Raw genomic sequence first — 133,113 nt, 5'->3', positions numbered from 1 at the left:
TTCGGGCTAGTTTCACTCCAGTCTCCTGACCCCCAAACGGGAGGTATGTACTTCCAGGCTTGGGACAGAAAGGGACGTGCTGATTTTCTCTCTTTGGCAGGGCACTTTAACTTTTTGGGTTCCGGACCCATTCATAGACCCAGGTTAAGAATCCAGCTTTATCGCTCCCTCTGTGTCTGTGGATTCAACTGTACAATATCGCACTTACGGAAACTAGAAAACTTTCTTGAGCTCTAATCTCCAATTGCGTGGTATCTTTAGGTTAAAAGTATTGATAAGCGTCCTATTGCCAAAAAATAAAGTTCAAGTTATTTATCCAGAAATGTAAAGTTGGCTGAAACTTTATGTCCACTGGGATTCCCCTAACACGTTTTCACTTCGCGACCCTGGTATCTTGGTTCATTCTCTTCCTTTTATTTGGAATGTCAGCCTTCAGGGTGTAGCTTGAATGCTTTTTCTCAGAATTCTTCACTCCAACAGGAGAGAGGTTGCTGAGGACTGAATAGTTTGTGTCCCGCCTAAATTCGTGTGTGGAAACCTAATGTCCCATGTGATGGTATTAGGAAATGGGACGTTTAGGAGGTGCTTAGATCATAAGGGTGGAGCCTTCATGAATGGGATTAGTATACTTCTAAAGAGACCCCACAGAAGTCCCTTGCCCCTGCCACCAAGTGAGGACACAGCAAAAGACAGCTATCAATGAACCAGACAGCAGGTGTCACCAGACACCCAGCCTGCCAGCACCCTGATCTTGGCCGTCCCAGATTCCAGAACTGTGAGAAATAAATGTTTATTGTTGATAAGCCAGGCAGTTTATGGTATTTTTGTTACAGCAGCCCAAATGGACTAAGACTTTAAGAAGTTTGAAGAGACCTGCCTTTCACTACAAGTCATTTGCCTGAAACCAAAATATCCCCAGACTTCCCTGGCCTGATACAGGGAGCAAATTTTGATCAAGGCAAATCGATCAGTAGGAACAAGACCAGAAGGAGCCAGACAAATAAATTCTCTTTTCTTCTCCCCCAGGTGGACTATTGTAAGGCATGTTTTCTCTGCACCACCTGTCAGGAGATGTGTGTGGCTGAGTGGGCCATCTGCCAAGCAGACTCCTGCCTGGTGTTCAGGCAGCGTGTGTGAAGCAGCACTAGCACAGTACTTCTCATCCTTCCTGCTTCCTTTCCCCTTTCCTTCATTCTCTGCAGCTTGGACATCAGCACTCATTCATCTTGCCACCAGCTCTGTCTTTTAAGGTACGCAGGCAGCACAATCCATAAGGAGTTTCTTATGCTGCTAGTTACCCAGTCTGTAAAGCAGAGTCACTGAAAGGATTCACTCAGCTCTCCTCTGTCCTGGGTGTTCCTCGCAAATTCTCTCAAGATGCTTCTCTGTAGCCTCAGCCAACGATGTCCTCTGTGAGGGCACCAAGGGTGATGTTGACATTGCCCATCCAGTACTCCCAAAGACCATCCATCCTCAGGTGCCAGAGCAGGGCTGTGTTCCTGCAGAATAGCCGAACACGTCATTCTGTCCCATGACAGCACTCCAATGTCAATAACAGTACTGCTTGCACTCATGGTCTGACAAAGTCTCTTAAGAAGACAAATCTTCTAGCTTCTGCCACTAACTTCTGCTCATGGGGGTCCAGACCACAAATCCAGGAGTTTCAGACAATAGTCATCTCCTGCTATCTCCATCATCCTTCCATTCTCTTCTGCTAGCATTTGAGGCATCCCCTTGGCTTGGAACACGGAAGCCCTGGTGTAGACTCCTACAGGCAACCAACTCACTGCACTTCTGCCATGTCCTCCAAACAAGCATGGATTATTTTTAGGCCTCCTGAGGTTGCGTTTTGGATACAGATACAGGTATATCCAGTATTATGAAGTAGACCTCTTTTGTTGGAGTACTTACCGAGTAATTAACAAAATCCTCCATATATAATTGGTGTGCCAAAAATATTGAATAAAATCCCTATTTGTCACTTTTAATCTATTTGTGACAAAATATACAAATCTGTGCATAAATAGCTATTGCTGCATAATAATATTACCACAAAATGTGTGGGTTAGAGTAACATATTTATTATGTCACAATTTCTGTGGGTCAGGAGGATAGGCCTCAATGGGTCTTCTGCTTAGGGTCTCACAAGGCTGCAGTAAAGGTGTTACTTGGTGTATGGTGTCATCCAAGGCTCTGCTGGGGAAAGTTCTGCTCCCAGGCTCACTCAGAATTCAGTTTCTTGTCGTTATAGGACTAAGGGCTTCAGCACTTTGCTGGCTGTCAGCAAGAGGCTGTCCTCAGCAACTAGAGGCCACCCAAAGTTCCTTTCTACATGGGGTTCCCCAATATCATCAAAGCATGCAAGCCAAGAAGGCAATAGCGTTTACCAGCAAGAAGTCAGTCACAATTGGGCACCTGGGTGGCTCAGTCGGTTAAGCGTCTGCCTTCTGCTCAGGTCATGATCTAGGAGTCCTGGGATCAAGCCCCACATAGGGCTCCCTGCTCAGTGGGGAGTCTCCTTCTCCCTCTCGCTCTGCCCCTCCCCCTGCTTCTTCTCTCTCTCTCCCCGCCCCCCAAAAAATGAATAAAATCTTAAAAAAAAAATCAGTCACAATCTTACACAATCTTATATAGTCTAACCACAAAAGTGGCATCTCATCACCTTTGAGGGTTAGAAGGTTAGAAGGAAGTCACACTCAGGGGTGAGAGAGGATTATATCAGGAGGCTGGGAGCATTGGGGTCATTCTCAGTAGCAGCCCGCTGCTGTTTCCAATATCTGTCTGGTAAGAAGGCCTTAGACCTCCCGTTTTAGCTGAGAGTGAAATGTATGCCAGGTTCTTCCTCTCCTCTGAGCCCTTGCTGCTGCCTCCCCTCTCCCCTTCCTCTCTGGGCCTGCCCAGGGCCCTATATCTGACTCTCTACCAGGCCTGCACTGGGCCCACAGCTGACCCCATCCCACCCTCCAGTTCTTGACAACTTCATAGTCTCAGAAACTACAAAAGGACTTCAGTTAAGGCCAAGTTTTCTGTGTTTGAACTACTGCAGAGGAGAGACAGGGAAAACAAGCTCCTTCTCAAATGCCTGAAATCATACTTGATTTTTACAGGATTGAAGAAGAAGGACCCAAAGAGTCAGGGGACAGTTACCAGTTCATTTACATGGTAAGTGAATAACAAGAGGTACAATTAATGAGCGATCACATAATGTTTTCTGAATGTATTCAGTTTTCCAATACATGGTTCACAAACGTGAAGTCAATTCAAGCATAGGGGTTAGAATTTACATTTAAAGTAAAGTGACCAGTCATCCATCCCAATTTTCCCAGCACTGGGGTTTCCCAGGACACCGGACTTTCAGATTTAAAACCAGATATCCCACGTCAAATGCAACTACTGGTCACCCTAATCTAAAATGACAAAGGCAGGCTTTATACACAGCTGAGCAAACCCTTACCTTCTGGGACGTTAGGTATTGGGGCAGTTCAGGGAAGTGAACCTCACAGCATATAAAACACAATGTCTTCTCCATTTCAAATATATGGCTAGCCTGGCTGGTCCAACTTTATGTCTCACAATGTAATTGCAAAAAACAGTTGCAAAATCAGCAACAATTTTCAGCATTGCATTGAGCAAACAGGAAGCCTAAAGACCTAGGAAATTAGGGGTTTATTCATTTAATCAAAGCTTCTCCCATCTTAGAGAGTTCATATTTCTGATCTAAAATTTTTCTTTATCAAACAGAAGGTTTATGGTATTTTGATTGCACAATTTAAATGCTACCTTTTCAAATAATAACCCATTTTCCCCCAAGAAAAACACAACAATCTTAGAGAACTATAATTAGAGATATAATTGAGAGTAGGTGGCTTGTGGAAACTAAATAATAAAAGATTGCGTTCAACCATCTTTTTTTTTCAAAGGTAACTCAGGTTAGTTTGATTAGTACATTTTATATCAAGTTCTTGGTTCCCAATTCTGATTTTAACCAGCAATCCTTTACTATTTTAGGCCTCTGGGTCTCTTTGCTATTACTATAACTGCTAAATTAGAAGGCCACAAGACTTGAAATGGTGATGGTAATGGACTTCTTCATAGTAGGGAATATGTTATTGTACAGTACAGAATGGGGACCTTAGGTACAAATGGCAGCAAGCAGTCGCTCTGTGGAAGGGACGACAGTTCCCGTAACATAACAAGCAACAATTAAGGTAGTGCTTTCTAAAATCCCTCAATGATAAAGGTATTCTCAGCCATCATTCTTGCCTAACTATTCCCAGGTATGGAGACTTTATCAAGTGAGGATGAGTAGTTGAGGTTGGTAGAGAAGGAGTAACACCACATGCTGAGAAAGAAGAACTACACAGCTTGCATTCTCACTTGCCTCGTTGATAGGTTCAGAGGTAATTTTGTATAGTCTTTACATTTCTGCCTCTGCAAAAAAAAAAAAAAAATGCTTTCCAATTTCCACAGGTGAATATGTGCTGTACCTCATTCTCTATAGCTTTTCAAGAATTCTGAGGGTCTGAAATTTTACCCTATCTGCCTGCCACAGTTCCATGAATGCCAGTAGAAGCCAGAAAACCACTGGGTCAGAGACGAAGGATGATTTATTACTTCGAGCAGTAACAGCAGAGTAGCAACATTATTGTGCCAGTGCCCAGAGTCCCAATTCCCACAGAGTGATGTGAGGAAGGCCACATGACACCTGCATACATTGGGTTACATTACAGGAAAGGAACAGTGAGGTTAGAAAACCCTTTAGTAATGGGCAGTAAGAACGTCTGCCCTTTGCTCAAAAGGAGACACGATCTCTGTCTTCAAAGGCTATAAACTGGTAGGAGAAGAAAGGGATAAAGAAAGGGGGGGTAGGGGCGCCTGGGTGCCGCAGTCCTTAAGCGTCTGCCTTTGGCTCAGGGTGTGATCCCAGCGTTCTGGGATCGAGCCCCACATCAGGCTCCTCTGCTAGGAGCCTGCTTCTTCCTCTCCCACTCCCCCTGCTTGTGTTCCCTCTCTCGCTGGCTCTCTCTCTCTGTCAAATAAATAAATAAAATCTAAAAAAAAAAAGAAAGAAAGGCGGGGTAATCAGAAGGGGGAATGAAGCATGAGAGATTATGGACTCTGGGAAACAAACTGAGGGCTTCAGAGGGGAGGGGGTGTGGGGGAATGGGATAGGCTGGTGATGGGTAGTAAGGAGGGCACGTATTGCATGATGCGCTGGGTGTTATACACAACTAATGAATCATGGAACATTACATCAAAAACCAGGGATATACTGTATGGTGACTAACATAATATAATAAAAAAAATATTAAAAAAAAACAAAGGCTATAAACAAACCTTCCCTTTGCTCCAAAGACAGACACTGTTTCTGTCTTCCAAGGTTTCCTACCAAAGAAACAAGGGCAGACTGCCCCCCTTGAAAGGCAAGCAGAACTGTCTCCCAACATGGCAAAGTGTAACTCTCTCATTTATCAAAGTTTCTTCCATACAAGTAAATTAAAAGACACAGAATCTAATTTCACAATGGTTCTGTCTTATCATTTCTTGCTGTGTAACATTACCACAAACCTAGTGGCAATCCACATTTATTAGTATCTTACAGTTTCTATAGACTATTAAAGTAACATGTTTGTTGTTCTACACCACTAAATTTGGGGTCATTTGTTACACAGCAATAGACATCTGGAACAGACAGACAATGGAGAATTAACACACATCTTAGGAAACTTCTGTACTTGGTTGACTAGTAGCTCCTACACCCGCCCTCCCCCACAAATTCAAATCCACCTGGAACCTCCGAATGCCATCTTATTGGAAATAAGCAATATATAATTGCTAATGTAGTCAAGTTAAAGTGAATGTATGCCAGACTACGGTTAAACCTAATCCAATGACGAGGATCCTTATAAGAAAAAGAACTTTGGACACAAAGACATAGACATGCACAGAAGGAACATGACCATGTGAAGAAGGAGGAAGAGATTGGAGTCATGCCGCCAAAAGCCAAGAAACACCAGGGATTACTGGCAACCACCAGAAGCTAGGAGAAAAACATGGGATAGTTTCTCCTTCAGAATCTCCAGAAGGAACCAAGCATGTCAACGTTTTGATTTTGGACTTCTGGCTGCCTGAACTGTGAGAAAATAAATTTCTGCTGTTTTAAGCCACTCAGTTTATGGTAATTTGTTACAGCAGCCCTAAAAAATGAATACAGCCTCTAACATTAAAAACAAAAACAATAAAAAGCAACTTGGAGTAAAGGGAGACTATAGAGAGAGAAGACAACTTCTCAAAAAAAAAAAAAGTAAGGTTTTCAAACACATAAGAGAAGTTAAAATGATATTGTAATGTGAACAAGGAAAAGTATACTGTAAAAAGGAATAATCAGAGCAAAAATGAATTCTAAGAAATTTAAAATATGGTTATAGAAAGAAAAATATTCACTAGGACAGTTATAAAATGAAGATCTCCCAGAAAATAGGACAAAAAGACAGGGAAATGGAAAATAGGTAAGAAAATATAAGAAAATTAGAAGAATGGTCCAAGAGATCAAAATTCAAACAGGTGTTCCAAAAAGAGAAAATAGGAAAAAGAGAGGGCACAGAATCAATAAAACCAGCAAAATTGTCCAGAACTATAAGATGTGATTTACTTATTGAAAGGACCCACCAAGTGCCCAATGGTGAATGAGAAGAGATGTACACCAACTCTTATCTCTGAATTTCAGATACGTTTTGAAGCGATAAAACAGATCTTCTACACAAAGTGTTAGGAGTCACAATGGCTTCAGACCCATGGTAGACTGACTGCATTAAAGACCCTAATTAATGGCCTCCCTATATCCGTAAGCTTTGCCATGTAACTTTGTAGTCTCTCTCTACTCTGACAATGACCTTGGCCATATGACTTACACTGGTCAAAAGGACAGTAGTGGCCATATGACTTACAGTGGTCAAAAGTGGACACTTTAAAAAAAAAAAGGAAATCAGTGAGGTGCTAGATGTGTTAATTAACTTGATAGAGAGAATCCTCTCACAATGTATATAGATATCAAATCATCATGTCATACCCCTTAAGTATATTACAATTGTAGTTGTCAACTATGCCTATGTCAACTATGTCAACAATGAAGCTGAAAAAAAGAGAGTGGGTTATAGGGGAAAATTTAGATGCACAGATCCATGGGATAGGTAGAATTGAGAAACAGATACAAATAGAGGCAATTGATATTTTTAAATCAACTTTATTTTTTCAAAAAGTGTACCAGAAAATTTGAAAAGATAGTTCAGAGAGTTCCCATTGATCCCACACTTAGTGTCCTCCATGATTAATATTTTATTTATTAAGTATAAAGGGTACATTTATGAAAGTTAATGAACCAATATCAATACATTATTAATTTAAAACCATGCTTTGTTCAGATTTCATTAGTTTTTACCTAAAGTCCTTTTTCTGTTCCAGAATCCCATTCAGGATACATTACATTTAAGTTGCTTTGTTTCCGTTAGCTCCTCTTGTTTATAACAACCTTGACATTTCTGAGGAATGCTGTTCAGATATCTTGTATAATATTCTTCACCTGGAATTTGTCTGATGTTTTTCTTCTGATTAGAGTGGGGATATGAATTTGGGGGAGGAAGATTATGGAGATAAAGTACCATTTCATCCCATCATATGTATACCAACCACATGACTTTGTTGATTTTAACTGCGGTCCCCTGGCCAAAGTAGTATTTGTAACTTATTACTTTATATACTTCAGAATTACTGTTGCCCCTTTCCACATTGTACTTCTTTGGAAGGAAGACAATATGTGCAGCCCTCATTTAAGGAGTGGAGCCAATTGATTTTTTTTTTTTTACAAAGTTGCAAAACAATTCAATGGAGGAAAGATAGTCTTTTTGACAATTAGTGCTGGAAGAATTGGATATCCATATGCAAAAAAGAGAGAGAGAGAGAGAGAGACTTGATCTGTACTTCATGCTAGTTATTCAAAATGGATCAAAGACTTAAATGTAAAAGTAAAATTATAAGACCCTCAGAAGAACACAACATAGGTGTATATGTTTGTGACTTTGGATTAGACAATAATTTCTTAGATATGGCACCAAAAGCTCAAGAAATAAAAAAAAATAATACATTTGACTTCATAAAAATTTTTTATTTTATGTTTCAAAGGATACTATCAAGAAAGTGCAAAGACAAGACACGGAATGGGAGGAAATGTTTGCAAATCCTACATCTGCATTTATTACCTAGAATATGTAAAGAACTCTTATAACTCAACATAAAAAGACAACCTAATTTAAAAATGGGCAAAGTATTTGAATAGACATTTGTCCAAAGAAGATAAACAAATGGACCAAAAAAACGGACATGAAAAGATGATCAATATCATTAGTCATCAGGGAAATGCAAATCAAAACCACAGTGAGATACCACTTCACAACCACTAGGATGGCTGTAATCCAAAAGTTGTACAATAACAAATGTTGATGAGAATGTGGAAATAGTGGAACCCTCCTACGTTACTGGTGGGAATACAAAATAGTGCAGCCACTTGGTAAGACAGTTTGACAGATCCTCAAAAAATTTAAACCTAGAGTTACCATATGACCCAGCAATTTCTACTCCCAGGTATATACCCAAGAGAACTGAAAACATATGCTCACACAAACACTTTTTTTTTTTATCGGAATTCTGGTTACCATTCTTTGATATAAATGCTTCCAGCTTCTATCCAAATGCTTTCACCAACAGAGCACAGTTGTAAGAAATAGTCACGATTTCCCATCTCTTTTTACAAATCCATCTTCTTTCTCCACCTGGAAGACTCCTACCCACCCCCTTCAAGTCCTGGCCCCCACATAACCATTCTGTGAGACACCTTACCTCCGCAGCCTACAGTTAGCAGCTCTCTTCTCCTTTATAAGCTTACAATGTCTTATGGATGCCTCTCCTTGGTCCCTATTACATTGCTATGATGACAGGTTTACATCTCAGTCCCCAGTAGAAATCATACCTTATTTAACTTTGAATTCCCTGGAAGACACTTAGAATGCCAGCCAGTGGGCTTGCCAAACACTTCACACAAACACTTCTACATGAATGTCTGTAACAGCATTATTCATAATAGCCAGGAAGTGGAAGTAACCCAGATGGCCATCAACTGATGACTGGACAAACACAACGTGGCACATGCATCCAATGGAATATTATTCATCTATAAAAGGGAATGAAGTATGGATACATGCTACAACGTGAATGAATCTTGAAAATATGATGCCTAATGAAAGAATCCAGTCACTAATGACCACATAATTATATAATTCCATTTATATGAAAGGCCTGGAATAGGCAAGCTATAGAGACAGAAGTAAATTAGTAGTTGCCAGGGGCTGGAGGTGGGAATAGGGAATGGGGATGGGGGAGCAGAAAATGACGGCTAGTAGTTATGGGGTTTCTTTTTGGGGTGATGAAATGCTCTAAAATAATGATAGTCACACAAGTCTGTGAATATACTAAAAACTGCTGAATTATATAGTTTAAAAGGGAGAATGTTATGCTATGTGAAATATATCTGAATAAAGCTGTGGGTTTTTTTTAAAGTTCTTAGATAAGACACCAAAAGCACTGTCCAAAAATATAGTGAATTGAACCTCATCAAAATTAACACTTTTTGCCCTACTAAAGATATTATTAAGAAAAATAAAAGTCAAGTCATAGATTGGAAAAAAATTTTTAAGTCACATTATTGACAGATAGCTTTTATCCAGAATATATAAAGAATTCTCAAAACTCAAAAAAAGGAAACATACCACCTTGTTCCTTGATGAAATTCTTATCATAGTTAAATGAGATCTTCATTGTGATCATGGTTACAAATTGATTTATCCAATTATAACCTGGTTAAAAAAAAAGACAGATTCTTATTGAAGCCATGCAAAAAAAAATTATGGTTATGAAAGAAGAGAACTGGGTAAAGACACTTTGTGTAATATTATAACCAATGTTACCATTATTCTGAGCAGTTTCATAGATAAGACTAACCAACATATATCATTAATCATAACATAATCTTTATTATATGTTTTCATTGTCAGTTTATAATCTATTTTATACTCTTTAAGGGATTGCTTATTCTGAATTCCAAAGGGTCAGTTAGTACAAGATACTATTTAAAGGATGTCTCATTCCAGTTTGAACAAGTATGGCAGTAAAACTGATGGTTAGAGATGAAGGAAAAAGCTTTTTGATATGCTCACTGACAGTAGAATATTACCCATAATTAAATCAAAAAGTAGGTTTTGTGGCTCCTGGGTTAAGCAGCATATTTTTATGCATTTGTCTGCTTCTAAAGAGTCTGCAAATCCTACCACAGTCCTTTAGTAGTTAGTACCTTTAGCTGACATCAGTCTGTGTTGACAATGTCAGTCTCTTCTGTATCTATGGTACAGTCCTCAATGGTGGTTCCTTTGATGTTTCTTCCAGAAGACCAATTCCTCTCAGGCAAGAGGGGACCCTAAAGAGGAATTAATAGCTGGATTATCTCTAACTATTTTGTTACATGCCCTTAGCTGTAGCGCTTGCCTCGGCAGATTGTGGCTTGTTAGGGGCATAGCTTTTAAGATTTAGTAACACTTTAATGCTGCACATGGAGCTTTCCCCTCAAATTGAGAGACAGGAGAGATTCAGAAAGGGTTATTGACAAACAAGCCTTTGTAAAAGATTATCATCTTTTGTGAGGAAAAGTCTTTTTTCTCTCTTGTACTCACTTTTAAAGATTTATTTACTTATTTCAGGGGCAGAGGGAAAGGGAGAAAGAACCCCAAGCAGACTCCACACTGAGCATGGAGCCCAACACAGAGCTTGATTCCATGACCATGAGATCACGACCTGAGCCAAAACCAAGAGTTGTGGGACACTTAACTGACTGAGCCACCCAGGTGCCCCTTTTGTACTCCCTTTTAAAAATTTCACCCCTACAAAAAGAACTACAAGCTTAGGTTTTACAACTTCAGCCAAGGATCAAAAGGAAATGTGAAACTCAAAAACACCAATCCAGCAGCTCTGCACACACACACATGCACACACACAATCTTTGCACTCTTAGCGGCAAGCAAAGACATCAAAGAGCACAAAGAATGCAAAGAGGTGACAAAAGTGCAAGTGTCCAAACAGACAATCAAAAACTATTATCAATCAGATTTTCTATTGTCTGCTACCGGCAGATCACCAGACAGTCAGCTATTCCTGAGAAACCACCAAAACAAGACCCCTGTAATTTCAGTATGTGGTTCAGCAAATGGAATCTCATATCCTTACCATCCCCATTCTGCCAACAAACTATAAGAACTAGAAACTTCTTATTTTCAGAATGGTTTTGGCAAGCAAAATGGAGTCTTTTACATGAACTATCTCAATTCCCCTACAATTACAAAAGCAAAGCACTTCGACTACTAGTATTTTGTTCAAGAAGCTAAATGGAGTTGCTTACAAGCATCAGCTGTTTCCCATTAAACTACAAAATCTAGATTTCTATGCTTCTGCTATGTTCTGTAGACTACTGAATAACCCCCTGCATCCACCATCTCAATGTCCCCCGGTCTTCAAGTGTTGGACACTTGTACATCCAGAATGGTATTACACTGATCTGAGACTCTGCTAAGCACCATCTCAGTGCCTCAGTGAATTCTAACATCTAGATATTTGCACATCCCAGATGTTGTTCAGCATGGTGAGGGAGTACCTTATCAACACCATCTCAGGTTTCCAAAGGCTGTAAGGGTTGGACACTGGTCCTTCCAGTTTGTCATTTACCCCTCCAGGTGCAGTCACTTATATGCTCCAATACTTGTACTGCCTGTATGTTGTTGACTATGATTTGAGCCTTTTAAACACACAATCCATTTTGCCCTCCCGACCCCCCTCACACACATGCAAATACATGTGCATACATAAGCTGGACAATTTCAATCTGTTGTTTAGCACATGGAATGAGGTATCTTAAATGCCCCATTATTATACCCCAACAAATTCAAGAACTGGGCACTTGGCTTTCTACTATGTAACTCAGCTTGCTGGCTGAATGAAGTGTCATTCCAGAATTCTCTCAGCCCCATAACAAATTACAAATGCCAGACAATAGTACTTCCACTTTTTTTCACCATGGTGAAAATATACGCCATCTCATTTTTATAATATATTAGAATACTTGCACTTCTACTCTTTCCAGGACACACATTGGATCCTCTTACATGCACAACCTCACTTCCCCAACAAACTACAAAAGCCCAACAATTGTTTTATACAATTGCTCAATACACTGAGGGGCATCTTTAAACAGCCCTTTTCTGAGCTAGACAATTTTACTTTCGGTAGGTTTTTCAGTGTAGTGAATGGATTTTCTTGCAAATGAGTCCCTAAAACCATGAAAGGAAATGCCTTTATTTCACTATGATAATCACTGTGCTGAATGTAAACTTTTACTTGTACTATTTCGTTTTGCAATGATTACAAAAGCTGTTGTACCGTGAGGGCCTGGAATTAGCTTGAGCAATATTGCTGAAGTTCCTGCATGGCACTGATTCCTGGTCAGGGCATGAAGCATACTGATTAATAATGTTGCTTTGTAATCATGGGTTTGTAGAGGTTCAAGGAGATTTGTAACAGCTTGTCAGCCTTGTCTATTGAAAACAATGAGACAGATGATTTGCACCTGGTCTCAGCAAGACCCCAGCCCCCCCCCCCAGAGGGCTCTGCTGTTGAGGCTGGTTATACCTTGGAAATATGTCTAGATGACCAGCAAGAATTTAAAATTTCCCAACTGAGCCTCTATTTTGAGCTCCCTGTTTCCAAGGTGTTCCAGGTGGTTCCTGATCCAAAAGAGAAAGTGCATCTGGCCACATGCCTTACAGAAGGGAGGACAAAGGATCCTGTACCTGGCCTCTCTGGACCCCTTACCATGAAATAACCTTTAACCGTGATGCACATTCCTACTTTATTGTTGCTGTAGCATATTCTCTTTTTGTAACAAACTGTAGGATTTGGATCTGGTGAGTCTTCTTTAACAATGGATTTCTGTGTAACTGCACTTAGCAGTTCTACAAATGCAGTGGCACACTTGTGTTAGATCCAGTAGTCCTAGTAGATTACCTTCCCCACAACATAGTCCCACAAGAGCTATACGCTTGCACTCCCAGTATGTTGTTCAGCTCACTGATTGCAGACCCTTCCATGCACCATCTTTGTTGCCCAAGAAACTACAAGATCCTGTGCTTGCTTTTTTTTTTTTTTTTTTTAAGATTTTATTTATTTATCTGACAGAGAGCACAAGCAGGGGAAGCAGCAGGGAGAGAGAGAAGCTGGCTCTCCACTGAGCAGGGAGACTAATGCAATACTCGATCCCAGGACCCCGGGATCATGACCTGAGCTGAAGGCAGACGCTTAACCAACTGAGCCACCCAGGCACCCCAATGCTATGCTTTCCTTAAAATTTGGAGCATTGGGGCACCTGGGTGGCTCAGTCAATTAAACATCTGACTCTTACTTTCAACTCAGGTCATGATCTCATGGTCATGAGATCAAGCCCCATGTCTGGTGCCATGCTTAGCACAGAGACAAATTGAGATTTTCTCTCTCCCTCTGCCCCTCCCCCCACTACTCCTGTGCATGAGTGCTTTCTCTCAAAAAAAAAAAAAAAATTTGAGGCATTATGAGTTGACTCTCTTATTGGCACCATCCAATTCCCCAGCAAATTTCGAGAGCTTGGCGCTTACATATACAACATGTTGCTCAGCACATTGAATGGAGGACAAGAAGTCAAGGAGCTTAGAATATGTAGTGTTGGAATGTCATTATATGGTACTGAAACTACCAAGAATTACTGTAAGGATACTGTGAAGGGGTGACTGTGGTACAAGTACTAAAATCTTCAAAGAATGAGGGAGAGCCCCAGAGGTCTGTGAATAACTGTAGCAAGAAGGGCTGGTAACATAACGATCAAAGCCACAGACTTTAGAGAGGAGGGACAGGGAATGGCCATTCTTAAGGCAGGAAGGAGAACCCCAGCTCAGGGCTCAGGGACAGGAAGGAATATGAGTGTAGGAGCCATGGTTCTGCTAAGGAAATCCAGGGTGCCATGACTGGAAGACCATGAATGGCTGCTGAGTGAGTGAGTCCAGGCTATGACTAGCATGAGGGTCCATGGGACAGGCTCCCTAAGGGAGGTGCTGTGCATATGTCCCAGGTGTTGACATTATACTTGGAATTGAGCACATGCTCAGTCGATGTCTGTGGAATGGTGAATGAATTAATGGCTCTCTGGCACTAAAAGAGGGATAAAGCCATTTCTCAGCACACCCTCATTCAGAGTATCCTGAGGCCATACCAGATGTGTAAATACTATATCAGGTGGTCTACACTATGTGAAAGTGGACAGGAGGAGGGCAGCTCTGAATTGGGAGTCCATGTGATAGACTGGAAGTAGGAGGGGGAGGTAAATTACAAACCATATCTGGGGACAAGACTGAAACGGAAAGAGTGGGATGGCAGGAGGACAAAGTGAAATAGGATGTGGGTTTCCAATGGGGTGGTTGAGAATTGAGTCCTTACATGTTTCATGTATGGTCATGGGGAGTTTGCTTGAAAGTCTTAAATCTTGTCATTGTTATGTTGAACACAGTCAATTCAGATTGTCATCACACTGCCCCTTGATTTGGGTCACAGCCCTTCTACACTTGAATCATTGGGGGTAGTCTTCCCTAGCTCCTGAATGAATGTTACTACAGGCCCTTGACATTCCTTCTTTTTCTTAGATAATTAGCAGTAGGGGCTCCTCCTTGTTAGTAAATGCAAGATACATAGTGGGCATTCAAGTATGGGTTCCACGGTGGTGTTGCTCTGCTGAAGTTGTACACATGTAGCATTTTGGGCCAGAGGTCCTATAAGCATGGGATTATTGGTTTAATGTGGGAGTCTGGTGTGGTTTTTTTTTTTTTTTTTTTTTTTGCTCACATTTCCTTTCACATGTTTTGATCAGTTGAATAATTAAGACATTAAATTACAATGTCATGGACTTTCCAAGATGGCAGAGGAGCAGGAGACCTTAGTTTTGTCTGGTCCAGGGAATTCAGCTAGATACCAATCAAATCATTCTGAACACCTGAGAACTCAAATGGAGATCTAAGAAACGAATTGCTGCAATTCTACAAACAGAAAAGCGACCGCGTTCTGCAAGAATGACAAGATAGAAAAACTCACCTCAAAAAAGAGAATAAGAGGCAGTACTGACTCCAGGGACCTCATCAGTATGGATATAAGTAAGATGTCAGAACTAGACTTCAAAATAACAATTATAAAGATACTAGCTGGGCTTGAAAAAAGCAAAGAAAACACTAGAGATCCCTTTCTGGAGAAATAAAAGAACTAAAATCTAACCAAGTCAAAATCAAAAAGGCTATTAATGAGATGCAATAAAAAATGGAGGCTCTAACTCCTAGGATAAATGAAGCAGAGGAGAGAATTAGTGATATATAAAACAAAATGATGGAGAATAAAGAAGCTGAGAAAAAGAGATAAACAACTACTGGATCAAGAAGGGAGAATTCGAGAAATAAGTGATCCCATAAAATGAAACAATATTAGAATAATTGGGATCCCAGAAGAAGAGGAAAGAGAGAGGGGGGCAGAAGGTATAGTGGAGCAAATTATAACTGAGAACTTCCCTAATTTGGGGAAGGAGACAGACATTCAATTCCAGAAGGCACAGAGAACCCCCCTCAAAATCAACAAAAATAGGTTTACACCTTGACATATAATAGTGAAGCTTGCAAATCTCAGAGACAAAGAGAAAATCCTGAAAGCAGCTCAGGATAAGAGGTCTGTAACCCACAAGGGTAGGAACATTAGACTGGCAGCAGAGCTATCCACAGAAACCTGGCAGGCCAGAAAGGACTGGCATGATATATTTAGGGTACTAAATGAGAAAAATATGCAAACAAGAATATGTTCTCCATTAAGGCTGTCATTCAAAATAGAAGGAGAGATAACAAGCTTCCAGGACAAACAGAAACTAAAAGAATTTGTGATCACTAAACCAGCCCTGCAAGAAATATTAAAGGGGATCCTTTAAGTGAAGAAAGAGCCCAAAAGTAACATCGACCAGAAAGGAACAAAGACAATATACAGAAACAGTGACTTTACAGGTAATACAATGGCACTAAATTCATATCTTTCAACAGTTACTGTGAATGTAAATGGGCTAAAAGCCCCAATTAAAGGACACAGGGTATCAGATTGGGTAAAACCAAAACCAAAAACCATCAATATGCTCTCTGCAAGAGACTAATTTTAGACCCAAAGACACCTCCAGACTGAATGTGAGGGTATGGAAAACCATTTATCACGCTAATGGACATCAAAAGAAAGCTGGCATAGCAATCCTTATATCAGACAAATTAGATTTTAAACCCAAAGACTGTAATAAAAGATGAGGAAGGACATTATATCAAATAAAAGGGTCTATCCGACAAGAAAATCTAACAATTGTAGATATTTGTACCTCTAACATGGGAGCAGCCAATTATACAAACCAATTAATAACAGCATTAAATTGAAACACATAATAATAATACAATAACAGTAAGGGACTTTAACACCCCACTCACTGCAACAGATAGATCATCTAAGCAGAAGATCAACAAGGAAACAAGGGCTTTGAATGACACACTGGACCAGATGGACTTCACAGATATATGCAGAGCATTCCATCCTAAAGCAACAGAACACACATTCTTTTCAAGCTCACATGGAACATTCTCCAGAACAGATCACACACTGGGTCACAAATCAGGTCTCAACTAGTACCAAAAGACTGTGATCATTCCCTACATATTTTCAGACCACAATGCTTTGAAACTTGAACTTAATCACAAGAGGAAATTTGGAAAGAACTCAAATACATGGAGGTTAAAGTGCATCCTACTAAAGAATGAATGGATCAACCAGGAAATTAAAGAAGAATTAGAAAAATTCATGAAAACAAATGAAAATGAAAACACAACTGTTCAAAACTTTTGGGGTGCAGCAAAAGCAGTCCTAAGAGGGAAGGATATAGCAATACAAGCCTTTCTGAAATAGAAAACCTGAACAGACCCATAACCAGCAAGGAAATTGAAGCAGTTATCAAAAATCTCCCAACAAGCAAGAGTCCAAGGCCAGATGGCTTCCCAGGGGAATTCTACCAAACATTTAAAGAAGAATTAATACCATTCTTCTGAAGCTGTTTCAAAAAAAATAGAAATGGATGCAAAGTTTCCAAACTCTTTCTATGAGGCCGGTATTACCTTGATCCCAAAACCAAAGACCCCACCAAAAAGGAGAATTACAGACCAATATCCCTGATGAACATGGATGCAAAAATTCTCACCAAGATACTAGCCAATGGGATCCAACAGTACATTAAAAGGATTATTCACCACCACCAAGTGGGATTTATTCCTGAACTGCAAGGGTGGTTCAATATCTGCAAGTCAACCAATTTGATACACCTCATTAATAAAAGAAAGGACAAGAATTATATGATCCTGTCAGTAGATGTAGAAAAAGCATTTGACAGCGTACAGCATCCTTTTTTGATTAAAACTGTTCACAGGGTAGAGATAGAGGGAACATACCTCAATATCATAGAGACCATATATGAAAAGACCACAGCCTCTCGATGGGGAAAAACTGAGAGTTTTCCCCCTAAGTTCAAGAACACTGCTGGGATGTCCACTATCACCACTGTTGTTCAATGTAGTATTAAACATCCTAGCCTCAGCAATCAGACAACAAAAAGAAACAAAAGGCATCTGAATTAGCAAAGAGGTCAAACTCTCACTCTTTGCAGATGACATGATACTTTATGTGGAAAACCCAAAAGACTCCAACCCAAAATTGCTAGAACTCATACAGGAATTCAGCAATGTCACAGGATATATAATCAATGCACAGAATTCAGATGCATTTCAATGCACTAAAAATGAAACCGAAGAAAGAGAAATTAAGGAGTCAATCCCATTAACAATTGCACCAAAAATCATAAGATACCTAGGAATAAACTTAACCAAAGAGGCAAAGGATCTGTATTCAGAAGACTATAGAATACTCATGAAAGAAATTGAGGCAGACACAAAGAAATGGAAAAATGTTCCATGCCCACGGATTAGAAGAACAAATATTGTTAAAACGTCTATTTTACCCAGAGCAATCTACACATTCAATGCAATCCCTATCAAAATACCATCAACTTTTTTCACAGAAATGGAACAAATAGTCCTAAAATTTGTGTGGAACCAGAAAAGACCCCAAATAGCCAAAGGAATGTTGAAAAAGAAAACCGAAGATGGTGGCATCACAATCCTGGACTTCAAGCTCTATTACAATGCGGTAATCATCAAGACAGTATGGCACTGGCACAAAAACAGACACATAGATCAATGGAACAGAATAGAGAACCCAGAAATGGAACATCAACTCTACGTTCAACTAATCTTCAACAAAGCAAGAAAGAATATCTAATGGAAAAAAGACAGTGTCTTCAACAAATGGTGTTGGGAAAATTGGACAGCCACATGCAGAAGAATGAAACTGGACCATTTCTTATACCATACACAAAAATAGAGTCAAAATGGATGAAAGACCTAAATATGAGTCAGGAATCCATCAAAATCCCAGAGGAGAACACAGGCAGCAACCTTTGTGATCTTAGCCGCAGCAACTTCTTGCTAGACATGTCTCCAAAGGCAAGGGAAACAAAGGCAAAAATGAACTATTGAGACTTCGTCAGGATAAAAAACTTTTGCACAGTAAAGGAAACAGTCGACAAAACCACCAGACAATTGACAGAATGGGAGAAGATATTTGCAAATGTCTTATCAGATAAAGGGCTAGTATCCAAAATCTATAAAGAACTTACCAAACTCAGCACCCAAAGAACAATTAATCCAATCAAGAAATGGGTAGAAAACATGAACAGACATTTCTCCAAAGAAGACATCCAAATGGCCAATAGACACATGAAAAAATGTTCAACATCACTTGGGCTCACAAAATACAAATCAAAACCACAATGAGATACCACCTCACACCAGTCAGAATGGCTAAAAAGTCAGGAAATGTCAGATGTTTGTGAGGATGCGGAGAAAGGGGAACCCTCTTACACTGTTGGTGGGAGTTCAAGCTCTGCAGCCACTCTGGAAAACAGTACGGAGTTTCCTCAGAACATTGAAAATAGAGCTACCCTATGATCCAGCAATTGCACTTCTAGGTATTTATTCAAAAGATACAAACATATTGATTTAAAGGGGTACCTACACCCCCAATGTTTGTAGCAGCAATGTCCACAATAGCCAAACTATGGAAAGAGCCCAGATGTTCATCGACAGATGAATGGATAAATAAGATGTGTGTATATATATACACACTCAATGGAATACTTCACAGTCATCAAAAGAAATGAAATCTTGGCATTTGCAGTGACGTGGACGGAACTAGAGGGTATTATGCTAAGTGAAATAAGTCAATCAAGGAAAGACAATTATAGGATCTCACTCATATGTGGAATTTAAGAAACAGAGGATCATAGGGGAAGAGAGGGAAAAATATAACAAGATGAAATCAGGGAAGGAGACAAACCAAAAGAGAACCTCTATTTTTTTAAAGATTTTATTTATATATTTGACACAGAGAGAGAGAGAGCACAAGCAGGGGGAGCAACAGGCAGAGGGAGAGGGAGAAACAGGCTCCCTGCTGAGCAGAGAGCCCGCCTCAGAGCTTGATCCCAGCACCCTGGGATCATGTCCTGAGCCAAAGGAAGATGCTTAACTGACTGAACCACCCAGGCACCCCCATAAAAGACTCAGAAGGCAGTTTCCTATCCGTATCTTGTGGGAGATTGCAGCAATCCTGTTTTTTTCCTTCTCCATAGTTCGAGTTGAGCACAGAACTTTCCATCTCCTTCCCTCCATGCCTCCCCCTCTCCTGAAGGATAAAACTGCAGGCTCCACTGTAAGTCCATAAAACTGTGTGGCAATAGTTTAGAGCTGGCTGCTCAGCAGGAGAGCAACCCACTGCTCAAGTGTGTACATCTGGCCTCTCTGGTTTGCTGTCCTCCTGTGGGGCTGGGGACACAAGGAGCTGACACCATGCTGATTTTGCTTTTGCTGTCAGTATAATTAATAACCTGCCTAAATCCATTTGGGTTGGTTGTCTCTTTACAACCAAATCTACCCAAAGAGGCCAGCCAGCCAAAGGTTCAGGGACTGTTTGACAGGAAACCAGCATAAATGGAAGTGGAGCAAGATGAGGTTAGAGAGGATAGGGGACCAGGTCCCATAGGACTTTGCAGGCCTTTGGCCTTTATGCAGCAAGAAAGCAGGAAACACTGTAGAGTTTTGAGAGTTTTGAGCAGAGAAATGACAATGATCTGGCTCAGGTTGTCAAAAAGGATCACGTTAAAATAATCTTGGGGCACCCTGGTGGCACAGTTAAGCCTCGCACTCTTGGTTTCAGCTCAGGTCATGATCTCAGGGCCAGGGGATTGAGCCATGAGGCTCTGAGCTGAGCATCCAGCCTGCTTAAGATTCTCTCTTCACTCTCCTGCTGCCCTTCCCCCTCTCTCAAATAAATAAATAAATAAATAAATAAATAAATAAATAAATCTTTATAAATAAAATAATCCTAAAAATGTTTCCTTTAAGGAAATATTTAAGTGTAAGCTCCTGTTGCAATTATTAGTAAAAGTGGCCTAGATTTCTTTTATAATGGGGGCACCTGGTTGGCTCAGTCGTTAAGCGTCTGCCTTCTGCTCAGGGTGTGATCCCAGGTTCTGGGATCGAGCCCCGCATTGGGCTCCCTGCTCTGCTGGGAGCCTGCTTCTTCCTCTCCCACTCCCCCTGCTTGTGTTCCCTCTCTCGCTGGCGGTCTCTCTCTCAAATAAGTAAATAAAAAATCTTTTAAAAAGTTTCTTTTATAATGAACTTTCTCTGCTGCTGCCCTCTTGGCCGCTCCACACTTCATAGCTTCCAGCTGCTTTTCCACTCTTGTGCACTTTTTCCTTGATGTTCATCTCCCTCCCTGAGTCTCATCTCTCTTTGACTCCTCACGGGGGCGCAGTGAAAGGTTCCTCCCGGAGCAGTGCGCTCCTCCACGCCAAGGCCAGGTCTTACACCTTTGGCCAGATACCCAAGGGGCGCTCAGTGGGAAGCGGTGCCACGGTGTCCTTCGCCTCTGGGAACGTTGCTGCCAGGGTTTTATCTGTCTTGCACGTCTGGATTGCGGGATCGCCGCGGCCCCAAGGTGCTGGACCCTTCTCTTGGGTCTGGCTAAGGCCTCGGGAGCCCTCCACTTCCCTCCAACATTTTCCCCTCTCGCTCTCTCTCCCACCCACATGTGTTTTGGACTCCAGGCCCGCCCAGAGGCCAAACCTCTTTCTCCTCCTCACCTCCGGCCGCCCCTCCCCTCTTTTTTTTTTGTCCCCTCCCTTTCTCTCCACCCCCGCCCCCTATCCCGGGCCGCCCAGGCTCGGCCCATGGCCCGCCCCTCCCCGCCCCTGCTGTCCTGCCCGGTCCCCTTCCTTCCCCTTGGCTGCCCGCCTCTCCGCCCTCCTTCCCGCCCCCTCCCCACCCCAACTGGCTCGGGTCCGCTCGGACTCGGCCCCCGGCCCGCCCCTTTCGGCCCTAGGCGCCTCCTGCCCGCGGCTCGGCCCCAAACTTCGGCGCTAGCTGCTCGGCCGCCGGCGTTGGGCTGCTTTGCTGGCGCGCTTGACCCGGGACTGGCCAGGTTTCGGACGTCCGTCGGTCCGTCGGTCCGTCGATCGGGAGAGAATTTACACACGCGCGGCCCGGGATGGGGCGGGCCCTGCTGCCGCTACTGGTGTGGTTCTTCCTCCCGGCGTTCTGGAGCGCAGGTGAGTGCGCGGGGCCCAGGGTCAGGCGCTGGGGGCCGGGGGCTGACGCCTAGGAGCTCGGGGGAGGGTGGGCGCCAACGGGGGAGCGCACGGCTGCAGGGCAAGTTTGCAAACACCTCCGCACGCCCCAGGCGTGCCACAGAGTGGAGCGCAGGGGCCCCGACCAACCCACTGACAAACTACCCAATATGGGTCGTGGGTGCGCGTCCCGGTGGAGTCGGGTAAGGGTGGGCACCGAGGGCTCCCCTTTACTGCAGAGGAGGAAATCGAGCCCGGCCCGGGCCGCTGCAGGTCCCGAAGTTTTCGCTCCAGAGGAATGTGGGTCGCAGGTCTGGTCGGGAAAACTTTCCTCTGGACATCGTTATGTGGTTGCACCCCGGCTCAGGCTGTGGTTCTGGGAGCCGCAGGCCGCATCTCCCGAGGGACCGGTGCCTGGAGAGGAGCAGGCTGGGAAGTTGGGGGTCACATTCCTGGTGCTGCGATCGACCAAGGACGGGAGTCCGCTAGGGAGGGACAGTCCAGTCTGCTCCCACTGGGCCCTTATGGGTAATGTTAGTGCCTCTTTTCAGGGACACCCTCTGAGTGTGGGGACCCTGGAAACAGTGGAAGCATTCTTTTAGCTCCTATTATTGCTGAACAGCATCTAATGTGCTTGGACAGCTTCTAGGTTTGTCCCGATTCGGTCACATTCCAATATAAGGTTCTCGACTGGTAAGTGGCGGCAAGGTAAGGCGGGTTCTATTCTGCATCAACAGCCTGTTTGGAGGCTAAGTAATTAACAAGTTAAAAGTTTGATCGCTGAGGCATTTCTTGAGGAAGCTGAGAAAAACTTTAACCCGGCTTCGCCAAAAAGAAAAATCAATTGGGGGGGGGGGAGCGTATTTTGAATAAACACATCCCTGGCATTTTTTCTTAGTTAAAAGTTTTCTATTTCCATTCAGCACGTGGTTTTTATCTCTTTTGACCGTGAACAAGGCTGAATAGCTTTTACCTAATTACAGTCAAAGGTATTTTTTAAGAATACCTGAAAAGTTCAATTTATAGTTAAGCAGTTTACTTAAAATGTTTTCCTTTGAGGTTTTCCTTTGAAAGCTCAGTTGCTCAAATAAAAAATTCTTAAAGAGTGAACCCTCTTGTTACACATTAAATTGCATATGCAATTTATAATTTCGGGCCACATAGCAATTTGAAGCAAACATCAAAAGTCAAAGCCAGTCAAGGAACTGAAACAATTCCATTCTCCACCCCCACCAAACCCTAAAAAATTCTTCAGCATTTCTGCCAGATTCCGTTTTTCATAATCTGATGCAAATCTGTTCTGTTTTGCTGCTACTGAGAACTGACCATAGATAGTCTTGGAGGTAGTGAATGTGGTGAAAATTATGGGAAACGCAACAGAAATGATAGTTTTGGTGCTTATAAAATATTTTAAAATGGTGTGTTTCTCTTAATTTTTAAAAAACCATTATAATAATCTTTCATAGCAGACAATTAACTCTAGTAGATAATCATAAAAGGTCTGCTAAAACCCACCCAGCAAGAAGAATGAAAAATTTCTCCAGTTTTTCTTCTACCTTTTGCTTTTTTTTTTTTTTAAGAGAAAGAGAGAGAGCTGGGGGGTGGGTCAGAGGGAGGAAAGAGAGAATTTTTTTTTTAAGATTTTGTTTAAGAGAGAGAGAGAGAAAGAGAGCACAAGAAGGAAGAGAGGCAGAGGGAGAAGCAGACTCCCCGCTGAACAAGGAGCCTGATGAGGAGCTCGATTCTGGGACTCCGGGATCATGACCTGAGCCAAAGGTAGATGCTTAGCTGATTGAGCCACCCAGGTGCCCCAAGAGAGAGAATCTTAAGTAGGCTCCATACCCACCCTGATGTGGGGATCCCTCTCACGACTCTGAGATCATGACCTGAGCCAAAATCGAGTCCGGCCCTTAACTGAATGAGCTACCCAGGTGCCCTACATTTTGCTTTTTACCTTGAATTTACCAGTGAGATGTCTGACAGTGTTATATCGTACATTGTGAAAGCTTAAAGGATGGGATTCTCACTGGCAGAATTAGAACAGAAGTAAGAATGCTATGGGTAATTAGACCCTTTGTCCAGTTTTAAGATTTTAGGGAGAGAGGGAGAGAGAAAGAGGGACAAGGTGAGGGATGTGTGTGTATACAATGGAGAGGAATGGATAAATAATTAAAATTTACATATCACTTTAACCTAGAAACCCCCCCCCCCCCCCCACACACACAGATGCATACACACAAACACCATCCCACCAAGAAACACAGAACTGAAACTGCTGAGCCAGGGTCATCAGATTTTCCAGTCTGTCCTTTCTGCTCCATCTCTGGATGGGGGAGCCAGTGAGCAGCGAAACCAGGCAAAGGGTGACTCTCTAGAGGGCCAGGGAGAGGGTAGAGGAGGAGGAATATAAAAGTGGATAAAAGTGAGGAGCTCAGCTCATCATGAAGCAATACATGCAGCTGAACTCAATCCTCAGAACAAATTGGGCTTTTAAGACCCTTCAACATTAGCGTTTCCCTCCCAAGCTTATGGGATGCCAGAACCCATGTTACAGTATATCGTAAATATTTTCCCCGAGAGAGCTTTAAGTTGTCCTCTTGTTTACAAGCTTTATGACAATGGCCTCAAAATGCTTTTTGGAAGTAAGCAGGGCACATTTTAAAAATAAATAATTTTTAAAAAGTCATTCTGATCCCCTTTTTGAAAGTGATGACTAGAACACAGATATGTTTAAAACTAACAATGATTATGTTTTTCAATTTATTTTTAGAAAATAATTTCCAGATAATCTGAGGAGTAGGGCCAATGAGTTACCAGTCAGAGCTGGTTGAATCTTTAGATGCCCGTGAATTGAGAACATGTTTCCGGGTAGAAAACATGAGCCAGGACATCGGTACCCCCCCGACCTGTAAATGAACACATATGTGTAACCGCTGCTTCCTACATAATAGCCAGAATGAAATTGTAAAGATTAATCGGACTGTGTTGTCCCCTTGTTTAAAATTCTCCAGCGGCTTCCCACTCCTCCCAGGGTTTGCAAGAGAGTGAAGAGCCTCCCACTCCCTTTGCCCCATTTCCACTTGTTCTACTGTTCACACTGCTCCAGCCACAGGGGTCTGTCTAGTGCTTCTGCAGTAAATGTTCCCTCTGGCTGGAATCTTTTCCCCAAGGTCTCTGCACACTGGCTCCTTCTTGGGTTTCAGCTCAGATGTCCTGGAAGGGGCCTTCCCTCATTCCCACCCCAACCAGAGTCTCACACTCACACACACACACACACACACACACACACTCACGCTCTCTCTCTCTCCATTGAATGTAATTTCCTGAGAACACTTCGTTACCTGATGGTGAGATGGCACAGTGTTTCACCCATGTCAGATCCTCAGTGAATATCTGGATGGTGTCAGGGGGCCAGGCCTCTGTGGGTCTCAGCATGTGCTCCTCCCCCTTCTCTGCTCCTGCTGGCTCACCCAGACAGAGATTTGCTGCAGCTCCCATGCCCTTGTGCTTGGGGCTTGGTTGATAGAAAACAGTCTTATATTTTGCGGTGATGCCAAAGTGATTTCATTAGTAGGAAACTTAGGGCATTGAAAGAAGATAGATTTTTGGACTATATTAACCCAATAGAGCAATATTGACATTTTATATTTTCTTAACTATTCCAGCTAGAGGGGGGAAAAAGGTCAAAAGCTGAAAAACAGAGTTAGCAGCTCCTTGGCAGAGGCGGGTTGCCTGATGTCCTGTTAGTTGTGACCCTGAGTGCCTTGACTTTGGCCCCTTGTCACTAGTTTAATCTTACCCAAAGCACAGGCTCTGGGTTGGTATGCATCCCAGCAGGAGATTAATGATTATAAAAAAAACAGAAAAAAGGAGGTTCACCACAGGAGCTTCTTGGGACTGGGATGAAAATGTTAACAGGGGGGCTGAGTAGGCAGCAAGCTGGGCTTCATGTCCTACCTGACTGGCCTCTGGGGAGCCCTGGGGGCCATGGGTAACTCAGGACCTCAGTTTCCTCTCTGGTACCTTGGGTCTCTTCACTAGTCATAGGACTGACAGGAGGATGAAATGAGCTAAGGGCACGTGGTAAATGCTCCAAAAATATTAGCCATCACTGCCAATGATTCTCCTCCATTCTTCTGAGCTCAAACTTTGGGGTAATGTTTTTCCTAGACAAAAAGTGTTGGGGGGAAGGGTTCTTTTCTCGCTGACACGTATCCTTAGTTGCAGCCTGAAATACGAGAACAGAGCTGTGGGCCACCCTCCACCATTCAGAGCCCTTCAGTGAAGGGGTCCTAGAGCGCTAGGGCAACCAGGTCCTTGTCGCTGCTCTTTAGAGCTTTGTTCCTAGTAGTTCTGCTTGCAAAACCCGCGCTTGTCACTTGTGGCTGGTCTGATGAGGCAGGGCCTGCCTTGCTGCCACTCCCCCTCACCCCCCTTCTCCCCGTTACCTTCACTTGCTGAGTTCAGACTTAGCATAGTACAGGAATAGCTTCCTGTCATGTGCCTCTCAGGAAGGTATAAAAATGAAGTCCAATTCCTGCTCAACGGTTCCCACATAACGCTACTCCAAAGTGGGTGTGGTTTGTTTTTGTTGTTGCATTTGGTTTGGTTTTGTTGGGTTTGAATGTAAGCGTCCAGATACTCCCTTTCCTTTTTATCAGCTAAAACTAGGTTTCCCAAGTGAAGCCTTCTGGCTGCAGTGGATACAAAATGAGGCTTTGTTTCTTGGATTAACTGTGTACGTGTCTGAGTGTGTGTGTGTGCGGGTGGTCCGTGAGCACGGGGACCGGGCAGGGAGCTCCAGACGCACTCCTGGCTCCCAGACACTTCCTACTTGGTGGCAGGTATGAGCCAGTCCCCAGGTACCCTGAGGGAAGTCCAGACTCCTCTGCCTCTTACACTCCGGGGCATGTGCTACCCCCTGACTGGGAAGTAACTTGCTCTGTCTCTTCACCTGGTTCTAGTCCTTCTGCCTCTAGCTGAAGGTTGAACATGCAGCCTGGCAGGGGTTGAGAATTCCATGAAGATCTGTGGACAGGACCAGCTGGGGAAGCCCTAGGCTGCCACGCCCAGGTGACTTCCTCAGTTCCTGGTGTTTTAAAGAAATAAATGGGACTCCTGGGTCGCTCAGTCAGTTAAGTGTCAGCCTTCGGCTCAGGTCATGATCCCAGGGTCCTGGAATGGAGCCCCTCTCCCCTACCCCAGGGCTCCCTGCTCAGCAGAGAGCCTGCTTCTCCCTCAGCCTCTGCCCTTCCCCCTGCTTGTGCACACACGCATTCTCTCTTTCTGTCAAATAAATAAATGAAATCTTAAAAAATAAAGTGATAAATGAAGAAAGGGTGATTATGTCTTATACATGTCATAGAGAAACCTACATGGTTCTTTCACGTAATGTAAAATGGATTTTCCATGAATCTTGGGGGCGGTTGGGGAGGAGCAGAGGGGGAGAGAGAAAGAGAGGGGATAGATGTTGACTTCATGTTTGGACCAAGATCTTATAGAAGTTTTACACCAAAAACTAAGAATGTTTGAGAAACTTAATGCCTGGGGAAAGCCCATTTCATTTCATCTCAATGTATAGACTTTTATGACAGCAAACTCTATGCTCCTGTGTCTCCTTGTACCCAGTCATTAATGGTGTCTTCTGGATATTTCTCGGTCGGTTCCTTCAAAGGTGCTGTCTGGCGCCTGTCAAGTGAGCCAAGGCCCCAGCCAGATCTGATCATCACGGTGTTCACGCCCTGCCCTAGCTCACTCAAGAAAGGGGCTCACCCTCAGGACGTGGGTCTCAGGTTGGCATTTGACAATCAGGCAGATGCTCTTGGACAGATCTCTTCTTGTACAATCTGCTTTTTTGGAGGGGTGGGGAAGCTCGTTACCTCAGCATTCAGGGACAGTAAGCATCTTAGAATCTGCCTTTGCCGTGGTCTTGCCTCTCATTAGACACACAAAGGAAAGCCTTGTTTATCTTGGAGAAGCGATTGTTTTGCTATTTTAAGCTTTAGGGCTTCTTCCAGCGCCTAATAGTAGACTGGCCTCATTATGGTTTTTGAAAATGATCTTTTTTTTTTTTTTTACAAGTCAGAGCAAGCTGTCTTGGTGGAGAATATTAGAACATGGACTCAAACTTGCTGAAAGTTGTTTTCTGTCCCCGCACCACTTAGTGAATGCACAGTGAGATGATAAATTATTCATGGGCTCCCAAGTGCTGCCGGTCTGGGGGGCTGGTTTTCCACTTGCTGCAGTACCTGGCAGGCTGCCTCCACACAGGAAGTGAAACCAGCCCTTAAGCCTTTTTACAATTCTGCCTCATGATTTGAAGATTTGTTGATGAAAGCAATGTTCTTTGAAAGTTTTGGAGCAAAGAAAAAAGGAAGCTCATTAGATTTAGCATTCCATCTAAAGCATTAGTTGAAAAATAAAACTGCTTTGGGAATCCAGAGATAGAAGTTCTCTTCCCAGTTTTGATATTAACTTGCAGGGACACTTGGGGTAAGGTGCTCCACCTTTCTGAAACTTCGAATCCCCACCGATCAAATGGGAGGGCAGATAGGTGATTCTGGGGTCCCCTCTAGGGCAAAAAACAGATTCTGTCTGAAGGGGAGTCATGGGGTGGGACACTTTCTCAGTGTGGTTCCAGACACAGTGCCTTGGCGTGAGTGTGAACCTCCCAGGCCTGTGCCTGACTCCGGCTGTGAGTGTCCTCAGGCCTCAGCCTAGAAACGGGGCCAGAGGCAACACAGAGTTTTCTTAAAAATGAGTCATACCAGTGGGTTCTTTACTGTGGGCAGCTTCCATTCCCTGACGCCTGAGCTGTCTGTGCCCCCAAGAAGTAGCCCCTCCAGCTATACAGATGTGTATTTCTGAGGATACTGGACCTGCCCAAACAAATTATGGCTTCTTACTGTCAAGTCTGCAGGGAGCATGGACTCTTGGGTTCTGGAAGACACATGGATGATTATATAGTCTTTCTGGGCCGGGCAGAGTAGAACGTGTCTCCCCAGGGTGCACAGCAGAATCTCCAGGCTCCAGGGGGGAATTATATCATTTTACAAAGTCTGTCCTGTAATATCACGATGTAATTTTATATTTGGAAATTAAGTAAGTATTTTATAATGTGAATTGTAGGATATAAATCTCCTAAGCATTTTGGCTAGGAGGATAGGAGAAAGTCAGCTAGGAAGCTTTTTCAAAATATGGAAGCCCAGACCCCACCTACGACCTATGGACTCCGTCTTTAGGGTGCAGCCCTAACCAGCAGGAGTCCGAGCCATTCTGAGCACATCTCTTGTTACACCCCACCAATGCAATGCGTCTGGTTCTTTTTTTTTTCTTTTTTTTTTTTTTTAAGATTTTATTTGTTTATTTGACAGAGAGAGACACAGCCAGTGAGAGAGGGAACACAAGCAGGGGGAGTAGGAGAGGAAGAAGCAAGCTCCTAACGAGCAGGGAGCCCGATGTGGGCTCGATCCCAGGACTCTGGGATCACACCCTGAGCTGAAGGCAGATGCTTAACGACTGAGCCACCCAGGTGCCCCGCAATGCGTCTGATTCTTGAGGAGAACTGGGGAGCCTCCCACCTTCCCCCATTGAAGCCCCCATTGCTCCCCACTCCAGTCTCCTCCCCTTTCCTCACCTCCCCCAGAGAAAACCACTCCCCCACACTAGGTGATTTAATTTACATGCGTCTCTTTACCCCTTGACAACACAGAATTGTATCGGTGACACTTTGCAGTGTTGTTTGACGCCATGTCAGGTAAGGTTTACTTTTGGTTGCATGTAACAGAAAACCTCACTTCAGTGGCTCAACCAAGAGGAAGGTATTTCTCTCCTACAACAAGCAGTCTGAGGGTAGCCAGGCTGGGGTTGGGACAGAGGATCCACGATGTGGTCAGGGACCTGGCTCTTCCTGGCTCTTTATTCCATCATCTTTAGTATATGGTTTTAGAGCTCATCGTCTCCAAATGGATGCTGCATCTCTGAGCATTTCGTTCGCATTCCAAGAAGGCGGAGTCAGGAAGGACAAAACACAACCAGTTTCATACTAGCTGAGTCTGCCCCTTTTTAGGCCATAAGAAGATGATAGCTTTATGCAAAGCCCCAAGCTTTTGACTTCTGCTTGAGTTTCGTTGGCTGTACCAAGCTGCAAGAAACAGTGACAAATCAGTTATTATATTAGCAAGGAAAGTTGCTCCCTGAATGAGATCAGGTCCCATTTGTAGGAAAAGGGGGACTGAGCATTGAGCAGGACACTAGCAGCTGCTGCTCTACACATGTGATAAAATTTTATATAAATAGTGTGCTTTCTTTCAGCTTGTTTTCTCACTCTGTGTTAAGTTTGCTAGACTCGTCTGGGTTGAACAGTGTTGCCCTGGTTTATTTATCTTCAAAGGCAAATATGGGAATATGCCGTAGTTTATTATCTGGTCTCCTTTTATTGGGCATTTAGAGTTTTCTACATTTTTCTGTTACCAACAGTGTTGCTGATGTGGAAATGTTGGGGTTCGGAGCAGACAGTCAAGAAAGCATTCTTGAGACATCTTGTTTGCAAAAAGGTGGCTTTACCCAGTGCAAAAAGTTGGCTTTACCCCATGGTAAAGCACCGGGACAGGACTGGTGGGCGGGAAGAGCTGCAGTGAAGTCCCGAGGAGTGATTGATTATATACTTTCAAGTTGGCAGGGGGTTAGGGACAGCACAAGCTTCCCAGGTATTTGGAAACAAGGTTTCCAGGACCCTGAGGCGGCTAGCTATTGTTAGGAAAAGGTCTTTTATTGCTGTATAGTAAAAACCTCAGTCATAAGACCCTTCAGATGTATATCAGTGGGTCCTAGGCTTGCGGGGTGGCTGCCAACATATATCTTGCGAGAGACAAAGGAAGTTTCCAAAGGAATTTCCATTTGTTTAAAGTAGACTCACAGGATCTTGAGGGGGTCGGGAGGAAGTTAAACCAAGATTGCCTTTTGCCCTTAGCCAAGTGTCAACATCAGGCAGCTGAGCTCCCAGAGGACAGTCACTCTGCCTGTTTAAGGACTTGTCAATGGACTGTAAGTAGTCAGGAAATTCAATTTTTTCTTTTGCCTTTGTTTCCCACATCATTGCTAAGAGCATTCTTGTTTTTAATCTTTTCCTTATAGAGGATTAATTTGCTATAATAAAATGCACAGATTTTAAGTGTCAAGTTTGAAGAGTTTTGACAAATACATGTTAAAACCACTACCCGAGTTAAGATAGCCATGAACTTGCGTGCGTGTCTCACTGTGGACATGTGTGAGTCCTTAGGAGTGGAAATGCTGAGTTGTAGTTTGTATGCAATTTCAGCCTCATCATATATTGCCAAATTGTTATTAGAATAGAAAAAAACCTTTCTTCCGCACATCTTACAGGTAGGTTATTGCTGTGGAAGATCTCGACTGAGGCATTTCTTCAGTACCTCAAGAATACTCTAGATAGGTCTGGTAATGCTGTCCAGGCTGGTTGTAGCCAGGTTGCGGAGCAGGCTGAGACCATTTTAGCAGCAGCCACTGGCCCTCCAGGCTCACCACCCAGCGCCCCATCCCTGCCCTTGCCTGGCATAAGGCACTCTAGAGCCCTGTTCTGTCCAGCCCTGAGAACCAACCACAAGTAGGGGCTTAGGAGCTGGAGCCTGAATGTGGCTGGTGAGGTGAGGGTGGGTGGGACTGGGAGAAGTCCCTTCACTCCTTCCTACCCATGATGATCTGCCAAGTTGCTTAGCACCTGTGAGCCTCAGGCTCCTCACTGCAAACTGGGGGCAACGCTACTCCCTGCCCAGGATCAGAGGATCGTGTAGGTGGAAAGACTGGCAGAGTGTGAACATCCAGAGATAATACAGATGCTGTGGCTTTTGCCTCTTAGCCAATAGAAGATATTAAACATAGTTAGATTTTTAAAATTAAATTTTTAGGATAATTTTAGATTCTTATGCTGTTTCTAATGAATAATATGAAGAAGCCCCCATGTCCCCTTTACCTAGTTACCCCCGAAGGGTAGCATCTTAGGAAAATGTAGTACAATATCACAAGCCAGATATGGACATGGGTACTGACATCCACCACCGCAGGATCCCTCATTACCCTCTCACCTCCTTAACATCTGGCAGCCGCTAATCGGTTTTCCATTTCTTTAACTTTGTCATTTCAAAAATGCCATATAGGGGCGCCTGGGTGGCACAGCGGTTAAGCGTCTGCCTTCGGCTCAGGGCGTGATCCCAGCGTCATGGGATCGAGCCCCACATCGGGCTCCTCTGCTATGAGCCTGCTTCTTCCTCTCCCACTCCCCATGCTTGTGTTCCCTCTCTCTCTGGCTGTCTCTATCTCTGTCGAATGAATAAATAAAATCTTTAAAAAAAAATGCCATATAAACTGTATTAGTTTCCCATTTGCTGCCATGACAGATTACCACCAACTTAGTTGCTCGAAACAACAAAATATCATATCTTACAGTTCAGTAAGTCAGAAGTCTGACATGGGTCTCATTGGGGCTAACATCAGGGTGACAACAGGGTGTCCCTCCTCTCTGGAGTCTGTAGGAAGAGTCTATGTTCTTGACTTTTCTAACTTCTAGGGTCCCACCTTCATTCCTGGCCCCTTCCTCCATCCTCAAAGCCAGCAAGCATGGGTTGTGTCTTTTGGCACTGCAACACTGACACCAACTCTTCTGTCTCCCTTTGTACTTTTATGGGCCCTTGAAATGACACATTCTCGACAGCATTTGGTGATGTCGCTTTTTAATTTTAGCCATCCTGACAGGTATGAAGTGATACCACATTGTGGTCTTTTTTTTTTTTCCTAAGATTTTATTTATTTATTTGACACAGAGAGAGAGATAGTGAGAGAGAGAGAGCGCAATCAGGGGGAGAGGGAGAAGCAGGCTCTCCGCTGAGCAAGGAGCCTGACATGGGACTCGATCCCAATCAGGACCTGAGCTGAAGGCAGCCACTTAACCGACTGAGCCACCCAGGTGCCCCTACACACTGGAATCTTAATTTGAATTTCCCTAATGGTTTACGATGTTGAACACATTTTCATGAGCGTAGTTGTCATCCACATATATTCTTTGGTGAAACGTTTCTTCATGTCTTTGCACTTTTCTAATTGGATTGTTTGTTTCTGAGTTTTGAGGGTTCTTTAATAATCTAGATACTAGTGCTTTCTCAGATAGGTGGTTTGCAAATAAATTTATCCAAGTCTGTTGTTTTTGTTTTTTTCTCTTAGTGGGGTCTTTTGCAGAGCAAACATTTTTAGTTTTGATGAAATTCAGTCTATTACATTTTCTTTTTATGTAGCATACTTTTGGTGGCCAGTGTAAGACTGTTTGCCTAACTCTGGGTCCTGAAGATTTTCTCCTGTTTTTTTTTTTTTTCTAAAAGTTTTAAGTTTCACATTTATATTAGTTAATTTTTTAATAAAGTGTAAGATTTAGGTCAAGTTTAATTTTTTTGCCTATGGATATCCACTTGCTCCAGCATCATTTCTTTAAAAAGCTATCTTTCCTCCATTGAATTGCTTCTGACCTTTGCCAAAAAGAGGTTGGGTATATTTGTGTGAGAACGTTTCTGGTTCTCTTGTGTTCCATTGATCTATGTGTCTGTACCTCTGCTAATACTATCCAGTTTGATTATTGCAGCTATATAATAAGTTTTGAAATTGGGGAGACTGATTCCTCCCATTTTATTCTTCTTTTTCAAATCTGTTTTAGCTATTCTAGATCCTTTGCTTTTCCACACAAATTTTAGAAATATATTGTTTTTATCTACAAAAACAATCTTCCTGGTATTTTAGGAATTGTGTTAAATCTGTATGTGCTTTTTTTCTGACATCAAGTATGTAGTTTCGACAACAAATTCTCCAGTTCTCTGACCTCGACTGGGTGTCCTACGATTCAATTCAGTTCTCACACTACCTAGAGTTAGCCTAGACCTCACAGGTTAGGGGCTCAATCTCATAGGACCGCCCCCCATTTCAGACACCAGCTCCAATGAACTCTCCAGGCTACCTACCTTCTGCCCAGCTGACTAGAAATTCAGGGGTGCCCAGGCCATCCTTTCCCCTTCAGGTTTGGTAGTTCACTAGACCAACCTACAGAACTTAGGAAAGCGCTGTTCTTATGATTACAGCTTTATTAGAAATGATACAACTCAGGAATAGCCAAATGGAAGAGATACATAGGGCAAGGTGTAGGGGAAGAGGTTCAGAGCCTCCATGCCTTCTCTGAGTGTACCACCTTCCCCGCACATTGATGTGTTCACTAACTCAGAAGCTCCCCACACCTTTTTGTTTAGGGTTTTACATGGAATTTCCTTACATGAGCATGATTGTTTAAATCATTGGCCATTAGGGACTAAACTCAATTTCCAGCCCCTTTCTCATACCTCGAGGTTGGGCGTGGGGCAGAATATTCTAACCCTCTAATCCTGTGTTTTTCTGATGATCCGCTCCCATCCTGAAGCAATCTAGGGGCCCCACCCTAAGTCACTTTATTAGTGTGAACTCAGATGTGTTCCAAAGATACTCTTTATGAATAACAAAAGACATTTCTATCACTTGGGAAATTCTAGGGATTTTAGGAGCTCTGTGCCAGGAACTGGGGACAAGGACCAGATAAATGTATTTTTATTATTATTATTTTTTTATTTTTTAAAGATTTTATTTATTTATTTGACAGAGAGAGACAGCCAGTGAGAGAGGGGGAACACAAGCAGGGGGAGTGGGAGAGGAAGAAGCAGGCTCTTAGTGGAGGAGCCTGATGTGGGGCTCGAACCCAGAACGCTGGGATCACGCCCTGAGCCGAAGGCAGATGCTTAACCACTGCGCTACCCAGGCGCCCCCAGATAAATGTATTTTTAATATTCTGTGATCTATATATCACTTTAAGGAGAATTGATGTCTTTACTGTGTTAAGACTTCCAACTTATGAACCCAGTATGTCTCTCTGTTTATTTAGATCTTTTTTCATCTCTCCTATCAGTGCTTTGTAGTTTTCAGGATATGAGTTCTGTATGTGCTTTGTTAGATTTATACCTAAGTATTTCATCATTTGGGAGTGATTGTAAATGGTACTGTATTTTTAATTTTGATGTCTACATGCTCATTACTTAGTATATAGAAGTAAAATAACTTTTGTATATTTATCTTGTATCCTGTGACCTTGATGAAATCAGTTATTAGTTCTGAGGACATTTTTTTAATGGATTCTGTGGGATTTGCTATGTAGACAATCATATCTGCAAATAGTGCCTATTTTATTTCTTCCTTTCTGATCTTTCCTTTCTGATGCTTTTTATTTCTTTTTCTTGCTTTACTGCATTGGCTAGAACTTTCAGCACTATGTTGACTAAGAATGAGGACTGCAGGGGCACCTGGGTGGCTCAGTCGGTTAAGCATCCAACTCTTGATCTCAGCTCCAGTCTTGATCTCAGGGTCATGAGTTCAAGCCCTGCATTGGGCTCCATGTTTGGTGTGGAGTCTACTTAAAAACAAACAAGCAAAGAATGGGGTAAGCAGACATTTTGCTTTATTTCTAATCTAAGAGGAAAAGAATGAAGTTTTTTACCATAAAGTAAAATGATAGCTTTCAGTTTTTTGTAGATGCTCTTTATCAAGTTGAGCACGTTCTCCTCTCTTTCTATTTTCTTAAAAATTGTGGATGGGTATTGAATGGTTGTTGGACTTTGTTAAATGATTGATATGATTATGTGATTTTTCTTCTTTAACCTGTTAATATGGTGGATGACATTGATTTTCATTAATTTCATATATTGAACCAACTTTCTATCCATGGAATAAATTCCACTTGATCTTGGTATATAGTTATCTTTATACATTGTTGAATTCTATTTGCTGATATTTTGTTAAGGAGTTTTTGCATCTATATTCATGAAGGATGTTGATCTGTACTTTTTTTCTTTACTGTGTTTGTCTAGTTTTGGTGTCAGGACACCAGCTTCGTCAAGTATATTGGCTTTTGTCCTCTCCTAGTTTCTGGAAAATATTATGTAGAATGTGTGCTAATTCTTCTTTAAGCATTTGGTATAATTATCCAGTGAAACTGTTTTGGCCTGGAAATTAATTTTGGGGGGATTTTTTTAGACGATGAATTTAATGTCCTTTATAGTCACAGGGATATTCAAATTATCTGTTTCATAGTGGGTGAGTTGTAGTAGTAGTTTGTGTCTTTTGTGGAATTAGTCCATTTCCTCTATATTGTCAGATTTGTGTGTAGAGTTCTTTGTAGTATTTAATTATTATCCTTTTGATGTCTGTACAATCAATAGTAATATTCCTTGTTTCATTCCTGATATTAGTAATTTGTGTCTTCTTTTTTTTCTTTGTAGTCTTGCTAGAGATTTGTCAATTTCATTGGTTATTTTCAAACACCCAGTTCTTTGTTTCATTGATTTTCTCTAATGCTTTTCTCTTTTGTTTCCTTTCCTATAAATATATTATTTTTTCTTTTGCTCTTCTTTGTCTGTGTTCCAAGCTTAGATTACTAAGTAAATTTTCCCTTAGCACTGTGTTGTGTCCCACAAATTTTTATGTTTTATCTTTATCTTCATTCAGTTCAGTATATATTTTTTTTATTTCCCTTGAGACATCCTCTTTGATCCATAGCTTATATAGAAGTTTAGTTTGCAAGTATTTGAAGAATTTCCTATTACCTTTCTGTTATTTCTGATTATTTCCATTGTGGTCAGAGAACACAAACTATGATTTTTAATTCTTTTAAATTTCTTGAGATTTGCTTTATGGCCCACGATATGGTTTATCTTGGTTTATATCCCATCGTCATTTGGAAAGAATGTGGATTCTGCTGTTGTTGGTTGGAATGTTCTATAAATGTAGACTAGATTCTTTCCATTGGCCATGTCATCTAGTTCTTCTATATCCTTGCTTATTTTCTGCCTTGTTCTATGATCAGCTCTTGAGAGAGAGATGGTGAAGTCTCCAACTACAATTGTTAATTTGTTTTTTCTCCTTTCAGTTATATCAGTTTTTGCTTCACATATTTTGTAGCTCTTTGCTTTGTTTGGTACACACTCATTTAAGACTGCTATATCTTCTTGGTAGATTGAGTCTTTATCATTATATAATTTGCCTTTCTGTCTCTGGTAGATTTCTTTGCTTTGAAATCTACTTTATCTGATATCAAGGTGGCTATCTTGCTTTCTTTTGATTAATGGTTGCATGATATATCTTTTTCTGTCTTCTGTGTTCAACTTGCCTGTATCATTATATTTGCCATGAATTTCTTATAAACAGCAGATAGCTGGGTAGTTTTTTAATCTACTGTGCCAATCTTGATCTTTTAATATACTTAGATCATTTAATGTAATTATCGATATATTAGGTGTTGCCGTTTCATCAGTTCAAGGTAATTATAAAATCCCTACCTCCTTTAAAGTTCCTTTATTTCCCCATTTAAGACATAATTATCTTACATATTTCTTCATATATAGAACTATATCAGATGGTGTTGCAGTTTTTCTTTAATCATCAGGCATAATTTAGAAAACTCAAGAAGAGGAAAGTCTATTGTATTAACCAATATTTTTGCTTTCTGTGTTTTTTCCTCCCTTCCGATGATTCAAGTTTCCTTCTTTTATTGTTTTCTTTCTGTTTAGAGAGTTTCCTCTGGCTATTTTTTAAGAGTAGTCTGCTGATGACAAATTCTTAGTTTTCCTTCATCTGGAATATTTTGGTTTCCCCTTCATTTCTGAAAAATTCTGAGTTGACTGTTCTCTCCTTTCAGCACTTATGAAACATGCCACTTCCTTCTGTCCTCCATGGTTCCCTATGTGAAGTATACTGCCGTTTGAATTGTTTTTCTCCTATAGGTCACGCATTATCTCTCTCTCTCTCAGTGCTTTCAAAAGTTTTCCGTGTCTTTACTATTCAGAAGTTTGACTGTGATATATCTTGGTGTGGATATTTTTGGGGTTTATCCTATGTTAGTTTCACTCAGATGTTTGATTTTGTAGGTTTATATTTTTTGTCAGGCTTAGGAAGCTTTCAGCATTATTTCTTCAGGTGCTTTTTCATTCTCGCTCTCTTCTTTCTCCTCTCCTTCCAGGACTCTGAGAATACAAACATTAGATCTTTAGCAATAGTCCTAGAGGTTCTGGAGTCTCTGTTCATTTTTTTCTCAGTCTCTTTTCTCTCTGTTGTTCAGATTAGATCATTTTCTGTGGTTCTGTCTTCCAGTTCACTGATTCTTTCGTCTGCCCCTGCCTTCTGTTATTGAGCCCACCCATTGAGTTTTTATTTTGGCTATTGTATTTTTCAGTTCAAAAAGTTGCATTTTTAAATATATATCTTTAATTTCTTTACTGTGACTTTATATTTCTTTGTTGAGGCTTTCTATGTTTCATGTGTTTCATGTTCTTACTTGTTCATTGAAGTATTTTTAAGATTCCTTTTTTAAAACTTTTTTCAGATAATTCTCTGTCACCTTGCTGTTGGTATTTCATTCAGTTTGAGATTGAATTTTTTATTGAAACCTAGGTATTTGGGGTATTATATTATGAGACTCTGGCTCTTATTTTTATCTTTTGTTATACTGGGTTTCCTCTCAGCTGCTCTAGCTGGCAAAGAGGTATGCTGCCTCTTCACTGCCCGCTGGGGGTAGAATTCTAGGTTTTCCCTTCAACCTCCATTGGCATCTGACTGTGAGTTACTGCTGATTAGAGGTGGAGTGGGAGTTCTGGCTGCCCATTAGGTTTCCACTGACACCTCCTGTCTGGGAGGGGTTGGAGTGCCTTAGTACTTCCTGACTGTTGACCACCTTACCTCCACTGACACTAGGGGAAGAGGAGGGATGGCCTCACTGGCAGCAGTGAAACCCCTGATTCTCTACTAGACCTTCTCTGATGCCACCCCAGTGGGTACAGGAAGGGGTGCCCCATTAATGCCAGGTGGGAGTGGAAGTCCACGCTTCCCACATGGTCTTTACTAACACAAGCCAGTGAGGATGAAAGTCTCAGCTTTCTACTTGGCCCTCTCTGATACCACCTGATGGAACAGTTGTGGCACCTCTTTTCAACCCAGTAAGGGTAGAGGTCTAGGCTCCCCACTTGACCTTTGCTGGCATGGGTGGGGATGGGACCATAGGGTTTTCTGGGTGGGTTGCCTGGAGAAGAACAGTTTTTATTTTAAGATTTTATTTATTTATTCAAGAGAGAGAGCGAGAGCATGAGCAGGGGGAGGGGCAGAGGGAAAGGGAGAAACAGACTCCCCACTGAGCAGGGACCCCCGATGTGGGACTCAATCCCAGGATCCTTGGATTATGACCTGAGCCGAAGGCAGATGCTTAACCAACTGAGCCACCCAGGCATCCAGGAGAACAGTTTATTGTCTAAAAATCTTCTGTATTGATGGGCTGTCCCTTTCCTGGTCTTTTGACTCAGGAAAATAGGCTTTGGTTGTGGTTTTGTTTTTGTTTTCGTGTTTTTGTTTTGTTGGTGGTGGTGTTCTTTGCCTGGTAACATTTCCAAATTGAGACGTATGGAGGCAAAGGAAAACCGAGGGAATTCATCACCATGGTGGTCTAGCATCCTGAAGTTCCTGATACATCTGCCTTCTCTCCACTTTCCGGAGTAGTAGTTGTTGTTATTGTTTGTTTGTTTGTTTAATGTTTGTTTCTGTTGTTTTTACGTGTACTTAGTGGGAGGAGTAGGGAAAAGTATATCTGTTTTTGGACAGAATTCTCTGCCCTCTTTCACTTAGAAAAGACTTTGACAAACTATTCTTGTTAGATGTTTGGTGTTCCAGAAATAGTCACATTTTAAAAGGAAATAATTTTTTTCTTTAAAAGAATGCCTTTTTTTTTTTTAAAGATTTTGTTTATTCGGGAGAGTGTGCACACGTGCGTGCGAGCAGGAGGAGGGGCAGAGGGAGAGAGAGAATCCCAAGTGGATTCCACGCTTTCGCAGAGCCCAAAGAGGGGCCAATCCCATGGCCCCAAGATCATGACCCTAGCCGAAATCAAGAATCTGATACTCAACTGACTGAGCCACCCAGGTGCCCCGAAAATGGCTTTTTATTAATGGGCATTCAGGTATTGGTGGGCTGGAGCGTATGTGTTGGGAGTGGCGTGATGGAGGAATTAAACTTGGAGACTGAGAGTCTCTCCTAGATCTCGAGAAAGCCACATCTGGCCCTTAGGGAGAACCAATCCCTGATACCAGGGGCCAAACTGCTTCACCACTCTGGCCAGAAAGTGTTCCTTCAGTCTTTCTGTCACGCTTGGTGTGCTGCCAAAGGGGAAAGAGAAGGAAAAGCCTTGGTTAAGTAAACATATATTCATATTTCACTGCAAGAGGTTGAATGGTCTAAGTCAGCATAACTGGTCCCATATGTTCAGCATTGATGGTCCAGACATGATTAGTTGCACCTTCGAAACAACAGATCATTTGTTTCATGTTATGAAAATCTTAACTGGGGGTGCCCTGGTGGCTCAGTTGGTTAAGCATCTGCCTTCGACTCAGGTCATGATCCCAGGATCCTGGGATCAAGCCCTGCCTCCGACTCCCCGCCCGGGGAGTCTGTTTCTCCCTCTCCCTCTGCTCTCTCCCTCTGCTCCTCTCCCTACTCATGCCCTGCTTCTCTCTCTCTCTCTCTCTTAAATAAGTAAATAAATAAAATCTTTTTTTAAAAAAAGAAAATCTTAACTCATTTATTGCATGTCTGTGCATGGCAGGCACTGCATGGAGTTTTATGTGCGGTATTCTGCTATCATTCTGAAAGAAGGCGGTGTTGTGTGCCTTACTTTACAGGTGAGGAGACCAAGTGACTTGCACAAGGTTATCTGGTCTCTGACTGGCTGAGCTGGGTGGACTAAACGTTGCCTCTTTGACTCCAGAGTTCTTATATGTACCATGCTTCCAAACCACAGGGTTCAAACCTGAGCCTTCTGGGTGGGGATTCTCAGGCGGAATCCTCAAGAGCCCCCTTCCCCAAGGTGATTTGGAATACTGGATCCACTTGCTAGAGCAGGGGTTCTGACCCTGGCTACACATTAGAATCCCGAGAAGAGATTTTTTTTTGAAGTCCCGATACCCAAACTACACCCCTGACCAATAAGCTCAAGCTCTGGGTGAAAAGCAGGTGTCAGAGCTTTAAAACCTTTGCCTGGAGACCCTGATGTTCTGCTAGTTTTGAAGGCATGCTGGAGAGATAGAAGACGATGATGAAGAGTCACAGTCAGACTCTGGAGCTCTTTTCTGGTTGAATTGGTGTTCCTCTACCGAAAGGACTTGAACGGTGCAGTCTGCTTGGGAAGCTTCTTTTGCAAGGCACTTCTACCGAGAAAAGGTGAAATGCCCAAGTCACAAAGTGGGGTACGGGCTGAAGGGGATCGTGAAGAACTGGTTAAAACGCTTTGAGGCCCTTGGGACTTCACTGTGGAAGTGTGTGCAGGAGGAAGAAAGGCATAGGTGGGGCTCTCCTTTTTTTCTTAAGCCAGAAAGCATACCAGGGGAAGTGGGGAAGAGAGCCTGGTTATCACCATTGTTGCTCAGAGGTCTGAGCCCCTTTACGCCCTCCAAGTGAGGTCTTAGAGAGGTTGAATAGCTCGTCTGATGTACTGGGGTCCCTTGTTGCCTCCTCCAGACCCATCTTCACCCTTCTCTGCACCCAAGGAGGCCAGCCTGTTAGGGGAGCAACAGTGAACTAACTCCCTGGCACTCTGGCTCCAGCTAGTTTGGGCTAAATGATACAAAGTCATATATATTTGACTGAGTATATCCCTGTGTACTGGCATATTCATTGCTTATCTGAAATTCAAGTGTAACTGGAACGCCTTGTTTTTTATCTGGCAACGCTATGCCCATTGGGGCGCATGTGGAAAATCTGATCTGCCCACACCATGTTTTATACCCGACTTTGCTTTCTTCGCTCTGTGCAGGCATACCAGTGGGGTTTTGCTGGCACTCCGTCTTATCTGCAGTCACACCACAGCTGTGACCCCTCCATGCGCAAGCAGCCAGACATGTCCTCCCCTTGCTTTCCAGTAAAGCCCCTGCCAGAGCCCATTCTGCCCCCGTCAGATACCCAGTTTCTGCTGGCCAGGCTTTGCTATGCTTGGTGCAAATGGGACTATTCAAGAGTCAGTTTCATCCCGTGAATGGCCTTTTTCTCCGTGTAACTTTTCCTAGGTCGCAGAGTGCATTCACTCCAGTGAAGTTCATGTTTACCATTTACAGTTTTGGGACAATAGAGTCAAGTGATTTCAGGGTAAAGGTTTAAAATTTTTCTCTCATTAAGTATCATTGCTACTCTTTATCAATTGAGAAACCTTCACATTTACATAAAGTGAAACAAAACTAAGTAGAAAGTTTCTGTTTGTTCTGGATTTGGCCTCAGCCAGCCACAGGGATGGGGAAGGAGCCCTTAAACTAGATGACAGGAAAGCTGCCCAGGGCCATGATTCAGATTATCAGCCAGAATGATGGGGGTGGGAGAAGGGAGACAGTCCAGGTGTGGCCCTTTCTCTTGGAGGGGGACACAGGGCACTGCAGGAGAGGGAATGGGGCGTGGGCTCCAAAAGCCTTTTTGTAAACTGCAAACCCGCTGCTGAAGGAGGGCTTTCTTCCAACTGACGGGGGGGGGGGGGGGGCAATTGATAGCAAAGCCCACAGCAGGCAGCCAGGCCAGAAAGGAGGTGTTAGCTCCTGGGCAAAGGGCATCCTCCCCTCTGTCTGTCGCTTCTCCCCAGGACCATGTATTCTTTGCAGGTGGGAAGCAAAGAACCCGCAGGAGTTCAAGGCTAAGCCCTCACTCTTGCATCCTCCTCTGGGCCTCCTGATTCTGAGGCTGAACTTCAACAAGCTCTCTTGAGGCCTCTGTTTTGTTGTTTGAGGAAGAGTAGAAAGCGCGGGGCAGTGGGTCCCACAGACTGGCACTTCAGTCCTGCCGTTGTTCCAACACTCAGGCCAAGGCGTTTCCGCTCTCCCCTTCCGGGCACCCAGGATTGTAAAGCAGATTGATGGAGCCTGACACCCAAAGCACGGTTGAATTAAATAGGGCTGGCCAATCCGCACTCCTCCTCCTGCAGGCCTGCCCCCCTGCCCAGTCGTCCTCCCATGGTTTGGAGGGCCTCCAGGGCCCGGGTGCTGCCCAGTGCTGCCTTTCCAGCCACTACCCCTGGACCTGCAATTTTAGCAGCTTCCGCTTCCTTTATCCACCTTGGGCTGTGGTCCCAAGGCTTGGAGAAAAGGAAAGGAGCCCTTGTTATGAAAGCGTTATGGAGGCCAGCCAGCCCTACAAAGATACCTTAGGGCCCAGAGCCTTCTGGCTATCACAAGCCAAAAGTTTCTTTTCTCCTCTCATTCGCCACTGGCAATTATGTTGTTCCAGTTTTGCTAGTCCCTATGCATGGACCTCTCTGATTAGTCCCAGTGCTCATTCCTACAAGGCCCAGGTCTGGCCTCAAAAATCCTACTTCAGGTGGCCAACAGGCCCAGGTTCAGATGCAAGCCAAGGACAACAACATCACCTAAAATCTGTAGAATGTGCCGGCAGACCCTATAGATCCGATCATGTCCTACCACTGAGGCGCTCTTACCCTTGCAGGGGATTGGCGAAGCTAAAGAGCTTTTCTGAGATCATGTCTCAGGCAGCAAAGGACTTTCCTGGGCAACCACTGAACTGTCCACCAACCAGCCCACCTGCCATCATGCACCCTCAGCAAGCACCCAGCAACTCTTCGTGGATTTCAAGATGGGATGTGTTAGTCGATCCCACAGAAAGTAGACTGTTCACTAGCATCTCCCAAATGACCAGTTTTGAGTCTAAAAGACTAAGGTCCCTAAATGTCTGGCCCACTGCAGCTGTGTGTGATTGGTGGAGAAGGTGCTGCTTCAGAGCCCTGCCAACATCCCACCTCCAACCCACTCCCAGCCGCAGGAGTGTCCCTGCCTGGACCAACTCTCTTCCCTGCTCACCCTTCAGAACTCTGCCCACATCACACGCATTTATTCCATGGATGTTCACTGCATTAAATGTATGTCACGCATCCTGCTGGGTTCAGAGGGTGTCACCTCCAGCTTTTGAGGAAGCTACAGATGTGTTCAGAACAACAAGGCGAACCTGCGTGAAACAACAGACAGTATATCTAACCAATTTATTTGTTGGATGAATAAATATTTGCTGATCGTGTCCCATAAGCCTGTCCCTGCGCTCGGCACTGGGGGTCAATGATGGAGACACAGTCCCTGTCTGTATGCAGCTGATGTTGGAATCTGGTCAAGGGCTGAGTGGTGATTAGGAACGGGCGGGGGTGCGCCCTCATGCAGCTGCAGGGCTGGATGGGAGTGGCCCCCTGGAGCTGGCAGAGGCAGCTGCCTCAACAGCTGGACAGCTACTCTCCCACCTTGCTGGGCGGCCATTTGTCCAAGGCTGCTCCATAGCAGTTACTTAGGTAGAGTTAAACTTGCCACTTTAGTGGCTTATCCAGTTCACAGAAGGAAACAACCTTGGAAGGAGAGGAGGGGAGGATGAAGTTTCTTGTGAATTCCACCCAAATTACAGCCAGAGGCAGCCCACTTTTCCATGAGTGCTGCGTAGAGGGTACCAAATTCTCATTCAGGCTCTGTGAGCTTTAATACCTCTCTCATACTCAATAAAAATGGTCTCCAGTGTGTGTCCATCTAACAGGCCATCATGTTGCCTTTTGCCGTCTTAAGGATGAGTCAACAGGAGCAGGTTAGTGAGAACTAGAAGGTTTGTTGTACGAGCAAGCCTTGTTGGCCTGATCTCTCCTCCTGCCATAACTGCCCCCCCCCCCAAATAATTTTAAAGCAATCCAGTTTTGTAAGGAAAAACGGGGAGGGGCATTATGCATGAAAGTAATCAAAACAGTGAAAAGTTAGCAGCTTAAAACACAATCTCTGATTGGTCATTGCCCTGACCTTTGGGTCCAAAACCTGGGATTGCTATTTTGCCTTTTTTCACATTATCCATAATCACTCATATAGCCATTGCTATATAAATGGCAGCCCCCTCAGCCCTCACCACCACAGTTGTGCAGTGGGAGCCCCACCAACCTCACCATCCATGAGGAGTTGTTCAGCCCTTGCTATCAACCCCTATAAATCAGCCCCTCTCAGGTATTGGACCGTGGCAGGTTTTTACTGATTCACAATAATATAAGAAAATAGTAAGAAACAGGGGCGTCTGGCTGGCTCAGTCAATTGAGTGTCTGACAGTCAGGTCATGATCTCAGCCATGATCTCAGGTCCTGGGATCGAACACCGCGTTGGGCTCTATGTTCAGTGCAAAGTCTGCTTGTCCCTCTCCCTCTGCTCCTCCCCCGCTCGCTCTCTCAAATAGATAGATGGGTAGAATAAGAAAGAAAGAAAGAAAGAAAGAGAGAAAGAGAGAAAGAAAGAAAGAAAGAAAGAGAAAGAAAAATAGCCAACAGTTACTGAGCGCTGTGAGTCGGACATAGTAATACGCCCTGTATTGCTAACAGCAAACCTATAGGGCACCATTATTGCCATCCCCACTTCCCCTGAGAGAAAACTGAACCAGAAGCAGCATCCTGGCCTGGATTCTTCTAGCAACAACCAGAATCATGACCACTCCAGAGAACTCTTCTGTGTTCTAAGATTACATCCTTCCTAAATACTTGGTGTCAAACTGACCTTTCTGTCGCAGGACGATGGCAATAGTGAGGTCAGCCCCTCGCCTCTGCCGCATCCTTCCTGCTTCCTGGCCGCTCTGCTAGTTAGGTCTTCGCTGTCTTCCTGGCGGGTTTCCCACCTCCTGGCCTCCTCCTTCCTGCTAGTCTTGCTTCTGCCCAGCCGGATGTCAGTGCTGGGGTCAAGTATGGCTCTGATCTTCCCCCTCCCCTGCTCAGGAACCTTCCAGGAATCCCTGCTACCTCAGCCAGGATTCGGGGCTCTCCGCAGTGAGCCTGTATCCACTTGCTCTGTCACTTTGTCCGAGCACAGAAGTGCCACCCTACAGCTACATTCATGTTCCCATAAGATTAGGGCCTCCTCTTTCTCTTCAGTTTCCCATGCCCCTGCCCCTTGAACCCCTGTCCACCTCACCTCCCTCCTCTCATTTGTGCCTTTACTTATTCAACACACCTTATTCAACTTATTCAACACACCTACTTCGAGCACCGTCCATGAACTGGCTATAGTGTGGGTGCAAGGCCTCTTGGGACTCTCAGTCCAGCAGAAGAGAAAGAACTGAATGAGGAGTCACAGGAGGTTTTACAAAGAGGAGGGGCCCAGCACCTAATGTTGGAGGGTTAAGTAGTCGGGGGTGGGGAGGGACCAGGGAAGGCCTCCCTGATACTGTCAGGACCTCCCCCTCGCCCCAGTTAGCTGTGTCCCATTTCCCCTGTGACTCTTGGGACCTTCTGCTTCTCCTCCCCTGGGGCAAGTGCCTTTCTGTACCCCATTAGACTATCACAGCAAATCTTAGACCCAGGGGGCGCTATGTAAATATTGGTTGGGAATTGAATCATTATGTCCACTCCTGGCAATTCAACTCGTGGAGCTTAGCTATCGTTTCAGCTATCACAGTGATTACGGGGTGGGTGTGCTGCTCCTGACATCATCTGAGTGGGTGGCCTTGCCTTTAGTCTGTTCAGAGAGCTGCTTAGCTCATAGAAAACCGAAGGCTATACCCAACTGTAATCAGGGGTTATTTTGCAGGGTTGGGACTACAAAACAGGTTTCCATTTTATGTTTTCTGTGCTTCTATAAATATTTGAATTTTCCACTGCCAACCTGGATTACCTTCATAATTTGGCATTTTAAATGTCTTCAAGTCAGTTAAACCAAAGAATTATTTGCTTCTCCCACTGCACTTGCTTGCTTTATATTTCAAGAAAAACAAAGTTATCTGGACATACCCCTGACTTCCCAGTCCCACGGAAGTCAATGACTAAAGACCATACATAAATTTGCTGATCTGAGAGGCAGAGGTGAATTGTAAGTGCTTCAAAGCCTCGAGAAAAAAGAGCATTCTTGTGGAGGGTCTGCAGGCATAAAACAAACAGCCAGAGCATTCATCATTGCAGAAAGTGTCCCCAAATTCAGAGGAAGATGACGGAACTGGATGGGACCCAGGCAGAGCTTTCCCCTTCCCTGCTATGAGCCCGGGCCCACACTTGTGCATAAGGTTTGCATGGCATGGGGGCGACAGGAGAGGCAGGGGCCCCTCTCTGCAGAGTCACCCTGACCTCCACTCCCTGGAATAAATGAACGCTCCCATCACAGCACACTCATCCGTCTGGATGGCTGGGCTCCAGGCCAGCCTGTGGCTGACCCACATAGCCTCCCCCAAAGCATGCAGAGGGCCCCTGCTCTCCCACAGCCACTGAGACCTCAGGCTAAAGGCAAGCAGTGAGCTTTCCCCGGTTTCTTAGAGTGAAATCTCTTCTTCTCCAACCTGGCATTCACCCTGGAGGCAGTTCTCAAATGCATCAACCATGAGAGCCGACCTGGCAGGAAAGAGTCACATGGAGAAGACTCCCTAACAGAAGCCATGACCTTCAGTTGAGGAAGATGTGCAGGCCAGAGCGACTTGGCAGGGAGGAAGCCAGAGGAACAAATTCTCAGATCCTTCCTTCTGCCCCCAAATCTCCTGCTTGTATCTCCATTGGCCAAATAGTGCTTAGCTGGCTCCTTACGCTAAACATTATTTGTTGTTTATCTGAAATTCAAGCTAACTAGGCGTCCTGTGTTCTTATTTGCTAAATCTGGCACAACCCTAAGCAGAGACCATCCTACTCACACACACACACACACACACACACACACACACACACGCACTCAGGAGCCCAGGAGGGTGTGACATCCTGAGTGTGGGAGAGGCACAGCTATCGCCTGGGGACAGGCACCACTGGGTACCCCCAGTCACTTACTCACAAAATGCCAGACCCATGTCTCTCCCACTCTGCCTGTCTCAACCACTTGTGGCCATTGTGTTTGAATACATAACCACCAGCACAGAATGTATGCTCCAGAAGTGCTATTAAAAAAACCAGAAGTACAACTATTGTGGGCCAATATTTTTAGAAATACTTGTGGGCCAGATGAAATCAACATTTCCAGTCCATTCCAGCAGGCAAGCATTTTATCGGAAGCTCCAAGTCATTCTGTAGTTGGTGACATGAGTGACTGGTTTTTTCCCCTGTACCTAGAGATGGGTCACTTTGAGGTGCAAGAATTGTGAACTTGTCTGTGTGACCAGGAGTAGCCTTTGCAAGACCACTGGTCAAATTTGTGACACAGTCTGTGACTGAGAACACAGTGAGAAAAGAGATCTCAGGTGCCGTCCCCTTCCTGCCATGCTGCTGAGTTGGGCATGAAGGACTTTGAATGAGTCACAATTTTGGGAAATGGGTGAAGGTGGTCAAAAGGTGCAAACTTCCAGTTATAAAATAAAGAAGTCCTGGCGATGTAATGTACAGTATGGTGACTAGTTAACAATACTGTATTGTAAAAAAACCAAAATGCTCTACTGTCTACTCTCTACCTAAGAGAGTAGGTCTTTAAAGTTCTCGTCACGAGAAAAAAAATTTTGTAACTATGCGTTGTGATGGTAGTCAGCTAAGCTAACGAAATTATTATGGTCATCATTTTGCAATATATGCAAATATCAAATCATTATGTTGTACACCTGAAACTAATATAGTATGTCACTTATATCTCAATTAAAAAAAAGAAAAGTGAACAATTTTTGAGGGGGTGTCTGGGTGGCTCAGTTGGTTAAGTGTCTGACTCTTGATTTCAGCTCAGGTCATGATCTCAGGTTCGTGAGATCGAACCCCGCATTGGGCTCCGTGGTGAGCATGAAGCATACTTAAGATTCTCTCCCTCTCCCTCTTCTCCTCCCCCCACCCCCCTCTTGTGCTCGTGCGTGCTCTCTCTCTCTCTAAAAAAAATAAAAATAAAATAAAATAAAGGAAACAATTTTTGTTGGGGTGAGTTCTACTTCTTAAACCTTCTTTAGGAGGTAAGTGAACGGATGAATGAACTTGTGAATGAGAATATACGTCCAGACGTGTGTTGAATACATTCTTTTCATGCTTTCTGAGGACACTGAGGATACCCCAGTTCTATCTCATCGTGGCCTTAGAGATTGGGAACCTGTTTGGAAAACTCCATTATTTAAAAGGCTAAAAATCAGATTTCTGTTTTGCAGCTGTTGCAGAGGTGAGGGAAGCAACCAAGCCTGACCCCCCATTGCCAGGAGGCCTGCAAGCTGACCACACGCCATTTTCCCTTCCTCACACCAGTGGGTACCAGCCTGCCTTGACGTCTTCACCACCCCAGCCTGGACGACCGCATACAGGGAATGCAGCCCATCCCAGGGTGACCTCTGCTGGGTCAAAGCTCCTACCGCCTCTTGCATTTAATCATACAATTGGCCACATAATACTTTCTGAACATAAAGATGTCAAGTTCAATTGCTCCATCAATATACCTAATATGTACCAGGACATTGCAGTTATTTCTTGGTGGAAAGATGGGAAGGAGTTGCTTGGGGCACATCATGCCATTACGCAGTTTTATCCGGATGACGAAGTCACAGCAATAATCGCCTCCTTCAGGTATGTGTTCTTTCTTCCTTTCTTTTTTTAATGTTGTTATGTTATTTGTGATTCAAAAGCAAAAACCTCATAAGTTAAAAAAAAAAATTTGTTTTCTGTGTGAGCAACCCTCCTGGTGAATTAAGAGTGTGGATTAACAGCTGACAGTCTGTATTGTTGATCTCTTTTATGTTGATCTTGGCCCCACTGAAACTGTTTATTATCAGAGGCTCTGCATTCTGGGGAACCACCTCCCCCCACCGACCTACAAGTCATGTCAAGTCCCGCTTGACTCAAGAGCTCTCCCAATGAGTAGGAACAGTATTTCTTACCCCATGTGAGGAGACATCTTAATCACCCCGTGGGCATGGAGCTTTGAACACATTCCCATCCCTCTCATTTGCCTTATCCCCTGTCTCTTCCACCTGTCCCCAGCACCCCCTGCTCTTGCAGATCACGGTGTTGACATAGCCCTCATGCCTATTGGGGTGGGAAGAAGGTGGAAAGTCTAAAGGCTGGAGAAATGAGACAGACCTTCAGCCACGTGGGGCACCGTCTCCGTGTTCCACTATGTTTTGGCAGGGGCCAGCCGAATGCGCTGGGGGTTGTGACAGGGCTAAGCCAAGTCAGCACGTGTATCTGGAAGAATTCATTGTCCCTAGGATTGCGTCATCGTATTTTCAGCGTACTGCAGACAGTGAGCCAGCTGCTTCTCTTCTCCCCCATCCCTTTTTTATTCTCTACTCTCTCCTCTTTAGCCAGGAGGGGTTTGGGTTTTTCGTTTTGTTTGTTTTTGAGTCAGAGCCTCCTTGCCCGTACAGCTTTAGAGTTCAGTGGACCTGTGGTCCTTGAAAGCTCAAAATGAGGTCACAGCCACGCAGTTGGAGCAAGTGCCTTTTTCCCTGGGATTCCTCCACTCCGAGCAGAGCCCTCTTTCATCTGGGACGTTTTCACTTTCTCTGGCCTGATACTTGGGGGCAGTCCCAGACAGGGTCATCACTTTTGGTGAATCATTTTGTTTCCTTTTCAGAAAACTGCCTCAGAGATACCACAAGGCTAACAACTCAGAGTTCAGTGTGTCAACACTTCCACAAGATGCACCCTTTTATTTATTTTATTTTTTCATATTTTTTCCAAGTTATAGGCCTGGTTAGCATCAAAGCAAAGAACACAGCTTTCACACTTTCCATTGGTTGATTTAAACTCTGGCTGGGTCCTTCAGGCTGCCACTCTCAGCCAGAGGTTGAGACCATTCAGGAGGTTTGACTACATTCTTTTCCGCATCAGCTACAAGCTGCAGGTATCTTACCATGCCGTAGACACAGCTTCCAGTGAGAGAAGTAAGATCCCCCATTTAATAATGAATAAGGAGCGGTTTACTTTTTTTTTAAGATTTTAATTATTTATTTGAGAGCGAGAGAGAGAGCATGAGCAGGGGAAGGGGCAGAGGGAGAAGCAGACTCTCCGCTGAGCAGGGAGCCTGATGTAGGGCTCAATCCCAGGACCCTGAGATCATGACCTGAGCCGAAGGCAGATGCGTAACCAACTGAGCCACCCAGGTGCCCCTAAGGAGCAGTTTAAAGGCTTAAAGAAACAGAAAGCTGGCACATTGGGCTCATCAGGTATCATTAAGAGGAAAGCACTGCCCTGCTGTCTCTCTGGGCTGGGAGTCCTAAACGGGTCCTGCCACTGGCCAGCCATGAGACCATGGGTGAGCTGCCTTCTTGCCAAAGAGATGGGTTTGGACCACGTGACCAGCAGCTTCACGTGTGTTCAAGGGGGCCATGAGATGATTTCAAAGGACCTAAATTGGAGAGTTTTTAAACATAGAGTAGATAGTGGTATATCTTGGATTTGTGTCTTCAGAGTTCAGAAGGTGACCTGGGTCATATTTTTAGAACTTAAGAAAAAAGATTATACTTTTGCCTGGATTCCGCTTCATTTTCATAAACTCATTCTGAAGGGGAAACAAAAATCTTATTTGACCTCCAAACTAAGCCATAAAGCAAATTTAGTGCTCAGAATTCTTATAAGTGGTGGACACTGTGCTGAAATGAGTAGCTTTGGGGACAAGACCGAGTCCACCATTATAATGTTCTTCAGCTGTATTGAAGTCATGTTCAGGTGACCCAGGAGCCATATAGTGATTCATAGAAGTAAATTATAGTGACTTAATCAGGATTATAAATATCTGTGTAATTTCTTGGCAGGAGAGAAGGATGTTGGAGCCTTTAAATTTGATATCTTTTAGGTGAGGCCCCTGAGGCCCCTGTGAGTAGGGTGACTTGTCCAGGGTTAGTAGGGAGTAAGCTGTCACCCTTAAGCAGAGGGCTTGATATGCACACCTGCAGTGTCTTCTGTTTTCGCATCTCATGGGCCCTAAAACAAATCTTTGGTTGCCCGGAGCAGTGAAGAATTAAAAACTAGTGCTAGGCTTTCCATGTATGGAATTTAATCAGGAATTCATTAGCCTACAATTTGGTTGGAATTGCCATTAACAACACCTGTATGGACCACATGTATTTAAGGGAATGGACAAAATACAGATGTGTGTGTATTGGCAGGGGTCAGAGGAACTACGGAGAGAAACACAAGGCATTTCGAGTTAGGTCACGGAGCCACTTTTGTATCAGGTGTTACAATAAGAAAAGGTAGAATTATAAGAGATGAAATTTGAAAATAATAGGGTCTCCAGATTGAGGCCCCCACAGCAGTTTGTACCAGCACACATCCTTTAACTGTGAAGCCATTGTGAGTTGCTAGAGACTGACGGGATTGTGGATGCGATTTAACTTTCTTAGTCTTTCTTGGTTCCACATTTCCTCTTCTACATCAGGGAGACCCCACACTTACACTTCCAAATGCCCCATTCTGAAAACAAGAGTTTTCAGAAAACAGGTCTGGTCTTTGACCCTAGAACAAGACCCGTTCCGCTCAAAGGTGTGTGTTAGGTTGTGCGCATACTTAAGGCTGTGGCGCTTTCCCCTCGTATTCCTTCCATTGCTTCCACCCCACCCCCCGTCTTTTCCATGGTGGCCTGATGCCGTCATGGTGCCCTCTCCCTTCCAAAGGAAGAAAAGGCCGTGATAAAGTAATTTACACTAAGGAAAGCATTCACATTCACTGGTGACATAATTTTAGACACAAGGAGTAGAGTTGTTTTTTTTTTCCAAATCACCACATAGGCAACTGCCCACTAGTTATAAAAACAGCCAGCCTCGCTCATGAAGGTGTTTGCAGGCACCTTATTGGGTGAACAACTACCTGAATGAGTGTCTGGACATTGAGACAAGGAGGGTAGCCCTGGTCTGTGTCCTGCGTGTGCCTGTGAGAAGGATAGGGGGGAAGGGAGAACCTAACGTCAGGAGCAGAAGTTCTGAGGTAGTGTTAATATGTTAAGGTAGTGTTTCCTACAGATTATAGACTTGGCCTTGGAGGGGAAATCAGGGGAGAAGACCTGGCATCTCATCTTTCAGTCAAACCTCAGTTTGTTGAAACTGGGGATGGGAGTCGGGGTGGAAATGATAGAAGAAGTTCATGTGCATTTAAGTACAAGTCCCACCTACTTGGGAAAGACTAAAGGAGATTTAACATCACGAATGACAGTGTTCCGGAGAGATTTTAGAAACTGCTCAGTCTTAGTTTCTGTATGTATATATTTCAAAGTTGTTTTAATAGTAATATATATACTTTGTTAAATACTTAGAAAATACCAACACATAAAGAGAAACTGTGGCCCACAACCCCGAGGAAACTTTTCCAAGCACATATAAATTTAATATTCCTGAAACGAAATTGGTATTTCATGACACAGACGATTATGTATCTCGTTTCATTCACTTAATGTATTATTTATTTATTTTTTTAAAAAGATTTTATTTATTTATTTAACACAGATAGAGACAGCCAGCGAGAGAGGGAACACAAGCAGGGGGAGTGGGAGAGGAAGAAGCAGGCTCATAGCGGAGGAGCCTGATGCGGGGCTCGATCCCATAACGCCGGGATCACGCCCTGAGCCAAAGGCAGACGCTTAACCGCTGTGCCACCCAGGCGCCCCATCCTGTATTATTTAAAGTCTTCAAAATATTTTAATTGCTGCTGTATGCCACTGTAACCTGCTGTTATAAAACAGAAGCACATATAGAAGAACGTAAATAAAATTATAAAGGGAAAACCTTAAAAACTATTTTCAAGATGCCAAGGTCCAGGGGTACTTCAAGTCCAGATGTCCTCTTGAGCTGGGTCCATTCTGTGCTAATAATTCACATTTTTTCCTCTTTCACTTATATCTATTATAGGTGTAGGAGGCGCTCAGTGTCTGCGGGTGGGTTGGGGTATTCCTAATTAATGGCGTGGTGATTAATACTGAAAATTGCACCCCACCCTGCACACCCCACATTCCTGACCTGGTCCTGGGTGGTGTGCAGCTCAGAGCTTCTAGTTTTTCTCCTTTGCAGGACTTAAGTTCACCGGGCTGGGCCACCCCCTTGGCTCTGCGACTGGTATGCTGCATCCTTTGTGCCTGATTCCAACTTGAAACCGCAGCTCATCCATCCATTTGTCCAGATTCGAGGATGCTGCATAGCCAGGGTGTTTTCCTGGAGTCTCTAAAAGAGGGTGTAATTTTGGGGATACACGGTTAGCTCTACAGTCTGGCACAGGGCACAAGGAGCTCTCTGGCCTAGGTGGAAACACTCGCTGGTGGGGTAAAGCACTCCAGGCAGGCACCAGCCATCAGACCCGAAGACTGGGGAGACCAGTTCTCAAGCAAAAACAAAAGCTGCTGTTCCTGTAGGCGGCCGGGCCCTGCAGATTCAGTTTATTGAGGTAATTTGTGGCCAAGGAAAAGGATTTGATAAGTTTTCTATGTAGCCTCAGGATTCCCCACTGGGAATGAAATTCTAGCTTAGTTGTCTGTAGCTTAAGCTGGAAGGACTTTATTGCTTTCTAAAACTTGGACTTCTTTAAACAATTTTTTCATTCTTAATTTTTTTATGGTGGTAAAATATACATGGGCTAAAATGTACTAGTGTAACCCTTTCCGAGTGTCCAGTTCAGCAGCATTAAGTACATTCACGCTGTTGTGCAGCCCTCACCACCATCCATGCCCAGAACGTTCTCATCCTCCCAAAGGGAAACTCCGTGCCCATTAAACCCTAACTCCTCATCCCCTTTTCCCCCAGTCCTTGGTGACCTCTCTTCTACTTTCTTTCCCTGTGACTGTGACTACTGTTGGTACCTCATATAAGTGGAATTGTGCAGTCTTTGCTCTTTTTTGTGTTTCTTTTAAGAAAGCTGTGGAACTTAGCTGCTCCCGAAGAGCCATTCCTGAGGAAGGCAGTGTAGCCATGAGAGGGCTGTGGACAGGGAGGCTCTGTGTGGCCTTGCAGCTGGCCCTGGGGCTGCTCTGATGGGCTTTGGCAGCTGCTGGCCCTGTGGCTCTGTCCAGGTGGTTCCTGTCTAGACGCGGTGGCTGAGTCCATGCGGTGGCTTTGGTTTTCCCTGGTTCAGACGTTTGTATTTGACCACAATCTGACACGATTTCTACACCTTCTTTGAAGCGATGCATACACATGGTAAAAATGCTCCAACCATTCATAAATCCTCTCTTCTGCTCCAGCCTCCAGCCCTTCTCCAGCCAGGAGCTGTGGTTACCCACTTCTTCAGTGTCTTTCGGAGATATTCAATCCATATGAGTCGTGTGTGTGTGTGTGTGTGTGTGTGTGTGTGTGTGCGCGCGCGCGCGCGCGCGCGTCTTGCCCCAGAGTTCATCTAATAAAATGTTCCAGCGCTGGTTAAATCGATACCCAAGGACTCAACGTTTTTTGTGGCTCTGTAAATACTGTTCTCAGCTCAGTCATGTCGTAGGCTGTGATTACTTCTTCCTGCATTATAGCTTTTTGATTTTCCTCAATTTAAGAGCTTCCTTATTGGTTAGTTTGCTTAATTTTCTATGTATCAATCTCTCATTTGTCCCTGAACTCTACAAGCATCTTCTCGCAAAGTGATGAAATTACCAGGCCTGATTTTTTCCCTAGGAGTTGCCTGTCCTGGAGCTGTCCCTCCTCCTACTCCAGTCTGGGCAGCGCGCCCCCCAGCTCTGGGGGACAGCTCAGTCCTCTTTGCTCCTATTGCGGGGGCCCTTGTCGCTCCCTTTTCCTCCAGGAGCCCCAGGTTCCACATACCCCGCCCCCAACCCCGCCTCTTGGCCTTTGCTCCCTCACTTTGGCACGAAGCCCACCCTCCACTGGCGTGGAGTTTGTATGTCTGAAAATACCATTATTTTTTCTGCCCTCACCTTGAGTTGGTTTGGCTGGATACAGAATTCAAAAGGAAAATAACTTCCTGTTGTCGTTTGGAAGTCATTGATAGATCTTTTCACTCGCAGGTTTGTTCTTAAGGAGTGTGGTGCTGTTCTGATTCAAGTGTGGTGCTGCTTTAATTCTCTCTGGAAGCTTCTGGGACCTCCACTTTATCTTGGAGTGGTGACATTCCCTGGTGAAGCCCCTTAGTGGGTCTTTTCTCTCCCACTGTGCTGCCCACCTGGGGGCCTGGTTAGGAAAGACCTAGATCTCCAGTTCTGGGGCATTTTCTTCAGTTATGCTCCCCTTCCTGTGTCCTTTCTGGAACACTTACTCAGTTGTTGGAACGCCTAGATTGCTATTCTGAGCTCAGAGCCTTTGCTGGGGAGCCTCCAGAGACTGCCTGCTGTTTCCTTTAGGGAGAAGGAGGAGCTTGGGGACAACCGCTCCTGTCTGCACCTCACGCCCTCCCTGCCTTCCCCACGGCTGCCTTTACTTGCTTGTCTGGGAGGCAACAAGTAGAACTATTTGTGGAAAATCTTTCCTGTGCTCTAAGTAAGATAGATCTGGACTTGCTAATTAATGCAGGCACTAGCCCTTCTCCCCAGATGACTGATCACCTCTTCCTGATATGAATGACTAAAGACAAAGTTTTGATCATGTTCCCTTTGCACTCTCCTTTTCTACTCCTGGCCTGAATTTTCCTGCCTTGCTGATTGGTTTAAGGTAGGTACTCTTAGACTTTTGTGCCTTTTGCATCTGATTTCTGCAGCCCAAGCTGTGTTGCTAAACTTACTTATGCCTGATGGTTTCTCAGTTCCCTGGGGCCCCTGCACAGATGTACTTTGCATCCTTGAGCTGTCTTCCTGGGGCTCTGCCCTGTGTCCCTCTGTGGCCTTCACTTTCACTGTGGTCCCTGGCTCCCTAAGTCATGCGGCAAGCCTGCTGCAACGCCGGGGTCCCAGACCCCGAGCCAGAGCCACATCTTCAAAGGCCTGGCTGTCCTCAGCCTGTCAGATCTCATCATCAGTCCAGCCCCCTGGGTCTTGCCTCAAGAAAATGACACCACTTCTAAAGTGAACTTGTGAAATATACGGAAAGGACCCCGCTCTTCAGTAGCCATGACCCTGGTAGTTTTTTGGAACTGCAAAGAAGACTAGACTGGTCAGCCATGCAGAATCTTCAGGAGCTGCCAAGAGCAGAGTGCCCCCTTCAGTTACGAGCTGATACTCGTGATGGGTAGGGCGCCATTCTAGACGCATGCTTCTCTCCTTCTTTCCTCCTGCCACCATGACATTCAGGGAGATTTATCAGAAGAGGATTGACTAGGCCCTTATTTGGAGATATGTGTCCTGTGAGGTCTCTTCCCATGTTATCCTAGTGACCTCTAGACATTGTGACCTTTGCTCCTGCCCTAAAGCATGGAGAGGTCTGGCCTTTCTTTGCCCTCGAGTCCTTCCCAAGTCCAGCATTCATTCATTAGGTGAAATTCCAAAATTATATCACTCCTACATGGGAATGAGGGGAAAGGTGAAGACAGAGTATTCTAAGTCAGTGGGGCGCTGCTCAGAGTGACACATCGGGAAATGCAAGTGACAGGTGAGAGTCACGTTATTTGGTCTTGGAAATAATAAGGAGGTAGTGTTAAACCAAGCAGCTCTGGTTCTAGTTCTGAATGACACCATTGTTGTTTGCTGGGTTTTTTAAAAGATTTTATTTATTTATTTGAGAGAGAGAACAAGAGAGCACAAGTAGAGGGAGCAGCAGAGGGAGAGGAAAAAGCAGAATCCCCACTGAGCAGGGAGCCCAACGTGGGCTCTATCCCAGGACCCTGGGACCATGACCTGAGCCGAAGGCAGACGCTTCACCGCCTGAGCCACACAGGCGCCGCTGATTGACACCATTCTTAACATATATTTTAGTTACTCTGCTAATCAGAAGCTGAAAGAGAGCTGCAAAATGGCCTTGTTGGGGAGAAATTGTAATTTAAAGTGTTCTTGGGGCGCCTGAGTGGCTCAGTCAGTGAAGCATCTGCCTTCGGCTCAGGTCCAGCCTCACATTGGGCTCTTGGCTCAGTGGGGAGTTTGCTTCTCCCTCTGCCTGCTGCTCCCCCTGCTTGTGCTCTCTCTCACTCTCCGTCAAATAAATAAAATCTTTAAAAAAAAAAAATTCCGTGTTTGTTCTAAAAACATGTGTCCAGCCTCCAGGCCTAAGTACCTCCCTGTGGCAGACTGACTCCTGATGCCCCGTGCTGTGTTTATCCTGGCAGCTGCCGCCTGTCGCCTGTGGGACCCATGGGCCAGGATGGCGTCCCCTCACACCCTGCCAGATTCCTGGTCTCTTTTAAGCATTAAGCTTCAGCCCTTGACAAGGACTTTATTTTGCTTTGGGATAAGTAAGTTGTAACAGGGAGCAAGGTGCTGGAAAGGAGGATGGACCCCTCCATGGTTTTCTTCTTTTACTTTTTTTCCTCTCGCCATGACCTTTGCTCTGTCTGATGAGCAGGGTAGAAGAAATCAACATCTTTGGGCCAGGGAAGGTGTCCTCTCTTGGACAGTGTCTGCGAGCATTTCAAAGAGTTCCTCATTCCTTCGCCCCTTCCCACCCCCAGCAAAGGACGGGTATCGTGTAACTTCCTGCTTGTAAACATGCTGGAAGGGTGGAAAGCAGGATTCTCAAGCTCTTAGAACCAAGGCTGCCTGTTTATAGCAGATACTTTACAACATGAAGTGTTCAAACTGTAGTATAAGGAAAACGAAAGGTTATCTATAACGAAATAATATGAATGTGAATGTGTAAATGCCAGGCATGACCACTCCAAGAGAGAGCAAAGAGCACCCAGACACTGGCACCCAGTCACGTCCCCACACACATGGCAGCCACAAATGGAGAGGTGCTGTCAGTGATCTGAGTCATGGCCAAGTTCCAAACAGCACAAAGGGATAGTGGCCCCCATTTTCAGGTAATTGTAGCCATGGGAAATTAGGTGAATATTAAAACCAGGCTAAATTCTTTGTGTGTATGTAAATGGAACTGGGTTCTAGTCACAGAAAGTCATCTGGGATATGGAACAGTTGCCCCTGACCCCTAAAAGTTGCTCTTGGCACCTAAAAGCCACGGTGCCCCCTAGTTTTTGTGCCCACCTAAAATAACCCTACAAATTTGCAGAATGCCTTGATGGGCCAATACCCCAGTGTAGAGAACCCTGGTATATAAGCTACCATTGAAGACAAGATGAGTGACAGCACATGCATTAGTAATGCTTCTTCAGAGAAACAGAACCAAAAAGGGAACGAGAGAAAGTTATTTTAAGGAACTGACTAACATGATTGTGGGTGCTAACAAATCTGAAATGTACAGGGCATCGTCTAGAGACCCAGGGAAGAGTTGGCATTGCAGTCTTGCGTCCAAAGGCAGTTTGGAGGGAGAATTCCCTCTTCCTGGGGTGCCTGTGGCTCAGCCGTTAAGCGTCTGCCTTCGGCTCAGGTCGTGATCCCAGGGTCCTGGGATCGAGCCCTGCATTGGGCTCCCTGCTCGGCGGGAAGCCTGCTTCTCCCTCTCACACTCCCTTTGCTTGTGTTCCCTCTCTCTCTGTCTCTGTCAAATAAATAAATAAAATCTTTTAAAAAACAAACAAAAAAAAGAATTCCCTCTTCCTTGGAGGACCTCTGTCTTTGTTCATAAGGCCCTCCGTTGACCAGATGATGTCCACCCATGTTATGAAGGGTAATCTTAACTCAGAGTCTACTGATTTAAATGTTAGTCGCACCTGAAAAATACATCTAGAGTAATGTCTGACCAAATATCTAGGTACCATGACCTAGCCATGTTGACACATAAGGATTGAGACAGCATATGATAAAGAAGTTGAAGAATGTTCTGTTCCTATAACAGGAACTCAAAGTGTAGTCACTGTAAATATCTTTGTGTGTTTTCTCTGAAGCATAACCAGCGTGCAGCGTTCAGACAACGGCTCTTATATCTGTAAGATGAAAATAAACAACGAAGAGATTGTGTCTGACCCCATCTACATTGAGGTGCAAGGTAAGTCCAGAGGCCACAGAGTGCCCTGTGTTAATTGCTTTGCATATAAAACTCCAAAATTTGGTGTGCCCATTTATAACTGTGTGTATGCAAACTTTGCAAATTCATAAGCACTGAAATTTTACAAGGTGGTCCTCTTTTGAGACTTCAGGTAATAATGAATGTATGACATGAATTCGATTCTCAGAGTTTTAGCTCTATCCTTAGCAATAGGGCTGAGAGAAAAACGGATTATGGACTTTCTTGTCCTCAGGTTTTTTACAGTTTAGAAACCTGGAGACTTTTTTTTGGAAGCGAAATGCATTCCACTATCCAGTTCTCAGTGTTGGTGTCAGATACCACTCACGTGGTCTAGTGGCGATTTGCCTCGGAGTGTGAGCGGTTTTCCCGAACTGGGTCAGCAGCTCCATCTGGGACTCATTTGGGGCCCTAGGATTTATTGGGTACATGGTTCAGTGCAGTTCCATGACATGACATGAGATGGGCTCCTTGGGGATACAAAGTGAGACATGGACTAGGAGAAGGCAGTCTCTGCCCTCAAGGAACTTGAACTGCAATGGGAAGTGTGAGCCCAGGTCCTAAGGCCCCGGGTCTCCGGGTGTGCATGACTGGTTCTGCAATGACAGAGCCTATCAGGCTTCAAGGAGGTGGCACCTCTATAATCACCACAGGTGATCATTCCTCACCAGCCCACAGGCTGCCTCCAGGGCCCTGCATCCCAGCTTTTTGAGAACCCCTGCCAACAGAAGCATCCAAACACCTTTCTTATATACTTTCCCCTGACCCTCCTCCCCACAGGCTTTAAAGCAGGTGATCGGCTATTCAGGGAAGTTCAACTAGAACCATCTCCTGCTGAAAGGCTGCTCTGCTACCCATTCTTTTGCAAACCTAAACCTCATACCCACTAATGCTGCAGGAGGCCTGAGGGACGGAGCCCTCAGAAGAGTCTCCTTGAGAGCTTTGTTCTAGGCGCATCCCAGGCTGGACAGCTAAGCCTCCTCAGGGTTATGTCAACATCAGCCTGCGGGTGGGGTCAGGATGGTAGTGTTCCTATCTTTGCTGTTCATCTTGGAAATATATTAAGAGGACATTTAACTTGTCAGAACCCCCAGGGGTTGGCCAGGAACTGCCCAGGGCAGGAACACGTTAAGTCCAAATGGAGTTTTTGCAAAACTTTGAAACAGGAAAAAAGAATCCCATTTTGCCACTCCCACATCATTCCTTCTGGGACCAGATCTGTGAGTTCCCAGTCCCAAAAGAACACAATTTAAGTCCTTGACCTGTTAATTTTTTGGCACATGCCGTAAATGAGTATTAACTGGCTTCCTCTGAGATATTTCTAAAGTTCCCTTCCTTATGGCCTCAATTCTGAATTACAGTCAAAGCTCTTAGGATTATAACTATGTAACTGTGTCTACACTGTTCTCATGAGAGTGTAGTTTGAAAAGCATCCAGCCCTGCACAAGTGTACAGATTTTAAAATTCATTATCACGCATATTAAAGTGTCACACACAGTAGATTGTCCTCAAAAACAGGCGGACCTATTATGTGGCTTTGTTTCTACTCTGTGTGTATTTTGGGAAAGAGTTCCGAACACATGCCAGCCTCTCCCAGGAGTCTGAGCAACACCTGATTTCAACACTGCCAGGCCTCCCTCCTGGTAAAACCGGTTCTGAATCACCATCACAACCCCTTTGGGAAAGTATCCTAGAAAGCCGGCTGGAGCTAGTCGGGGAGGAATTAGCTTCTTTTCTTTCTGAGCCAACTTTCAGAAGGTGAAAACTGGCCATTTCAGACCTGAGTGGTTTATAAAGAAATCTATTGCCAAGTTCCAGAACAGTTTCCACTCCCCTTGGGGCACTGGCTTACTTGTGAATCCAAAACATTCTTTCACTGAACTCTCTCCGCAGGACTTCCTCACTTTACTAGACAGCCCGAGAGCATGAATGTCACAAGAAACACAGCCTTCAACCTCACCTGTCAAGCCGTGGGCCCTCCTGAGCCTGTCAACATTTTCTGGGTTCAGAACAGCAGCCGTGTTAATGAACAGCCGGAAAAGTCCCCCTCTGTTCTGACCGTTCCTGGTAAGTCTGTGTCGTGTGATTTCTTTGTTGTTTTCTCTCAAACAGTGGAAGGGATCAAAAGTTTGGTACCCACTGCTGGCGTAGTAGAAGACAATGAAACAGAGGGGTGGCAGCTGAGGTGGCCGGGGACGTGGAGACGGAGCTGGGTGAATGCCCTGAAGGGTGCCTGTGCTTCAGTGAGCAGAGTGGCCGGACTCCTGAGCCTGGCAGCAGGAGCCCTACTCACACCTCCCATTGCAGCCGGGCCTTTGCTGGCCTGGCAGCTCTTAGACTTCAAGAACCACCGATGTGAAGACCACTGATGTGAGGTTTGACAGCAAGGAACTGCATTGGTCACGGGAGCTGTTGTGGGATGATTGAGTCATTGTGGGATCCTGACCACACTGACAGTCAGTGGGCATCTTGACTCCCATCTGCATGGAAGCTTTGTTCCCGGCACTCCCCTGACGATGCTCTTGGAGTCCCCGCCCTTGCTGTTGCCCGCGCTGCTAAAGCCACCAGGCTCCCCTTTGGCTTCTCTCATGGCATCTTTCAGCAACATCTGGCAAGGGTGCCACCCCCGAACCCTTCCTTTCTTCATGCCTTCAGTGACTGTGTTGTGAGGGAGTGCTGTATGCCAGAGGCTGTTTAGGTACTGGGAACACAGGGGCGAACTTCTGGAAACAGTTTTCCTGGCTTCCATCCCACTCCAGGGCTCCTCCCCTGCCCTTGACAGCCACATTCCTGGACCCGCTGCTTTTCACTCTGAGACACTCCCCCCTGGGGGAGTTCCTCTACGTCCCCAGCCTCAGTAGGGTCTGTGTGATGGTGGCCTTGAGCTTTGTATCTTCTGAGCTTCAGGCTCATGTACCCAACTCCCTCCCTGGCATTTTCACTTGCTGGGGCACAGGCATCTTAAAATGAACTCTTGATCCACCTCCCCCGCAGATATTTTGCCCCAGAATTCCCCATCTTAGTAAATGATATCACCATCAGCCCATCCTTCCTCTTTCCCATTTTTCACATCGAATGCATCAGCAAGTTCTGCCCATTCTGCTTCCCGAGTCTGTGTTTTCTCCACCCACACTGCAGCACCCCACTCCACATCACTGCCGGCTCTCGCCAACACCAGTGCAGGACCTCCCTAAGGGGTTTCTGCTTCCAGCTTTGTCCCCACTCGATTCCATCCTCCTCAGTGGCTCCCCATTGTCTTAGATTGTCACTCAGAGTCATTCCTGCCCCTGCCATTGGCCCTGTGTGCCCAGGCCACCACCCAACTCTCCAACCCAACCCCACCCAACCCTCCAACCCAACCCCACCCCACCTTCTCGTCCCTGCTTATTAAATACCAGTCACCCTGATTGTCTGTCATTTCCTCACACATGTGGCCCTCCTTCCTGCCTCAGGACCTTTGCATTCTCTTTTCTATCTGCCTACAGTGTTCTTCCACCTGCCCTTCGTCCCATGACACAACTCAAATATCACTTCTTCCGGGAAGCCTGCACTGGTCATTCAGCTATTCTAGGTCTTCCCCACCTCTTTATTGACTCCCAGTCATATGTTCTTGTGGACGCCATCATTGCACTCGTCATAGTCTATCATCACCCGTTTATTTGCCTAGCCTCCTTGTCTGTCTTCTCAGAGACTGTATGCTCAGCAAGGACAAGGACTTTGTCTGTCCCAAGGCAGTGCCTGACTCATAGTAGCACTCACTGAATATTCATGGTGACAACAGACCAGCAAGTGAATGCCAACCCCTCAGTTTTATCTCCGGTTCACTTTCCTAACTCCTGACTCCACCAGGAATGTTATGGTTTTCTCTGCCTCCATCTGAATTGTCTTTGAGTTTCTCCAAGGAGTTGATAAGCTACTTCTTAATTCAAAGTCAATTTGGGTAACCTCCATACTGTTCTCCAGAGTGGCTGCACCAGCTTGCATTCCCACCAACAGTGGAAGAGGGCTCTCCTTTCTCTGCATCCTCACCAACATCTCTTGTTTCTTGTGTTGTTGATTTTTGCCATCCTGACCGGTGTGAAGTGGTATCTCATCGTGGTTTTGATTTGCATTTCCCTGATGCTGAGTGATGTTGAGCATCTTTTCATGTGTCTTTTAGACATCTGGATGTCTTTTTTGGGAAAGTGTCTATTCATGTCTTCTGCCCATTTCTTAACTGGGATATTTATTTTTTGGGTGTTGAGGTTGATAAGTTCTATGTCGATTTTGCATACTAACCCTTTATCAGATGTCATTTGCAAATATCTTCTCCTACATAATCAACCATGGAGAGAGCCCAAATGTCCACTGATAAATGGATATAGAAGATGTGGGGTATAGACACACACACACACACGGAATATTACTCAGCCATCAAAAATAATGAAATCTTGGGGCACCTGGGTGGCTCTGTTGGTTAAGCGTCTGCCCTCTGCTCAGATCATGATCTCACGGTCCTGGGATCGAGCCCTGCATTGGGCTCCCTGCCCAGCAGGGAGTCTGCTTCTCCGTCTTCCTCTCCCTCTGTCCCTGTCCCTGCCCATGCTTGTGCTCTCTCTCTCTCACATATAAATAAATAAAATCTTAAAAAAAAAAAGAATGAAATCTTGCCATTTGCAATGACATGGGTGGAGCTACAGTATATTATGCCAAGTGAAATAAGTTAGAGAAAGACAAATACCATAAGATCTCACTCATATGTGGAATATAAGAAAGAAAACAGATGAACATATGTGAAGGAAGAAGAGAAAAAAAGGAGAGAGGGAAACAAGCCATAAGAGACTCTTAACGATAGAAAACAAACTGAGGGTTATTGGAGGGAGGTGGGTGGGAATGGGCTAGATGGGTGATGGGCATTAAAGAGGGCACTTGTTATCATGAGCACGGGGCATTGTATGTAAGGGATGAATCACTGAATTCCACTACAGAAACCAATATTGCACCGTATGTTAACTACCTAAAATTTAAATTTAAAAAAATTTTTTAATAAAAAATAAAAATAAATAATTTGAAAAACCCAAACAAAGTCCATTTGAAAACTACACCCCACCCTTTCTAGGATGGTGGCTCTGAAGTCCCATAAGAAAAGATTTGTTTTCATCGAGGTGAAACTGACATACAATCATACAATTAGGTTTATAGAACTTAAATGCACAACTCAGTAAGTTTTGATAAATGTAGACACCACCACTTCTGTCAAGACACAGAACATTGCCCTCACCTCAGAACGTCCCGTCATGCCCCCTTCCCATCAGCTCCCACCTTTCACAGGCGATGGTGTTCTGATGTCTGTCATCATGATTAGTTTGCTGGGTCGTGAACATTCAATAAGTGGAAACATAAAGGATATGTTCTTTTGTGTCAGGCTTCTTTCCCTCAACGTGATGTTTTTGGGGTTCACTCGTGTTGACGTGTGAGTAGTATGTTGTTATTGCCAATAGTGCTTATGGAATGGATGTGCTCTGTTCTATCTGTGTGTGTGGTGAACACTGGGGTGTTTGTGGCTGTTGGCTATGACAAATACAGGAGCTGCAGATACTCGTGTGCAAGGCTCTGGGGAGACATGTTTCTATTTTGTCTTGGATCATACCTGGGAGAAGTGCTGGATCAAAAACTAGGAAACCACTACACTGTGTTCTGAAGTTGTACCAAGTTATATTCCTAGCCACAGTGGATGAGTGTTCCTTGCTTTCTCCATGTCCTTGCCAACATTTGATATGGTGAGGGTTTTTTTTTTCATTTTAAACATTCTAGTGGATATGCAATGGTACATTTTAAATTTACATTTCATTTCCCTAATGTCAAATTTAAAATTAGATTTAGAAAAGATTTTAGTGGGGAGCCTGGGTGGCTCAGTTGGTTAAGTGTCTGACTTTGGCTCAGGTTATGATCTCAGGGTCCTGGGATTGAGCCCCATATTGGGCTCCCTGCTCAGTGGTGAGTCTGCTTCTCCCTCTCCCTCTGTCCCTCCCCACTGCTTATGCTCTCTCTCTGTCTCTCTCAAATCAATAAATAAAATCTTAAAAAGAAAAAAAGAAAAGATGTTAGCATTTCTTTCTTGTGCTTATAGACCAATCATAGATCCTTTTCATTGAAGTATCACTTCGGGTTTTTGCCTATTCTCATAAAAATCTTAGAATCAGCTTGACAGCTTTTGCAGAAGAGTCTGTTGTGATTTTGTTTGCAATTGTATTGAATTTATAGATCAATTTAGGGGGAGATCACATCTTAATAATAGAGACTTCCAATCCAAGAACACACTCTGTCCATTTATTTAGGTCTTCTTTAATTTCTCTCAGCAGTTTTTTATAGTGCTTGATGTAGAGGTCTTATATGTCACTTGTTAAAGTTATTTGTATATATTTTATATTGTTGATACTAGTAGCACATTTGAATTCATTTCCCAATTGTTTACTATTAGTATATAGGAAAAAAATGGATTTTTGTATGTTGATCTTACATCCTACAACCTTGTTAAATTAATGTATTAGTTCTAAGAGGGTTTTTTTGTTTTTGTTTTGTAGATTCCTTAGATTTTTTTATGTAGACAATGTCACCTGCAAATAGAGACAGTTTTATTTCTACCTATCCAATCCTTGTCTTTTTATCTCTGTCCCTTTCCTTATTTTACTGGCTGAGACTCTAACACAATACAGAATAAAAGTGGGGAGAGTTGATGTCTCTGTCCCAGTCACCAACTATGACATAAACTGGGTTTTGGTCAGTGCCCTTCATTAGGCTGAAGAAGTTTCCTTCTATTTTCAGTTTGCCAAAAATTTTATTTTTTTTGTCATATGATCATATGAGTTTTCTCCAATATTATCCTAATATGGCAAAGTACATTGATTTGATTTTCAGATGTTAAACCAGTGTTGCATTCCTGGGACAAACTCTACTTGGTCATGATGTATTGTGGTGGATTCAGTTTGCTACTATTTCCTTAAAGATTTTTGCATTTACATTTATTCTATTTCACTGCCAGCCTAGGGTAACACCAACTGGGTGTACTGCAATTGACTTCTGATACTGATTACCCAGAGTCTACCACAAGGCTCACTTCAGATGCCAACCACAAGTCTCGAGGGGATGGGGGGTCCCCAGACCACCTGCACTTCTTACTGACTGGCTATAAATTTGGAGGTTCCCATGACCCCTCCGGTTTGATCATTTCCTAGACCAACTCACAGCACTCAGGAAAGTGCCATACTCAACAATCACAGTTTTATTACATGGGCTATACCTAGGTGATATCTGGGAGGGTCCTACATGCAGAGCTTCCATACCCTCTCCTCTTTGAATCAGGGTGTGTCACCCTCCTGCCACATCCAGCGAAAGGACACTCTACTGAGCTTTGGGGTGCAGATTTTTTATTGAAGTTTCCTTGCATAGGCATAACTGATGAAATCACTGGCCATGTGACCGAACACAGTCTCCAGACCCTTCAACCCTCTCATCACATGGCTGGTCGTTCTGGTGATCAGTCTTCATCCTGAGGTTTTCTAGGGGCTCACTCTGAGTCACCTCATTAGTGTAACAAAGCTACTCCTGTCCCTCAGGCAATTATAAGGGACAAAAGCTAAATTCTTTATTGTACAACAGTGCTCATAATGGCAGTGGTCTACAATTTTGTTTTTGGAATGTCAGTTTTTGGTATCAGGGTTTTATTGTCCTCATAAAACTAGTTAGGAAGTATCTCTACCTTCTCTGTTTTCTGAAGGAGTTTAGTAACATTGGTATTATTTTGAAAAGACACACATAAAGTTCAGTGGAACCTGCAATATAGTGTTTTGGACACAATATTTCTGGTAGTACAGTTCGCATTACTTTTTTTGCTGAAGGTTAATATGTTGATTAATGTTGAGTTTGAGGCTAACTGAAATCCTCAGGTCTTCTTTCTCATCAATTACTGCAAAGTCAAAGCTCTCTTATTTTGTGTGTGTTTAATTATTTTTGGAAGTTCAGCCTACCATTTATCCTTATAAAAATTTAAACCATTGTCCCAGCCCACTGAGGCCATTTGGAACCTCGATCCTCTCCTTCAGTTAACAAGTCACCGCCTGCTTTGTGCCAACTGCCTTTTGTGTCTTGTCCAAGTTGTTGATGAAAGTCTAGATTCCATTCTAACTGAGGGCAGGGTCCGGTGACCTGCTGATAAAAGCAGACTCTGAGTTGACATCAGCTCATTAAATCAACTCTCTAGGCTACTGTTCAACCACTAGTAAATCTGCTTGCTTTTATTTTCCCTCCATTTATTTCTTTTTCTTATCTTCTGAGATGTTATCGCTACACTGGTTTAATAACTATCACAGAAGTCTGGAAATCAGCTTGGAATTCATTTCAAAATCAGACCTGACTGCTGGGTGAGCCGAATGTCTAGATGTGACAATTTCCTGCATTCTTATAGGCACCAGTTTGATAGCCCTCTTTTTTTTTTTTTTTTAAAGATTTTATTTATTTATTTGAGAGAGAGAGACAGAGATAGCAACAGAGAGCAGGGGAGGGAGGAGAAGGAGAAGCAGGCTCCCCGCTGAGCAGGGAGCCCAACACAGGGCTCCATCCCAGGACCTTGGGATTCATGACCTGAGCTGAAGGTAGATGCTTAATGAACTGAGCCACCCAGGCACCCCTCGATAGCCCTCTCAAGTTTTGTGGTGGATTTCTCTCTCAATGATTCTGTACTACCAGCATCAGGGTCATTTTTTTTTTTAATGAAAATAGGGACAGAGGCTCCTGGGTGGCTCAATCAGTTAAGCATCTGCCTTCAGTTCAGGTCATGATCCTAGGGTCCTGGGATCAAGCCCCATGTTGGGCTCCCTGCTCAGCAGGGAGTCTGCTTCTTCCTCTCCCTCCCCTTGCTTGTGCTGTCTCTCATTCACTCTGTCTCTCAAATAAATAAATAAAATCTTAAAAAAAAAAAAAAGAAAAGAAAATAGGGATAATCTGTTAATCTCTGTTCATCTGGAACTTTTCCTCTAATGCATATTTTCTTAGAAGCTAAAAGTGTATTTCTGTGATAAGATTTACAAATTCTTTTAATCCCCAAGGCTACGTATAATTTGTCTTAGCTTGGAGACCTGATTTATTTCTAAATGATGAAACACTCTCACAACTACAACCTATTTTGGGTTGCAAGTTCATTACAATTTTTATTTTATTTTTTTTAATTTGAAGGATTTTTTTTCCTTTGGTAAAGAAGATAGAATTAAAATAGAAATAGAGCAGTTTATAGCCTAATAGTGTATTTTTTGTTTATTTATGTATTTGAGAGTGAGAAAGTGAACATGCAAGCTGGGGGTGGGGGTGCAGAGGAAGAGGGAAAGAGAATCTCAAGCAGATTCCACACTGAGTGTGGAGCCAGATGTGGGGCTCAGTCTCACGACCCTAAGATCATGACCTGAGCTGAAATCAAGAGTCGGACACTTAACTGACTGAGCCACCCAGGTGCCCCCCTAATAGTGTTTTCTGAAACAACCTTTATTGTGACGATAGTTACACAAAGCTGCAAGTGCAGTTAACTTACATAGTGCTATATGTATGTATGTGCGCACACACACACACACATAAATCCATGTATAATTGGTAAAATCTGAATAAGCTCTGTGGATGGTACCAATGTCAATCACCTGGCTAGGAAATTGACATTGTGCTCTAGTGTTTAAACATTGTGCTGTAGTGGTTTGACAGTGTGCTATAGTTATGTAAGACGTTAACATTGGGGAGGTAGGGTGAAGGATACACTGAACTTCCCTGTATGTTTCTTTACATCTTTCTGTGACTCCATAATTATTTCAAAATAAAAAGATTTTGGGCGGCCCATGTCATGAAGCTGGACATGAAGCCTGCTTACGATTCTCTCTCCCTTTCCCTCAGCCTCTGCCCCACTCTCTTAAAAAAAAAAAGTTTTTTAACTTTATTTTACATAATTATTATTATTTTTAAAGATCTTATTTATTTATGTGACAGAGAGACAGCCAGCGAAGGAGGGAACACAAGCAGGGGGAGTGGGAGAGGAAAAAGCAGGCTCCCAGCGGAGGAGCCTGATGTGGGGCTCGATCCCAGAGCACCGGGATCATGCCCTGAGCTGAAGGCAGACACTTAACGACTGCGCTACCGAGGCGCCCCTATTTTACATAATTATTAAATGATTTTATGTCTAAAATGTAGAAAATTCAGAAAAAGTATTTTTACATCTTATACATGTACAATTATGACAAAAACACAGATTTGTTTCCATTTAAACTTATTCTGTGAATATATATGCTTGGGCATATATAGGTGATTTTCCTTCAAATTACAATGATAATGCATGTGCAGACTAATTTCAGCCTTTTAATTTTTTTTATTTTTTTAAAGATTTTGCTTATTTATTTATTTATTTATTTGAGAGAGAGCTAGAGAGTGCATGCGAGCAAGCGCCCCCGAGGGGAGGGGCAGAGGGAGAGGGAGAGAGAGAATCTCAGGCAGACTCCACGCTGAGTGCAGAGCCCGACGTGGGGCTCCATCTCACAACCCTGAGATTGTGACCTGAGCCAAAACCAAGAGGAAGTCACTTAACCAACTGAGCCACCGAGGAGTCCCGATTTCAGCCTTTTTATTACACAAATAATACGTGAGCACATTTTCATTGTAAAACATTCAAACCATAGCAACATACCGAAGCAAAGTGGGCAAGTCTCCCTTGAATCTCCACACGCTCACTCCCCACGTAGTTGTCACATATAGCGTGTGTGATGACACACAGCGTGAGCCGCTGGTTCACTTCTAGGCCCTTCTCCTCTAAATAAACTCACATATGTACATATACTACACAGACGGCCAAGCCATGTAGATCTTTCCATATAGGTGCTCGTGGGCCTCTCGTTGCTTATGATAATCACCTCATTGCATGAATGGACTAGAAGTGATTTAGCCACCTCCTTGTTGATGAGCATGTAGGTGGTTTTCTTTTGGTCCTGGTTGTTACTTACGTGGACATTTTTATACCCATATGTATTTCTTTTCTGAAAACCTTTCTGGACACCCTGTCCTTGTCTGTGTATCTACAGTGCCTCTTCCATAATGCTTGTACCTCCCCCCCACATGGAAACACATCTCCTGTCTCCCCACCCTGAATTATTATTGATCAGTGTGATTATTACATATGAGTTATTAATTACCTTAGCCCTATCACCCAGCATAGTACCTGGCACATCAGAACCGTGTGAATGAATGAATGAACTAATGAACAAACAAATGAATTATGAACAGACCCTGAGTCAGAGGTCCCTTCGCTGAGACAAAGGAACATAGTTTTTTTTTTTTTTTTTTTTTTTTTTTTTTTTTTTTTTTTTTATTTTTTTTTTTTTTTTATTAATAATGATTTTTTATTATATTATGTTAGTCACCATACAGTACATCCCCGGTTTTCGATGTAAGGCTCGATGATTCATTAGTTGTGTATAACACCCAGTGCACCATGCAATACGTGCCCTCCTTACTACCCATCAGACAAAGGAACATAGTGATAGTGAAGCAACTTGTATTTGCATAATTGCTTTTGCGTTTAAACACCTTCTCATCTCTTCTCATTTATATTTCTAACCAGTTCTATCACATTAATAGAGCAGGTTTTTTACACCCATTTTGTAGACAGAGGGGTTAAGGAAGTCCATGGAGAAAGGGCCAACAGTGCGAGCTTCGGACTGACCACAGGGCTGGTGCTGATACACCAAGTTAGACCAAGTCAGCTATCTGTGGACTGTTCCCAAGCACCTGAATATTGTAACATTGGGAAAGAACCATAAAACATTAATCTTATTTACATCTGTGTTTAATTTTGAGAATGCCGTTAGTGATAACTGAGCCCACCTCCGAAGTTCACGTTTGAGGAACCAGGTGCCATTCTGACCGGAAATGCGAGGGGCAGGGTTTATGCTCCTGATGGAAACCTGGGAGTGTTTGCAGGGAGAGGCCGTCCTCTCTTGAAATTAACCCTGAAGTAAACTTTTCCGAGATCGCTTCTACCGAGAGGGTGCTAAGTGGGAAGTGGTTTAAAGAGTCCTGCTTGTTGACACTTGCTTTGAGCAAGCACGTTTATGAACAAGAAAGCCGTCTGGTTTTTCTTCTCTCGACACCAGTTGGGTTTTTTGTCCCTCTGTGACGTAAGAGCTGTCTTTAAGAGGTATGAGCAAAGCAATACTTTGTCTAAAGGGCACTGTTCTGAGTCAACAAAGCCAATCTCAAAGGTTACATGCTGTATGATTCCATTTATATAACATTCTCAGAAATGACAAAGTGATAATGATTAATCAGGGGTTAGCTTGGGTAGGATGTTCCTAAAATATGAGGGAGCTTTTTCCTTTTTTTTTGGTGCTGAAGTAGTACAAATCTAACTGAAATAAAATTTCATGGCACTATATACCATCCCCCACACACACCCCCAAAAAAGAGAACAAAAATTGGCAAATCTGAATATGGTCTGTATTTGAGCTAATAGTATTGTACTGACGTCATTTTCCTGGTTTTGGTCATTGTACTGTGATTATGTAAGATCTTATCATTAAGGGAAGCTGGTGAAGGGTGTACAAGAACTCTGTACTATTTCTACAATTTCTTGTAAATTGAAAATTATTCCAAAACAAAATTTTGTTTTTATTTATTTTTTAGAAGATTGTATTTATTTATTTATTTATTTGAGAGAGAAAAAGAGACAGCATGAGCTGAGGGAGGAGCAGAAGGAGAGGGACAAGCAGACTTCACACTGAGCAAAGAGCCCAACACAGAGCCCTATCCCACCATCCCAAGGTCATGACCCGAGACAAAATCAAGTTGGAGGCTCAACGGATTGAGCCACCCTGTGCCCCACAAAGTTTTATTTTTGTTTTTTATTATTGTTTAAGATTTTATTTATTTACTTGTCAGAGAGACTACAAGCAGGGGGAGCAGCAGGCAGAGGACAGAGGGAGAAGCAGGCTCCCCACTGAGTAAGGAACCAGATGCAGGACTAGATCCTAGGACCCTGGGATCATGACTCCAGCCGAAGGCAGATTCTTAACCTACTGAGCCACCCAGGCGCCCCTAGTTTTTATTTTTTTTAAATACTCATTTATTTTTAAATCCTCATTTAGAAAATAGCTAAGCTAGCTTTATATTTTGTTGGATAGAGTTAATAATATTCATTGTAATAACAGTAACAGTAACTATAACTGATATAAGTTAGTTCATCATTTGCACAGTGCTTTCTGTAAAGACTGACTTTGAAGTTCATAGCAAGCTGCGATATAGTTAGGCATTTTAATACCCATTTTCAGATCGAGAAAAAATTTGAAGCTAGTAAGGGACCTACTTGCTTAGGGTTTGTCTCCATGTGGCCCCTGCAACAATCCTGATACAACACAAGTTAGATCATGTCAGTTTTCTGCTCAAAGTTCCAAGTTTCCCATCCCACTTAGAGGACAAAGCAAAGGGCTGTTCCCTTTGCCCAGAACTCCTCTCCCCCCCAACATTAGCCCATTCCCTTACTCAGAATCATTCCTCGGAGGACGTTTCCCTGAGCCCCCTCTGACCTGAATATTTAAAATCACAGCCCACTTCCCCACCCACCCCTGGCCCTCTGATCCTTTCCTATTTTTCCATAGTGTTAATCACCTTCTGATAGAGCATGAAGCTTACTTATTTATCAAGGTTATTCTTTCTCACCCACTTCCCTCTGTGAGAATGTGAGCTCTGTAAGGGCAGGGATCTTTTTTATTCATGGATGTACCCCAAGTGCCTGGGAAAATGTCTGACACCTAGTAAGTACTCAGTAAATATGTGTTGAATGAATGAATTCAGGGCAAAGAGTGTGTTCCAAGTTAATAAGGAACTTCCTTTATGCAGAGTGTTCTTCCATTGCTTTGCCTCTTTCGCTCTAGGGGGAAGAAAAATGAAAGGGTTGCTTATCCGGAACTCAAGGAATTGGCCCAACTGGTGCTCTTAGAAGTTGCTTTCTTAGCAATTCTGATCGTCCTTCCCTCCAGGGAACATCCCGTTACTCAATGTTCTTTAAAATATCTTTCAGACCTTGTGTCCAAGGCTGTCTTTTTTTAAACCAGCAGACCAAGCAAGAGGGGCACGAACATCAGGAGTTAGGTGAGACGAGACAGAATGAAGGGGGTGGCCCACAGAGGAGGACATGGCTCAGAAACACTCGAGGCTCCCATACCAGGGTCACTCGGGAGAGAGTGGGTAGTAGGGTGGGGACTTAAGGGGGTGGATGACTTTTTTTCTCCTGGAAAGCCACAAGGGCTCAGGCTATAAAACTTCAAGGTCTATTCCAGTCTGGTTGTGTTCATCCAGACAGAGGAGAGGGAAATGAGAGGCAGCGGTCTTTCCCAGCGCACTCTAGTTGCTATCTCCAACCCACGCTTTTACATGAGTCTCCAGCTGGGAAGCTAGTGCCATTAAACAAAGTATATATCACTGAATACATGAAGCGAAGAACTGTGTTTTGCCTTAAGTCTTGGTCCACCTACTTTGGGAGAAAGTTGACTTTGGTTTGAACCGCTTTCCATTTCTTGCTGCTGGCCTCTCTTTGGCCTGTAGGCATTCACCACCTCAGTGCATAGGAAGAACTGTGTGATAGGTGATTTAGCTCCTTCTGGGCACTTCTATACTGCTGCGGATGTCTTGTGCCAGAGAATTTGCTAGAGATTGTTTTCCTGGCTTTGTGTGCACTTTGAAAAGAAACACAAAAAGGAAAAGCGACTTCCCACTTAACCTAACATCGTGTTCCTGATAGGCGGTTTCACTTTCAGCATTGATAAACCTTGCAGCTCTGAAGAACAGTGGGCCCCAGTTGTCTTACTTAGGGATCTATAGCTGGTCAGCGGATCTCACGAAATGAATCCATCCTCTTGTTTTTTTCCGCTCCTGGTCAGCTTGGAATGTGATCTGTATCTTGTACTCGAGTGTTTCCCAAGAGTTTTGACAAGAGTAATTGAAGTCAAACAACTGTGGTCAGCTCGACTATATAAAAAATATAAATTGCATAACAACTCTCTGTATTTTCTGACTGAGCCAAAGCCAGTTTTTCTAAATATAAGCCAAGTGTTGCACCTTCGTGGAGCCTGGTGAAATGGGCTTTTTATTTGAGATCTTATGACCTGAAAGGTTAAAGGTGATTCTTCAGCATGAAAACCAAAGTGTCACGGGTGGGACTGTGAAATCATGGGCGGCAGCATGGATGATGGGCAGTGGCTTCGAGGGATGAGGTCTTGATAATCAAGACCTCATCTGGGATGTGTCCGTCTTTTGTAAAGTCAATGCCTGACAAGAGTGCCCAAAGTCCAAATCTCTCCCTCACTTTGCAAAAGAAAAAAGACCTCTCTCTGACTTATCTGGAGTCACTACAGGGCATCAGTTCTCAAATGCTTTGGTCTCAAGATCCCTTTACAGTCTTAGAAATTATTGAGAACCAAAGAGGTTTTGTTTACGTGAGTTCTATCTGTTGATACATACTGAATTAGAAACTAAAAACTTGTAAAGCATAAAAATACACAAGCATGTACTCCAGTAGCTAATAGAGCTAAGGACATCATCACACAACATACAGCCTCTGGAAAATTCTTCTGGAACATTCCATCACATGTTCCTAAGAGAATGAAGGTGGAAAGGGAAAATAACATCTTATCATTATTGTTAATGTTATTATTACTATCTTTATTATTATGACAAAAATAGTTTTCATCATTAGGGCTCCTAAAAGGGCCTCTGGGATCCCCAGCAGTCTCTAGACCACACTTTAAGAGTGGCTGTTATGGTGTATTGGCTCAAGGTTAAGAAATGTCCAGATCACTACATAGAAAATTTCAAATTTTGTTCAGCAAAGGAGTTGCCCTTCTAGTAAAATTTTACTGTTTGTGTTTAAGAATTATATACATTGTCAGGGTACTGGGGTGGCTCAGTTGGTTAAGTGTCTAACTCTTGATCTTGGCTTAGGTCTTGATCTCAGGGTCATGTGTTCAAGCCCCACACTGGGCTCCATACTGGGCATGGAGCCTACTTAAAAAAAAAAAAAAAAGAATTATATGTATTATCTTGATGAGTCCCTAATAATAGTGAGGATAATCAACCTAGAAGAAATTTTTTTTCCAATTTCAACATATATGTGTATTTTCGTTGCCAAGAAGTGTTGTAGGGTGATTAATCATGACTTCCAAACCCACATACTTAGGCCATTTGGATAAAATTCTGCAGGTGAGGTAGAAAATCATGATGGAAAACTTCTGGCTGCTGGGAGAAAATTGTTTCATTGGGTGATGCTGGGTCTTCCATCCCAGTCATGGGTACACCACATAGGTGCCTTTAGAGGAATTTTTTTTTAAATGTCAGAGTACCTGAAATTATATTCTTTGCAGCTGTTTAAATTATAAAAAAATTAAGGTGCAGGGGCGCCTGGGTGGCACAGCGGTTAAGCGTCTGCCTTCGGCTCAGGGCGTGATCCCGGCGTTATGGGATCGAGTCCCACATCAGGCTCCTCCATTATGAGCCTGCTTCTTCCTCTCCCACTCCCCCTGCTTGTGTTCCCTCTCTCACTGGCTGTCTCTATCTCTGTCAAATAAATAAATAAAATCTTTAAAAAAAAAAAAAATTTAAGGTGCAAACTTCAAAATGTATGAGAGACTCCATATATTTTTCAAAGTTATTTGGGAGGAATACAAGCAGAAGATATAAAGACCCCTGAGGCAGGGTATTCAAGGGTGTCCTTCTATAGATGTGGATACTGGGTTTGAGATAAATATTCCTCTTCAGTGAGATAAATATATATTTTTTAAACCATCACACAAACTACTAGCAGTTTCATCTCAAAAGGGAGTGACCAAAAATGCGAAGTGATGGCTCCTACCTGAAATTATAGTTTCCTAGCTCTTGAAATTGGCAAGAGAATCTAAGCCATTTGATTAGGATTTTCCTCCATTCTGAGGGAAATACGCTTCACCTCAGAAAATGAAAATACCTGAAGTATCTGTCCCATTCTGACAGAACTTTATTTTAGAGAAGTAAAAAGTCACCATAGAATTGTAGGACAGAGATACACAGCTTCGTTTTTCTTGAGAGACCGTGTCTAGCCAGCAGAACTCAGGCGCCTGGACTAACTTTCGTCTGGATGGAAAAGAACAAAACCCTCAAGAGAAGAGCCAACATAAAAGGGATCAGGTGCGCATTTCTTCCTAGAACTTCTCCCAGACACTGTTCTCTGGCCACTTGGCCCAGCCTTGGGCTGGCCTTCCCTCGGCATTGTTCTTCCTTGATTTTTCAAATTTTTAATTACTGTTAGGGACAAACTTTGAATTTTAAAATTATCAGATGGAGAACTTCCTATACAAGTAAATGGATAGAAGAAAACAAAGTAAGGTATTCAGGCAAGAAGCAAATGGAGGTCTATTTTCAAGAATTTTTTCTTTCTCTAGTTCATGATGTGAACTCTGTGCCAGAGGACACCTTTGTGTGCCAGAGACAGAGAAGTTTCCAGATTCTACTAGATGGTATATATGGCTGTGCTTTAAAAACAAAACAAAACAAAAACCACCCGTTTTTAAATTTTAGAATAGTTTTAGATTTTAGAAATTATGGAGATAATACAGAGTTTTCCATAAACCCCACTCGCACGTTCTCCCATTATTAACATCTTACATTAATGTGATATATTCGTTATAATTAATGAACCAATGAACATTATTATTAACTCAAGTCTCTATTCAGATTTCCTTAGTTTTTACCTAATACCCTTGTATGGTTCAATGATTTCATCCAGGATTTAGTTGTCTTGTCTCCGTAGGATCCTCTTGGTTGTAAGAATTTCTCAAACTTTCCTTGTTTTTCACGGTCTTGACAGTTTTGAGGAATACTGGTCAGGTTTCTTGTAGAACATCTCACAGTTTGAAATGTCTGATATTTTCCTCTTGGGTTGATTAGACTTGGGTTGTATGTTTTTGGGAGGAAGACTGCGGAGGGGAAATGCCATTTTCATTACATCATATCAAGAATACATTCTGTCAACATGACTTAGTGGTGTTGACCTCGGTCATGTGGCCAAGGTAGTGTTTATCGTTTTCTCCACTCTAAAGTTTAAAAAAAATAAATAAAATAAAGTTTTGGTTTGATTTCCTTTTCATACTGTCCTCTTTGGAAGGAAGTCACTATGTGCAGCCCATGCTTAAGGGGCTAGGAATTATGGTCCTCCCCTTGAGGACAGAGAATCCACATAAATTATTTGGAACTCTTCTTCATGGGAGACTTGTTTGTTCTGCCCCGTTGTTTAATCATTTATTTATGTCAGTATAGACTTGTGAACATTTATTTTATACCTCGGGTTAAAATCCAGTGCTATTTCATTTATCTTCTTGCTCAAACTGTCCCAGCTTTCACTGTTAGGAGGCGTTCTTTCAGTTGGTTTCTATGTCTCTGTCATTTCCCCATCACTCTGTGTGTGTGTGTGTGTGTGTGTGTGTGTGTGTTTGTGTGTGTGTGTGTGTGTGTTGCATGGCATTTGTGTTAATTTTTGTTCCAGGTTCATCTTACATGTTTCCTGCTCCAGTCTGAGAATCAGCCATTTCTCCAAGGAGTTCTGGTTCCTTTTATTGGCAAATAGTATTGGAAAACAATATCTGCATTGCCTTTCCTCCTTCTTATTTAAAATTAATAAATCAAGTAGTTTTTAAATTTCTAAGATGCCTTAAAACCTCTGAAATGATGGAATTTTTCTTCATTCAGTACTAGTGTCTTCTCTTCAAGTAATAGTAGTGTCTTGTGCTTATGTAATAATTCTTTATGAACTGACTAATTTTTACTATTAAAAAAGGATTCATGGGCGCCTGGGTGGCTCAGTTGGTTGGGCGTCTGCCTTCAGCTCAGGTCGTGATCCCGGGATCCTGGGATCAAGTCCCACATCGGGCTCTCTGCTCAGCAGGGGGCCTGCTTCTCCCTCTCCTTCTGCCAGCTTCTCTGCCTACTTGTGCTCTCTCTCTGTCTGTCAAATAAATAAGTAAAATCTGAAAAAAAAAAAAAAGATTCATTACAACAGATCATCCGAAATTAAGCACTGTGATTTTTATCCTGCTGTGTGTGGTATCCTGAAATGTCATTAGTGTGTGAGGTATTATGTACTGTGGGGCTAAGCAGCAGGGGGTTGTCCAGGTGAACCTCAGAAAGCACTCTTCTTGATATTGGGGCCAGCGATTCTCATACCTCCTTGCAGAAATTTAAGTCTAAATATTACTGCTTTTGGTACCTAACATCTCACCATCCAGGAAAAATTAAAGCACTTAAATGAAGAACAGCTGCCTCTTAGGCCCACGGTTGACTTGCTTCTGGTAGCTACAGTTTAAAAATCCCAGGTTTGGGGGCGCCTGGGTGGCTCAGTCAGTTAGGTGTCTGCCTTCAACTCAGGTCATGACCCCATTGTCCTGGAATCAAGTCCCACATCGGGCTCCTTACTCAGCAGGGAACCTGCTTCTCCCTCTGCCTGCCACTCCCCCTGCTTGTGCCCTCTCTCACTTCTCTCTCCCCTCCTGGCAAGTAAATAAATAAAATCATAAAGAAAAAATAAAAAAATAAAAAAAATCCCAGGTTTGCTTTTCAGCCACCAGCATAGTTTTAAAATTAACTTTGCATTTATGGCTTGCAGCAATGAACCAAAAAGTAAAAGAATGCTAAGACAACCGTGGGATTCTGGTGAGCCGCAGCCCGTTTCTCTGTGAGCCTGGTCTCACGAGTTCCCTTCCGTTCCAGGTCTGACCGAGACAGCAGTCTTCAGTTGTGAGGCCCACAATGACAAAGGGCTGACCGTGTCCAAGGGTGTGCAGATCAACATCAAAGGTAAGCACCAGGGCCGAGGCCCTCGAGCATGTTCTGGGAGCTGGTCAGGGGACACAGCATGAGCTCTGCTGCCAGCTACTTGGGTTTGAGCCCTGTCTTCCCCACTGACTTTCTTTGTGACCTTGGACAAGTCACTTAACCTCTCTGGCTTCAGTATAAAATAGGGATAATTACAGAATCTACACATTTTTGAGGCTTAAATGAAATAATACAAGTAAAAGCACTCAAAACAGTGCCTGGTGCATAAGTCTTTGATAAACATTAGCTCCCTTAGTTCTGCTTAGTCTGAGAAAATAGGCTGGGGTGTCTACCTTTGATCTTCTTAGCCCCTGTTTTCACCTTTCCCTCTCCCACCTTGAACTAGTCCCCATTACCCCTTGAAGAGCCCCCAGGGGTGGGGGCGGCTTAGGGCATTGATTGAAAGAATGGGCTCTGTCCTTCCCAGGCAGCTGGGGCTGAAGCAAGTCTCCCCTAGCTGCTGCCCAGGGGAGAGCCCAGAGCGCCTCTTCTTCCTAATCTCCTTGTTGCCTCTGAGCTGCGATATGACATAATGGAAGACTTGTCTTTGAAGGTCCCCATGCTAGTGGAGACATTCCAATCCAGTCATCTGCCTCCTCCTCCCTCTGGGATCAAAGTTATTTAAACCCAAAACTTGAGAGTAAATACTGTCATTTTATCCCTTTTCAAATCATCTTTCTTACCTTCTCTCATAGAAACTCAAGCAAATTTTATGTTTTAGTATTCTTTTTTTTTTTTAAGATTTTATTTATTTACTTATTTGAGAGAGTGAGAGAAAGAGAGCACGAGCAGGGCGGGGGTGGGGGGATGGGGTGTGGAGAGGAAGAAGCAGGCTCCCCATGGAGCAGTGAGCCCAACTGGCTCAATCCCAGGACTCTGGGATCATGACCTGAGCTGAAGGCAGACGCTTTATAAACTGAGCCACCCAGGCACCCCTCGTTGTTCTTATTTTAAATACAGAGAAGCAAATATTGAGTCCATATTCCTTTTGGTCTTAATCTTGGGGAAACAGCCCAAGGAAAAAGCAGAATGTGTTTAATAATGAGTTAAAAGTTGGGTAACATACAGCAAGGAACTCAGTATTACAAAAGAAGTTATACTTTAAAAAGGTGCTGATGGGGGCGCCTAGGTGGCTCAGTCAGTTAATATTCATTCGACTGGATCTCAGTCAGGTCTTGATCCCAGGGTTGTGAGTTCAAGCCCCACATTGGGCTCCACGCGGGGCATGGAGCCAATTTTTAAAAAGTAAATAGATAAAATAAAAAGGTGCTGATGTTTTGTTTTGACAAATCAACTAGATGAAGGTGATGGGGGGTCATTTTCTAAAAGTTCATTGGGGAAAAAAAAAGCAAACTGAAACTTACTCCCGGAGGAACTGTATAACTTCCTTCCTCATTATGAGTCTCACTATTACAATTTTCAAAAGAAATGTTGGGAATTTCAGGAATTCATGAGTAGGCGTAAATTTATAAAGACATTTTCATAAAATGTAAGCACCTTAAAATTTAAATATTTATAAAACGAGAGACACTTTTTAAAAATGTTATGCTTCACACAGAACTTAACTTTTTTTTATCAGTCCTCTTTCAAAAACTTTTGTTTTTGATTTTCATTTATTTAAACATTTATGTCAAAGCAACCAAGACTCCCTTCTCCTAATCTGTTGTTAACTATAATATGTGTGGCCAAATTATGATCTGGAAAGGCAGACATTTTAGGACAATTCTACAAGTGATCTATTTAGGGAAGTGAGTCGAACAAAATGCTGATTCTTTCCCACTCACCAAGCTGTGCATCTACTAGTAAACAGAAACGCCTGAATATGGTACCTCGTGCACTTCTCATGGTCCCAGCTCTCCTTCCGCCGATCTTCTGCCCACCCTGTCATTGCTTCACCTCCAGCACACCTCCCCCAACGCTCCTCCATGTGTTACCTTTCTAATCTTCCCCACAGCCCCATGGAGCCATGCTATCACCAACCCCACTAACAGAAGAAGGAACGGAGGTTAGAAAGGGCATTTAACTGTGGCCCGGGCCACCCAGCAGGCCAGGCAGTAACCAGACTCCCCAGTCCCTGCTGGTGTTCACTCTAATGTGCTTGCTGCCTCCTGCAACCAGCCTCCAGTGTCCTACTGAGGGACACGAGCTCGGGCTCAGACAGACCTGAGTTCAAGTCCCTGTTCTACTGCTTATAATCTCTGTGATCTTCGGCAAGTTTTTAACTTCTCTGATTCTCAGTATCCTCATCCATAAATGAGGAACATGAGGCTACCTCTCTGATAGGGTTCTAGTGATGAGGAAACAAAGTGAAGTCCATAACGTCCTGGCCCATAGTAAACACGAAAACAACAGTCATCATTTTTGCTTATAAATGTGATTATGACTATTAATGAAGAATTAAAATCAGCAAAAAATAAGATCCCCAAACTTCAGATCCTGCTTAGATTCAAATTAAGATACCTAGCCATGTCCCACACATGGCCAGGGTCATTGCACACTTTATGCCTCCACTCCCAGCAGATGCAGTTGGCTCTTTCGCTTGAACTGACTCTCACCTGTTTCCTCCACCACACATCCTCACTCATGCTCCCCTAGCACCCCTTTCTTCTCGGCAGGGGGCCATGGCTCTTGGTCCCCACGGAGAGCGGCACCCAGCAACGTGCCTGCATGCAGTAGGCTAGTGACCACGAGCTCAGTAAAGGAAAGAGACGTCTCTACATCCTTTTCCAGCTAGGGTCTCACTTCATCAGTGGGCAGGAAAGCAGGTCTGTGCTCCACTCCTCTGGCCCAGGCAGAACCATCCTGTTACCAGAAGACCTGTCTATAAGCATAATGTGGCTTCTTTTTAAAACTTGGGCTGAATTTTCCTAATCTTAAGAAACAGAAACGGGCTTGATACTGTGTTTGTTTGGTAGCTGTGGCCACCTGTGGCTTACAACTGTGTTTGTGTGTGTGTCTTTGTTTTTGTGTAGCAATTCCCTCCCCACCAACTGAAGTCCGTGTCTGCAATAGCACCGCACACAGTGTGCTGATCTCCTGGGTCCCGGGTTTTGATGGATACTCCCCGTTCAGGAATTGCAGCGTTCAGGTAAACCAGCAGGATGAAGAGAGAGTGGCTGTTTGGTGCTCTGAGGGTCTACCTGATTTTTCTTCCTCCTGAGGGTGGTTGCTGAAGCCTTCAACACCTCTGTTCAGAAGTCCGTTGACCTCTTCCCCGCCCAGTGTCCTCCGTGCATGCCCCATTTTAGGGTGTTCTGCCCTGGGATGCTGCTTCTTTTCTGCTTGTGGTCCAGGGCCCAACCAGAAGTGAAACAGGTTTCCAGGATAGAACATCATGAGACCAGGGAGAATTAATTTTTAAGGTATAAAAACACATCCCGAAATTAGGACTGGCTTGTGATCGGAGTTGGGGAAGCCAGGTACTCCTCAACCTGGGCTAGTGGCCATGAAGGACAGGCCAGCATGAGATGGGTCATTTTTGCTGTCAAATGTAACACCTCGGCCCCTGGCTCCTAGGACAACCTGGGCATTACAGGCCTTGCAAAATCTCCCCCGCCTTTTTTTTTTTTTTTTCAAATATTTTATTTATTTACTTGACAGAGAGAGGGAGAAAGAAAGAGAACAAGTGGGGGAATGGCAAGCAGAGGGAGAGGGAGAAGCAGGCTCCTGCTGAGCAAGGAGCCCGATGCAGGGCTCAATCCTGGGACCCTGGGATCATGACCTGGGCTGAAGTCAGCTGATTAACCGACTGAGCCACCCGGGTTTCCCATCTTTCCCCTTTTTTAACCACTACTCAAAATGGGTATGAAAGAATACTGTAAGAAATACAGGATAGCCATCCTAAAATGGTACCTTGCCATGATGTAGGCTCTGCTTTGAGTGTTGATTTCATTAAAATGGAAAGGATAGCAGTAACACTACACCATTTACTGAGTGTTCACAATGACCAAGGACTTTGCAGACATTATCTTATGTAATACCCACACCAGCACTGCAGGCTCAGAGTGCTCACAAAGCCCGTGAGTGGCAAAACCAGAATTCAGACCCAGAAAGTTCTGATGCCAAAAGCAGTGCTCAGAACTGTCTCTTCCTCCATGTCTCAGAAGAGACATTGCTTGTGGGAGCAGGTAGCTGAACGTGTGTGGATTATCCACTGAAAACATGAATGCATTATGTCCTGTATGTTGTCACACAGTAGGGTCAGAAATTGTTCTTAGTTTCATAAATGTCTGGTCTTACGAGCTGAAAACATGTTCACCTGACACCTGCCATTCATGCCCACTCAACTTGAAGCAGTGACTTCTAAAGAATTTTATATGTTGACAACCAGATGTTTTTAATACCAAACAGAATTAGTTTCTCTGTTTTTATTGCCTCCCACTCTTGTCTAACAGCTGTTCCTTCTCTGGAAAGTGAAAACATTCTATTATCCCCAAAATAGCCTCCACCCTCACCCCACCAACTCTAGCTTTGCTTAATTCTTGCCCAACTTTATTTGTAAACCTCTGAAGGGCTGGTAAGTGTTAGGAATTCTTATTGTGTCTACAAAGTCCTCACCAGGAATATCCTTTTGGGGGGGCAGCTTTTTCTGAGATATATTTCACAGACCATTATACTCACCCACTTAAAATGTATAATGTTAGGGCGTCTGGCTGGCTCAGTCGGAAGAACATGCAACGCTTGATCTCAGGGTCATGAGTTTGACCCCACGCTGGGTGTAGAGATTACTTAGATAAACAAACTTTAAAAAATAAAGCATATGTTTTTTGGTATGTTCACACAGGTGTGCAACCATCACCATTGTCTAATTGTGTCTGTATTCATAAAAGCTATTGGTCTGTAGTTTTCTTGTGTTATCTTTTTCTGGTTTTGGTATCAAGGTGAGACTGACCTTATAGAATCAGTTGGGAGTTGTTCCCTTGACTTCTATTTCTTGGAAGAGTTTGAGGAAAATTGATATTAATTCTTTAAATATTTGATAGAAATCACCAGTGAAGCTGTCGGGTCCTGAACTTTTCTTTGCAGAGAGTTTTTTGAATACTACGTCAGTCTTTTTACTTGGTACACATCCACTTAGATTTTCTATTTGAGTCAGTTTTGGTAGTTTGTGTGTTTCTAGGAATGTGTCTGTTTCCTCTGGGTTATCTAATTTGTTGGTATACAATTGCTTATAATATTTCATTATAAGCTTTTTTTTTTCCTTTGAGGTTAGTAGTAATGTCCCCTCGTTCATTCCTGATTTTAATTTGAGTCTTCCCTTCCTTTCTTCTGTTTGCTTTGGGTTAGTTTGCTCTTCTTCTTCTTTTTTTTTTTTTTTTTTTTTTTAATTTCTTAAGGTAGAAGGCTAGGTAATTTATTTGAAATTTCTTCTTCTTTAATGCAAGCATTTATACTATACATTCCCTTCTTTTTTTTTTTTTAAGATTTTTTTTATTTATTTGACAGAGAGAGACAGCCAGCGAGAGAGGGAACACAAGCAGGGGGAGTGGGGGAGGAAGAAGCAGGCTCCTAGCGGAGGAACCTGATGCGGGGCTCGATCCCCGAACCCTGGGATCACGCCCTGAGCCGAAGGCAGATGCCTAACGACTGCGCCACTCAGGCACCCCTATATACATTTCCTTCTAAGCACTGTGTTAGTTGCATCACATAGGTTTTGGTATTTGGGAGCTTTTTTCCCATTCATCTCAAGTTTTTTGGTTATTTTCCTTGTGATTTCTTTTTTTTTTTTTCCTGTTGGTTATTCATGAGTGTGTTAATTTTCACATACTTGTGAATTTCTCAAATTTTTTTCTTTTGCTTATTTCCAATGTTTATTCCATCGTGTTTGGAGGATATACTTAATATGATTTTCAGTCTTTTAAATTTACTACGGTTTGTTTTATGGCCTACCATTTGTTCTGCCCTGGAGAATGTTCCGAGTGTAGGGGAAGGTATATTTGGCTCTTGTTGGGCAGAATGTTTGATATGTCTGGTAGATCTAGTTAGTTTAGAGTCTCGTTCACTTCTTAGGTTTCCTTGTCAATCTTCTGCCGAGTGGTTTTATCTGTTATTGAAAGTGGGGAATTAGGGTCTCAACTATTGTTTTTGCATTGTCTGTTTCTCCCTTCAATCCCATCAGTTTTTGCTTCATGTATTCCAGGACTCTGTTGTTAGGAACAACAGGGCCTATTTCCCTATGTGTGTATAGATATAACTGAAGCATTGACCAGCCCTTTTTAAACCTGCTGCTGAGCTGTATGAAGAGTCCAAGAAGACATGAGGCTCCTGCCCCCATGAGTATGGTTGCCTTCGGACAAGTACCGCCCCTACCTGAGAGAGTAGGTCTCGGGATGGAGATGAGGTAGAGTAGGATGGTAGGAATGTCTGAAGACATCAGGTCACTGCTGAAAGTAGAAGATGATCACACACAAGCATCACCTGCTTTCTCCTTTTTTTGCCTTGGCTTTGGGCAGCCATGGCATGAGGGAAAGATCATCCAGTCACTGCCAAATTGCAGGCCTTCCTTGCCCACCCGGGATCCTGTGGTGCCAGACATGGTTATTCTGTCTTTGCCCCACCAGCTAGCTCAGCCTCCTTTCACCCATAAGAATACAGTTATTTTACAAGTTAAATTATAGGAGTGATGCGGTGACATACCTGTACCTGTAATTATTTGTTTCTCTGAAATTCAAATATAACTGGCTATCCTGTTTTCTCTGACCGGTCCTAGCAGGGTTAGTCAGGACTGGCTCTAGAAGTTAAACTTTTATATTCTGCAGATTAGCAATGTAGTCCCACTTCTGAAGGAACCAAGCATAGTTTCATAGCATGTCCCCAGTCCATTACACTTTTAAACTCTGACTTGGGAACAAATGAATGTTTTGGACAAGATTCAGATCCACGCACTAGCAGGACACACCCTTTCACTTCCTTTGGTCCTGATGTTAGTTCCTTTCTTCACCCATTTTTGGGCAGCATACTCCATTTCTATTTTTAACTCTCCCACGTACTTCTTGCTATTTCATGCCCTCTTTTCCCCTAGGACCCGCTGAGAAGGACTGTTATAGAAACCCTGTCTTCTTCCAGCAGTGTGTTCTCAAAGAGCGCCCCTGTGCCTGGAAATGCTCCACACAGGGCTCCGGAAACGGGGCAGGGGTGGAGAGCCAAAGGTTTCCTCCACCTTAGTTTCAGGGGTTGGTCACCAGGAAGTAGGTGCATACTCTAAAGTGAAGAAACAAAAAGTAAGCTCTGCCAACAGCCACCACCAAGATAAGCACGTAACTCTTTGTTTCTCCTCTGGTGGCTCCTCAGGCCAACTGGTACTTTTGTCACCCAGTGCAGTCTGCGGCTCTGAGTCAGAGGTGAGACTTGGCCCCAACGCCACCCTCGTGGTATCCACTAGGGGATTTAGAATTCCAGAATGTCATTTGTGGCCCCTTGGCCTAAATTTCAACACCCATATCCTGAAATAACAACCCTGTGTATCCACACCCCATGACTGCAAGCCCGTTATTTTTAGGAATACGTCCAGTATTGAAGATTTTTTTCCCCAATTAGTTTTGGTTACTTGTGTTTTATTCACCATCATTTTCTCTTTTCTGATTGTATAAGTACTACACATTGTAGAAATTTTGAAAAACATGTAGTGGGAAAACGCTCTTCCTTATCCCCATACCCAGACAGGAGATATGCTTAAGGAAAAAGGTAGAAGTTTGGCCTAGCTCTAGATTTTTGCTTGTGTGTACAGAGGACGTCTGGAGAGGGAGGTGGAGAGACTGGTAGAGCTTATGGAGGGAAAGATGAAGAGAACTCAGAGGAAAGAGCTGCGATGTTTTAATGATATTTGGAGAAAAGTTTGTTGGGTGAGGGGCAAATGACTCTTCCCTGTATCTTCCCACCAAATAATGTCAGAAAATGTGCATTCCCTGAATTTGCTTTTCGACTTAAATGTATATTGGGGTGGGAGTAGGGATTAAAAAAAAAAAAAAAAAAGTATATGCTAGAATTTACCTCAAGGCAAGAGCAGAGTTCATCAGGTTGCATAATGAAAAGAAATACAGAATAAAGACAGAAATCCCGGATCCCATCCCCTAAAGTAGTATTTGGGAAACGATCTCTGTAAAGGGCCAGAGTAAATATTGTAGGTTTTGGCCCTACACAGGGTGTCGGTTGTCTTTGGAGCATTTTCTGTGCAACAGCTGAAAGAAGAAATCAAGCGTTAAGGTGGTTCTGAGAAAGGAAGGGCTACTTCATCTTATTTCGTATTTAATATAAATTACCATCATTATAATATTATAAAGATCATTATTTGCTCTGTTACGTGCCACAGTGAGAACGCTTATTTTAGGTGTCTTGCTCAGGTCCTCAGTGGCTGCTCCAGTAGCGTGAGTAACACCCAGTAATGCTGGTGGGAAATTAGTGTGTGGCCCCAAAGGAAGCAGGTACTTCCCCTCAGTGAAGCGGAAGGCCCACGTGCACCGAACACATGAGCGCTCTATGTCTGGCATACCCACCACCTTACTAATGCCTGGTCCACATTTCTACCCCCCACTCAGGTCAAGGAAGTTGATCCGCTGAGTAATGGCTCAGTCATGGTTTTTAACACCTCTGCCTCACCACATCTGTATCAAATCAAGCAGCTGCAAGCTCTGGCTAATTACAGCATCGGTGTGTCGTGCATGAATGAAATTGGCTGGTCTGCAATGAGCCCTTGGATTCTGGCCAGCACGACTGAAGGAGGTAATTCCTGGAGTTAGAATAAATATTGCCCCTAATGGCGTGTGACTAAACAAATCCTTCCCGATGGCCTGATTTAGAGTTTAAACTTTGCTTTGTCTGGTCTTTGTCTCAGGAGGAGGGTTTTATTGAGGTAGCCATTGAAAATGGGGAAGAAGATACTTCCTTCTACTTAGTGACAAAACTTACACCTACTAGGAACAGATAATGTGTTCTTTTACAAAGGATAATAACAACACACTTTATGGCCCATATTATTTTTAATTCAAATTGAATAACGTAAAAATTATTCATCATAGCATCACATTCAAGAAACAATGAACGTGAAGATGGTTAATGTTTACCAAACACCACGCGCCCAGCGCCACTTACGTGCTTTGCATGGATCATTTTATTAGATCCTCAGAGAAGCCCTATGAAGTAGATTCTCTCTATGCTCATCTTGCTCCTAGCAAAGTTTATTTATATCTTTAAACTTTAAAGAATTATCCATTGTGCTGTTTTGATTTCTGAGATTTTTGTTATCTTCTATGAATATTGTATTTCTGCTAAATTCAAATCCACAGTTTCTGTTCTTTCCCGGTTTAGAGCTCTAGATTGCTAGAACATCTTTCCTGCCCTCAGCTCCAGCCTCACCTAATCAGTGCTCTAGTCTTACTGCAGATGGGGCGGGGCGGGCAGGCAGATGGGGATCAGAAATCTTTAGGGCATTAGCCTTCCACAGAATGATATTCTAGTGTCCAAAACTGTAAAATATCTTCTCTCAAATGTTAAAGAAAAGCCTTTGAGAACAGTTTGTATATGCTGTGTTTCATTTTCATTCAGTTCAAAAATACTTTTCTCACTTCTTCTTTGACCCATTAGTTATTTAGCTATGTAACTTAGTTTCCAAATATTTTGGGGTTTTCCAGAAATCTTTGTATTCCTGATTGCTGATTTCACTCTGTTGGTGCCCAAGAACGTAATCCGAATTAACTGAATATTTTTAAATATATTGAGACTCTTTTTATGGCCCAGAACACGTTTTTCCTGATAAATGTATGGTGTGCACTTGGAGAGAATGTATATTCCTCTTATTATATGGAGTATTCTATAAATGTCGGTTTGGTTGAGTTGGTTGACAGTGTTTTTTCAAATTATATTCTTACTGCTTTTCTGCCTACTTCTGTCAATTATTTAGAGAGAGACATTGAAATGTACAGTTACAGTTTTGGGTTTATCCATTTCTTTTTGACGCTCTAGCCAGTTTTGCCTCAAACATTCTGAAGTTCTGTTATTTTGTGCGTAAATGTTTAATATTACTGTGCTCTCCTAATAATTGGCCACCTTCTCAGTATGAGATTGCTTCCTTTATCTTTATGGTATTATTTTCCGTGAGATCTACTCTGATATTAATATAGCCATTTTAGCTTTCTTTTGAATATGTGATATATCTTTGATTCCTCCTTATTTTTAACTTATTTATATCTTTCTATTTAATGGGACACCATTAATGGACACCCCTAAGTGTCAATATTGGTTTTCTTTCCTCTGGGACCATTCACTTTCTCTAGCAAAGAGGTCTCCTGTTTCCCGCCTTAGTAATGTTAACATGGCTGCCAATGCTCCCGGAGCCAGGTGAGGAGGAGGGGTGAGGCGGAGTCCTCCTTATTCAGGGTACAAACTTCTACTTATTTCTCCAGTTGTCTGTCTGGCCCCTCATTGTGCCTTCATCCTGCCAGTGCCCCACGTCCAGAGGCTTTTCAGTTTGGAGACTAAAGCAGCATCCTGTCTCCAGGGGCATTTGGAAGGGAGTACCTGGCAAGTGTGGGAATAGGTTACAGGGATCTTGAGGACTAGCTACTTCCTGGTCAAATTGTCAATCTTCCAGTTTCAGTACCTGCGCCCACAGCTGAGCTTCTCCATGGTCCTTTGGGGAGAACAGACTTGCTGAATTAATTATACCTTCTGCATCTCTTTTTCAGCTTTCAAGTATATGTTGACATTTCTTTTCCACTGGTGATTCTGCTGCACCTTATGAGTTTAACTGTTTTAAATTCCTTACTGTCATCATAGAGAGGTTTCAGGAGGAGCAGACATAAAGACATGTTGAGTTGGCCATGTTTATCCATAAATTCTACAACCGATTTGAAACTATATGACTCAGTTCATAGCACGACTTTAGCTGTGGGACATTTCCCAAGCAGAAATGAAGGTTAGAGTACCCTTTTGTTTTCTTTTTAGGCATATCAGAGATACATAACTTAATCTCCCCTAAATACAATGTAGTGGTTTGGTATATATTATTGTAATTGGTTTCATTCTTTCTATATTTATATAAAACATTTTTTATTTCTAAAATGGATCGTTGTTGCATACCATTTTCAGTTTGATTTTTCGCTCCATTAGATATTTTTTCATATCCACACATGATCTACCTAATTCTTTTCAGTGGCCGGGTACCAAGTATTCTATTGGAAAATGTATCAAAATTTATTACATCGTAATTATTGACTGAGCAGTACATTTATTCCTTTTTATCATTATTATGCGTCAGTAAATGTAATACTACCTACAGGAGAATTTTTTAGATTAAATTCCTGGAAATAAAATACTTGGTTAAAGAGCATATTATTTTCAGGTTTTTCTTTTTTTTAAGATTATTTATTTGAGAGAAAGAGAGTGCAAGCAGGGGCAGAGGCAGAAGGGGGAGAAAGGGAAAGGGAAAGAATCACAAGCAGACTTTGCACTGAGCACAGAGCCTGACGTGGGGCTCAATCTCACAACCCTGAAATCATGACCTGAGCGGAAACCAAGAGTCAGACACTTAACCAACTGAGCCACCCAGGTGCCCCCATATTATTTTCAGCTTTAAGAGATATAGTCAAGTTCCTTGCTCCCGAAAAGTAATCTAGTAATGACCTTGACCTGTTTCCTAAATTATTTTGTACTTATATGTAATACATACATACATTTTTTTCAAAGTGCTATAACTTTTATCCTTGTATCCTTGTGAGAGATAACAGACATGTTGACATAAGTGGGTATGTGACTTAAGCAGAACTTACTATAAACCAGAAAGTGAAAACCAGAGTTAAATTTTACATTTTGACACCCAGGAATTACCATTTGAACTTCTGGTCTTCAATAATGAGATGTCTTACATATATATACATAAATGTGTATGTACATTTTTAAAAATTTTTGACGGATTAACTCAGTTCAGACCATCAATAACCTGCCTTTGGACTTTAAAATGGTGGCTTGCTTCTGAGCTCTGCAGTGTTCCCTGCCTTGTACATCTCACGTGACACAGAACTGATCTCCAGACAGTCTGGTTGACCTTCCACCCCATAGGTTACTATTGGAGAACCCTGTTCAAGTTGTGTCTGCTTTGCTTCCCCAGGAGGAGTGCCTGAGTGCCACCCACCTGTTTCCCTGCCTTTCCTTGTCTCTGTGATTTGGTTTGGAAAGTGCTTACTTTTTCAAAGCTCATGTAGTATTTCAGGGGCGCCCGGGTGGTGCAGTTGGTTAGGGGCTGACTGTTGGTTTCAGCTCAGGTCATGATCTCAGGGTCCTGGGATCCAGCCTCTAGTTGGGCTCCATGCTCAGCACCAAGTCTGCTTTAGGATTCTCTCTCTCCCTCTGCCCTTCCCCCTACTTGCTCTCACACACGCTCACTCTCTCTCTCTCTAAAATAAATAAATGAATCTTTAAAAAATGATAAAAACTCATGTAGTATTTCAATCCTCCTTAATTGAAAAGAGGGTGAAAATCTGCTCTTAATCCCAGTCTCATTTGAATGCTTTCTTTCCTTAGAGCATTTGAAAACCAAACCAAACATTCGGAAACTGAGAAGAGAATGTACCCCTATGTACTTTTCTCTGTGGTTCCTCATCTTTCTCTCTTCTTTCTTTTGTAGCCCCCTCAATAGCACCTTCGAATGTCACTGTGTTTCTGAATGAATCTAGTCATAAGGTGGACGTCAGATGGATCAAGCCTCCAATTAAGCGGCAGGATGGGGAACTGCTGGGCTACCGGATATCCCACATGTGGCAGAGTGCGGACACTTCCGTAAGTCGGAACTCTGAAGGAGTTCACTTGTCTCCTTAGATTTGCTTATTTAATACTGTTGTAGAAGCTTTTGTTTTGTTGAGAGACCAGGAATTATTGAATGAGGCACCTTTCACTGAATAGTTACAAAATTCCAGGGAGTCTTTGGGGCTTTTCTCACTCACTCACTCATCCATTCATTTATGTATTCAGTAAATATGTGTAGGACCCATCTCTGTTATCATCTGATTCATGCCTTCTGGAAACCTGGGCTCTTGTAGAAAGATAGTTGAGAACTACTGAGATAACCATAGCAGAAGGTCAAGAACGTGTACGGCTTAGCGGTCCAGCCAGTCATAGCCTCTTGGAAATTCCAGAGGATGCTTTTCTGAAGAAGATTGTCAGGAAAGAACTCCAGCCTCATAGAGAATGGCAAGGAGTAACCAGACTCCAGAGGACAGGGTTAAAGCTCCACAGAAGTAGGGATGATGTCTATGTATGTGTGGGTACACAGCTCCCAGACGGGTCCCCTTCCCACTTGAGAAAGGAAGAGAGTTGAGGAGACACTGACTTCTTTGTGACACAGAGTGTCCTTGGAAAGGCAGATGCACTGACTCCATCATCAGGACCGTCCCTTTACTGCCATCCTGCAAAGCTGACCTGCCTGATCGTGCTGGCCCTAGGGGTAGGTCAGATCTTAGCATCCTCGTGGCATTTGCGTGGGGCATCTTGTGAACGTAGTGTAACTGCTTGGCAGGAGAGACGGACACAGTCAACAGCTGCCCCCACGGATGACGTCCAAGCTTTGTTTCAGTCATTTTCAACCTCACATCATCCAGCTTTTACCGCAACTGCTCTTTTCCAAAAGGACATTTGGGATTTCTTCTTCTTCTTTTCTTGACTCAGTTTACCTGTCAGCAAGCAGACTCTTGGAAGCAATAGGTGATGGAAGTAGAGGACAAAGAAGAGGGCTTGAAGTCCATGATTTTTTGTGCCTCAGAGTGGTAACAGGATGTCGTTTGTACAAGTCAAACCCCTGCTTAAGAGTGTTGCCGCTACGAGAGAAGCCTCTTCTTTCTTGGTCTTTGGTCCCAAGGCCTCTGTGCAGGGTGCTTATTTGATTAACCGAATTTCCACACTGGCTGAATCAGGGGAATCAAATGCCTTGTCAGAGACAAGCCCCTTTCACAATGCTAAATTGTGAACAGTCCCTGAAGGTCCAATCATTGTATTTCGGTTCAATAGGATTGTGTTTTTCTCTGGTTGGCAGAAGATAGTAATTATCAGCAGACATTTGAGAGGTCTAAAAAAAAAACCCAGTTTTGTTTAAAGAGCTGCAGGTCATCCTTTTGACTTCTTCTGGCGTGGGTGAAAAAGCTGCTTGTTTGGAGGGGACCTCTGGAGCTGAGGCGTCTGTAGGGCGAGAGTGGGGAAAGCCTCGAGGATGACGCAGAAGAGAGCTGTGCCCTAAATGCCACCCGCGCCCCACTGTGCTGCACGTGCTTGTTGCCCTTTGTTCAGAACGGTCCCCCGTGTGGGGAGAACAATCCTGCCACAGTCAGGGCTGTGACCTTTCTAGTCATTACCTCCTTGGAGACGCTGGCTCATCCCAGTGAGAACATCATTTGCATTGAACTCATGCTATACTTGGTGCGTCGTGAGGGTCTCATGACAACAAAAGACTCAGTGGCTCAGTTTCCTTAGGATAACATTCCCTGGGGCAGCTCAGCTTCAAGCTCATGGGCCACCGCTGGAGGCAAAGAAAAACACTGAAGAAAAGCCCACCCTGGGAGGATCCTAAAACTCCTGCCCGAAGTGAAGTTTGAAATCACCTCTGTCCCCATCACTTCTGTCTCCTGAACTCCCTTCATTTCAGGAGGGCAAGAGTTAGACACAACTTCATCTCTCAAAATTGTTCTTTCATTTCCATTTTTAGAAAACTCTACCTAGAGGTTTATCTTCTATATACAAGGTGATGGAATTGGATATTTTTGGAAGATATTCCCTGGCGTTACTCTAATAAGGGTGGCTTTTTGTATGCAATTTCAGAACTTTCTTGAAAGTGATATTTGGGTGGGTTGTTGTTTATACCTTTGTTATCCCCACCTGTTGTGTCACTTTCAGACTAAGAAACTCCTGATATTTACTGTACACACAGTTACTATATCTTGATGAAGATACTGACTTTTTTTTGTTCCATTTTTCTTTATATCCCTTGCATTCCAAATCCAAGCTCAAAATCCGAAAGTCAGGAGCAAGTTCAATCGATTCTCTTTGAAGTTGGGGCCCTGTTTCACTCATCTTTGTACCATCTGAGCAGAAGACCTTGAACTTGTTTTCTAGGCATTTATGATACTGGGCTTGATGCATGGATCTGGCTGACATCCCTACCAGCTGGAGAGTTTCTCTCTGTGATGGGAAAGCCTTTTGATGAGTGTGGACTAGTATTTCCCATCCATTGCCATAATTGTCAGTAGACCTCCATGAGAAAAGAATTCAAAGAGCCAATAAGTTTATAAAATATTGCATAGTTTATACCGCTTTCTGGAAGATCCATAGTGTATACTGGCAAGTTCAAGGCTCTTTGATGTTTTATGGTAAATAAGTCTGTTTAATTTTGACCCAGAATTGCCCATATGGTAAACAGAGGCTCATTTTTATATGTGTTATTCTTACAAAGCTCATTATGATGGGATTGTGACTCTAATGCTGGCTCTAATTGTGTTTGGAAAGGGTAGAGATGTTAGATCAGAAGGAAGTGTCGTAGCAGATTATTAGGGGCCTAGAAACAACAGGACACATAGAAGTAACTTCTTTAAAGGCCTAGAAAAGCCACAGTGCATTCAAGGATTCCTTCCTTAGGCCTAGACCACTGCCTCCTGACAGGGTGCACGTCTGGATTCTGGCATGTGCCCACTGCCTCTTCCTTTCCCCATTGCTCCCTGTCACTCACTGTCAAAGGAGGGCGGAGCATTTGAGCTGGTATCATGTGAAGGTATGAGGAATAGGTGAGGTTTTTGTGGGATAGGTCAGCCAGGGGTCTGGAACACTTATGAAACCCAGGGATTGATCAAGGATGGTACATTTGGCCTGGATGAGAAGCCTACAATGGAGGTAAATTCCATGAATCAGTCAAATAAACTTCTTGGTTTGGGGAACTAGACAGCCTTGATTATTTTCTCTGATGTACCAAGACTTGAAAGATACTGCAAGGTCACTTCTGTAAGAGGACCTTCTATTTATAGGGAAAGATGATCCACATATAGCACTTTATAGGTGATATAGGAATAATAATAACCACCATTGATTACTTACAGTGTGCCAGACTGTGTGCTAACTATTTTACATGTAGGAATTCACTGAACCCTTACAAAAACACTGTGAGAAAGATGATTACTTTCAATGTTCGTTTGAGGAAACTGAAGCTCAGAGATGTTGAGTAACGTACCCAGAGTCACAGAGCTTGGAATTGGCAGCAATGGGGTAAGAACCCGGGCTGGACTGACTCCAAAGCCAGTGCTTTTCAGAGCCCACTACTTCTTCCCAGATGCCCTTGGCTTTCTTCATAATACAGTATCTCTTGCTCAAACTCCAATCCGTGGCATCTTAGCAAAAAGAAGTAGGAACAGGGCATGTTTGGAGAGTAAGATCTGAATTTTGCATGGACATCTGTTAGCAGGACAGTAACTTTTATCTGGTGGTACTTCCCCCATTGAATGTTACTGTTCTCTAAGGCAATAAGATGGGCCTTATATATTTTTTAAGATTTTATTTATTTATTTGACAGATAGAGCACAAACAGAAGGAGCTGAAGGCGGAGGGAGAGGGAGAAGCAGGCTCCCCGCTAAGCAGGGAGCCTGATGTGGGGCTCGATCTCCAGGACACAGGGATCATGACCTGAGCTAAAGGCAGATGCTTAATCAACTGAGCCACCTAGATGCCCATGATAGGCCTTATTCTAAATTACAATTATGAATTACAGGGCTGTAGATTCTTACAGAGTTGGGAGATATTAAAGTCTCTATTGGATTACTGGAAACAAATACCATTCAGTAGCCATGACTGATTCTAGTGTCTCACAAGAAAAAAAAGAAACTGTGTCTCCAAAGATATGCTGTTCCTTCCCCAACAGGCATGGTCCACGTGTTTTCTGTGGAGATAAAGTTATAATCAGATGTCATATTATAAATCTGATTATTACCTGAAAATGCTCTTAGATTTTAAGACCTCAAGGCTATGGGCCTCTGTTGGTAAAGATGAAAGCTCACGGAATGAGAAATATGCAGTTAGCCCATGGCCCAGGACCGGACCCCCTCATACGAGGGAAATGACCACACCTTCTGCACTTTGCACCCTGACACTGAAAGAGATAATCCCCACAGGGGTGGCTCCTACATGTGTCTGACTTTAAATGGATTTCTTTGTCAAATTTCAAAATCAAAATTAAAATAAATACTTGGGGTTGTGGATAGGGTCGCACCTCTCTTTACATATTTGGCGTCAAAAGAATATGGGTAAATTATATCCATTTTTAAAAACGGGCGCCTGGATGGCTTAGTCTGTTAAGCGTCTGACTCCTGATTTCAGCTCAGGTTTGTGAGATCAAGCCCCGTGTTGGGCTTCATGCTGAGTGTGGAGCCTGCTTGAGATTCTCTCCCTCTGCTCCTCCCCTCTCCAGTCCCACTCGAGCATACATGCGTGCGCACGCTCTCTCGTGCACTCGCTCTCTCTCAAACAAAATAAAAATAAATAAAAACAGGGATCATTTTTAAACTATCATTTAAGAATATTCTTAGAGAAAATTGTTACACCTCCACTAAAATATTTATCCTTCATCTTTCTAATCACTATTTCAGCATTTATTATAGCTCCACCCCTAAAATGGGAAAATTCTTTATGTGTTTCCAAAACATATTACCTGTAAGCGGTGGCTGCCGTCATTTCCATACTTCAGGATTCAGAATGATGACAGCAGCAACCATGCTGATCACCATTGTTAATGCACTTAAGGAACAGAAGGTGGAAATTTCAAAGTGCCCTCTCTGGGTTTTCATAGTGAGTGATACAGGCCCTAAGTGAATACATATTATCAACTACTATCATGTTTATTTCCAAAAGGATAATCTTGTTTTAGGATTTCTCTTCTAGGGATTTAATTCTTTCACAGTTATGCATGTCCTCTATTTTTGAGATCATTCTCGCAGATGATAAATTTGAGCCCTGGCAGATGGAAAAGCACGCAGCTGGAAGTAGGCCCAGTGCCCCTCGTCAGGCATGACATCTTTTGCACTTTCAGGAGCTGTTAGGTAGTAAACTGTGAAGTTCACATGTTATTTCTCAGCTGCCAGCTGGACTCACTGCTGGGCTCCATGACTGTGTGGGTTTGGACCCATCCCAGTTCAATAGAGAATGCCAACAAACTCATCATCAAAACTGGGTTTGCCATAAATAAAATGCTCTATTTCTTAAAAAAAAAAAAAAAAAGATATTGCCTGATTATACCAAAAAATTGTTAAGCATTATTTTGTTTGCTTAATTAATAAAAAAATCAATGACAAATCTCGTTGGCACGAAATCTGGGGGCGTAGAAAAACCAAAAAATGTTAAAGCCCTATTTTCCCCTTTCATCCCTTGTCTGAGGTTATTTCTGAGTCCTGATGGACACTCCTTGTCTAGATTTAGAAAGTCTCTGGGTGGCTCACCCAGGTAGCCCCCTTGGTCATGAATGTTGGAACTGCCCTCTCTCTAAGGGCTGAGCTGGCCCCACCCTGCACCACTGTTAGAAGTGATCAGCATGAGACAGGGTGACCAGGGAATAAAGTTGCCACCCAAACCAGTCCCCTGCTCACTGTGATCCGTGGTATCTGTGCCCCACCCACATGGTATGACATTTCTCTCTTTCTCTCTGTGAAATCAGATCTCCGAAATGCAGAGATTAAAGACAGGTTCCTGGGGCCTTGTTTCAGCCCTCACTAGCCCTCCAGTTCCCATTTGAAAAGCCAGCCCCCAACATAAAATTAGTTTCTTACGCCAGAGGACAGCATCGTCGAGGTTTAGAAATAAAGGGGAAAGTGTTATATAAGGACTCAGGTCTGGTTATTTATTTTTTTTCAAAGATCATTTTCTCCTATGTTTTCATGGCACGTGTTGCATGGCAGGGGTTATAAAACAAAATAAGTAAAAGTGAAACCAGATTTTTGAAAATTGAGAAAATTGTGCATGTATCACACCGGAGGAAAAAAAAACAGTGTCCGTGCCCTCCTCAATGCAGATTTTAGCCAAAACTCTTATAATTGCAAGAAACAGGAGCCCATTCATGCTGGTTCAAGGGAAGTTGGCAGGCGGTCAATGTCAAGGTACAGTGTGGCTCTTGGGCATTATGCTGTGGTGGTTCTGAGGGCGGGGGTCTCAGGGAGCCAGCCTTGCTCTTGCCATCAGGCTGCCTCTGCTACATGCTCCTCTCTTCCAGAGGTTTCTTCGCTAACCATTCTAAGTGCCATGCCCTCATAGCCTTGGTTGGCCCAGGCCCTGAGGCCTGAGGTTGCTGCCGGCCCATTCTGTGTCCCTGCCCCCCTTTTGGTTCCGTTAGCTGTGGCCTGAGTGAGGAAGGCCTGCGGTGGAAATACAGCCACTGCTCCGTGGGATGTGGGTGGGACGACTTCCCTCAGAAGGGAACTGTGGGCAAGCAGATGACATGCCCCTGGCGCCTCAGTATTTCATTCCCCTTCCTTCCTTTTCTATCCCCAGAAAGAGCTGTCTGAAGAAGTTGGCCAGAATGGCAGCCGTGCTCAGATTTCTGTTCAAGTCCATAATGCCACGTGCACAGTGAGGATTGCCGCCATCACCAGAGGGGGAGTCGGGCCTTTCAGTGACCCAGTGAAAATGTTCATCCCTGCACACGGTGAGAGCCAGGTTCCTTATCGGCTGATAGAATGTCAGTCCCGACAATGTACAGATGGCGAGAGTGACCTGTGGGATGGGTATCTGGGTTAAGGATGAAACAAAGCCCGAAGGAAATCTTGGCAATGATGAAGATAGTTTTATCATATAAAGATATAACACACTTCACAGACCACTGGTACCTGTGAGCCTTCCCACTACCATTACTATTGATGGTGGCACTGAGTTACGAGGAACATGAGCCCTTTCGGAATACCAATTTGATTTGACCTGTTGAATTGTGTTTCAATGATGTATACACGACCGAACGTTGGAGAGGCAGTATGGCTAATCTTAACTCTCTATAATGGGCACTGTGTGTATGGGTAGTGTTTGTTTTCTGTGTTTTAAGCAGTATGGCTTGCCGTGTTGAAGTGCTCACTCAAGCCTTGCTGAAGTGCTTCATGACTGATCGGTACAGAACACGAAGTGTTACCTACGGAAGCTGTCCTTTCACGGCACGGGGCTCCCTGAGCTAAATGCTCAGCCCCGTGTGCCGTCTTCTGCATGTTGTTGGAGTATCCTTTGGCCAGCTGCCCCGGTGATGCCCCACATGGCCCCACACGCTGTACTTGCTTCCGCAGACCAGGGGAGCCCCCTTTGTTCTGACTCTCACTCCCCTGGGCCGCTTGATATTAAACTGCTGTCAGACACTCCACACACAGGCATCCTCTATCAGTGTGATTTTTTTTGTATTTACAAGTTCTTGCCAGACAGGGTCTTTGTACCTGTAGCAGACAGGACTTGTGAGTGGACCACTGAGTTCCTGTCTATGGGTTCTAGTGACCCTCAAACTGCTAAAAGGGAGCCACATCACAGTTCCTGCAGCCCATGGGCACTATACATAGGGAACATTAGTAACTGGTGATGGCGAGCAAGGTATGTCTACCTGGTAGAAATTCAGAGACAATGAGATTCTGATTCTAAGGGCATAGGTTTAAAAAAGTCAGAGTTTAAGAAGACAGAGCTTTCATCTGCATACATGGGAAACTCTCCAATATTTTACAAAGCTGTGCTCTTCCGACAGTCCTTGCTTTGCACAACTCCAACATGCATACATTTCAGCTACCACAGTTGGGTTAAATAACCCAATGACATGGTCTGAACTTGAGTTACCATCATGTAGTATCTGTGAGTAATTGCATGAAGCATACACTTCACTGCCAACTGTCCAGTCCGCAAACAACTACAGAAATGACAGATGCGTGAGATTGTGACCAGTCTTGTCACTTGTCTCAAAGGCTCTCGGTGGTTGGACGCTGCACTTCCATGATTCAAATCATATGCATCTAGAAAGACCTATAGCCACGCATGTTGCCTCCTTATCTCCCAGGGACACACCCACATGACACTTGATAAAAGTAAGTCCTTGAAAGAGGGAGTCGGTGAGCAAAGATGAAGTGCAGCAAAGAAAGGAAGCATATAAGTGTTGAAATGAAATTGGAATTGAATGTGGAGTATGGAAGACACAGCCGACTGTGGGAATGCAGACAGGGCTGCCATGTGAGCGACTAGGTCTGTGGCCAGGGAAAGAGGCGAATGTGACTTTATGACATGAGCGTAGTGGCCGCACCAAAAGGAGAAAAATGGCCCTGAGGAAGTGACTTGAGCAAAAATCTTCATATAAAGGAACGCTCAGAGGTAGTTCTCAGCTTTGAAAGCACAAAGGGTAAAATGTGGAGAACGAATCCAAACCCAGAAGGGAGGATGAAAATTCTCCAGGGCACAGAAAATATATTCTTGCCAGATCATAAGTTATGCGACCAGAAGAAGAAGACAGGTACCATTCAAACTACTCTTGATAAGCTTTTTTACGGAGAAATGCAGTCTTTTAATTCTCAATATATCTAGTGTTTTAAATCAGAGTATACCAGATAAATAGGAGTTTTGCCATTTTTTTTCCATTCCTTATATGTTCATAACTGACGTGAAGAGAGTCACCCGTTAATTATTAAGCTCACTGTGCATGGTCTTAGCTTGCCCCGTCAGAGTGAGGACTGCCTGCGTATGGAGATCACAAAATACAAAAGGACCAAGTTCTAGAACTTTTGACTATCTTCTTTCCCTTTTACAAGCCAATGTTTCTTACGTATTTTGGATCCCAAAGAGGTGTTTCCAACTGATTCTATTGGTATTTTACTAGGTTGGGTAGATTTTGCCCCCTCGTCCACCCCAGCACCTGGCAACACGGATCCTGTGCTCATCATCCTTGGTTGCTTTTGTGGATTTGTTTTGATTGGGTCGATTTTATATATTTCTCTGATCATCAGAAAACGAATCCAGGAGACAAAGTTTGGGTAAGTGTCCCCAGTTTAAAATGTTTTGCCCAGTGGTATCACGTGCTTGTTCTGCCAGCCGATGATGCCTCTCTGGCTGGCTCAGCTCCTCCCTGAACCCAGCTGGGGGTCCTGTCTTATGTACATCCTGGGGGCAGGCAGCCTCCTTGCTTAGGCCCGTGCTACAGAGGCAGCCAACAGGGGAAGCCGGCCTTGAAAGGGGCTCATGTACAGAGAAGAGCATCAGTAAGCCTTCAGTATTCAAACTTGGTTGCTGTAAAATGAGGATTTTTGTTAGAAGTCTTAAAAATAATCCTAATTATTTTTAAGAAACAAATAAAATGTATGTATAGATAAAAACACCAGAAGGAAATTCACCAAAGCATTAGCAATTCTGGGTGGTGTTAAGTGCGGATGATTCTGTGTTTTCTTTTTTTGCTGTATTTTATACACTTTCTGTAATGATCAGTGATTTTTCTAATAGAGAAAAACATTATATTTTCACTTTCAAGTGTAAAAGAGGCTCTTGTTCTGATTTTCTGTACATCTGACTTTTATAACAGTAGTTAAATTATCAACAAAGATGGGCAGGCATGTTGAGGCAACCTATAAAAAGAAGGCTATGTGTGCAAATTTGTTTCTTTTTTTTTTTTTTTTAAAGATTTTATTTATTTATTTGACAGAGATAGAGACAGCCAGAGAGAGAGGGAACACAAGCAGGAGGAGTGGGAGGGGAAGAAGCAGGCTCATAGCAGAGGAGCCTGATGTGGGGCTCGATCCCATAACGCGGGGATCACGCCCTGAGCCGAAGGCAAATGCTTAACCGCTGTGCCACCCAGGCGCCCCTGCAAATTTGTTTCTGACTCAGTTTTCTACTCTAGCACCTCTGTAGTGAGTTTGGGTTTCCGTGAAATCCAGTTTATCACTCATGGGGCAGAGGAAGTATTCTGTAAGAGGCAGGTTATTGACAGCCTGGAATGGGACAGAGTGAGGGAAGGTGAGTGACTCTGTTTTGGAGGGAGCTGGGCAACCTTTGTTTGTTGCTACATCTTAGGAATGCTCCTAGAACATTCCACTCCAAAACTTTCCATTGGCATGAGAGGGAGCTTGAGAGTGGAGGCTCGACTGCCCTTTGTGTCCATCCTAGTCCTAAGGGTCGGGTACCTTCAGTACTTACTAATTCTATCCTTATAATTATTATATCTTAGTATGTAAATTCTAAGAATAACTATTTGAAGTTTTTTTAAAGGTTTTATTTATTTATTTATTTATTTATTTATTTATTTATTTGAGAGAGAGAGGGCACAAGCGGGGTGGGAGGGGCAGAGGGAGAGGGAGAAGCAGACTCCCCATTGATCAGGGTTTGATCCCAGGACCCTGAGGTCATGAACCTGAGCCAAAGGTAGACCTTAACTGATTGAGCCACCCAGGCACCCCTAAGAATGACTACTTTAAATAAATGACAAGATCTGATCTTAATCCTGAACATGTAGTTGACTGAAATGCGTCCCAGAGTGTAGGAGTGGTTTGTAGGCTCATTGTGAAACAGGTGCAGAGAACCTCTGCAGAAGATGTAAGAGTAACTCAGGAATGTGTATTAAAGGCCTTCTCAGTGATAACCTGGGATACAAGAGTGAACAGAAGCAGACACTGCTCCTGCCCTCGTGGGTGCTCATAGTTAATGGAGAATCAAGCAGTAATCACACAAGTAAATATAAAACAGCAACTGTGTTGAGTCCTGTATAAAGAGATATGTCAGAGTGTATAACGGCAGAATTTGGCTGCATTAAGAAAGTCAGGAAAGACCTCCCAGAAGATCCCTGAACTAAAATCTGAAGAAAGAGCAGGTGTTAACTAGGTGAAAGACAAAGTGAAGAGCATTACAGCAAGAAAGAGCAGCGCACGCAAAGGCCCTGTGGTGGCAGGGAGCCTGGCATACGGAGAGGAAGGCACTGGCCTAGAAGACATGATGCCTGGGTTCTAACATTAATTCTGTCACTTAAACGGGACACGGTTATTTTTCTCCCTTTCCTTACTGTACTGTCTGGAAGTAAGTCAACCTGCACAGCCCACACTTACCAGGATGAGGAGTTACACTTCCCCCACCCATGACGGGGAGAGTATCTACGTAAAATATTTGGAATTCTTCTGCATAGGTTTGTCTCAACACCTCATTTATGTATTCAGTCATAAACAAATCAGTGTGGACTCGTGCATATTCATTTTACAATCTGGATTATAATCCAATACTGCTTTATTTTGTTGCTCAGACTCTTACAGCTTTGGCCATGGGGAGCTTCTCAGCTGTTCTGTGTTCTTGATGGTGCTTGGACAGAGTTGCTTTGACTTTGCCAAGCAGGCCTGAAACAGAGCTACAGAAAGAAACATATTTCTCCCGGTGGGAAATGTCTTTGTCGTAAAAGAGGCATTTGAACAGGCAGCGGCTTAGTGGCATCTTGTGGAATCGGCCCCTGTCCCAGCAGGCCCTTTTTTTTATGAGCATGGGATGGCTTTATTTTTCTTCACCCAGGAATGCCTTCACAGAGGAGGATTCGGAATTAGTCGTCAATTATATTGCAAAGAAGTCCTTCTGTCGGCGAGCCATCGAACTCACCTGTAAGTTCCATTTCCCTTTTCTGGCGAAAGTTAAAGTAATTGAGAGCAAAGGAAGAACAATGAATTGATCAATAGATTTCTAACAAAAGCCAAAGGAGTCAAAGAATGGATATTTTTGACATGCAAAAGGTCTTCAGAAACCAGAAACCAGCAAGTAGCTAGTCTGGCGTTGCCATGTGCTCTGCTGTTGGCTGGTTTACTGGAACTCTCGAGTGTGCCCTGAGGTGAAGTGGCCCGGGTTCAAGTCTCCTAACACCACAGACAGGAACTCACCACAGTGATAGAAGATGTGGTTAGAGGTCAGGGATTTAAAGAAAACAGCAAAGCAATTGACATAATCTCTGAGCTTATTTCCCGCTTTCCTATGGCAACCAGTTCAGAGAACAATTTGCCAACGTACTTTATAACAATCATGGTTTGAGTTTTGCTGAATCGGAGGGGAGCCTTCCAGTCGAAGAGTGAGAATAAACGGACAGCTGTGTTCTTGAACAATTAAGAAAGACTGTAGAAAGTATGTGCAAATATTATCAAATTCAAGCTTCTGGATGCTTGCCAAAAACAAAAACAACAACAATAAAACAAATAAAAGGATGATAGAAAACAGGGTGCTATGAAACAAAAACTCGAGGTTCGAGGTAGAATGTTTTTGATTTTTATTTTATTTATTTATTTTTTTTTTTTTTTACTTTTAACTATGGCACAAACTGAATCATTTGCCAAAGAGTTATTGAATGGGTTAATTCCTCTTATTGGTAACACTTATTGTCAATGCTGCATATTGATACCTTATTATAGAAGATCTTATTCTCCGACTTTCCCACAAGTAACTCAAGTTAGCACTTCTTATGTCATTATAATGAGGTTCCATATCCCATAGGTAGAACGGTAACTTGTTCTTTCAGTGTTTCCTGTGGTTACTGGGCCTCCTTCCCTGGCATAGGACAGGGGAGGTAAGCTGATGGCTCTTTTGTATAGTATAGTTAGGGATAAAATAGCAAATACTCCACCAGAAAGTACCTACTGACTATCTTCTTTATCCTTTAAATCAAGGGCAACCCCCCCCACACACACACACACAGGAATCCGATTGCTGGCCACTGCTACTGCATAGTGGGAAGAGAAATATGGCTCTGATTTTTATAATCCTTCACAATTAATCTTGCCCTGAAGAATTCATCTTACTCACTTTAATCATAGTAGAGTTAAGAGTGATATTTTATTATAGGCTTTTTGTGGGGAGAACATGGGCACAAAATAAAGAAAATGTTTAACTCTTTGATAACACTGTATGTATCATGTTAATTCTATTCAAATGAAAGGGAGCACACTGACAACTCTTATATATACTCTGTCCGTCTTTACAGTGCGTAGCTTGGGAGTCAGTGAGGAACTACAAAATAAACTGGAAGATGTTGTGATTGACAGGAATCTATTAATTCTTGGAAAAATCCTGGGGGAAGGTAAGCAGTTTATTTCTTTTAAAATGTGAGGTAAGAAGGTAAGCAGTTTACAGTATTTTTTATATGTGTATTTATTATGTAAAATGCCATTTTGTGACTTTAAGTTACAATGCAAATAGTTCTATTTTATAATTTATTAAAATGAAAAAGTAAATAGTGGTTTTTGCCTTGCACAGAGAGTAGGCCCTTGAAAAATATTAATTCCCTTCCTTCACTGGAAAGCATGCAATTCATTGATTGGTTTCCTATATCCTCTGCATATGTCTAGTTCTTAAGTTTACTGTTTTGGGCACTTTTCTAATTAGTTAAATAGGAGCAAAATGATAATACATATTTAATTTGTCAAACTGATGTTAGGATGAATGATAATGGTATTAAGAATTTCTACTTTATAAATGTCAATAACATTTTCCGTGTTGTTCTGTAAGTGTCTTGGGTCAGTTTTAATGCTTACTAAAATGATGGCCCGAGCTGAGCCTGAGCCAAGCAAGCTTGTGACAAGCAGGAGGCTAGTGCATGGCCTTTGTCCCCTGGTTTGCGAGCGTGGGTGGCCCCAGCAGACCCTGCCCGGCTGCTGCATACGGGTCACTCTCAGGCCACATAAAAACAGCAGCTGGGGAACTGTAGCGCTTCTGTAGTCGGGGGAGATTCTGCACAATCTGTATAGATGTTGTCTTACTTCACAGGAGAGTTTGGGTCTGTGATGGAAGGAAATCTTAAGCAGCAAGATGGGACCTCTCAGAAAGTGGCCGTGAAGACCATGAAGTGTGAGTTATCACTGATAGAACACCTTCTGGTGGGTGTCGGCAGTTGCTTCAGTAACTGGTGCTCTGTAAGGCCAGTGAGGGGGTTCATGTATTGTGATCTCAGTCACTGATGAGTCAGAAGACCATCGAGAGCACTGTGTGGTCACAGAGGGAAAGTGACTGTCAGGAGCTCGTCGTATCTGCATGGTATATTCTTTATAGTCGAGACGGAGTTGTTTATCATTTACACCACACCCCTCTCTGTCTCGTTCTGTCTCTCTCCCTCTCTGTCTCATTCTCTATTTCTCTCTCTCTTCCCCCTTCCCCCTCACTCTCATCTAGGAGAATGAATAACTCCAAAGTAAAGCATGAATTTCTGAGACAAGGCTGATCTGGTGGCGGCCTCTGACCCCAGGGATTGGTCTGGCAGATCTGGCCAGCTCGGTGGGATCACTTCCTTACTTGAGGATGGTTGCCTAGTCCTCAGGAAGTTGTGGGCTGCCTGGAAGGTACATTTCCCAGAGCGAGGACAGATACGTATGGGTCAAGGGTGTATGAAGAGCAGTGATCCCAAGTTGGAACCTCCAAGCAAGCTGGGAAGAGAGCCTGCAGCCAGGTCAGAAAGGGCCTTATAAGTCGTCACAAAGAATCTGCTTTTATCCTACAAGTAGGAGGACACCAGTAAGAGTCTTAAGCAAATGAGGAACAAAAGCAGATCACATTCTAGAAAGTTCACTTTGGTGGCAGTGTAGAGGAGAATGAATGACAGCATTGACAAAAGTAAAGACAGATGCTAATTAGGGCACTCCAGAGTCTGCAGATGTCTATCTCCCTAAGGAAACTAGGCTCTGAGATATGGTGACTTGTCAAAGTCAGATAGCTTGAAAGAGAGAAGGTTGTGCTGGACTGTTTCATCACCATGCATTGACCAGGCTGCAGTGGCAGAACGTGATAGCATTTACCCTCATGCCCTTTCCCAGGAAGTGCATTTCCAGGGCCTGGGGATGCAGGATTGTGTTTTATTCTTCAGGTGTCCCGCTGAGCACCCATAAAATAGACCGTGGTTGTTTGGCATTTTACCCACCGTTGTCTTCATGATTCATACGGAGAGAGATTATTTGGTGCTTCATTTGTTAATGTCTTTAACATTGCTTCCTCATTTACCTCCTGTATACATTGAATATTATTTTGGATCAAGGAGTAAAATTTACTCCTTGGGTTCTTCCTAAAATTTAAATTCCTTGTCTCCTGGGAATTAAAACTTAAATTAGATTATAAGCATGTAGCAAGACTTTTTAACCAGAACTGGAGGCTGAAGTTTTCATTTCAGTGACAAAAAGGAACCCTAGTAACCAGCAAGTCACATGGGCTGGTGTTTTCTGCTTTCCAAAGCTTTTTGTGTCTATAATAATGGCCAATACTTATGTAATACTCACTGTGTGTCAAAGGACATCACAGTCATTCCTGCATTCCATCAGGAAAACAGGAAGAGGAAATCAGTGCGACTCGGAGGTAAATTCACATGTCATCCCCTGAAAACCCAGACACCTGAAGTTAGAAGTTAGAGTAGTCACGGGAGCTGAACCCAGTACAGAGCCAAGTCTGGGTGCGGAGCCACATTCAGCACTGGTCCTGCCCCTTGCATTATTGTGTCTGAACCTGGTCCATGTGAAGGCTCCTTCCATTGTCCCCATTTACCAGTGGAACGTTTAGGGGGCCTTGTAAAAGGGGCTAGGCCTGGAATCTGTTTCCTCTCTGGCCTTGGCTGTGCTCTTCTTTGACTGAATTAGAACCATTTGCATAAGAATTGCATCTATGCTATTTATCAAAGATTGAAAGAATGTCTCTGGCCTCTGCAGGCCAGGCTCATCCATGTTGGTCCTTGATTGGGGTGGGGCGGTGCACACAGAGTTTGCCCGCACACCCTACCCCCTACCCTTTCTGTTCCACCCATCTCGTTGTCTTAGCAAAGGTAATAGGTGAGGACAAAGGTAGCAGACATTTTGCAGATCTGTAAAACTTTTTTCTTTACTTTTCTTAAATTTGCTTTAATAGGAAGATTAATGTGTATACAGCCCATAGAATGTCCGGACCCTGTACGAGATGGACGCACATGTGATTTCAGTCAAAACTTTCTGTTAGAGCGAATTCCCTAAGGCATGCCTGGCATTATGTTTGTTTTTCTTTGTTTTTAATTTTGGTAAAATGCACATAACATAGAATGTACCATCCTAACCATTTTTAAAGAGCACAGTTCAGTGGCCTTGAGTTCATTCTCACTGTTGTGCAACCACCGCCGTCCACCTACACAACTTTTTCCATCTTGCAAAACTGAAACTCCATATGCATCAGACAACTTCCCGTCTCCCCCGCCCCCACTGGCCCCTGGCTACCACCACCCCCTTTCTGTCTCTATGAAGTCGACTTCTCTCATTACCTCATAAAAGTGGGATCACTTGTGACTGGCTTGTTCCACTTAGCATAATATAGAATTTTAGATGTCTCTCTCAAGTTGGTTTAATCCCAAAATGGTATGGTGTGCACGTTAGGAAAGTATATCCAGTTCACAAGGCAGGATTAAGCAACCCGCCTTGCAAGACAGAGAGAAGCATGTGTTCTTTCTTCTTTTAAGGCAAAAATAATTGCAACAGATCAGCTGCATTTGACTTTCAGGGTTTTGGTTTTTTTTTGGTTTTGGTTTGTTTTTAATAAATATACTTTAATTTTTAGAGCAGTTTTAGGTGTCTAGAAAAATTGGGCAGAAAATACAGAGTTCCCATATGCCCCTCTCCCTTCACAGCCTTCCCTATCATTCACGTCTTATGTCCGCGTGGTGCATTTTTTACAACTGATACATCATTAACCCATGTGACATGTTATTAACTGAAGTCCATAGAGGTTATATTAGCTTTCACCTTGTATTGAACCTTCTGTGGGTTTTGACAAATACAGTGTCCTATGTGCACCATTACAGTATCATGCGGAAGTTTCCCTGCCCTACCTTCTCCTGTGTGCCATCTTTCCATCCCTCCCTCCCATCCATGCCTGACAACCACTCCTCTTATTTATTGTTGCTGTAGTTTTGCCTTTTCCTGATTTTACTTTTAGAGAACAAAATTGCTCTTACCTCCTTCCCCCTAACTGAGTACAGTATCGGAGCCTACCATTTTCCACCCTCTCTTTCAGTGGACAACTTTTCTCAGCGAGAGATTGAGGAGTTCCTCAGTGAGGCCGCGTGCATGAAAGACTTCAACCACCCCAACGTCATCGGACTCCTAGGTACCTCAGAGAAATGCGGGACTGGGGGGGACAGCGGGGCTTGGCTAATCCACTCCATGTCAAAAGAAAAGTCTCTCGGGCAGATAAGTTTATACTTTGTATGACCCCACAGTAATTGATAACATTGAGTTTTTCACCCCAAAGCCTTCTTACAGTTGTATTTTCTGAGGCTGATGGTACAAATGGGCCTGTATTTCCTGGACACCCCAAGAGCTCAGGAACAGTTGGTGTCCACAGAGTTCTAGGTGACTGTAGGTGAAAACGGGGCCCCCACGTTCATCCAAGGCAAGACAAAAGCTTATGTTAAACTATGTTATCATTTTTATTGATTTAAGATTATCCATGAATCAAATACCAGTGGGGTGAGGCTGTCAAAGTAGACAAATTCCGTAGATCATCTTTGGGAAATAATCTATTAACATATTTTCAAGTACTGATTTCCTAGGATCTAATACTGCTGGTTTCAGGAGACACGATTTAATAGAATTTGGTTTTGTGGCCCTGTAGCTATCAGGAGGTTGCTGTGTAAATGCCACTATTCCAAGACAGAAGAGCGATCTAAAAATAATCGAATATTCTGCTGACTTTTTTTTTTTCTGTCCTGTGTCTTGATAAATGCTAAATTCTTTGGGGAACTTTCAAAGTTTTATTACAACCAAAGCTGCAGAGAGATGTGAAAAATAATGCTTGGATACAAAATCGTTTCGAAGAAACCACTGTTACTCCTTTGCCGCGGCTGATTCCGGCAGATACTCCGAGAACCATCACGCTTTGCAATTGATGGGCTGTGCGAGAGTTTTGCCAGCCTGCCATCTGAAGACGGGCCCTAGTTCTAGCTTGTCATGATAAATGGTGTTTCCTGTGTATAACGGTTAAAATTTAGAGGTGTGGATTTTACCTACTGGCCCTCAAAATTCTTTTAATAGTTTTGAGCATTTGATGGCACCGGGCTTTTTCACCTGATCGGGTACTTCACTATCCCATGAAGCTAGTTTGCCCTTGAATTCGATTGCAGTCACTAGCCCTCACTTAGGTTCAGTGTAACAAAAACCCCATGGGTGTCTAGATGGCTACAGTTGTGACAGATTAATTTTTGAGAGCTCTCATGCAAAGATTGGCACTAATCTGAAAGAAAAAAATTACCAAGAAGTGGACCCAGCATGTGTTCCATATTCTAATAAAGTTTGTGTGTGAGTTATGAGTATTTATTTTATTTATTTGTTAGTTTTTTAAGGAGGCTCTATATGCCCAGCATGGAGCCCAGCACAGGGCTTGAACTCATGACCTTGAGATCAAGACCTGAGCCAAGATCAAGAGTTAGACACTTAACCAACTGAGCCACATGTTTATTTTGTTTTTAGCTGTTACCTCGAGAGCACATGGTTTCAATTTGGCCAGTGCTCCTGCAGTGCTTTTCTAGTTACTGGTAACAAAGCGCTCTTTGTAACTTTCTCTGGTTTTAATTTCAGGTGTATGTATAGAAATGAGCTCTCAAGGCATCCCAAAGCCCATGGTGATTTTACCCTTCATGAAGTACGGGGATCTGCATACCTACTTACTCTATTCCCGACTAGAGACAGGACCCAAGGTAATTAGCCAGTCGTCTTGCCTCTGAACAGTCCCCCAGGCTTCCGTGACAGGGCCTGGGAAACCTCAGCATCTAACCTTGAAAATAAAGGAGGGAGGGAGGGAGAGGACGTGTGGCCTTTGTTCAGCGCTCACTATGCACCCCGGGGGCTGAAATGTGGTTTCTGTCCTCACAGCAGGCCTGCTCATAGGTCTTATTATTCCCATTTTATGGGGGAAGAAGCCAGCTGGGTGCACGATCTCATGGCTCAAGCCTCATCGCCATGGAGCCGGGTGGGCCCCACATGCTGACAGAGTGGCCTCTTTCTTTTAAAGTCTCCTCTTTCCAACTCGTTCACTCTGAAATCACTAGAAGCAGGATCCGTTTCATTCCCAGAGGGAAGTTGCACTGAACTGTCTTTCTGGACACTGAGCATGAATACTCCGCCTACCTTTCCGATTATCAAGAGCCCCTCCATTCTCAGGATCGGAAAGCGTGTTGTGATTCGGTGGGCCGGCATGCTTTCCTTCAACAGTGCCCCTAAGAAGGGTGGTGACCCCACAGGGCAAACACTGTCTGAATCCCACAGCACAGGGAAGCCCAACAGAAACAGGAGCTTACACTGAAGCACCATGCCCACGGGCAGGCAGCCATAGGTCCCACCCAGGAGACCGACCAGGGGCCCCAAGAAAGGTGACTGACTGTGGGGCTTAATGAGGAAAGTCCTCATCCCAAGACACAGACAAATCTGCAGGAACAGCCATTTATCAAATTTGGCAAGGCACTTGAAAAACAAAAACAAAATCTTGAGACCCAATTTAGGGTAAACATTCCGGAACCTTCTTTCCTATGTCCGGCTGACCCTTTGTGTTATGGATATGAAAGTTTATTTTTTTGCTTTCCTTTTCTTTTTCTTTTACTTGTTTTGTTATTCCCTGGAAGGTATAAGTGATCTTTCTTTTTCAGTTCCCCTTGGTCTCATGCTCAGATTTTTGTTCTCTTCCTCTTGACTTCTTGAAGTCTTTCACCCACACAGTCACTAACCAGAGTTAGGAAATTGTAGCCACATCTCAAAGCTATTATAAAATCACTGAGGCTCCTCTGAAGTGTTGAAGGGCCTAATCCAAAGTTGGGGACTCAGCATGGCTGAGTGTTTTTCTTCCCTTTTTCTACCCAAAAGAAAGACGATAATATTATAAGGAGCCTGGAAAAGAAAAACAAACAAACAAACAAACAAAAAAACCCTATAGTTTCCGACATCTTAGCACAATCATTGTCATCTTCGGACATTCACATCCCTGCTGTTCATTCCATGCCTACGTGTTTCACAGGCTGGCACTTAGGAGGCATGCACCTACCTGCAGGCCATCCACAGTGCTCACATTTCTCAAACATTTAGTGGAGGCTTTATTTTGCATATTGTGATGCAGTAATGGCACACCAACCATAGGAAGTCCTTACTCATAGAATCTCAGGTGAGGAAACTGAGGCACAGATCAGGTAATGGTGGAGGCAGGACTGGCCCCCAGGTTGCAGAGCCCCTGCCTTCGGCTCTCCTCTGACGGCCCCATCCCACGTGCACCCCTCCCCAGCAGGGCAGCCTCCAGACAGTTGGCTGTGTATGGCTACATGCCATCCTCTTGAATGGATTTTGTTTCACATTGATGGGCAATTTCACTCCCATTTAGTTTTCTGGTATGTGGTATGATTTTTCTAATAATTTTTGGAAGGATGGGAATTTTGTGTCACATAAGAGTGAATTCTATAGAAAACAGTAAAAATATACAGGCCCATATTCAGGGCTGTTTGATGCCCAACAATCGTCTGTTTTTACTTGTGAAGTTCAACCTCTCGTATGGGCCCTTTGGAAATAAAGTAGCCTCTTACTGGACTTTTTTCCTGAATCACTGTGGAAGAGATAGAGACTATTTATAATCTTTATAAAAATCTTTTTTTAAATTATCATACAGTGTTATCGACTCTTTTTCCCTTTTTGGTGTACAGTTCTGTGATTGTTAACACATAAATGGATTCACGTACCCATCATCACAGTCTGGATACAAAGCAGTTTCATCACCCAACACCTCCTCCCGCTACATCTTTGTACTCCCGCTCTGCCCCTGTGACTAACCCCTGGTAACCAGTGATCTGTTCTCCATTACTATAGTTTTGTCTTTTTGAGAATGTTATGTGAATGGAATCATGTAGTTTGTAACTTTTTGGCTTCCTTTACTCAGCAGTATGCCTTTGAAATCCATTTAAGTTGGTGCCCGTATCAATAGTTCATTTCTTGTTTTATTGCTGTGTATATTCTAGTGCATGGATATACCAGTTGGTTTAACCATTCACCTGTTGAGGGACACATCGTTGTTTCCAGTTTGGGGCAAGGATGAATGAAGCTGCTATTAAAAAAATCATGTACAGACTTTGAGTGAACATAACTTCTTATTTCTCTGGGGTAAAAACCCAGAAGTGAGATACTAGGTCATATGGAAAGCATATGTTTAATTTTATAAGAAACTTCTACACGATTTTCCAGAGTGGCTATACTATTTTACATTCCCACCAGCAGTGTATGAGAGATACAGCTGCTCTGCATTCTTGTTAGCAGTTGGTATTCATTAGTAGCTTTTGGTTTGGTTTGATTTGGTTATTAGCTGCTCTGATAGGTGGGTAGTGATAACCTCATCATGGTTTTATTTACATTTCTCTAATGATTAAGGATGTTTAGCATCTTGTCTTGTGTTTATTTGCCATCTTTATATCCTCTTTGGTGAAGGTCTGTTAAAGTTTTTTGTTTATTTTTTAATTGGGTTGTTGTTTTTCTTGTTGTTGAGTTTTGAGAGCTTTTTATATATTCTATATACCGTACCTTTTTTGGATATGCAATTTGCAAAGATTTTTCTCCTAGTTTGTAGTTTGTATTACCTCTCTCTCTCTCTCTCTCTTTTTTTTTTTTTTTTGTCTTCATATTCTCTTAATGTGAGTAAAAATATTTAGTGCAATTCCTCAGCTTTTTTCTTTCATGGGTCATGTTTTTGCTGTCACGTCTAAGAACTTTTTGCCTAAACCCAGATAAAAAAGTTTTCTCCTACATTATCTTCTAAAAATTTTGTGATTGTATGTGTTACATTTAAGTCTGACCCATTTTTAATTAATTTTTATATAAGGTGTGACATTTAGCTTAAGGTTTGCTTTTATTTTTTGTATGGATGACCAATATCATTTGTGAAAAGACTGTTATTAATCCATTGAATTGCTTTCTCATCTTTGTCAGAAATGAATTGGCTGTGTAAGTGTGGGTCTGTTTCTGAGTTCTCTATTCTGTTCTGTTAAACTATGTGCCCATTCTTTGCCCCTACCACATTGTCTCGATTACTGTAGCTTAATTGGAGCACTTGAGTTGGTTTTTATATTACATGCAAAGGAAGCCCTCCAATCTGTTACAGATCCCAGCTTATCTTTCCTGCTTTATCACCCCATTCTCTCTGCCTCTTTGCTTTTGGCACATGAGACAACCTCCTTTTCCTAAAGCACATGTGTGCTCTCAGCTCACTAGGTCTTTGCTCATTCTGATCGTGGCCGTGTACTTCCTCTTAATTTGCCATTTTGTTCCCACCCCTCTTTTGAGGACAGCCACAATGACAGTGTAGAAAATTTTTTAAATTTTTCCATGAGAATTCATTTCTTTGCTGAGGTTCTGGAGCAGGTTGCTCTTCTCTCTGCTTAACGCATATGTTCTTACAGCCTGCCTCCCTTTGGTGTGTTCACCCCCATGAGAATTGGGGTCCTGTCCTGTCCTGTCATCTGTCTGTCTGCCCTGCACAGCTCCAAAAGTACTATTCACATGGAAGACGGAGTGGCACCCGGGGCCCAGTACCCTGGCCCTGCTGGGGAAGCACATTTACATAACTGAGATGTGGTCTTGGGCCACGCTGGCAGGTGCAGAAGGATCTCACACAATGAAGTCCAGAGGTGGGACAGCTGCGGCGTTCGTCAGTTCTACACTCAACAACATCATCCCGTGTCCACAATTGTTCCACCTCTCTGCTGTTTAAGCTGCAGTTGCCCCTCCACGTGTCTGATGGTGGCAGCCCCTCCACGTGTCTGATGGTGGCAGCTCCTCCAGGCACGACATCCTTATCCACCAGTCTCCAGAGAAAAAAAGAGAAGTCTGTCTTCTCTCTTTCCTCTTCCCTCTCCCTCTCTTTCCTGAAACAGTAACTTTTTCTCATAACACCTTTACTGAGATATAATTCAAACACCATACAGTTCTGCCATTTAAAGTATACAACTCAGTGGTATTTGGTATGCTCAGAGTTTTGCAGCCATCACCACAATAAATTGTACAGCCTTTTCATCGTCTAACAAAAAGTCCTATGCCCTTTAGCAATCACTTCCTGATCTCCCCTCCCCACCTTGTTCCTAGCTCTAAGCAACCTTTCTTTTTTTTTAATTAAATTTAATTTTATTTTATTAAAATTGAATTAATGAACATACAGTGTATTACAAGCTTCAGAGGAAGAGGTCAGTGATTCATCAGTCTTTTTTTTTTTTTTAAATGAAATAAGGACCTCCCTATTTCTTTTTTTAAAGATTTTTTATTTATTTATTCGACAGAGATAGATACAGCCAGAGAGAGAGGGAACACAAGCAGGGGGAGTGGGAGAGGAAGAAGTAGGTCCCAGCAGAGGAGCCTGATGTGGGGCTCGATCCCAGGACTCCGGGATCACGCCCTGAGCCGAAGGCAGACGCTTAACCGCTGTGCCACCCAGGTGCCCCGATTCATCAGTCTTATATAACACCCAGTGCTCATCACATCACATGCCCTCCTTAATGCCCATCACCTAGTTACCCCATCCCCCCACCTATCTCCTCTCCAGCAACCCTCAGTTCAAGCAACCTGCTTTCTGTCTCTCTCCAGTTGCCTATTTTGGATATTTCAGATCAATGGAATCATAGTCTGTGGTCTTTTGTGTCTGGCTTCTTTCACTGAGCATGTTTTCAAGGTTCATCCACATCGTAGCTTCTATCAGTACTTCATTACTCTTTAAGACCAAATAAACTCCATTGTATAGATATATTATGTTTTATTTATCTATTGATCTGTTAATAGACTTTCGGGTTGTTTCCACTTTTTGGCTTTTATGGATAATGCTAAGAATTTTATCCTTGAGCTCTTACATTAGGTCTTTGATCCATTTTGAGTTAATTTTGTATACGATTTCAGGTTGGGGTCCAATTCTCTTCCATATCCCACTCACTTGTCCCATTCTTTCCCCTACTGAATGATCTTGTCACTCTGTGCAGAGTCCTTTGACCATATATTTATGGGTTTATTTCTAGACTCTTGACTCTGTTTCATTAATCTGTGTGTCAATCCTTATGCTAGTACCACATTATCTTGATTATAGTTGCTTTCTAGTAAACTTTGAAATTAGTATAAGTGAGGCTTCCAACTTTGGTCTTCTTATTCAAGCTTGTTCTGGATATTCTGAGTTCTTGAATTTTCATATGAATTTTAGGATCAGCTTGTCAATTTCTACAAAGAAGCCAGCTGGGACAGTGATAGGGCTTATATTAAATCTGTAGATCAATTTGGGGAGTATTGCTATCATAACAATATTAAGTCTTCTTTTTTTTTTTTTTTTTTTTTAAGATTTTTATTTATTTATTCGACAGGATAGAGACAGCCAGCTAGAGAGGGAACACAAGCAGGGGGAGTGGGAGAGGAAGAAGCAGGCTCATACCGGAGGAGCCTGATGTGGGGCTCGATCCCATAACGCCGGGATCACGCCCTGAGCTGAAGGCAGACGCTTAACCGCTGTGCCACCCAGGCGCCCCAAAGTCTTCTGATCCATGAACACAGGATATCTTTCCATTTATTTAGATCTACTTTAATTTCAATGTTTCATAATGGTCAGAGTACAAGTTTTGCATTTCTCCTGTTAAATTTATTCTTAAGTATTTTATTTTTAATTCTTTTTAGATGAATTGTTTTCTTAATTTTATTTTCAGATTGATCATCGCTAGTGTATAGAAATACAATTAATTTTCATATCTCAATCTTGTATCCTATAACCTTGTTGAATTCATTCCTTAGTTCTACCACACAGTTATCTTTTAAATTACTTTTGGTCACAATTTGCAAGAATAACATAAATGTTCTAGGGAAAGATAACACAAATTAATAATACCTAATATGCACTACACCTTCACAATGTCAGCAGGATTTTATATTCTTTAGCACCCAAATCCTTTCCTAGAAATTGTCATCAGTGCCTCAAATCAAATGCCTCAAATATACAGTACAGAGGCATAAGATTTTCCTGTCTGATTTGTTTACATTTCTTTGTTTACTTGTTTTTAACAACTCCAGTATGTAAGGGTAAAGGATAATTAAAGCGTTTTGTCATATAGTCAGGATGTAATTAACACATATCTTAGCTGGGAAATATAAAGCGTTAAAAATTCAGCGTCTTCCTGAACACTGCTTTGGAAAACTCATGTTCCACAGACAATAAGCCATGACAAACCCAATGCACTGGGGAGAGATTGTCACGGATGGACCCATTCACGACTGCCAGGAACTTGTGGAAGACCCTTTTCTTCAGGGCCCTTGCTGGCTAAAATGTTTAGTTACAACACAGAGCTCTTCATCAGTCATCACCCTCATCTTCATTCCTGACCGGGCAGGTTCTCTCACCTGGCTGCCTGGTCTGATTTGTACGGTGTAGGCTGTTGATACAGGAGGGCTCTAGAGAAACAAAAATAAAATCCCTGAATTCCTCCTTGTGGTCCTTTGGTCCTGTAATAAGGGGTTAAAGACTGTCCTACTTTCTGTCTGAAAGAAACGTATCTTTCCAAGCATCTCAAAGTAAGATGACCGCATATGCCTGCATGACTGGAGTGGGCTGAGCCAGCGTTTTGCCCCTCCCCCGCTGAAGGCAGCCCGCCCCTCTTTTCCCCTCCTTTCCGGGCACAGGTGCTCTGTCCCCCGCCACTCCAGAGGACACAAAGGACCCAATTTGACCTCATTACTTGCAAAAAGAATGTTATTCACGGGGCGCCTGGGTGGCACAGCGGTTAAGCGTCTGCCTTCGGCTCAGGGCGTGATCCTGGCGTTATGGGATGGAGCCCCACGTCAGGCTCCTCCCCTATGAGCCTGCTTCTTCCTCTCCCATTCCACCTGCTTGTGTTCCCTCTCTTGCTGGCTGTCTCTATCTCTGTCAAATAAATAAATAAAATCTTAAAAAAAAAAAAAAAAGAATGTTATTCACTATCAATATTTTTAAAGACAGGGAGAATGTGAAATTTGCCAAGAAGTTTTCTGGTTTGTTGTTGTTTTATTCCTTTTTTAAACACTTATTTGTGAGATGAGTGATATGGAAATGAAAGGTTTGTTTCCTTGTTTCAGGATCCAACTTTTAAGAAATACAAACACCAAAAAAACAAACACAAAAACACTCTCTCCCCCCTCAGGTGGCAATAACTCTCCAAGTTTAACTTTTAACACATATTTTGTCTTCCTGTTTCTCCTCCCCCCACCCCCAGCATATTCCTCTGCAGACACTACTGAAGTTCATGGTGGACATCGCCCAGGGAATGGAGTATCTGAGCAACAGGAATTTTCTTCATCGAGATTTAGCTGCTCGAAACTGCATGTAAGAGCCCTGGCCCAATCCCAGAGGGGTTAGACCTCATCGTGTGAGATGTGGGGGGCCAGGCAGGAATAGGGGCAGGTGGCCTATTGTTGTTAAAAAGTGGAGGAGAGGGGCACCTGGGTGGCTTAGTCGTTAAGCGTCTGCCTTTGGCTCAGGGCGTGATCCCGGCATTCTGGGATCAAGCCCCACATCAGGCTCCTCCGCTGGGAGCCTGCTTCTTCCTCTCCCACTCCCCCTGCTTGTGTTCCCTCTCTCACTGGCTGTTTCTCTCTCTGTCAAATAAATGATTAAAATCTTAAAAAAAAAAACAAAAAACAAAAACAGTGGAGGAGAGGCAGGTTTGGGAGGGGAGCATGTGGCTGGCTCTGGAGATGGGATTTCTCTGGCTCTGATGTGTGACCGGGACTTCTCACAACATCTACCTCCACGAGTCTGGTTGACTTCCAAAACATTCTCCTGTGACTCTTTTTTTATTTTCACTCTCTCCGCTTGGAGTGCTAGGTATGATCTTTGTGATCCTTCCCCTTTGCCATTGGCTAGCTTTGGACCCAGAGTTCTATGTAAGTCAGCTAGTCATGGAGGCAGGAAGGAAAATCATAAGGGTTTTGTCTCTCAGGCTTCGAGATCCTCCCTTGTGAGCGTGTACTGTGAAACCACATGGAGTCTCCCCTCTTGTAGCAGGGAGACAAGGACTCACATAAGAACTCTGAGCTCAAGCTCCCCCCTCTCTCTGTCCTGCTCCAACAGGGCCATCACCTGCTCTAAATCTTAACTAGTTCTCGATTTTAGGTTTATTATTGCAGGAAGAGAGAGTGTTCCTTAAATGTATTGCTGTTACCGTTTTTCTTGGTTGGAGATGTGACCATAGGGGCTGCCCCCCGACTCCTTACCTGACCCCCCCACTGGCCCCCTACCACTTGTACCTCATTTTTAAAACCCAGAAGGGTCTTGTTTGTTTGTTGTGGTGGGTTTTTTTTTTTTTTTTAAGATTTTATTTACTTATTTGACAGAGAAAGAGAGAGCATGAGCAGGGGGAGCGGCAGGCAGAGGGAGAAGCAGGCTCCCCACTTAGCAGGGAGCCTGGTGTGGGGCTGATCCCAGGACCCCGGAATCATGACCTGAGCCGAAGGCAGACGCTTAACCAACTGAGCCACCCAGGTGCCCGTTGTTTGTTCTTATTTAAGTGATTTTTCTACCATGGAGGGAGAATCATGAAAAGCTCTCTTTGCCCTTAATATTTCCTTCATGTTTTTCCCATCAAGTAGGGTGACCAACTGTCCACTTTGCCTGGGAGGGATTTCCCAGGATGGGGGACTTTTCTGTTTTAAAAGCCAGTGTCAGACAGACAGGAACAAGGAAGTCATCCCACCTCCAGACCACTCATTTCTCCTTTCTTCTTCTTCTTGTCTAGGACCTGCTTTAACAGCCTGGGCTATAAATGCAATTGTATCCCTTTCGCTTTCCAGTTAATTCCTCAAGTACCACCGGGCTACCTTAACAGGAAGTCCAGGATCCCCCTCTTACAGCTCGTACTTTCCCACCTCCCCCAAACTGTCAGGAGCCAGTGCTGCTTCCAGATACCACGCGGGAAGGCTACTGGCTGCTAGATGAGTCCCAGAGGGCCCTGGACTGGGGCTGCTGCTCTTTCTGCCCCTGTGCAGTGTCTCTTCCCTCCAGGTGGCTCCGCCCTCTGTGCACAGGTGCGGTGCTGCTCCAGATCCCCACACAGACCCCCCAGACCTCCTGTCACCTGCTCTGCTGTTGGTCCCAAAGCAGGACCCTCACAGGTGGATGGGGTCTCCATCTTTTGGTTCCTTACATGTTTTCAGCTGCGTGTGACGTAGACCTGTGATTTAGGCTTTGCCTCTAAACATCGCTGAGGACGTGAACTTGCTCTCTGTAGGTTACGAGACGATATGACCGTCTGTGTCGCAGACTTTGGCCTCTCTAAAAAGATCTACAGTGGTGATTACTACCGCCAAGGCCGCATCGCTAAGATGCCTGTGAAGTGGATCGCCATAGAGAGTCTTGCGGACCGAGTTTACACAAGTAAAAGTGACGTGGTACGTGCAGAGCTTTGAGTGGGAGCCCCACATGGCAGGGTTGAAGGCGCGCAGAGAGAAGTGACTTAAGCTGGTGTTGCAAGACATTTTACTCCCTGATAAACTGAGGATTGGGGGCATGTTCATACCTTTTATTTATCACTAGATTCTTTAATTCAGGTAGAAAACTATATTCTGGTGGCATAGCTTGACATTCAGATCTGTTTTTGCATAGGCCTTTAATTTTTTCCCATTCTTTTTTTTTTTCTACAGTATAGTGACTTATTGCCCACAACTAAGATAGTCACATTAAATTGAATGAGTTCATCCAACGGCTCTATATAAAAGGTGCTGTGTAATTAATCCCTTACCCGGAGATTGGGAACAGAGCATTACACAGAGCACTGACACACAGAGACAGGGCTGCATCCGCCTTTGTCAGATTTCCCGAAACAGCCTGAGTACAACCAGGGAGGTGTGGCTCCCTGAGCCCCTCGTTCTTGCGGCATTGGGAGAGCAGCGTGTCTCAGGCATAATTGTCAGCTTTGTGCACCATCATCGGCCTTTAAGGAAATGACCTTTCTAGATGAAAAAGTCCATTCAGCCTTTCTGAAAAGACTTGCATCCTAACTTGTTGTCGCTTTGTTCTCAGTGGGCATTTGGCGTGACCATGTGGGAAATAGCAACACGGGGAATGACTCCCTACCCGGGAGTCCAGAACCACGAAATGTACGACTATCTTCTCCACGGCCACAGGCTGAAGCAGCCCGAGGACTGCCTGGATGAACTGTGAGTGAGCTTCTCCGGGTCCCCGGGCACTCTGCACGGGCCAGCCAGCTGGCTCTGCGCAGACCTGGGGACACACGGCCACTCAGCGGCAGGGGTCACCCTTAGCCAGATGGGTGTATGCGGAAGGTGGCATGCAGACGTCACAGGCCAGAAACCTTTCTTGGTGTGGGAGCTGTGTGCACATCTCCAGGGAACCTGCACGTGTCCTGAAGTTCCGTAAGCACCTTGAGGAGATCTACCCTATAAACAGGTTAAATCTATCATACATGAGGGACTTAACGATTACCTGCCCTCTTACCGCTATAGTTCTCTTTCTATACAACATTTCAAACAATAATATCTTCAGTTAGGGAATCTGGAAATCTAAACCAGTGACACTGAGGTCAGCCTGGTCCTCAGAATTGCTGGGGAGGTATTCTAACCTCAGCCCTGTGCGGAGATTATGACTCTCGGTACGAAGTGGGCCTAGAAATGTATGTGTTAAAACCCTCCCTGGGAGAGTGCGTGCTCAGCAGGCGTGAGAGCCCCCAGCTCCAAGTGTGCAGGACCACAGTGCGCACCTGTCCGGACAGGCCATCTCTCTTCGGGGCAGGCAGTATGGGAAGAGGCCCAGGACTTGCAGTCAGACAAGCTGCTGTCTCCCATCCAGCCACGTGTGTGGCCATCACAAGTGACTGGACCTCTCTGTGCCTCATTATTAGCCACAAAAAAAAACAGTAGAGTCACATACTCAGAATGGGATTGGGAAGAGAAGTTAAAGAAGAGAAGAGGTAGAATACTCAGCCTGTGGGCGTGTCACATAATGGTACCAGTGATTAGTAGCGACGTGCCAGATTGATGTCCCCCAAACACCTTGCTGACCTTTTAAAAATAATTTCTCGTGGCACTGCCCCTAGCTTGGTGATTTGAACCTTCCTGATGGAAGTCACAGGAGTCATGGGCTTAGAGAGGGCATTTTCACCATATTTAGCAAGAATGTTTCAGGACTGTGGGCCTGCATGGCTGTTGTGGAACACTGGTGTGAGGAGGCACGTGTGGGACACCCCCCTACACACACACACACACACACACACACACACACACACACTGGCCCTGCCTCTACACACGGGTGAGAATACCTAGGTCAGTGTGCATGCAGGCCTCCCAGGTCCTGTCCAAGCCAAGCAGAAGGAAACTTTATTGATCAGAGCCTCACCCTGCTTGGTGTGGTGGTGGTTATTGTGGTTGTAAATATAGAACACGAAGAACAGACACAAAAAACGTAAGTCCTTTAGAAATATCTTGAAATCCTAATTAAATTAGATTTGGGGTTTTATGGTAGTTTTTAAAGGGACCACATTAATGACATGTCTGCTTCTGAAAATGAGGAAGCAGTTTCAACCAAACAATATTGAATGAAGAGTTTTGTTGCCATTTCTTTCTTAGCTTCTCTTGTGCTCCAGAAGAAGTTGGTATTTGCGGCGATTATCTGGGGTCTTAGCAAGGTCTAAGCTGTGTCACATGTTGGCTTTGAAACATTTCACATAGAGCCAAGTAATGCATGCTGAGTCGGTAAGAAGTTTTAGGTGAAAGAGTCATAGATGCTGCGTGTCAGGGAAGTCAGGCAAAGCAGACCAGTCAGTGGTCCCCACGCTACAGGCGTACAGGGGCTCTGGGGAACCAGACCCTCTTCCCATGTCCCCCCTCGAATCTGGATGCTGGAGAACAATGTCTCCCAAAGAGGCCTCTGTGTTTACATATCTGTGCATTTTCTTTTAAAAAATGAGAAAGATACTTCTGAGCTTCCCCTCCACGTGTGCTGTCTAACCTTAGTTGAGATGAGTTCATTCCTGTGTTGAGTTGCCCCCTGGTCTCTTTAAACTCCACTCTAAGCACTATACCGATGTAAAGAGCAGAGTACGCCCTGTGCCCTGCTCTCTGATCCTGCCCTCCAGGGACCACCTCCTACTCACAGCATCACTCCCAGGCTGCAAGTCCTGCTCCCCATGGCCCGCGAGGCCACTCTGTGTGATGCCCCCGTCACCTACGTGGGACGTTTCCTTAGCCGAGTTCACGGCGTCCTGGCTGCAGCCCTTAGAACACCCCCTAGCCGCTGGCTACAGTGGTTCTCGGCACTTGTGCTGATCACCCTCATCGTGCGGTGTGACACCAGGGAGCCACCTTGTTCTTCCTTTATCCTGACGAGTCCTATCAGCCAGCAGATGTCCTTCAGAGCCCCCTCCCCTCCGTTCCTACCCTGAAGACCCTCAAAGCATGGAGGCCCAGGGCTGGACAGGGCCAGGGGCCATTGACTTCCACTTCCTCATCACATATGTGCAAACAGTGGCACAGCAACCTCACAGTGTATGTAAGTGATGAGTGGGTCAGGATTATTGTTTCCCGTGGAAGAGTGCAGGCCCTTCCGTCTCCCTTCTCATTTTTCTCCTAACCCCCAGGCTCCTAACACATCCTTTGGGTGGCAACCAAAGCAATCTTCCTTGAATGAGTCTGATCATGGATGCCCTAAACATAATCTCTCCGTCATTCCCCATTGCCCATAGGGCAAAACCCGAACCCACTGGGATCTGACCCATGGCCGGCAGAGGGGCTGAATGGCCAAGAATGTGGTGCTAGACACTCCTTTGCCAGGGACAAAGCAGGTGCTTGACAGATATGGGTGAATTCATCCATTTATAAATTTTGTACATTTGTATGATTGCATCTTTTTAAACTCCTTTTTTAAATAGTGGTAAAATACACGTAACATAACTCTTTGTGTGTGTACAGTTCGGTAGTGTGAAGTGAATTCACTTTGTTGTCCAGCCATCGCTACTCTCCATCTCCAGGACTTTTCATCTTATGAAACTGAAAAATCTATACCCATGAAACAACTCCGCGTTCTCCCCTGCCTTCAGCCCCTGGCAACTGATAGGATTATCTCTTTTATAAAATCTCAACAGTAAAACAACAATGACTATTTACAAAGTCAACTACCCAACCTGTTTATTTTTCTTTCCAACCCTAAAATTGACATTACTAAACCCCACAGCCCCCCATTACTGTCCAGGCCCTCTTGCTCCTCTCCTTGGTCCGCTACTGTGGCATCACCCTTCTGGGGGAGCAGCTTAGACAATAAACATACTCCCAAGTCTATAAAAGCCATGTTCATATTTTTAAGTACTTCACAACGTACTGAAAATAAAAAAAAAAAAAATTAATTTCGGGGTGCCTGGGTGGCTCAGTCAGTTAAGCGTCTGCTTTCAACTCAGGTCATGATCCCCAGGTCCTGGAATCGAGTCCCACTTCAGGCTCCCTGCTCAGCAGGGAGTCTGCTTTCTCTCTCTCCCTTTGCCCTTCCCTCCCCTGCCTCACTCGTGCTCTCTCCCTCCCCTCCCGCCTCTCAAATAAATACATAAAATCTTAAAAATAAATAAATAAGTTTCAAAGTGATATTGATACTTTGCTACATGAAAAAATGATAGATTATTCAAATGCTTTCTCAAAGACCCGGAAAAATTGAAAATAAGTTAAATAACACAGCCCCTTTTTGAAGTAATGGAAAGGAGTGTGTGTCTCTAAGGACAGAATTCCTCAAAGCTCATCTCAGAGTGCCAACAATCAAGGCTTTATGGGGGGGAGAAGGAAGTAATGCAAATTGATTTATACCATAAAAACCTTGAAAATGGAAATAAAAACTGTTTGTCGAGTCTAAGTGGCCATCTATTGAAGGTAAAAACAGGAAGAGTAAAAAATACTCCGCAGTCTGACGTCCAGGTGAGAATCAGGGTTCTCAGATGGGAAGATGTCCCTGCCGTTACCTCAGTATCCTGTGTCCATGGCCGGCCCCTTCGTAGGCAGAGCTCTTTGCAAATCTCCACCTCCCAGAAGCATGTGCAAGCGTTGATAGGGGCTGCAAAAGTGAACAAGTGAAAAGATATTGTTAGACGCCTACATAGATGAGATCTGCCCGTGTGTGAAGTACCACAGGCTACTAGAATTAGCCAAAGGGTCTACATCATGTGTTCAGTGTAAATACGGGAATTGCGTATTTATGTTCATAAGATCGCGTCTAGTCCGTGTGTCAGATGATTTCAATTTGGGTTGTTTTCTTATCCAGCGACACGAATATCAATTTCTCAAAACAGGAGAGAATCAAAAGGAAATGATGGTGTAACTCACTCTTCATCTCCGGCCAGTAGTTCCTAATTCAATCATCTCTTTCTTTGGTTGTGCTCATAATTCTTAATTCTGTCAGACACTGTGAATAAAGAAGGTACCCGGAAGAGAGAGTTGTCTGTACACGACACAGCAGAGGCGTCATGAGGCCCTGGGAGTAGGAATTGTTCAGTCGGAGGCTGTTCCCCTACTGCCCACACAGCCGTGGTGGCATCTGTAACATCCCTGAGTCCACGCTCGTTTTTATTGCAAAGTAACAATGACAGGGCTGTTGAGAAGATTAAACGTAGTGACACACACAGAACACCCCACCCCCTGGCCTCTTTAGCCCCTGCCCCAGGACCCTGCTAACTCAGTTCTCCCGGTTGCAAACCCAGTTTGATTGTACGGAACTGAGGTCAGCCCACCTTTTCTGTAAGGTGCCAAATAATAAATAGTTTTGGTTTTGCAGGCCATATGGTTCTGTAGCAACTACTCAACTCTGCCACTGTAGCAGAAGCAGCTGTAGACAATATGTCAAGAAATAAATGTAGCTGTGTTCCAATACAACTTCATTTACAAAACAGACAGTGGGCTGGACGTGGCCCGTGGGCCATATAGTTTGCCAGCCTATGAAGGAAGGACCTGAAATACTCCTACTTTACAACGGTAGATATAATTGGCACGTATGTTCTGTATTCCTGGAGCCAGAGAATCATTTATTACGTGCCCATGAGACATTTATACAAGAAATTTTACAGGACATTATACAAGAAATTTCCCAGAAGTAGAATTAGTGTGGATTAAAATGTGACAGAATCAAAGACTAGGTGAAAACAAAGTGTGGATTGCATTCAGGGCTCTGGGTGCTGGACTGAGAAAAACTCACCCTTCTGTATACTTGTAGGTATGAAATAATGCACTCTTGCTGGAGAGCTGAGCCCTTGGAGCGACCTACCTTTTCAGTGTTGAGACTGCAGCTAGAAAAGCTCTTGGAAAGTTTGCCTGAAGTTCAGGACAAAGCTGAGGCCATTTACATCAACACACAGTTTCCCGAGAGCTGTGAGGACCCTGGAGAGGGCCCCGCACTTGCTCAGCTGGACATGAATATTGATCTTGACTCTATCATTGGCTCTTGTACTCCCAGCGCTGCCGTCAGCGTGGTCACGGCAGAAGTTCACGAGAACAGACCTCATGAGGAAAGGTACATCCTGAATGGGGGCAGTGAAGAATGGGGAGATCTGGCTTCTGCTGCCCCGGGAAAGAACTGTGTTTTACCAGAGGACAGACTTGTAAAAAATGGAGTCTCCTGGTCCCAATCCAGCACACTGCCCTTAGGGAGCCCGTCACCAGATGGACTTTTATTTGCCGACGATTCCTCAGAAGACTCAGAAGTCCTCATATGAGGAGAGCTGAGAGACGTTCCCAACTCAAGGAAATTCTTCTGTTGTAGGAGAATCCCTGTACACTCCATGTTTTTGAAATTTGTCTTCCTTTACCAATCAAATGTCATGGCCCTAAAGCACCGGGTGAATGTTGTCAAGTAAGTCATCGTGAAAAATACATAATATATATTTATTTAAAGAGAAAATACATATATATGTATATGCTGCAAAGAGACAAAGATCTATTTTAATAAAAGATGACTTATTTCATGTTGCTTCCCTTGCAGATCTAAAATTTACACTTTAACAGCCTTGTCTCTACAGCTCTTCCCTGATGTTAACATTTGCACAGAGTCAGTGTTATTTTTTTAAAGTTGTTTTTTTTCATGACCATTAATTGTAAAAATAATTTGTAAAATGAAATGCTGTATTTTGACTTTGTTTCTGATCTTATGAAAAATCTGATATTCTTACAAGAATCATCTCTTTGATAAGAATGATTTATTTAATATTTAAAGTTTTATAACTGATTAATTCTTTGATAGGACTTCCTAATAAAACATGAATGAGAAAGGCTGTGTCGTACTTAACTTGAAAAGACAGTGGTCACTGACCAGCAGCCTCCATGCCTTTGCGAAAGGAATTCCCTTAATGCCTGGCCCTCAATACAATCACTTTGACTGAGCTTGGTGTTGTTCTGTCAGGATATGGAAAAACCACTCCAGAGTCCAAAGATGAAGAACAAAGAATATTGAAAAGTACAATCTGGGTGGAAAGATTTAAAATAACTTGTAGAAGAGAATCTGACAGGTGGAGCACTTTTCTGTTTGGGAGTCACAACTTGGCAGGAGGTAGACGTGGGCAGTGGGCAAGGTACACCCTGGCTTAGAACTCAGCCCCTCTGAGTTCACATCCAGGCTCTGCTGCATCTTGGCAGCCATTGATTCTTGAGCACGTGCTATATTTGAAGCACTTTACGTGAACTGCCCTATTTAATCTGTATATCACTACCCTTGCGAGTGATAGATGCCGTCTGTATATGTACAATGCCATCATCGTGTATGGGCCAGGAAACCGAGGCCGGAGCCATTGAGTAACCTGCTATGGCCCACACCTAGAGAGGGGTGCAGCCAGAATTTCAGAACCAAGTAATCTGACTCTGGCTGGCTCTGCATGTGATTTGGGGGTTTGCTCCAGAGCCTCTCGACCTTTTCATTTTACCTGATAAACAGATAGGTAGGGGTGCCTGGGTGGCTCAGTCAGTTAAGTCTGCCTTCAGCTCAGGTCATGATCCCGGAGTCCTGGGATCAAGCCCTGCATCGGGCTCCCTGCTCAGAGGAGAGCCTGCTTCTCTCTCTCCCTCTGCTGCTCTCCCTGCTTCTGCTCTCTCTGTCAAATAAATAAATAAAATCTTAAAAAAAAATAAAAACACCACATACATAAGTAGCACTTACTATGTGGCCACGCACAGCACTCATTTCATCCTAATAGCAACCCCGGCAGGTAGGTACTACTATTATTCCACTTCACAGATGGGCGGGCTGAGGCAGGGAGACCCTAGCTTACTCTGCCGGTGAAGGCAGTAGACTGATGCAGTGTGTAAGCATTGATCCCTCGGGCCTGTTGCTCCCCATTTGTGAGCAGTCGCACCCAAGCCCGCAGCCCATGAGGATCCAGTGTGCACTGAGCCCAGGGGTGTGGCCCCCACAGCCTGGGTCCTGGTCCTGGCTGCCAACCCAGGAGCCCCAGTCTCCAGCATGAGCCCACTTCACTGTTACTGTGAAATGCTCCATACAAGAAAGTTCTGAGGGTTTGAAAAGGATCTGCATTGTTGTAGAAAATGTCAGCATCAGTTTAATCGGTGAAAGAGGAAAAACAACAACAATAACAACAGCAACGCTGTTAGAACCTATAAACGTAATCTCTACAGTTAGAAATTTTGGAACGTTTGTTAAAAAAAATCAATAAAACATTTTCTATCACCTAGTTGTGCAATGTTTCTTATTGATGGTGACTCAAGGATGTGAATAGTTCATCATTAAATCCTGGGTCAGGAACTGAGTGGCTAGTTCAAGCAAAAAAACCCGATGTAGGGGCGTCTGGGTGGCTCAGTCGTTAAGTGTCTGCCTTCAGCTCAGGGTGTGATCCCAGGATCCTGGGATCAAGCCCCGCATCGGGCTCCCTGCTCCAATGAGAAGCCTGCTTCTTCCTCTCCCACTCCCCCTGCTTGTGTTCCCTCTCTCACTGCGTCTGTCAAATAAATGAATAAAATCTTAAAAAAAAAAAAACCCAATGTAGAAAGGTATGTTCACATCCATAAGATAAATAAGCAACTTGAAAAACTGTTATTTGGAAGTTTCATATAAATTTAATATGAAATACCTATATTAATATACTTTGTGCTTTATATTTCTGACTGTAATTGTACAGTATAAACAAATAGATAATAAACAGCTCATTGAATGCCAACAGCCCCCCCAAATCCTGTCCAGTTTGCTCAATATGTGCCATGTGGCCTGAGAAGGGTCAAGAAACCTGGACCAGTTCAGCTACAGAAGAGCGTGGAGAGGTGAGCAAGCTGTGGCTTCTGGCTTTCCTTAAGACATCAGCAAACACAGCAGAGAAACTCACTTCATCTCCAGCCAGTAGCAAAGCACCTTGAGTAAATGGGCTGTGACGGGCAGCACCTTCCCATCCCTGCTTCCTTTTCCCAAGAGGGGAATGAAGCTGCACTACAATTAATCAGATTTCAAATCTCACTGAGAACTTTGGTACCACAGTGGTTCTTCTTAGCCACATTCATATGTTTGAAGGTTCTGAAGAACTAACGTTCAGAAGACCCAATCACTGGGAAACTCTTGTACTGTCTCCTGAGCATGAACTGAAAATAACCTTTTAAATTCCCTTCTGTAAAAACTCAAATTACTTTTGTAAAGTGGCTCTTATGGGCAAAAAGGGGGGGGGGAGAGAAAACAGAGAGAAACAAATTGGGTCATTGTCTTCAGCTGCCTGGGACGGGGCTGGGGAAAGCAAGAGGGCAAGAGAAATAAACAAATGCCCGAAATACTTGTGACCTACAGGTGGGGACTAGCTCTGCCTCGGGGGTGGTTTTCTTGCTTCTTCCCTCCTTCCTCCCTCCTTCCTTTCCCTTCCCTTCCTTTCTTTTTTCCTTTCCTAAGTAGAAAGGAGAAGTGACGATCAGAGCCTCCTGAGTTGGGCTGCACAGCCAAGGGCAGAGGCTCGTGGGAGCACTCCTTGGGCAGTCTGGGCAGGTCACCTGGCTCTCCTGGAGCCCACGTTTCCATAAGTGTACAGTAAAAATAGCAATCCCTTCTCCTGCAACCCCCTGGGTGTTTCTGTAGGGAGGGGAGGAGGCAAGGTCTTTGAAAGTACTTTATACTTATTAGAGGATTTTCCCGATTAGAAGCTTCTCCCACTTTCGTTTTTTATGCAGTACAAACTCACCATATGTCATATTAGAAATAGTTTCCCTGATTGTGTTATCAAATCCCTCCAAAATGACACAAACTCACTCAGAAATGAAAGAATTTCACCATTGCCAGGGATGCACACAGGTGAGGAAGTTGGCAGAGTGAAGGAGACACGCCATCATCCCTCACCTCTGATGGCTCCTGGGCTCAGAGGCAGGGAACTCTCTACACTCTGATGCCCAGAGGTTCCTCTCCTATCCATCTCATCCTGGAGTTTGGCTCCTTGGGAGCCTCAGTGCCCATCCACCCCCGTGTATGGGTGATGGCGAACAGTAGTGACCTTATCAACAAGATTGGGGGTCCAGAGGTGGGTCCGAGTGCCTTCCTGGGATGGGGGGGGGGCGGGGGCTCTTCCTCTGCCTCCATGACCCCAGACCAAGCAGAAGTTCCTGCTCAGGAAACAGGCCAAACCACATTCTCTTATCTGGCAAATCAGATTAACTGTGGCCAGACAAATCCTGACTCATGAAAGTCAGGACTTTTGTGAGTTCTCCTGGTCAATGGCAACAAGTGGGGACTTCTGCTGAGTCAATGGGAAAGTAATTGACCCCAAAATAAACCAGCTGTGACAGCAACTTAACTTCTCTAAAGACATTTAGTTACCTTGGATGACAAATGGAAAAAAGGGAAGTTTTGTTTTCTTTAATGAACATTTCAGTAATGCATGATGTTTCTATGTGTAGATTTTATCCTCTCTTTTAAAGCTCCCAGAACAGAAGTAAAACTGCCCTTCTCTTTAACATAAGCATGTCTAAATTACTTAAATTAATTGTATTTAAATGTAATGGGGGCGCCTGAGTGGCTTAGTTGGTTAAGTGTGGGACTCTTGGTTACAGCTCAGGTCGTGATCTCAATGTCCTGGGATCCATGCTCAGTGTAGAGTCTATTTGTCCCTCTCTCTCCCCCTCTGCTCCTTTCCACCACCCCCCAAATAAATAAATAAAATCTTTAAAACAAAAACTTATTTTAAAAAAATGTAATGATTATTTCTAGAAGCTGTAACCCAAAGACCACTACCTCAGAATATTTTCACGTACAACGCCTTCTATTGAAATGGGATTCCATGCATAGATATTTGAAAGAGCAACTTGACTGTTTTATATATTAACCCTTCCTACCTCTTAAGGACACAAGAATATGAAATTAATTCATGAATTTATTGAGACTGCACTGTTATAAATTCTAACCAAGGCAGTGTTTTCAAACAACAGTCCTGTGAGGACACATGTGATCAATTTATCCATTTACTAATATTCACTGAGAAGAAGGCTCTTTTCTGAACATTGAGATTTGCAAAGAACAGCCTTGCTGTCTTGAATAACAGTCCAGAGGAGGGAACACGGGGCTTCAGATGAATACTTTCTTTTAAAGAATATTCTTCAGAATGCTCTGACTTGCACATTTTGTTGAAGCCAAGCCTGTAGATGATGTTTAGACTCTAACAAACCTCAGAACTAGAGAGCATGTGCTTTCCCTGGAAGCAGCTCTAAGGCTCTGCCCTGTCAAACTTAAAATTAAAGGGCCATCCACTGGAGGTTGAAAACCAAAGTTGCATTATACCGCATTGGTCTGGGCAGTTCAAGGGAATATAGACTGCTGCTTTAACTCCACAAGTCCTGATGGCTTCTTTTAACATAGTTTCTCCAAAGATAGAAAATAATTTCTTGTTACATAAATTTGTAGTTCTCCAAATCTTTTGCTTCCTACACTTCACATTAGAGTATCTCTAATGATCTGTCTTCAAATTTGCTAAATATTTCTTCTGCCAGCTCACATCTGCTGTTCAGTCCTTCTAGAGAGTTTCTCATCTCAGTAATTGTACCTTTTAAAAAAAATTTTTTTAAGTTAATTCTGCCCTCAATGTGGGGCTTGAACTCATGACTCCAAGATCAAGAGCTTTCTGCTCTACAGACTGGGCCAGCCAGGTGCCCCTCAGTAATTGTACTTTTAACTCTAAAAGTGCCATTTTTTTCTTTTAATAACTTGTATTTCTTTGTATTCTCTATTTGATTTTGAGTTTAAAATTTTAAAACATACTTTTCTTTAGTTCTTTGAACATATTTATAAGTAGATGCTTTTTAAAATAATAAAACATCTGCTAAATCTATTATCTGGGCCTCTTTAGGGTCAAGCCCTACTGACTACTTTTTCCCTATGTATGAGTTAACGTGTTTCTTTGCATATTT

At 43.5% G+C, this 133,113-nt stretch overlaps 1 protein-coding gene across 1 annotated transcript; it reads left to right on the top strand.

Annotated features, from left to right (window-relative positions):
- The first annotated feature begins 21,564 nt into the window (after positions 1 to 21,564).
- MERTK (MER proto-oncogene, tyrosine kinase) lies at positions 21,565 to 128,009 on the top strand. The gene is made up of 19 exons (XM_026480420.4): positions 21,565 to 21,949; positions 49,148 to 49,556; positions 59,781 to 59,881; positions 61,793 to 61,966; positions 79,688 to 79,774; positions 82,765 to 82,880; positions 88,327 to 88,510; positions 92,409 to 92,560; positions 99,287 to 99,440; positions 101,622 to 101,775; positions 104,285 to 104,370; positions 105,735 to 105,830; positions 106,517 to 106,597; positions 109,763 to 109,855; positions 111,325 to 111,443; positions 118,977 to 119,086; positions 120,990 to 121,149; positions 121,781 to 121,917; positions 126,959 to 128,009. Exons 1-19 carry the CDS (start codon positions 21,889 to 21,891, stop codon positions 127,455 to 127,457), a joined length of 2,973 nt encoding a protein of 990 aa, XP_026336205.3. The 5' UTR covers positions 21,565 to 21,888; the 3' UTR covers positions 127,458 to 128,009.
- The last annotated feature ends 5,104 nt before the right edge of the window (positions 128,010 to 133,113 follow it).

The sequence above is a fragment of the Ursus arctos genome, unplaced genomic scaffold (assembly GCF_023065955.2).
Source record: "Ursus arctos isolate Adak ecotype North America unplaced genomic scaffold, UrsArc2.0 scaffold_8, whole genome shotgun sequence".
NCBI lineage: Eukaryota > Metazoa > Chordata > Mammalia > Carnivora > Ursidae > Ursus > Ursus arctos.
The sequence above is the reverse complement of the archived record's forward strand: the minus strand, read 5'-3'. Positions and strand labels throughout refer to the sequence as shown.

Excerpts from the sequence above, each read along its gene's own strand:
- MERTK (XM_026480420.4), top strand. The coding sequence starts at position 21,889 with ATGGGGCGGGCCCTGCTGCCGCTACTGGTGTGGTTCTTCCTCCCGGCG. Across the intron at positions 49,557-59,780 it reads GCAATAATCGCCTCCTTCAG|CATAACCAGCGTGCAGCGTT; the intron begins GTATGTGTTCTT and ends TTTTCTCTGAAG. Across the intron at positions 105,831-106,516 it reads TGGAAAAATCCTGGGGGAAG|GAGAGTTTGGGTCTGTGATG; the intron begins GTAAGCAGTTTA and ends CTTACTTCACAG.